The sequence below is a fragment of the Ceratosolen solmsi genome, unplaced genomic scaffold, assembly GCF_000503995.2.
Source record: "Ceratosolen solmsi marchali unplaced genomic scaffold, CerSol_1.0 scaffold47, whole genome shotgun sequence".
In the NCBI taxonomy this organism is placed as follows: Eukaryota; Metazoa; Arthropoda; class Insecta; order Hymenoptera; family Agaonidae; genus Ceratosolen; species Ceratosolen solmsi.
This window is the reverse complement of record NW_011948419.1, coordinates 5,116,725-5,260,903: the sequence shown is the minus strand read 5'-3', so window position 1 is coordinate 5,260,903 and position 144,179 is coordinate 5,116,725. Positions and strand designations below refer to the sequence as shown.

General features: G+C 21.5%; 5 protein-coding genes and 2 long non-coding RNA genes across 8 annotated transcripts; 2 read left to right on the top strand and 5 right to left on the bottom strand.

The window, feature by feature from the left end:
- The first annotated feature begins 19,613 nt into the window (after positions 1–19,613).
- Positions 19,614–20,457, top strand: LOC105360595 (uncharacterized). The gene is made up of 3 exons (XR_912812.1): positions 19,614–19,690; positions 20,231–20,287; positions 20,383–20,457. It is a non-coding gene; the product is annotated as an uncharacterized LOC105360595 (long non-coding RNA).
- A 2,700-nt stretch (positions 20,458–23,157) lies between these two features.
- On the bottom strand, positions 23,158–25,147 carry LOC105360594 (uncharacterized). Of its 2 annotated transcripts, none has more exons than XR_912810.1 (5): positions 25,097–25,147; positions 24,203–24,259; positions 23,717–23,764; positions 23,314–23,370; positions 23,158–23,227 (listed from the first exon to the last, which is right to left on the bottom strand). It is a non-coding gene; the product is annotated as an uncharacterized LOC105360594 (long non-coding RNA). The 2 variants fall into 2 exon arrangements; XR_912811.1 differs by having other exon boundaries at positions 23,192–23,242.
- Positions 25,148–36,725: 11,578 nt separating this feature from the next.
- Positions 36,726–40,155, bottom strand: LOC105360808 (uncharacterized). Its single transcript, XM_011497809.1, is given in 6 exon segments — positions 36,726–36,889; positions 36,892–36,923; positions 37,659–37,793; positions 37,795–37,824; positions 38,417–38,702; positions 39,805–40,155. Coding segments are annotated over 6 exon segments (666 nt in total). The 5' UTR covers positions 39,824–40,155.
- Positions 40,156–43,859: 3,704 nt separating this feature from the next.
- Positions 43,860–46,820, bottom strand: Ns1 (Nucleostemin 1). Its single transcript, XM_011497536.1, has 7 exons — positions 46,664–46,820; positions 46,320–46,424; positions 45,504–46,253; positions 45,062–45,410; positions 44,428–44,647; positions 44,049–44,226; positions 43,860–43,962 (listed from the first exon to the last, which is right to left on the bottom strand). The coding sequence occupies exons 1-7, from the start codon at positions 46,680–46,682 to the stop codon at positions 43,871–43,873; spliced, it is 1,713 nt and encodes a 570-aa protein (XP_011495838.1). The 5' UTR covers positions 46,683–46,820; the 3' UTR covers positions 43,860–43,870.
- A 1,529-nt stretch (positions 46,821–48,349) lies between these two features.
- Positions 48,350–49,056, top strand: LOC105360592 (U6 snRNA-associated Sm-like protein LSm5). The gene is made up of 3 exons (XM_011497535.1): positions 48,350–48,508; positions 48,652–48,848; positions 48,960–49,056. Exons 1-3 carry the CDS (start codon positions 48,457–48,459, stop codon positions 48,990–48,992), a joined length of 282 nt encoding a protein of 93 aa, XP_011495837.1. The 5' UTR covers positions 48,350–48,456; the 3' UTR covers positions 48,993–49,056.
- Mos (proto-oncogene serine/threonine-protein kinase mos) lies at positions 48,959–50,514 on the bottom strand. The gene is made up of 5 exons (XM_011497808.1): positions 50,450–50,514; positions 50,179–50,375; positions 49,731–50,116; positions 49,114–49,425; positions 48,959–49,009 (listed from the first exon to the last, which is right to left on the bottom strand). Exons 1-5 carry the CDS (start codon positions 50,512–50,514, stop codon positions 48,998–49,000), a joined length of 972 nt encoding a protein of 323 aa, XP_011496110.1. The 3' UTR covers positions 48,959–48,997.
- A 6,455-nt stretch (positions 50,515–56,969) lies between these two features.
- Positions 56,970–113,551, bottom strand: Ae2 (anion exchange protein Ae2). The gene is made up of 14 exons (XM_011497533.1): positions 113,389–113,551; positions 102,838–103,053; positions 90,527–90,658; positions 78,613–78,790; positions 75,865–75,946; positions 73,400–73,574; positions 72,771–73,000; positions 69,093–69,533; positions 68,244–68,523; positions 62,162–62,399; positions 61,131–61,493; positions 58,861–59,333; positions 58,028–58,710; positions 56,970–57,725 (listed from the first exon to the last, which is right to left on the bottom strand). The coding sequence occupies exons 2-14, from the start codon at positions 102,931–102,933 to the stop codon at positions 57,059–57,061; spliced, it is 4,038 nt and encodes a 1,345-aa protein (XP_011495835.1). The 5' UTR covers positions 102,934–103,053; positions 113,389–113,551; the 3' UTR covers positions 56,970–57,058.
- Positions 113,552–144,179: the final 30,628 nt, after the last annotated feature.

Genomic DNA, 144,179 nt, shown 5'->3' with positions numbered 1-144,179 from the left:
AATTCCAACAATATTGTAGAAAACTAGATAAAAAATTTATACACCATCGATAAATCGGATTAATAACTTTAGTATATAATTTACAATTAAAATTTCTAAATACATTAATTACAAATTCTTATATTTATATAAATTGTACCAAAAAAGTAAAAAAATTGAATTCCATTAAAATCATTCAAAATGACAGTAAAAGGAACATGTGATCGTGTAATAAAGTAACATACTAAAAGCTATAAAACTGGACGGAAGATCCATAATTGCAGATGATACGTCAAGAATTATAGGGCTTAACACATAAAAATCGCCACTCACATAGGAATTTTATAATAATAAGTTTTTTAAATTCATATAAATATATATATATATATATATATATATATATTATTTCAAATGATGGAAAAAATAAACAATTGTGTCAAAAAGTGATTGAAGCGTTCTTAGTACTCGGCAAACGCAATAATAGTCTTGGAGTAGAGCAAGGCACATTGAACCTGTCACCTTGTATTGCTCTTAAATGTAACCAGTCCACTCTATTCTGTGTAAGTAGTGGTATCAACAGTGCATAGAGATTACTATAAATATCGATGATAATAGAATTCATTAAATAAAAGACTTATTATGTATATATATATATATATATATATATATATATATTATATAAACAAATAGCGAAAGCAATTATTATTATTATTATTGTATATAAAGTAATATCAAAATATTTTAAACTGCTATCTTCAAAGTTTAGTTTCTATACTTACAGGCATATACATACATTTATATTCATGCACGCAGTTATCTATAACATATAATTATTTTTATTATCTCATTTGAAATACTTTTATTATAATAATTTACATTTTATATGAATAATATTGAAAAAGTTGTTTTTTCACAATTTACATAATAATAAATTGTTTAAAAACAAAAATATAAAAATATATTAAAAATGAGAATGTTTAATAATTTCAAACTTCAATTTTTCAGTTTTAAGTTTTTTTATTGAAAAAATATTTATAAACTAAAAATAAAATACTAAAATTAGGAATTCTATTTAATGATTATTTTATTAATTATTTTAATAGATTTCATTATCTGATAATAATTTTACAAAATATATGAATACTTTAATAGAAAATAGCCTAATAACTATCAATATATTGATAAATATTTAATAAAAAACTGTATTCTAAAAAAGATTATTTATATTTAACTTTACTCATTAAACACTATCATATTAAAATTCACATAATATACAATTTAGTTAAAAAATAAGCTTACTAGAAAAAATTTATTGTTTGTTTTTAAACATTTTTTATTCATTTTATTAAACATAATTATTTGCTGAATTATGTTTTAAAATATAAAAAAAAATAATTTTTCTAAAATAAATACATTTACATATATCATAAATATATTACGTAAATACCTATAATATATTAATAGTACTATTAATAAAATATAATGTTATATTGTACATATATTATAACTTTTAGTTTAAGAAAATGTTGATAAATTTTGCAATTACCCACATTTTTTTACCAAAATGAAAATTTTCTAAAAACTTTCTAAAGAATAACTTTAATTATTTGTAAATATGTGTTTAAATACTCGAAGTCTATAATATTTCAAAGTGAAATATTATAATTTAATACGTTTCCATTTTGTAGATGAATCTATTATCTTTATAGTTGATGTTTTTACTATATGAAAACTTAAATGTGTAGTAGTTGAATAAAAAATTGTTATTAAATTTATTTCCAATCTTATATTTTTTGTAGATACTTTATATATTTTTTTTATATAAGGATAGCAATATATTGATGAGTTTTGTGTCTTCCATAAACAAATATCAATGATTCTCTAAACAAATAAGAGTAAAAAAGGCAAATAAGTAATGAAAACTTATACGTAGTTGAGGCAGTAACACGCTGCCCTGTAGAAATTTTAAACTAATAGAAAAAAATCTCATTGTGGAGCCCAATTTCGAATTTGTCGAATTTCTGTCATAGTCAACAAGATTATCACTTATATTTCTCCAGCATTCTCTAATACCTCTATAAGGGATGCACTCAAATTATCTTTCTTCACTCTCTCTCTCTCTCTCTCTCTCACACACACACACACACACACTCTCTCTCTCTCTCCCTCCCTCGCTCTCTCCCCCCTCGTCCCTTTCTCTTTCACTCTCTCATTTATCCCCTTTCTCTTTTTATTCACTCTATATAAATCTATTTCCCTCCGTGGAATTTCAATGAAGAGGTCACGCTAACAGAAAACTGAATCATGCTATGTCATCCACCGGTGAGTCAATTACATATTTCTTGATGTCGCTTTTTTTGATTTTCTTAGAAATGTTCAAGTGGAATCGAAGTGCTTTTATAAAAGCAAATATTTTATCTAGATGAAATCGTCTTTCATAAGGCAAAGTATTTTGTAACTCTCATTCTCTCTTCTTAATATGATTAGTAAATACATATTTCCTGGTTTCGTCATTGTCGTTGAAAATTTAAGGGTGAGTATTAATAATAAAGTATCTGACAGAATATATTAAAGATTTTAAAAGTAAAATCAGTCAAGAAAGAACCAAGTTACATTAGCAACAATTTCAAACTTAAAAATTTGAGAATATGAAAAAATTTCGTATCCAACTTTGCACAATTAATAAAAAAATAATTATTGAGCAGATCGACGTTGTCATTATATATATTAATATAACATACAAGTAATTTTGCAAACATGTATTACGAATTATTTCGGAGTTATTATATATGTTCATGAATTAATATTAACATATTCTAATTACTCGACATATTAAGAGTAAATAATAAATATGTATACAAATATATACAAACATAACAAAAATATTGTAAATATAAATAAGCCCTTTAACATTCAAAGACAAAATATATTACAAATATTTTTCAATATTAATAAAAATGTAATTAACGAGATAATATGGATACGAGAAAATTAATGAAAATTAAAATAAACGATATAAAAAATAGAATTATATAAAAGAAAATATTATTGGTGTTTAAAAAGTGAAAAAAAAAATCATATTAACTGAAACAACTACACTGAGAAAATTAAAAATGAAGACAAAATCATAATTTACACATGAATTTCACGAAGCTTTATTATAAATTTTTCAGAACATTCTGGAAGAACAGTCATATAAAGTGAAATATCATTTATAGAAAATTAATATTTTACGTCATTTATACAACCGTAATCATTTTTTAAGTAAATGGGTTTAAATTTAAACAGAAACCAATTTCTTTCTTACAAACGAAGAATATGCATATTATATATATATATATATATATTTAACATACACCTTTTATAATTTTGTTTAAGCATTCAGAAATATTTTCATTTGCTAGAAATTTTATTTTTGTCAACTGTATAGCATTTACAATCTCGTTAAATAAATATATAGTTTGATAGTTTGAATATTTTATAAAATATTTCGATTTTTATTTAATTTTAATAGACAATTTTGTAAGTGTATATCATACACAATTCACGGTATGTATTAAATTTATAACAAAATATTAAAATGTTATTATATCTATTACTAATTATTGATTAATTCGTATTCATAATTAATAACGTATATTTATAACTATACAAGTTGAACATAAATTTTTAAATTGTATAACATCATATATGATTTTATATATTTATCACACGTATACCTTATGTTGATACCAGCTTCTTAATTGTACCCATAAACCTATTATTTTTTAAAAAAGGCTTTATAAAAAGACTAATGCATACATATATATATATAAAGAATCCACATTATATTTATTCATCAAAAAAATTCCATAATAGAAAGAGTTTCTTTTACATATAGAAAAAGCAATTGTAATGAAATATAGGATTTAAATAAATATTGATAAAAACTATTAAAAAATAGAGAGCTTATTAGAAAACGTGTATAACACTAAATTCTTATTTGTATAGAATTGAAGCTTGTAATATATAATTAAAAAAATATATTTACTATATATATTCGCTACTTTTTATTTTATCCGAAAACTAGCGATCAAAAAATATTAAAACCATATATAAAAGAATATTATTTTAGCCTTAATTTGAATAATAAATTATAATTACATCGCAATTTTTAAATTATTAATATGTTTAAAATTTTTTTTAATTATTTATGGTATTTTATATTCATTTAAATAAGTAAATTATATTACTGTAAAATACATTAAAAAATATATAAATATATTTATGAGTAGATAATATTATTATCAATTTGTATATAATTTGGTTTGTATTCGAATATAAAAGCATCCGTTAGTTATAAGCATTCATTTATTAATATGCGAATGTTAATATCTGTATAAAATTAAAGAAAATGCAGTTTATGATATATGTTTATTTAGTTATCTGTTGTATATTATTTACTGCAGGAATGTATAGCATTAATTACACATATTTATAAATATATTGTTATTTTGAACATCATTAATTTGTATTTATTTATATGTTTTATATAATTACAGGAGTACATTGCATATATACTAAAGATGATTGTATGAATTGTTGTAATGGTAAGAAATTTTTTATTATAATTGTAAATTATTTTTCGAAACTCTTATTTCGCTTTAAATTCAATTATTCATCATGAATCTGAAATTATGTAGAATATAAATTTTATTAATTAAAAAAAAATATATATATATATTACATTATATCTCTACTGAATTCTCTTTTTTCACTGATGTAATATTTTCAAATTTATACGTAAGTCATCTATTTTTCATTTACTACCTATAAGAAAATGTTTTCAATAAAGAATGTTATTTATGCAATTGGGTGTTTTTTACAAATTACTTAATAAATAGTACTTAATAAATTTTATACTAACTGTAATATAATCAGAATATAAATATCTGATAACCAGTGTAAAAATTATTTTTCTATTTTTAATTTTAGGCATTAAATTAGAAGAGGTAATTGATTGTAAACGAAACTGCGATAAAAGATTTCAGAGTGAGTAAACTATTATATATAAGCACGAGTATATAATATTTTTTTATACGTAATAAAATATTAATTTATTTGCATGCGATTTACATATTTGTAAATAAATTATACTTTCCGATAATTATGTCTCTTACTGATCATAATTATATGTGTTAGTTAAGAATATACGTTAGGAAACGTATCTACTCACGCATTCATTTAATAGAAAAACATAAATGAGTTAATATTTAAATTTCATTTACAATAAAATATTAATTCATGTTATTACAATTTACCATTAAAAAATGTATCACTAATATATTTAATATGTTATTTTTAGAATGTTTCATTTGTGCGATATCATTTGAAATTTTTTTTTTTAAAAAACGAATACTACATTTGATTTATTTAATCCATATAATTTTAATGTTTATAATTGATTATTTATATCGTAATCCCTCAATATAATTAAATGAGAGCATAAATTCATTCGTATTGATGGTGTATGTAAAAAATATAATTTTACTCAAATTATATATTGTTTTGTATATTCTAAAATTTCATTAGAATCGTGAGTTTTAAACCCACCCTTCTTTTTTTGGTATTTTCTTTAATTTTTATTTTTATACTTTTCGGGGTGCTATTTAAAATTTCGAATCTCAGTATAAATTTATCAATTCTTCTTATTTGAATACTAATTATAAATTATATAAAAATATTTATATAATTTATATAAAAAATTTATATAAAAAATGTTGTGCAGGAAACTTTTATTTTTATTGTTCTTCTTATGTAATTTTCCCTTATTAAAATTTTCTCGAAGAATTTATAATTATGTGGTATTTTTTTATAAATATATATATGTATTATAAATAATGGTATTATTAAAACTACTTTGTATTACATTGATTTGTCAATTGAAATATGTTTAAGTAATTGATGTCAACAATTTCATCTGTAAAATATATAAGATTCCTGTTAAAAAATTGAGTTACTCTTTATCTTTACTGTCTTTTATTACTCTCAAAGTAATATTGTAAACATCTACATGTGATACGATTACTTTTTTGATGTACTAACTTCAGTTTAAATTTAATTTTATTTGTTCCATATGCATAATTAATATTTAAAATTATCTACAATTTGCATTCGCAATTCGTATTCAGTAATTCTTTAATTTTTTAAATCATTATATATATACTATGATATTGGAAAACCTATATAATAAATAACAATTTTGGATTTTTTTTAATTAGCATATATTTTTGATAATAACTTAAACTTTTTAAAGAAATCTATTATAAAAACAAAACTTAAAATAGTCACGTATATAACTTTTAATAATTTACTTACACATGTATCGATTTTACTATTCATTTTTATACTTATATATTTAAACAAATATTTTAATTTTATAATTACTTATTTTAAATTTGTATTTTATATTTTATTTAACTATTTTAATTATATCTATTCATTTTTTCACTCTATTGAAAATTAAATCTCTTAAAGTTTAATTAAATAGGTATTTAGATTTAATATATTAAAAATAATTGTCAATATACAGTTTTATACTCACGTGGATATTTTTTATGTTATTCTTTTATTTATTCAAATCCGTTCACTCAATTAAATAAAATATTTTTTACTTTACAAATTTATTGCTTATAAATAAGTAAATGAGACTATTGACCTAATAAATCTCAAAACATATTATTGGTTTTTATTGATTGTTCAAATATTTTCACTAAATTATATTGGAAGTATAATATTCTACATTATTTTATGTAATATATTTAATATATTAAATATTAATACATTAATTTGATTTATTAATTATAAATATTGTGATTGTAATAGTTCTCTTATATCCCATACTTTAAATCATTCATCATAATGTTTATTAAAATTGTTTCATTTTTATATTTTTATTATTTCTCTATTTTTTATTATTTAGGAACTAGACAATATTCTTCTATAAAGGAGTGCCTACAGAGTTGTGAAAGTAAGAAATACTTCTATTGAATTTTATTTTATTTAATTTAATTGAAGTTTATTTAATTTATATGATTAAAAAATTATAAAATTTAAATATATAATCAAAATATTATAATATATACAACAATACTTAAAAAAAAACTTTAAAAAATAAAAAATATTTATTGATTTATCATTAATTATTTGCTGACAACAATGAATTAATAAATTAATATACATTTAATTATACATTGGATTATAGTAATCAATAATGTAAACTTTTGAATCTAACATGTTATATGGATAAAAATAAAATTAACTTTAATATCAAACTATTAAATATTAAAATTATAATATAAAACTATTAAATATAAAATCATTGTATACTTAATACATATAATATAAATATCTATGCTATCGTATATTTTGGTACCTCTAATAGTTAGGTAATTATTGTAATAATTTGAATGTATAATATAAATATGATTCATAATATTTATGTATTGCAATATTCAATAACAATACTATGCTAAAATATTTTAAAACATCTGCAAATATTTTAAAATTACGTAACGAAACATGTCTTATTATTATTAATTAAATATTATAACAATATTTTTAATATATTAATGATAACAAGTCTTGAGTAAATATTATTTGAAAGATACGGTTTTTATGACATTTTTACGTCTATAAATATTATTTTTATATTTTACATAATTTCGTTTATTTATTTTAACATTACTTTGTAAAGACCTTATAAATATATTATTATGATTTAAATTTAATTATTGGTACGATTTTGATATTATCTAATATTTTAAATTCGTATTATTTTATCTAATTTTTATTGTAGTATTAACTATTGTTTCTTGATTCAATTTAATAAATATTCAATATTGTTTAAAAAATATAAAAATTTACTTTTTATATTATATATAAAAAATATATATTTCATTTAAATTAAAATAGATATTAAAATTAATTTTTCATTTTTAATTTAGTTATTCCTAAAGTATGTAGAGAACCATGTCGAGAAGACTGTAGAGATACTGTAAGAGCAAGTATGTCAAATAATTTTTCAATAATATTAATTTTGGTATTTAATGTAATCAATATAAATATATAATAAAAAAATATGTTAATCCAGAAAGGAAATCTTATGAAGATAATAGAAAGAATGCAAAACAATTAAAAGGAAGTAGTAGCAAGGTATAAATAGGATATAATTTATACGAATAATTATAAATATAAATATCAATAAATAGAAATAAATAGAAATAACCAATCTATATGAATAAATATAAATGTATTACTATCGGTACTAAATATATGAATATTTTATAAATACTACGCATTTTATTGAAATATAATTAAAATACTCATAAAAATTATTAGTTATAAAATTATTTAAACCAAACAGAATGATTTTTAACAATATTAAAATTTTATGTACTATCATGATATTCTTAATGCTTATTCATAAGACAATTTTTCGGGATTCTGAGAATTTTCAAACTTTCTGATCCTCGGAATTCTACAAGCCTTACGTTTCTCGGAATTCTCCAAGCCTTCTGGTCTTCAGAATTCCTAAAGCTTTGTCAGAATTTCCACAATATTTATCTAGTCCACCTAGCAACACCAATCGCATCAATTGTCGCTACCTTTAACTAGGCTGTCGCATGGATATTTAAAGCAAGCACGCTTCGAGAAAGCGCTCTCTGTCAGTGAGACCGTCATAGAAGAAGCACGTGTTATTTTGTTAGGCTACCAGTACCACTAGTAGTATCGAATTACTCCTTGCCACGGAGAGTATATAATCCATCGCTAGTCCTTACAAGATCAGTAACAGCATAGTCACATCATGACGGAACCTCTCTTGGTGGTCAACTATTCGCCGCAGGATCGGTTCAATGCAACTGCATACCTTTCATTGAAATAGCATCGGCACACTCTCCTTAAAGAAATAAATCCAACTCATCAATAATGTTATTGTCAATTAACCATAATAAACTATTTTTGTGCTTATGAAATATGCTGAATATTTAACGCAAGACTTTTTGTAATGATAAATTGAATGTTGAATAAAATACGGAAAATTAAACGAAGGTAAATTATTTTTATTTTTTTCCATTAATATTTTATGTACATTCTATATTAATAATATATTACTTATTCCCTATCCGTCTATAATATAATATAATTACAAATAATATAGCAGTTCCATATAAAACAAATAAATTTGTTTATTTTCTTATGTTATTATATTAATTGTTTCGTATTTATAAACTTCTATCACTCTTAACATATGTGTTTAAATAAAAATTGATTTTGATTAAAAAGATTAACTATAACCTATATAAGAATAATTTTAATATTATAAAATTTAATTAAAATATAGTTTTCTTCATAATTGCAAACTGTTAAATCTGAGAATTTAGGCATTATGAGAAAATTTGCATGAAAATATTTTTAACTTGTAGTATTTCTGTTTATGTATCCTGTTTCTGTATCTATGATAAGTATTGCTGAAATATGAAACAAAGAATATTGATTTAAAAATAAAATTCATTAAAAAAATATTTAAGCATTATCATCAATTTATTAATATATCATTTTATTAGATTTTTTAAGTTTTTTAATCTATTATAAAAATTTATACCTAGACTCTTATAATAAGAGATATCTTACTAGTGTTTCTCTTTTTCAAATTATTTTTCTGGATGGAACATGATATTGACAAGTGAGCATGAGATTTTAAACATATTTTTAAAAGTTTTATATTTATATAAAACATATAAACATATTATGTTTATAATCTTTAGAAGTAGAATATAGATGTCCTGCCATTCATAATTATAATAATCATCAAGTAGACTGAGATATTATTTTTTTCTATGCCAAGATTTATAATGTTAACATTTAGTAACTACGTTATAAGCACAAACCTAATTTTTATATATACCATATGCTTGATATTAAATTTAAATGTTAACATTCCATTTTTTTTTTTAAAAATTGAAACTCGAAGTAGATGTGAGCAAATTCCGCAGCAAAGTCACATTTATTCGGTAATTTTTTTTTGTAGCCTTTATACAAAATTTCACTTTTAATAGATAAAAAATTGTAATAAAAAATAAATTTATATTTATTTTAATTCATAATTATTTATCGATTAGTTTAGATTTCTGATAGGTTTAAACTGGCTCCGTATAGGTATATAATTAGGCAACTTATCTTTAGGAAACATTTTAATGTTTCCTTTTCAATTAAATTTATATCATCCATTTTTTCCTAATCATTTTAGAATCTATAAATCATGTTGTTTTAATATTTATAATCGGCTATAGTACTCCATGTACAATTCTGTGTAAAATTTATGTATTTGTTTATGGTATTTATGGTAAATTGAACTGCAATAAAAAAATCCTGTCAAAGTTGTTTTCTTTAAATTTACAAGTAAAAATTATTATTTATTAACTAATCTAATGGAATAGAAAATATTTAAATCGCAGACCGAAAATATAATAAAGTAAAAAAGTTATAATTGTAGAAACATATAAAGTGTATTGAAAAATATAAATACATATAATTTGGAAATGTTTGATATTTGGCTTGAACTTACATCGTACATTCAACTGGTGCATTTTTAATGATTTATAATTTATAATGATAAGAGCTACCCGATGATTAGTCAATGGATTAGAGAAGATATTTTTGCTTTTAGTTATTAAATTTATCACATAGATTCCAAGAATGATAATTTACAAAACTTCAAATATTTTTTCGTAACTTTAATAAAATTCACAGATATACCAAATGAAAAATGAAAATGAATAAGGAATAATCAATTAAAATTTCTATAGAATCATATATTGTACATATATCAAATTTTTATTCATTTTTATATTTGCTTAAAATAATTTGCAAATAATGAATTCATACAGTATTATTGTTGCTCCTTGTAATTAAGTATTATTATAATTTTATATTTTATGAAGGATACAAGTACTAATTTCATTTTAATAAATATTTTTGTAAATTATACAGAAGAATGAACTTGTAAATAGAAAACTAAATTTAACAAAACATATTTATGAAATATACATAATTTGAACGTTTTTAATTTAGTTTCTGAATAGTTTCGATAATACATAAAACATTAAACCGATAACTTTATGTAATATATTTGAACTTTCTATAATAGCTAGTAAGTTATTTAGTCATGTTTTTCTCCTCGGTATATAAAGTTAATAATAAAAATAATATTTATAGTTTTTGAATTTGTTTAAAAAATATTGAAGACAAATAAAAAAATACTTAATGATATGATATCAATTTATATTCAAGAATATCTATTATGTATACATGCTTCTTCACTATAAAATAATACGTCTATCTCTGTGTGGAATGAAAGATATGGATGTCTCTAGATGTGTTCTTTTATTTCTTACTTATTGTGTAATCTTTACCGAGGGTACGTATAGAAATATCTTTAATAATCGAACAAATTTGATAATTATTTATAATTTTATGCTAAACAATTGTAGGTTCTAATCATACATATACTAGAGAAGATTGTATGAATTGTTGTAATGGTAAGAAAAAGATTGATCGACATTTATGAATTGAAATTTTGTATTTTATAAGTATCACTATAATTTATTTATTACAATACTTTTACTTATTAAATAAATTCCATTATTGTTCATTGTTTTATATATAAATATACATTAAAATTTATAAAAAGATACCTACATGAGTTGTTATTTCTTATTTGCACATAAAAATTCTTTGTGAACTTACTCTATTTTTTAAATAATTATAATTAAATAATTATTCTAATTATATATACTTTTATTTTTTTTAATACAGTTATTAAATTAGAAGAGGTAATTAATTGCAAACGGAGCTGCGACATAAGATTTCGTAGTGAGTAAAAGAATGGATATATATCAACATGATAGTGTATAAATTAACATACATTCATGTACATATGCGTATTTTTCAATACGTAGTTCTAATTTTTTGTTTTCTAATATATATTATTTTTGCTTTAGTCATAATTTTATACTCGAATGTATCTAGTTGACTTGGAAATAATTATATAAATTGAAAATTAAATTAATATTATTATTATATGAATATTATATTATATGAATTTTAATTTTAAATATTAATGGTTTGACTATTATAATTTGAATTTTCGTTTGAAGGTTCTCCCTGTCTTTGTTGTATCAAATCGAATGTTAATTTTTTAAAATTGTTTATTTTTCATGTTAATAAATACTATTGTTAATAAGGACTATAATAGTTCCTGATGTTATTTTTCATTATTCAGGAAATCTAAAATACCAATCAATAAAGGACTGTCTTTCCAGTTGTGAAAGTAAGATACATTTTATTCTCTTGTTAAATATCGAAAAGCTAAATGTATTTATTTATATATAAATTTTTAATTTATAGTTTTTTACGTTACAACAATATATTACTACATTATTGAATCTTTTTGAAAAGTCACTTTTTTAAAAATCCTATTTTTAACATTTATAAAAAACACAATATTATTAAAAATGTTTATATATAGTTGAACGTTATTTTATAAATTATTATAAGTTTGCTATTAATATATTCTAACATTCTACAAGAATAATTACATCAAACATTATTCAAATTTAATATAAGACCAAAATCTTTGATACAAAAAATAGTTGTCACTATATAAGATAAATATTATATAGTAAAAATTTAGTAAGATTTATTTAAAAATTTTGATCCAGGAATATTACGTCATAAAATTTATATATTATCAAATTGATATATATAGTTTATTGTTGTTTAATAGAAGCAGTCAATGAAACGTTGGAAAAATTGTCATTAGAAGCATTCTCGATATATCATGCTTTTTATTTGTAAAATACTTTTTAGAATACTTTTTAGATAGAATACATAATATAATAAAGATTTCATTAATGATTTTATTTGTACTAAGTGGTTCGACAAATTTCATAAAAACAATTTTTATTGCAATATTCAAAATGGTAGTGATGCATTTCTAACTTTAGTTCTTTTTAATTAGCTGACTAACTGAGTCATAAAATGATCAAGTTTTTAATCGTATATTTCAACGATTTAATATTAAATTAAGTTTTATTAACATAAATTTATAATTTTGTTTTATTTGTTAAAAACATAACTAATATAAGTAACACAACGATCCATTATTAAATAACATTTGTATATTGTTCTTTACGTCTTCCTCCTGATACAAATTAATAAAAATGCCCAAATTATTTCTGGAATTCTTTTAAAATGAAGGAAAAAGATATACATCTTATATATATATATATATATAAGATATACTATATATATATATATATATATAGTATTTTAACAGTTTTCGATATAAAACGATTTTATTCTGCTTCCAAATATCGTAAATATTTCATTTAGTTTTTTTTTTATATTAAATAAATCATTAAAAAATTTACTGTAATTTTTAGTTATTCATGAATTATGTAAAGAGCCTTGTCGCGAAGATTGCAGAGTAACTTTGAGTAAAAGTACGTAAAATAATTAAAACCTATACTAATTTAACAATTTATTTGAATTTATATAAGTATAAATAATAAAAATAAAATAAATGTATCTCTTATTGTAGAAAGAAAAAATATTACTTATCACAAATCAAAAGAAAAGCAACAGGAAGAAATATCTAAAAAGCAAAGAAAATCAAACCGGAAGTCACGATCTATGAAAAATCATTGCAAATAAATAATAATTTGTTACACAATCGATATATTTAAAAAAAATTATCTACGGATATAGATATTATTTATCTATTATTTATCTACATCTATGGAGCTTTAAAAATTGTTTTGTATGGAGTATGATTATTTGAAATACAATGATGTTATTAATATTTCATTTTATGTTTATTTATTATTTACTTGTATAAGAGTTTACATTGAAATAATGTTAGTTAATTTTTATATTGATTCGTTAATACAATATTGAATATGATGTTGACAAAATTTAAAGATTTATTTAATCACTTTAATTACATTTGATTATATTATAATATAGTATAATTATAAAAATGGATATTAAAAATATTTTTGTTTAAAAGAAAATTTATTAAATTCAGCAAAATTAAAAATTTACATTATTAGGATTTATATACGGATTATCAATCTTCATAAATCGAAGAATTATATAATAACGATATCAATATGGCTTTACAAGCTATTTATGGACTTGACTAAATTACATATTAATGTATAGTTAAGTAACAAATTACTAAAAGTAATTAAAAATTGAATTACAATTCAATAATTGTACTGTTATCCATTTTTAATATAAAAAATAATACTGTAACACTTTATAATTATACTATATTGATTATTCTCATCGGAAATCTAAGAGTATGGAATGTAATGATTTTGATTTTAAACTAATACTAAATATAATCTTAAGTGGCTTTATAATTTTGTACACATAAATTTTGTTTTGATACGTAAGACAAATTTTATTTTGCTTCATATACAGAATTTTTCACTATATTTAGCAATTTAAATTTTATTATCTGAAATTATAACATAAATTAACCAATTGAAAATTCATTATCGTGTGTTGTTTAGAAATTTATAACCATGTAAAGTGTTATGCTATATGTTTATATTCATCGTTTAATAAGTATGAAACAGTTTGAATAAATCGTACAATTGTTAAATAGATTAATTTGGTATAAATTTCTACAAATTTAAAACTACATTTGAATATGTGTGAAAATTATTCTAAAATGAATAGTTAATTTTAGTTTAATTTTAGAAAATAATAGCATCTATGTTTTTTTTTACGAAGCAAATGCTTGGTAAAAATCCTTCATCTTTCTTGGTAAAAATCCTCATCCTTCACTTTAAATTTGAATTGGTAAAAAATATTATTGTAATTATAAATTTTGCCGATTATTACATATTTCATATTATATATTACAAATTAAAATTTATTTAGATCAATTTTTTCTTTAAGGTTTTTTTATTCGATTATATAAATTTTATTTTACACGTATATAATTTTCAATCGGAAAATATAATAATATATATTTGATATTCATAGATGCATACCATTTTTAAATAAATGTATACCGATATTCCTATAAGATTTTCACATCTTCTAAAGTGTGTCAGATCTTCCGCAATAATGAATTAATATACATTTTTAAAATATTATTAGTGATGGTATAGCTTTCGTAGACTGCTTATAATACTGATGAAGCAACTGCCGCAAACTTCTTTATACTTATTACTATCCCAACAATTTCTTAGCAAAATATATTGTTAAATATATATTGTTTTTTAATTACAAAAATTAAATAAACAAATTATTAGTTTTCAGTATTTGCACTTACATAAAACTACGTACTTCGATGTATACAAATAATTAAGGCTGATAAATTGAATATTAAAAATTATTAAAACTCAGATTTATCTATCAATCAAGAACTTAAATTAGTAAGATATATCATGTGATATTCACATAAAGATAAGAGCTTGAAACTTTTCAAAACATCATCCTATGTACTCTAAAATACGTTTTTTTATTTATCTTGAGGTTTTCGAATTAAATATTCACATTTATATTTTAAAACATTAATAAAAACTTACTTCAATTTATTATTAGCCTTTTATTATACAAATTAAATATTTATTGTATACACAAGTATTGAAATAACTACAAGAAAATTTTAATCGCAAATATATGTTAAAAATATCTTAAATTAGAAATTACGTAAAAATTAACTTACTTTCATTAATAGGTCTCTGGTTTTTAATTAACATTGAGTGTACAAAATTTGTATAATAATAGCGCTTTGAAAACTACTTGAATTTAAAATAATAAAAGTTTCAAATATATTAATGATCGCTAATAGCAATCCAAATAAGTAATAACAAATGGATATATACTTTATCATTAGGATCATCATTCGGATTTTTCATTAGGATTATTCATTCGTAGTTTCGCAAGGGATAAAGTATACAAATAATCGTTTGAAGGATGCAGGAGAGTGATGCAAATATACTCTGTAGTCGTATTTACCCTAAATACAGAAGATAAAAAGAAATGGAATGTGTCATCAAGTGAATTAGTAATATTTTATATAATAATGTTCCTTATTCGTCGCATAAATAATCTGAAATAAAGTAGCCAAGATTTAAGACTTACATAATCTATAAATAAATTATTAGACGAGATTAAATTTTATTTATTTCGTCAACATTACTCATGCATATCAAGAAGATATCTTTGTAAGGATTTTATCGTATATGTTTATTATATATTTATTGAATATTTTTAGAATATTCTTCAATACAATATCTTATGTATATCACTACAATATATATATATATATATATATATATATATATATTTATCTGTTTTATTATTTAACTGAGTAGATAAATGTATGTTTATAGTTCTCATAAGTATGAAAAAATATAGGAAATTTTTATTTTAGAAAATTAACTCTATTAAAATTGTGTTAATTAATATTCGATTCGATTGCATAGAATTTATAATAATGATAAAACAAAATATTTTATACGTAAAGATATATTTATGAAACTACAAATTACATTTCATTTAATCAGAAAATTCAATACCTGTACCCTCTCATCTGAACGTGTACTTGTGCAAGTTATATATAATAAAATTAAAAATATGTATTCATATTAACATAATGTATTGTAAATCAATTTTCGTACTTTTCAATAGTTAATTTTTATTATTATTAAGACAATATATTACAACAACATAATAATAACTGTAATAATATTAAAAGAATCACGTAGAACGAATGAAATTTAAATCTATCAAAACCATCAGAAACTAGTGAATTATGAACATTTTCCTACACTACTTTTAAAGTTTATAAATATTCTGTGACAATAGTTATATAAGTTAAATTACACAGATTAATTTTTCTAACAATAGTTAGATCAGAAAAATGAAAATCCTTCCAGCTTATAATACGTAAAATGATCATTCCATTTTCCAAAATTTATTTGGCATATTTTTATGAACCATATATATTTGTAGAAAGTAAACAAACAAAATCTAAAATATTTCTAATAAAACTGGAAACATTACAAAGCAATGGATACTGGAATTAGGAATTTCATACACGACCAACCTAGACGCGAGGCTGGCTATTTTATGTTTCACAGAATCACGCATGCGTTTCTTAAAAAGTAGTCTTAAAAAAGCTTTTAAAATATAAATGAATTGAACAGAATACCTCCCTCATCAATTGTAACGTTATAAGAAGTTTTGTACGAAACGTTGTAAGGAATGTTTTTTTTCATTTTTAAATTTATTCAATATGCATAATGATTTATAGCAAATTTAAAAAATTAAATTTATTTCTCATTTATTGATTATTATTAAAATAATATTACTTATTGCTGTAAGATAACTAAATTATGCAAAGCTCATTCAACATTGAAAATCCAAAAATGTAACAATGTAAAAGGCATAATGCAACTATATTATTTATTTAATATAATCTAAGAAATGAGTAAAAAAGAAGTGCAGAAAAAAATAATATTATTAGAATATATTATAATATCGTTTAATGAAAATCTTACAATAACGCCAATATCTATTGACTGTATACCAAGAAATTCGTAAAGCGAATTTATAATTATACTTGATAAATATTTTATGCAGCTGTTATTTCGATGTTCACTATTATATATATATATATATATATATATATATATATTTATATATACAAGCCTTCATTTAGTTACTTGATAATAAGTCCAATAAAAGAACATACGACGAATGTATATCATTATCCTTATTCATCATTACTATTTCAATCATTTTTCAAAGTCAATAAAACCAACCCCCAATAAAAGGTACGTAAAAATATACGAGTTTAATCTGAATTCATTTGCATGGGAAATTGTTTTAAAATGAATGATAATATCTTAATTGTTATATGATAAATTTAATTTTAAGGAACCATAAATTCCCGTTGAAAACATCGGTATTAGTAAAAACAAAAGTTAATTTTTAAATGTAAATCAAGACAATATGTTCTCATTATTCAATGATAGATATATACATTTAAGAACTTATTGAAATATTATTATTTAATAGTATATGATAAACTGTGGTATTGGACAAATAAAATCTATGTTATTAATTTATGTATATTAATAATTATAATAATGGATAAAATACAGATAATAAAACAATTACAAGAATTACAGTATTTTAATAGTCATGTTATTCTAAAAAAAAATTCTAAATAATAAAATTCTAAAAAACATATATAGTAGTAAATTCTATTTTGCTTATACATATTTCTGCACTACATGTGGACATAAAGATACTCATATATAAAATAATGATAAATTATAAAAATATTAATATCTTCGTAATTATTCTATTTTGTTTGTTTTTTTGTGTAAAACACATTGAAGGTACTAAAATTAGTAAATATATATCTACAATAAAAATAATAATACAATAATAATCTTAATATTATCATTTTACAATCTACAGGAAATAGTTCTCTTTTCACAAAAGAAAATTGCTTGACCTGCTGTAATAGTATGCATTCTATATTTTATTATTGATAATTTATCGATCAAGCTTAATAATTCCTGTCCTAAAATATATTCCTAATATTAACAATTTTTAACGAATCATATAAAAATATGAATATAATAATAAAGTATTTAACTAATTTATTATTTAATATTTTCATAATATATCAATAAATAAATTTTCACATCAATATTGTAAAAATTATTCATCTAGAAATAATAACAGATTTTTATGAATATTTATTTTTATAATTAATTTTCTAGTTTAATAATAATTATGCGTAAAGCGAAAATATTTAATGTTTACTCTTAAATTTTTGTAATATTTTAAATAAATTTTGAATTTTTTTATCATTTATTGAAATATAAATTAATTTTAGTAAATCAGAATTTTCAAAACTTTTATCCCTTACATGTATTACTTTATTATATGCATATAATATTTTATATAATTATAGCTTTTGTAATTAATGATAAAGCCGATTGCGAAGAAAGGTGTCTCAAAAAATTTGCTAGTAAGTTTAGAATTCATAAAGAAAACTTTTAGTCTAATAGTACAAAACATCATAATAATACTAATATTAATAAGTACTTGTAATTAAATTAATATAAATGTAAATGTTTATCTAAATTCATTTTTTAACTTTTTTTTCATTTGTGCGTACACAAAATATTTTTAGATACCATCTAATTCATTATAAATGTTTTATGTAAATCATAAAATATCGAACAAATATAAAACATTTATTTATTACATAATTTGTGAATATTTTTTATGACATGCAACCTTAAAAGAGCAAACATCATTGGTTTGAAGCAAATATGGATATCAAATTTTCAATTTATATAGGACTAATTAACAAAATTAATTATGTAAAATCCAAAATTTACCATTTTGCTATAGAATTTTAAAATCCTTATAATAATTTTAGATTAATTTTAATACAATTAAAACAATTAATTCAATAATAAATAATGAATACTAATTTAATATATTTTAGTGTATTGTTGATTGTGTTATTTTGAGGATATAAGTATTAATCTAATCTATTTATATTTTTAAGAAACGCGGAAACATCGCTCTATGAGGGCATGCATTTTAGATTGTGAAAGTAAGTCCTATGAACGAATGTGTGCGTTTATTTTTAGTTTGCATAAATGTGTCTGCTTATTCGTACAAATAGTGCACACCTAATTTTAGATTAATTTCAAATAGATCAATTTTTCAAAAAATTAAACTTTCAAAAATTTCAAAAAAAGTAATATGTTTAATCCTTTGTTCCAACTAAAATATTCCACATTATAGCATATAACATACCAAAAATCGGTTATAAATTTTTCAAGATATTTAGAACGTAATATTAATAATAAAACCCATTACAATTTTACTCAAAAATAAAAAAAAAAGTTTTATATTGCTATAAAAATATTATTTTCTTACATACAATTAATGACGATAAATTTAAACATTCTTTTTAACAAATTTTATTTCTAGAGCTGTTATGTATATTAAAATATAATAATTAATGTTTAACAAATCAGTCTTATAATATTAATTTTTATTTATTTTCTAATAAATGATTAGTTAAAGGTAATAAATTTACAATTTTTATCAAATTTACTTTTAATATCAAATATTAAATGTTTTTTAGCTCTAGTTACTGAATGCCAGGGCGATTGTAAAAATGCCTGTCGGATTCTTCATAACAGTATGTACCTTTCATTCTGTTACAAATATTTATTTTTCTCGTTTTTTACATTATAAATATTTTGGCTTTTATAAAAATAATATATTTATTTACAGAACGTGGAAAGTCAAATAAGAACAAATCCTCTAATGTAGAAGTAGATCTGAAAATTAAGAAAAAATAATTCCACATTATAATTTATATATATAGTATGTTTTGGAATGAAAAATTTATATTAATCAATGGTAAAGCAATTTTGGATTGTTGAATTTTTTTCTCGTCTCGATATTAGTCTGATATTAATAAATAAAAATATATTTCTCGTCAATATATATTAATTGTTTATTCAGTAATACTCGTGATTTTATTTATTCAATGTTCTACATTTTTTGCGACACATTTCAGATTTCAATACTTATGCTTTTAAAACTGATCATTATAGCTAACCGACCAATATGAAACTATACCCTCATAATCTAAAGACTCTAAATATGGAAATAATTGTAAGACATTTATAAAAATAAATGACATTGACTCGTACTCGCTATGCTCATTTCTGACGTAAATTTTTTGTTGCATATCTAAATTTAGTTATGTTTTATCGACATACATCAAAAATTCTCAAAACTTATTACCATCATTCATACGATTATTCATACGATTGCATTCCATGAAATGAACTTTTTATAATACAATAATTACTCTTTTTCATTTTTTTCCTATTTCATTATATTTTCGTATTTTATTACCGTATTTTACTTTCCTTTAACTTAACCCTTATCTTTATTATAATAAAGTTCTATTTTATTTCCTATTTGTTTTTTATCATGAAATACATAGACTTAACAAATACAAGTCTAATATAGTAAACCTACTTTCTTTATCTTCGAGAATTTATAACATATTAAAATATATATGTTTATCTTTCAATTTGTGTATTTCTAGTTTAAAATTTTCAATATCACTTCGTGTTTGTGTAATGAAACAACATATTATTTTAAAAACATTTTATTTAATTGTAACTAAAATATATTGTTATATTTAAAAATAATTAATTAAAAATAAAATTGATGTTCGTACAGAAGAAAGAGCAATTTATTAACTGATAAAGAGAAACTAAAATTTTACAAATTTAATTTAATTGAGTTGAGTAACTATTAATCATACATATATCACATTCTTGTAATTATTTTTAAATCGATCTAAATTTTCTTTTGTAAATTATCTTTTAAAAAATGGATTCATATAAATTTGAATAAAAACTCATTTAAAGATATTTTTCTTTTTGTTTCAATCTTTTGTCCAATTGTCTTAGCTTTATCTTCATTTTATTTCCACCTTTACCAAAGCAAATAATAAGGTTTTAAGCCATCATGTAATATAATAACTCATACATACATACTATTTTTATAACTTTTTAGTATCTGTAAGAATTTTTGTTCAAACTTTTGTTTGCATTTTCGATAAGTATCGATACACATCATAATGGGTTCTTCATAAATGTAATTTTTTTACATCACTATGTAGAATCCTTTTATATTTAACTTACAATTAATACAACTTTTAATTCTTAGAATGCAATTAATATTATAAGATTACAATATTTATACGTTATTAGTATACTTTTTTATCATAAATTTATTTATCGGTCGATTTTTTCTTTCAAACTAGATCATTATGTGATGTTATTATATTACAAAGTTTGGTATTTAATCCACCTGTAATCATAGCAATACTTTCGTTTTAGTCACTTTCAAATCTCGCGTACTTCCGCAAAAATATTAAATATTATTAAATAAGGTAACAGTATTCTTTTCTTCTAGACAATATAACGATTGCCAAATATTCTTATTAATTATTCTAATCTCCCTCCAATAAAACATTTTCTATACAACTATCAAAATAACAAATATTTAAAGTCAAAATATGAAAAAACTACAAGTAATATTTTAAACATATTCTTGTTTTATTTATTATCATTTTATTTTACGTAAAAATTATTTTTAAGTACTCAGTATCTCCAGGTCTGCGGGTCTGTAATTATGAAATCATATCTATAGAATGTTTAATTTTTTATTCATCGTTTTTTACAACATGAATTTTGGAATTATTTAAGTCGTAACTTCAATATATCCTAAATTTTAGTATTATTATAAGCGTGTCGCAATTCTATTAAGCAACATAGAGGTAAGTAATAAAAAGTAAACAACATATATAATAAAAATCCATTAAGAAAGAGGATAGATTTATTGATCTGATTCATCTGATTCTTAAAGTAAATAAGAAAAGGAGAGATGGTGAGAAGAAAATTAAAAAAAATAATTTAACTATTTATTTTCATTAGCGAATAATTAATATTTATTAGCTTACACACTTCACAGAATCAAAATAGTAAAATGAATTAACATCGGGATTCTACTCCAGGCATAAAATTTAAAATGGAGATATCCAGAATAGCAACATTGTCCTTCAAAACTATACAAAATTCGTAAAAACAAGAAGCTCACTGCATAGATGATCCTACACTTGATTGTTCTAACGGAAGTGGACACTAATGATTACAATTGATTTAATTATATCCATCCATAGGTATACGTGAAAACATATTATAATATCATTAATCTGCTTTAATGATAAATAAAATAAAATAAATATGTATATTTGAAAAATTATCAGAAATAAATTTAAACTTAGAACAATAGCTTATAAAAAAACTTTCTATTTCTTTCTTTTTCCTCAACATAACTCACTTTAATGCCACATGAACACAGTAGCCTCAGTGTTTATAAAAAAATTCTATTATAAATTCAATTTTTGTATTTATTCGGATGTTTGTATTACAAAATTGTTTTATTAAAAAATATTGTATATTAATAATAAAGATAATTTAAGTTTTTGATTTATTTATAGCAGTATTTTTTATCCCTAATTGGAGTGGCATATTTCGCTTTTTTCCACGTTCTGAAAAACATATTACTTCGATAAAATTGAGAATGTCCAGAGTGAAAAATTGGAAATCGACATAATTTCTATTCTATTTTACTTACTGTTATGCGCGCTTCTACATGCATCCTTACAATCACCTTGACATACCTCAATAAGTACTAAATATATATGTATATATATTATCAATATTAAAAATCTTATAAAATTAATTATATAAAATAAAATTTTTTAAAAATATTTATCCCTTAATTTTAGTTTATATGTAAATTTATTTTATGGTGAAATATATAGTCGTAAAGAAAGTGTGATTAATATTTTAATCTCAATAATATAATATTTAATATTCTAATAAAATATTTGTAATAATTATGTACTTGAAGAACAAATATTAGTTAATTCTGTATACATCTAAATGTAAGAAGTAGCATTATTATTACTAACATAATCTAAAAATTTTACATTATTGATAAAATTAAAATATGAGTAAAGATACAAATGTCTTACTTTCACAATTTAAAATACACTGTCTCATTGTCAAAAAATTTTGGGACGCTAAAAAATAAAAAATAAATAACTAATAAGAATATTTCAATCTATATTAGATAATTTGAGTAAGAATAAAAATAAGTAAAATGGAGATAAATATAATAAATATAAAAATATATACGTTTATTTATTTTAATATTTTTTTTCTTTTTACTATTTTTATAGTTATTAATGCATGAACTAATTTTACTTAAAACTATATTATGTGAATTAATATAATACATTCATATAAATTAATATATATTATCATACATGAAATTTTCCATGTATAATTGTGTATATATTTATGAATATTAATATTAAAGTTACTACTACTATTACAACTACTAATATTACTTCTTCTATTATTACTAATACTATTATCACTACTATTATTACTACAATTATTGTTGCATTTTATATTTGTACATATGTAATTTATATAAAAATGATTGTATTACTCACAAGAAAATTTTGTGTTACATTTATTTATACATTCCTGTTTATCAACTGTTGCGAAAGCTACAGTTAAATACAAAAGATAAGCAAATTAATTATATACAATTATAATTATATAATAAATATTAACTCATAATATTTGTATATTAATTTAAACATTAAGTGCTGAAAGTGTAAGTAATAAATAAGAAAAAACAAATATTTAATTAAATTTTCACTGTAATAAGTTTCTAATAAAATTTTATATTGAAAAATAGCGAAAGTGATCCAAATTCTTTAACTTATTATTTTATTCATCGACAGCATCTTAAAAGATAATTCTTACTATTACTCATATACACAAATTTTTTAATTATGTATTTTATAATCATCAAATATTATTTAAGTAATTATTTTCAAAGTAGTTAATAAGTTAAAAGACATATAAAATAACTTCATAATTAAGATATTCATAGAAATATAAAATAAGTTTAAATTCATAAAAATTTATGTAATTGGGTATAATTATTCACAAATATAATTTTAACTAAGCGACCCATATTATGGACTAATTATGAGTTTATGCAATATTACCAGTAAAATCCTTTCTAAAATGTTAAAATTATTGTATACTAAATCTTTAGTATAATTATTAGTACATAATAATATTAATAAAAAAGAAAGCTTCAATTTATAAAAGTCCTTTATTTTATATTTCCTCGAAATATCAAAACATCGAGAAAAATTCATAATTATTGATTTTTTTTAATTGTAATTAATGTTTTAAAGAGACTAATTCTAAACAAAATTTTTTTTTCAAACAATAATATCTATAAAATTTTTAATGATTATAAAAATTTTTGCATGTATTGGTATTAATAAATATTTATTATTATTTATTTATATAAATATATATCATACTATTGCAACAAACAAAACATTGCTCTTTTGTGAAAGAAGTGACTACTCCTGTAGATTAAAAAAAATTATATTTTTAATTTTATGATTTTTACATGAATATATTTCAAACACAGTTACCTTCACTAAACTTGGTAAAAAATAATAAACAAAAGTAAATAAATGTTAAAGCATACATTTTTAAAAACTTAATATATGAAGAAATAGGTATTAATATATTCTTTGAAAGTAAAACAATAAGTACAAGGAATAAAAATATCTACTCAAGAATGGAAAAAACCATCGTATTTTTGCTTAATACTTATTTTATTCTACAATTATTTTAAATAACAAAGCTATTAAAAACTACTATCAATTTTATATTTTGATTACTTTTATTCGGAAAAAAATTAATTAAGTAATAAAAACAAAAAATTCTTATTCTTTGATTTTGGGCTTTTTAAATATGAAAGGAAGTTAGAAAATAAATTACGATTCTTTAATTATTCTAATCAAATTATGTTTACTTTAAAATCATAAAAAATTTATTTATTAACACCTTTAAAAAACTTAAAAACACAATAGTTGTATTATTAAAATAAGAAAAATAGTAAATATTATATAAATAATAAAAATTCTATTTTTATTCTGCAATTGATCTATTTTATTAAAAATAGTTAGCAAATATTTTTAAATATTTTTAAATGATACAATTATGAAATTAATAAACACTAATAATTAGTTGTAAATTAAAAATTTATAAAATTATATCGAACGAAAAAATATTTGAAAAGTACCACAGCCTTTATATTAATATATATCACAGTAATAAAGTGATATAAGCAGTATTTTTTTGTAATTAATGTAATAAAATATAATATAACAAAATATGTTGGAGAATAAAGTGATAGTAGTAAGTGATAGTGATTAAATAATTTTCATTATTTTTCATTTCTCGTTATAATTTTTTTAGTAAAACTTGAAGCCTGCTAATATATATTAAAAATACTCATTTTTAATAAGGTGGTGATAAAAATGTATAGAATTGAATTACCATAAATCATGCTTTGATAATTAATTAGCCTGAAAATATGAAATAATCTAAGAAAAATATGCAGGAAAATATTATATATAGTTTTAATTAATTAAATTGGAATTAAATATTTATTTTATCTTTTGTAAAAAATTATAATCTTTTTAAATTTCTACGATCTAATAATTAAATATTTATCTATTATAAACATATTTATATATAAATAGTGATATTGAGTTATAACATCTTAAAATTAAAATGCGAATATTCCCGAATTATTACACATTTTTATTATAGAATACCCTCTATATTATACCTTCTATATTATAGAATACCCACGCATACTCAGATTTACATTTACTAAATAATCCTAATTAACAGTACTAATTTTATATTTTTTTTTGCAATTAAACTTGACTTTTTTAGTCTATTAATTCTGATTACTCCATACACATTTTCTTTTAAACTTATATTTTGCCCCAGTAATATATATTTCGTTTATACAATTATTTTCGAATAAATCTTTTCAACCACATTATGTAAAATTCCATCCTGCTATTTCGGGTTTCTACTATCCATTTTACAATCCTATTATTCTACTATCTACTATTTATTCTAATTACTGATCAACGCACTTTCTCGTCACTTTCTTCGTCACCTTTCCTATCTTACTTCTACATTAGCTTAATATCAATCTAAACAAATTTTTTTTAATAATTTGGTGCATTTGTGCAAATTTATTTTATATTTATGTATTATGATTTACTCGATGTTTCATTTTTGAAAAACATAAAAATTTTAAACTATAAATAAATTTTTCAATTTGAGGATTAATCAATTCATAACATATCATATATAGTATGCTAAATTCAATATAAAATTATAAATATAATTCAAAATAACATTATAGTAACTGAACAATTAAAAATAAAATTATATGCAGCATGCAAACTCAATATTTCAAATTAATAATTATAAATATATTAGAATAATAATAGATACGACTTTTATAAAATAAATATTAACTAATTAAATAAATATTTTATTAAACATATAAAATAAAATAGGAAAAAATATTACTCAATAAAAACAAAATATGTATATTTATAATAAGTATAATATTAATATAATATATATATAGATTAGCATAATAATATGTTTATATAAAAAACTCATTTTCAGTATTTATTTTACATTATTATTTTTAAAATTTATTTATTATTTATTATATTACATAAATACATATCATATTGAGTAATATTTTTTCGTATTTTTTTTTAAACTATTTAATAACATTTTCCCTTTGAAATGTATTATTTATTATTATTATTATATCTATTACATGTATATATATTATGAAATCTTAATCATATTATTTAATATTAATTACAACTCTTATATAATATTATATTTTTACATAAACATATACTTGTAAATATAATACAAATACTATCCATTCTATAAAACATTTCTTGCCACTCAATTTTATTATATATTTTTCTTTACAATTTGCCTCATCAGTAATAGAAAAAGCTAATGTGAATTATAAAATACTTCAAAAATAATTTTAAAATGAATATATTGTTATTTTATTTCAAATATTTAAGTATATGATTTCATTATCTGAATAAATAACAAGGTTATCTATAAGTCAAGTATATAAGTAATAAAAATAATTAAGTTTTATTAGTTAAATAGTAATGCTCAGCTAAAATTATTGTTTAACTTTTATAAACACGATTTTTGAAATACATTATTAATATTAGTTAGTTTTATATACATTTTATTTCGAAAAACTTAATAAAAATAATAAAATTTAAATAAAAGGATAATAAGCTGTTGCAAAAGTATTTATCGAATTTTGCTTGAAATGTACTATTTTTTATTATAAATATCCAAGAACATAAGTAGTATTTTAATTGTACTCTCTTTAATGAATAATATTTTACTATAAAGAAACTATAACAATTAGTAGAATAATTTTACTATATTTTTTTAATTGAATTTATTAATTTATTATTATAATATATTTAACATATATTGTTAAGCGATGTCATTTATAAATTAATTTTGATATCAATGAATAAATAACAAATACATAATTACTATTTTTATTTAAATGATTATCTAAAAATATTTCTGTTAAAATTGAAAAATTTAATTGTCTAATAAATATTCTTTTTTCTATTTTCTTCTTGGTTACATACATATGTTGTAATAGCTCTTAAATATTCATAAAATTACTATATGTAATAATATTTATAAGGTAAGTTCTAGTAAATCATTAACAGTATAGGGTTTCAAATAATTACAATATTTATATCACTTTTATAATTTAAGACATTTTTAATATACATAAATAAAATGTTAGACAACTGTTTTTCAAATATATTATACATTTTTAATAATAATACATTTTAGGTTAGATTTCATTAAATAAAATTTCCCTTATAATATAGACTTATAAATTAACAATTAAATTTTTAAAATAATTATTAAATAACACGTGAAAAATGTAGTTACAACACGTAGTAACTGCCTGATAGTTTAGGCGATAGAGTATTACTTGTCGGTACATAAATCTCCTGCGATATTTACATATCTACAATACATTCGTAGCGCATTCTTGGCGTTGAAAAGAGCAGTGATATCGTTGGTGTACATTTCGCAAAGTAAATTAAACTTCATATACAATACGTCATTCATTTCATATTGGTATGTTAAGAATGTCTTTTTGAAGTACTGACCCTTATCATATTCCAAATATTTAATTTTTTATTCGGATGAATCACATTCTTTGTCGGCATCATTCCACTTCAATCAAATCTTATAGTGTTTATTCCTATCCGGACCGAACTGAAATAGTCCTCCAACTACATTACTGGAATCGATATATTACTGAGGCATAAATCAAACAAAATTATTCTGCATGTCTTACACTATCACCGCCATAGTTTTGTTAGAAACCATTATTTTCATAATTTAACAGCTTAACTAATTTCCAAATTCTATAAATCAGTAAGAAATAAAAAAATATTTTAAAATATAAGTTATATTTTATTTTTCCTAAACATGTTTTAATTAAGTTTATAATATCAATAAAAATTTAACCATTTTAATGTCTATATTTTCGTAGTCTCCATTTAATCATTCTTATTGAATGTAATTAGCTTAATAAATTAAATTTATTATTTTAATAAAGGACATTCTAAAAGTGTAAAAATATATTATAGATTATAATTATCTAACAATATCTAATATTAATATATCTAATTGATTACTATTCCGATTTTCCTTTTCACATTATTCTATATTATTCACACTTACTTTTTTTGAGTACCGATTCTCACCAATTTAATATAAATAAAATTATTTTAGTTATTTATTTAATATTTTTATTTTCTGTATTTCAGGTTTCTGCATCTCTAAACTAGTATCAACATCACACAAATTGAAATAAATAATGTTATTATTTATCCGTAATTTTCAATATCTATATTTTTCTTTTGCTTTTCTTGATATTGAACTTTCTCTAAGAATACATGTTCCAAGAAATATATGCTTTTAATGATTTCCAAACATTAAAAAAAAAAACCTGTAAATTAATCTTTTTTATTAATTTGTACAATAAATTAGTCATATTTATGCAGCATATATATAATAACAAATAAAATTATTCAAATATTTTATTAATGAATTCAAAAATGTTATGAATCCACTAAATTGAAATAGTTTGAAATATAGTTCTTGGTATATTAAATCAAATATTTTATTATCTATTAAACCACGTAATAAAATAACTATGCCATTATTTTAATTACTTTATATTATATTTTCCTATTTAACATATTATACTAATTTTTCAAAGTAAATGTAACTGTATTTGTATATTAAAAATATAAAATATTAATTTTTATTAATATGCCATATAGTATTTTTAAATCTGTAAAATAAAATTCCATTTTATGAATTGCTGAATCTTACTGCTTAATCTTATCATAATTTAATACTTTTTTCATTAATATTTTGAAATAACGGTTTTTCAATTCTATCTAAAACTGCCAAATAGTTCTCAATAAATGCAGTCTTAAATCTGCTTGAATCTGTAATAAACACTATGTGAAAATTGTTCAGGTTGTAGTCACGGCATACTTTTACTCAATGAAATACATGTCATATACAAGAATAATTATATTGAATATCATTAATTCTTTTGAAATATTGCATACGTCTTTACTACTTTATAAATAAAATATGTTTATACTTTATGATCTAGGCTTACTTAGTTTTTTCAAAACAATAATGTTACTTTTAAAAATTAAGCAATTTTTAGAAAATTTTGAATCACACTGTAATATGATATATTTAGTTAGACACTAGAATATTTTCTTCCGTTTTGTAATTAAATAGTTTTAAGGCATACAGAGAATACTAAAATGAATTAACTCTATATATATCGATTTAAATTATTATTGTCAAATTTTCTATATTTTTTCTATGTTTACTATATGAAATGTAACAATTTTGGAAATTATATTATTTACTCTTCTTTAAGTATATAATTCCAAAATAATCGAAAATCAATATCTTCATCTTTGTAAATATACTTATAAATAACAAAAATAAACTACATTTTTTATAACTTGACAAATTGTAACAATTATTAAGTTAACAATGTATTGTAATTTTGAGATATTTTGCTGTTTACAACACTGGAATGAAATGTGAAACAAAACATCACAATTCAACCTGTGAATACTTATTGGTGGTTGCTGATTTATCAAGAAGGATGCAAATGTAATTAATTCAAAGCTTTTGAAACAAGAAAATTTTTTTATAATATTTACGAATCTAAAATAACTCAAAATCTGTCAAATAGAAACTCAAAGTCCCAAAATAATTAACCTTAATTTCAATTACATTCACGATAATGTTTTAAACTTATCCTTTATTATATTGTGAAACGATAGATTAATTTGCATAAAATACCATCTAGCATAGGAAATAAAAATTATTGAGTATATATATATATAGCATGAGTAGTTAAATGCTTCATTCCATCTTTTAACAAGGAATTAATTAATTAAATAAAAAATTATTTCCTAAAAACTTATAAATTTTATTATGATCTTATTTGATATAGATTTATCTATCATGTAAATTATATTCAAATAAATATGTATTTACATAATTATATTAAATATATAAAAAGTCAAAGAAATTTTTATGATTCATGTTTTTAATATTAATTATGTTCGACTTATAAATATAATTATGGTATTCTGAGAGTTATTTCAAATTTAAGAATACCACTTGATTTATTATTGAAAAATGAATGAAATACTTTATTTTCCAAGTATGATATCCAAAGATTGTAAACATTAATTATTATTTCCTTATTAATCAGAGATACTTTTTTAATTTTAGTTATACTAATAAACAGCTCAATATTCTTAAATTTGAAATAATCCACAGAATACCATAATTATAATTATAAGTCGAACATCATTAATATCAAAAACATAATCATAAAAATTTCTTTGACTGTAGTAGCTCTTAAAGATAATTTCTTTATTTAATGTTATGAACAAAACACTTATAGTATGATACGTACTAAGTAATTATATTGTATTAGTTATTAATTATAAACTTGTACGCTATTCAATGTTTCGGTGATTTATACTTTGTGATATATCAGTGATTCGTGATCAGCGATCAGTGATATATATTTTTTATACGAACATACGTTATATTGAATAAGGTTGATTTAGCATTAAAAAAAAATAATACACCATTACAATTATCTTTTACCAACTATTAAATAGATTTCATTTCATTTTAAGTCAAATAGTCTTAATTTTTACAAAATAACGTTAGATATTTTGCGGTATTGTAATAAAAATACTTCTTTGGTTTTAAAATTTAAAATAGAATATATTCTATTTTAGTAATTCGGTTTTTGTTTATTGTAGAGTAAAAAATAATGTTTTTATTGTTATATTATAAATACTACAAAAAATATTCGTAAACACTTAATAAATATATTTTATTTTGATACAAAAATTCAAAATTTTGTTTACGCATTAAAAAGAATGAGAGAAATGAAAATAAATAGAAATTCTGAGTATATTTAAATATTGCCTTTACTAACTTCTTATTAGGAGTGAAAATAATATTATTCATAACAGCGTAGAAAATTGTACACTAAATATGTCAGTATCATACCCTTATATCCTCAAATTATTTGTCCATCGTAGATGTATTTGGTCTCCTCTAGTCTACCCATTATTTAGGCACTTTCATCTAGATCAACTTAGATATTTCGTTCTAAGTAATCTTACCTCAATTCAATTCTTGTAGAATATCTTTAATCTTGAATTCAGTTCGAGCTCTTGAAATCCGTATTTAATTAAAATTATATTGTGTTGATACCATATATTATATTTTTGATATTGAAATAAAGCCAATTTAAGACCATATTTCTACAAATGACAACCATATGATTTTTATATAATAATTATAAGTATATAATTTATATTGATATAATTTTTTGAAATTCCGGAAAATATATTCACTTTATATTAATTGTTCTGATTGAATGAGTTTAATATCTTCTATCAAAATTAATTTAAAAATATAGAACTTCATTTGACGGAACTTCTTTTACAATTTGCAATAAATGATTTGATTAAGTGATAATTAAAAAAAAATAATTATAATTATCTAATTAATAATACTTATCCAAAGTTTCACGCATAACACGAAATATAATTTCATATCACAATAAATTTTTATATCAAATAATAAATTATTGTATAAGTTAACAATGTCAATAATAGTAATAAATGTATATGTAATCTGATAAAACATTATATATCACATTCTCATGTGATATATAATATTTTTATTTTTGGTAATAAGTATTATAATAAAAGAAATTGATATATGATTAAGACTCCATTATATATTGTTATGTAAAACTTAAATCGTATATAGTCTTTTTATTAAGCAACAATTACGAATTTTGAACTCATAATTCATACAAAATTCATAATAGCCAAAATCGTAAGATTTTATTCCGTATCTCCAAATTAAATTTTGAACTAAATTTATTAAAATTTATTGAAATGTACAAAATTTTAATCCGCTGATTTATATTAAATGAAAATTCTTTTTGAAAAGTTTCTTTATACCTTAATCAAATAATGTACTTTTCCATAAGGAAATTTATATACAGTATCTTATAATATATATTAACTCTCTCTTCCCCTCCACCCGCCTCGACCCATCGCACTCACTCGCACTATTTTTCACACATACTCCCCCTGCTCCACTCTCGAAAATCCTACTCTCTCTCTCTCTCACTCACACACACATTCTCCCTCCCCGTCCCTCACTCCCACTTCCCCTATATTATGGCAAAATAAGAAAAAAATATTATTACAATATAAATTAATATACATGAAAACGTGGATTAAATAGTATGGATAGATATCATTTACAAACTATTATTCAATTATCATAAAAGTATTTAATTGCAATGAGAATGTGTTCGATTTTAGAGGTTTAGTTTATGGCTCGAACGACCAATTCAACAGTTTAGTGGATTAGTCTCTCGCCAGGATAACTTTAAAGGAAATAATAATGGACAAGGCTGAAAAATATCATGTATTTAGTAAAAACAATGTTTATTATTTGTAAATGATTATAATAATATTGCACTTTGATGTAGAGGGAAATATTCTATTGAAGTAGTGAGGGTGTATTCTTGTATTCTTAAATTACTGTAGATGCTATGGATTTACTGTGCCTTGAAGTTGAGGTAATGCTGATGTTGTAAATATCAGCTGATGCAGTCAGTCAATCATGCTTATGAAGTAGCATGAGAAGATGGTGTTTGAATCAAGTATGCTTGATGTATGAATAAATATACTTGATATGGTGTAAGATGTTTAATGGAATTTGAGTAATCAATTATGCTTTAATTATTTATGGGGGCAGTAAAAAGACTAGTCACACACACGAGTAATTAATTAATGATAAGTCTTTGTGCTCTTGAAGGACTTAATGAAATGTAATTGTAGTCGATTATTCAATATATTCTTGTCTGGTCTTGACAATATGCTTGACGAATTGCGTCGCTTGAATCGACTCTTATGGGCCTCTACGGGGTCGAAGCGTTGGTCCGACCGAGAAAGACCGTACGGAGTCAAAGCGTTGATCCGACCGAGAGAGACCGTACGGAGTCCAAGCGTTGGTTCGACTGAGAAAGAATATAAATTGCCAGATTTATTCTTGTGCGAGGTGTGACTAGCTTATTTATTAATATAGAAATGTACCTTATGAACTGCAGACAAGGTGTGTTAGTTGCTGCGTAATTGATGTCCCCTTTGATTACTATTCCAACTGGCTTCATTGTAATTCACTTCCAAACCTGCCAATTTCCTTTTATTGATGCACACGTGTATTATTAACTAGACTGCCAAATATATGGCCACGTGTCGTCTTCATAGTATATACTAAAACACTGAGCAGCAATTACAGTTTAGTGAGCGCGAAGTAGGATTACAATGAGAGTATGAGCCTTTGAATACGCGCACGAACCGAAGACTTGATCGATCGTTCAGTGGCGGCTCTGCTGAAAATACCGACGGTTCCATGGCGGTCCTGCTGAGGGCAGATCGAGACCTGTGTGCCATAGCTTCTACTGGTAGATGGTTAGATCGGTTCACTATGGTCGGTCACCGTGGTCGGGTCACGGCACGAGGTTAGCCGCAAGCACAGTTGAGCGCGGGTGGTTCGGCAAGCGAACAAGACGCGCCGCGTGCTTGCCTTATATATCCACGCGGCGGCTCACTTAGCTGGCAACAAAGCATCGTCGTTTTTGCACTGAATTCTTACACAAGGCGTAGAAAGAAAAATCTAGAACTTTCAAGAATTCGACGAAAGAAAAAGCAAGCGTAATACCGATAGAAAACTTCCGGACGATTTTATTACCCGAAGACCAAATAAACATTACGGGACACTTCAAACTAAAACATAACAAGACACAAAAAATTCTCGTCCAAGTATTTACAGAAATCTGAGATCCGAAAGGGCCGGCGATGCCGACAATGGGTGGTCTTGAAACTGGCTTAAATCTCGAACAATATGGTTGTGAATTACTTTATACAATATTATTAAATCTTTCGTTCAACTAATTATTGAATTTCATTTGTTATTGCAATAAAGTATGTATTATCCAATATACATATTATATATAATTTGATAGCTTTTGTCTTACACAGTTCCATCAATTAAATTTATACAGTCGCCCATAAAATTTTTCAAAATTTTGCAATTATTTGATTAAACATTTTTTAATTATAATTGTTGAAATGAAAGGGACAAATTATTTTTAGTTCTATACATTAAGTGTAAAAGAAAAATTACTATGATTAGTTTCATAACGTGATTTTTAAAAATTAATTATTTTATAAAATTATTGCAAAATGAAAAATTGTAGAATTGTCATGAATAATTTTGTGTATTATTACAATAATTAATAAATATACGTTATAAAATTGTTATAAATATATACAAAATTGAAATTGATAATACTATTTTAAATTATGAAAAATAAAGCACTACATTTTAATGATACATTTACTTAAAAAATGGGATGTAATAATAAAGTTTTCTAAATTAAGGCAAATACAAACGCTAAAATAGAAAATATATTCAGCTTGTTTCAGTTTTCTTAAATAAATAATAATATTTTATTATTAGCTTTTGTATTTACACTTCATTTCTACAAAATATATTCGAAGAACTAGGAAACCAATATGTATGCGTGTGCGTGCACGTGGGTATGCGTTTCCAAAATTTAAATGGATAAGAATTCATACTTATGAATATATATTTGTGTATATATACACATGTAATTAATTATTCAGAGTGATAAGCTATGTTTGTAATTTGCATATTTTTATAGCTATAAATAAATACAAATTCTTAATACAGAATAGAGGCAGAAATTTCAAGTTCACATAAAACAAAAAGTCAATATAAAAAAACTAATATTATACCTACCTATGAAAACCTTTATGCTTTATAAAACCAAATTTCGAAATTATAACGAATTTCTAAATTATATTATTATATTTTCATTTTACATTGTTTAAAAATAATCAAAAAAATGAAAAGATGTTCATTACATTTTGAAACTTCATTTTACTAATCTTCTTTGGATATTGTAGATATCTTGAAAATCTTTATTTTTCAATTTTATTTTACTTCTATGCCAATTTGATGACTAAAACAATTGCATCAGATATTATTTTCATTGATGCATATATATCATATTTAATTTTTATTACAATTAACATTAACAATTACATTAGTGAAATCAGAGTTCTAAATAAATAAATAATGATTATGTTTATTTAATTTTTTATTAATTTTTCTATAATTTATTAAAGCCGTGATAATGATTACAAATAAAAATTTATAGTAGTAAGGTATTGCATTGATACAATGAATTACTGATATTGAATATATAATTATTATTACAAATTTATAATGAATTTTCGTGCTTAAATTAAAAATAAATTTTATATAAGCTATTTACATAATTTCATACTATTCTAATTTCTTTATCATAATTTTCATGTCTACCGCTTCAAGATTCGGATAAATAGGAGTTCCATCTTTGTTTAATATATTCGCGTAATACTGAGTATGCGCAACCTTGAATCCAGCGCGCTCTGCCAAGATCTTGGCTGTTATAGACGTAAAAGTTGAAATGTCTTAATTCCATAATACCTTCCAATATCGGTTCTTAAATATTCAAAAGAACGTAAATATTATTATATTATTAATTTCGAAAATTATATACCAATGTAAATTAAAATCCAAATATTTTTAAATATTGAAAAAATTATAACCTGAATTAACTCAATGTTTTTTAAAGTAACATAAATTAATTAAATATGTATAATAAATGTAAATTAATATTTACCCAGAAAAGTATATAGTATTTGAAATTAGATATTTAATGCTAACATTTGAAATTATATAATTAATTTTAAAGAAAGAAAAAATGACATTTTATATTAATTAGTTACGTATATTTTATTTTATATTTAATATCCTGACTTTATATTATATATTTTGAAGTTCTAAAAAAAATAGCATCTCATCAATTGACAGAAACAGGTAAAAGATTATTCATCCTTATTGAATGCAAGTAAAATAAAACGAATATAGATAAGTAATTATCTTAATAAACGAATAAAATATTAGAACGTCATAAGATGTTCTGTTTTTCTTAAAAGCTTATCATTTCTTTAGTATAAATTGAAATTTCATCTAAATGTAAATTTATAAAATAAGTGACAAATAAACCTATAAATTTGTATTAATATAGAAATTAATATTATTTTATTGTTTAATAAAATAAGTAAATTTCATAAATATAGTTTTAATTTTAACATTTAATTTGTGAAAGTGAACTTCAATTTATATTTCTTACAAGAATATAGTATATGCAAATATTATCATAAATTACTTAACTTCAAGTATCGCTGTCCAAGTTTCTGTCCGCGGTAAGCAGGCGCAACGCTTAAACCAGTGGCATATATGTATTTATCAATTCCAAATAACTTGCAAACGCCTGCTTTTAGAGACAGCTCATAATAAATTTTAAAGTCTTATAGATAAAGGAGATGAAAATTTTTTTCTGAAAGACAGAATTACTATTATTAGTTCAAATAATCACTATTAATAATTTCTGATTAGAAAAACAAAAGCTCCATGATAAAAATATTATATTATTTTAGAGTATATTATCATTAAATGAAATTATTTAAAATATACTCAAAATTTTGCAAACTAATATAAAAATTATAGTTATATATTTCGATTAGATAGGCATAAAAAATTCATATTAAAATATTTATCACTTTATATACTTATATTATTAATATATATTAATATATATTTATAAACTTATATTATTATATTATATTATTAAAAAATGAATATTTAGTATTTATTTTTTAATAATATTTATTTTTAATTTCTTTTAAATACAAAATATTGTAATGCTATTTAAATATAATATTCCAAATAAACATTATAACTTTTTTTTTTATATAATAATAAAATTATGTTAGATATAATATATAAAAAATGGATACAATATATCTGTTATTTGAGACTAGCAGGTTCTAGAGGATCAAAGAAAAGCATGTATATTGTTGGAGGTAAACCACGATTGTGATATATAATAGACTTCAATCACGCGATCAAGAAATTAAATTCTCTCTCTCTCTCTCTCTCTCTCTGTTATAGAAAGAGTTAAAAAAGAAAATAAAATAAATGAAAATAATAGTATACTTAGGCTCTTGCATATTGGATCCTCGTTCATAAAGTATGTGCACATGTGTTCGATAACCTCCTCGTGCCTATCTGGAGGAATTTCCGGAATGGAAATTTTGATCGGACTACAGGTTCCATCGAGTAACATTTCATAATCATCGATGAATTTCCATACATTTAAGGGCCCTGATGGACGAATCCAGTCAGGCCTCTGCGTTTGACCAGACATCTTATCTACTGTGAAAATATCCATCGTGTCATTCTAAGATTTACCACTGTTTATTGCTTATATGATGTTGCATGAGCCAGCATTTTGTCCCGCATTTAAATAATTGGTTTCTTTGCGTTATATTTCGCTTTGTGCTTGCAATAGTTTACTGCATTTGTTTTACATGCTTTTGTAGTAATCTTATTTTCCGTTTATATTTAGTCTCTAATTTAAACTAAATAAAGTAACGGATATATATCTTTGTAATAGAATACATTTCATACTAGAAATTTTATGTAGACAGTACTATTTTTTTTATAAAAAGAATAATTTTTTTTTTAATATTGATATAACGAATAGCATTTTTGTATTTATATAATTTAATAAATATTATTAATTTTAATAAAAAAAAATGTCATAATTTGTACTTTTTCTTAGTAAAAACAGATAACACAATAATAATAATAATGATGTTAAACTCCATGTTTTTATAACAATAACACGTACGTTTTACAATTGGAAAAATTCAAAATTTAAATACATAACTGTAATTATATTATATTTTATTAACTAAGTATTGCTGTAATTGGAAAGCGTTTAAAATGTACTGTAGTATATAACTCACACATTTTTAGTATGATAAATAAAAAAATATTATCGTGTTTTAATCATATAATTATAAAGCTCCAGTGTATACGAATGGTATTAAATTGACCGAACTCACAAAAATAAAAACTGATAAAAATAATCTTGATAAACATCTGAATAAATATATTGTATTTTATGCATTTATTTTGTATTCATTTTTACGTATATACAAATACTCATTAATATTTAAATTAAATTGATTATAATTTAAGTAAACCTATACTAACATCTATGTAACTAAATTTTTATTAATTTTTAAAAATGAAACATTACATATTTTTTTATGTGATGTTATTGTTGTTCTAATTATTATTATTTGCGTTAATAATATTATTATTATTATTTTTTAATTACTCAATTAGTTATTATATTATTATCACAGTAAATACTTCTTTATTATTTAATTGTAGAAGTAAGAACAATTATCAAAACTTGAAAAACGTTTTAAATACGACAATTTATAATAATAAAAAAATTACTCACTCAATTTTAGCAGAATCATTTGTATCGAATTTTAGTCATTAGCTACTCACAAATTTGTTTCGGAGCTTCCGTTCATAAAGTCCAGGTATAATCGCCGCGGACTACTGAAGTTTTGAAGTTGTCTTATTACAACGATTTATTCCTTTAAAGTTCAAAAATTGAATTATCAAAAAGTAATTCGAAATTAAATCGTGATCTACGTGACAATTACAAGAAAAACACACTTCCGTACCAATCGATGGAACTCCCTCGTCTGCAGTTTCAACACTTTCAACAATAAACTCACTTGTACGCGATAATGCGGACCAAGATAGACGTACAATCTATACGCGATCAACGAATTTTATTGATGGCGAGTGCTAAGTGCCTTTTTTCTTTTTATTTTTAATTCTAGGCGAAAACAAACAAATCAGTGCATGCCGAAATTATTTATATGAACAATTTCGAATTAAAAATAATCAATTATTTAATTCATTCCTGGAGTAACAGAATATTCCGTACAATATTCCATAGAATATTTAAGAAAATTTTATCCTGGTGAATAAATTATTTTTTTAAATAATCTAAGTAATATAATACTTGAAGTAATAATCCCATTCATTATTTTTAGATTCCAAGAAATACAGTATATTGCTATACGTCACTGAATACAATATATATTATATTTAAATTTAAGTATCACTTTTCAAAATTAACTTATTAATGTTTTTATAAATACTAAAAATAATTTATAAGAAACTAATTATTAATTAATAATGTAAATGAAACCCGTTATTTATTTTATTTTATATACATAAACAAAACATCATATAAAATGATTTATTTCACATAAAATTTAAATTAATTTAAACATTTTCAAATAAATATTTGATTCGAATTAGAATTGCTATTCAAGACATTTTAATATTTAATCATATACATAAACGATATTTTGAATTAAATATTAATATAAATGTCAACAGATATTAGAACAATTTACTTTTAATAGTTTTTAAAATTTTTATTCATTTACGATAAAAACTTTCTTCAAAATACAAGGCACTTTAAAAATATTAATTTATAATAATATATTATTCTAAAGATCGATATATTATAGTTAAATATAGATTGCTTAAATTTAATATCATAATAATTAAGAATCATTATTCAATATGAATTAAATTTATTTATGTTACATTAAAAAAAAAAGTTAAATTTTTTTGGAATATCCGATTAATCCTAAAGTAAAACCAAACGAAAACTCAATTCCTTTTTAAAAAAGTATTGAAGATTTTAGCTATCATCTTTTAAGTTATTTTATCGATTCAAGATATAATTTAATCGATTTATTCAATATAATTTTTTTTTAATAAATTATATATTTAATTCTATGAGTAAATTCTACCTGTACATTATCACAAAGTAGGAGATATAATCAAATAGAAATCAATAAAATATCAATAATATATAATTTATTTGAAAACGTGTTTAATATTTTTGTATTTACGAAGTATATTGACTACTAATATAAAAAAAGATGTCATATTATTTATATTTCATACAATTATATGATATACAATTAAAATAAAAAAAAATCAATGGATTTTTTATTTTTGTGTATATATTTTTTTGTATAATTTTTAATCGAAAAAAATTATAAAAGGTATATTTTATTGATTTCTATTTGATTATATCTCCTACTTTGTGATAATGTACAGGTAGAATTTACTCATAGAATTAAATATATAATTTATTAAAAAAAAATTATATTGAATAAATCGATTAAATTATATCTTGAATCGATAAAATAACTTAAAAGATGATAGCTAAAATCTTCAATACTTTTTTAAAAAGGAATTGAGTTTTCGTTTGGTTTTACTTTAGGATTAATCGGATATTCCAAAAAAATTTAACTTTTTTTTTTAATGTAACATAAATAAATTTAATTCATATTGAATAATGATTCTTAATTATTATGATATTAAATTTAAGCAATCTATATTTAACTATAATATATCGATCTTTAGAATAATATATTATTATAAATTAATATTTTTAAAGTGCCTTGTATTTTGAAGAAAGTTTTTATCGTAAATGAATAAAAATTTTAAAAACTATTAAAAGTAAATTGTTCTAATATCTGTTGACATTTATATTAATATTTAATTCAAAATATCGTTTATGTATATGATTAAATATTAAAATGTCTTGAATCTAACATCATATATTTTCTTATAAGTTTTATAAAAATTCTTTTTTATATATTATAATTTTTTACTCTATTATATATAAATAATTATTATGTAAGGATAACAAAAATTGTAGAGATAAAAGGAGAGGTTCGGATGTCAAGAAAACTTTTAAATGCTTTTTTTCGAAACATTTTTCAAGATGAGCAAATCGTTATCTCAAGAACTACTGGTCCCCAGTAGAATGAGGCGAATAAAACTTTCGCTTACGTGTTTATCATACAACAGGCTATACTTAGATCATAATATTTTTATTTCAAAAACATTTACTTTCTTGTAATCATTCTTCGTTACTTTTAGTTATATTTTTGTAGATAATTATTTTTTTATTATTTAAAGTACTCTATCACAATAAAAAAATTTAATTTAATCCATACAATTTCAATTTTATTAAAAAAATAATAACTTTGTTTGAAATCCTAATCTTAATAAAAATATTTTAAATGCTTTCGAATACCATGTTAAATAATTCTTCAAATATATAAAATGTCATGTAGAATTTATATTCAAATTTATTAATCTCTTACAATGTTATTAGAATACATTTATTTACATGAATCTATCAAAATTTTCCATTCTTGATATTACAGATTTATTTTGTAATAATAATTATAAGTATAATATATAGGTTTCATTATACAAAAACAACAATTATATTTCATATTAATTCCACAAAATTATTCCATAATTAAATTATTCTAATTACATATTTCACTTTTCGATAAAGTTTATTCTTTAAATTTCACCATATTATATACTCATGTAAATAGATTAATTTTAAAGACTATATTTCAGATTATAATAAAAATATAATAGTATGAGTGCATTCTAAATACGTATTTTATCAATTTTAAATTATTAAAATTTTTCTAGAACAAATTATATTTCATTCCAAAATAGATTATTTATTTTCAGTTGAATCAATAAGTACCAAAATTCAAATAATATATGGATGAAAATTTGTTTGAATTACAATATACAATCTTATTGCATAATATAGAAACATTTTTTAATATCAAGATTAAAAAATAAGCAATGTTTAATACAGAACCTTATTAATTATACAAAAATGGTATCCAATTTTTAATTAAGTAAATGAAATTCTTTAACTATTTTATATGTAAACAAAAGTATATTCAGATTATTAAATAACAATTCAACTTTTTCAAATCTATATTAACATAGCTATTTAAATATTTTTATATACATTTAAAAAATTTTGTAATTAATAATACTTGTTAATGTAATAAATTACTCAAATTTAAATCAATATATGCATATATACGACATATATAATTTATAAATTTATTTTCGGAATTCAGTTTATCTTCATGTTTTAATAAGTAATAACCATATGAAACTTATACAATTTAATTATGATGTACTGTATCATTTGCATTAATTTTTGTAATATATTTTATTAAATATTTGTAAAACTGTTTATTCATAATCATGTAAATTGCAGACATCACAAACAGAAGAAATAATTAATTTAAAAATACTAACATACTAAGCACTATTTAGTAAATTTATTAAACTATTTACTAAAAATTTAGTTAGCATTTTATTACTTAATTAATTATAACCTATTTAGTTAACAATTCTAGTCGAAGTTAAAGCATATATCATTCTTATACACGTTAAAAACAATTGAATACACTTAATTTATTATAAAATTATATACAATATTAACTAAGAAACTGGATATAACTATAGATATAAAAATCTGTTTACTGGTATCTACTTCTATCTTTTTTTTTTTAAACAAATAAATATATTTTCAATATTTTTGCAGTAATAAATTTATTTATAATAATACAATCCTATAAGTATTTTTTTTATTTAACCGAAAAATCGGTTTTAAAATCATAATCATTTAATGATAAATTTACTCCACCTAAAATATCAGCTAATTCTGTGGCTTCTTTAGCTAAAACAAATGATTTTGTAAAACATTTTTATTTTGAATGTAAACTCTTTCATATTAATATTTTATGTAATTATATTTTAACATACCTCTTCTTCCAGACTCTTTCTTCTGTTTCTTAAACTGTAACTTCTTTATTTTATTTAACTGCTGATTTCCTTCAATTTCAAATAATGGATCAGTTTTTCGTTTTCGTTGAATTAGTAGATTTTTATTTTCTTTTGCATTAAGTCTCTTCCTTGCTCTTTTAGTTAAAACTTTATCATTCTACAAAAAAAGGGTACACTTACTTATTATTTATTTAATTTTATAATTTTTTATAATCACTCCAAGTTTTAATTATAATTATTTAGTATTTTTGATAATTAAACATAGAAACATATTTTAGGATCAATTAATCATTATTTATCATTTTCAATAATACAAAATTCTTAAAATATAAAACAAAAATCAAAATGATTTTCATACAATTTTGTTTTCTTCTATATCCATCACTGCTTCAACTGGACCTGTACTATCAATTTTTAAAGGCTGAATGACAGATTTAAGACTATTATTTGTTGTTAAATTATCAAATAACATTTTCTCTTCTTCTGCAAAATTTTCAATATCAAAATCTTTTGTGGTTAAATTAATCATGGTAGCAGATACATGACAATTTTTATCTTCAGGTGGTACTGTGAAATATCTATGAAATATCAATACACATACCTTATATTTAATATAACAATTTATTTAAATAATTAAATATTAAAAACTAATGATACATAAAATAAAAGATATATTTCATTAAAAACAAAATCTTTAATTAGAAAAAATATTTTACTTTAAAATTATATTTCTTTAAGTTTTTTATGCATTTATGTATATAGGTTATTAAAATGTATAATTGATGTAATTAATAAGGAGAAGTAATAATTAAAATATATTATTTGAATTTCTTTTTTAAGTTCTTCCATTTATTTCTTAAAATTAAAAAAAAATTTTTAAATACAATTAAATTTTTGACTTTCATACAAAGATAAGAAATACAGTTCTTCACTGATTAATAATAGTGATAATACATTAAAAAATTCAGTTTTTCAAGGTTGAAAAATCTTACCTGATTTTTCCTGTAGTCCAATCTGTAAGTACACTACGAGCTGCTGCTAAACTATCAGGTATACCACCTCTCTTAAACTTTCCCATTCTGGTAGCTTTTTTTGCAAAAAATTCCTCGGGTGATCGAAATTCATGCACATCATACAATTCCATCAATTGTTGAGTAGTTACTCGTTTTAAAATTAAGCTTGCAGGGGTAAATGGATCTTTTATTGATTCAATTTTGATAGCATTTTTTAATGCTATAAAGGATGGATCTACATTTTTAGAGTTTTCGATTACGATACCTGGTGAATCTAGAAGTTTTATTTTTGAGTCAAGTTGTATTACTTGCATACATTTTGTCACACCTGTATTAAAATATGAATATTACAATATTTTAATAAAAATTTTTTTGTGATTTTGTGGTAATAACAATTAAAACATTTTTATTTATAATTTACCTGGTGTGCTACCAATATTACAAGCTTTGTTTCTCTTTAATGAATTAATAATACTAGATTTACCAACGTTTGGAAGACCAACAACACCTACATGAATACTAGTTTTTGTATTATCATAGCTTCTACAGTAATTTGCCAAGAGAGAAATTAATAATTCAGCTCCAAAACAAACCGAGCTTTGAATATTTTCTTCCTTTTTATGACCAAGTTTTCTTCGGCCCAATCTCTTTGCTTGATCTTGTGTAGAAGATTTAAAAGCAACTGCTGGTAAACTTCTTCGTAAATATTTCAGCCACTCATCTAAATTCTCTCTTGGTACAAGATCTGCTTTATTCAATACAATTACTAGTTTCTTAATACCATTTGATAATCGTACTATTTCCTCAACCTGGCTACACCGAGTTCCAAGAGGATCTCTAGCATCAACTACTTCAAGAATAACGTCTGATTGATCTATAACTTTTTTAAACTCTTTATAGTAAGCTTTAAGGGAATTTTCTTCTTTTGAATATTTTTTTGCATCTTTAGTTAATATATTTTCGGCATTCTCATGTTCCATTTGTTTACTTTCTGCATTATCTAATAAGCCCTTCATACCAATATTAGCAAGTTCTTCACGTTTTCTTTGCTGAGCTTCTTCTTTTTGTTTTCGCTTTTCTTCTTCCTTTTGTTTTTTAAATGCCTCTACTTCTTGTAAAATCTCTTCCTTAAAAGGACATTGATTTGGTATTTGAATTAACTTTGGTTTTTCTAAAAAATTACATGTGTAAAGTAAAATATATTTGAATACTTTCTATTTATAAACAAAATTTTTACTTTTTGGATGTTTCTTTGCTTCCTTTCTCAATTTCCTATTATGTTCTCTGACCTTTTTTTCTATTTTATACCTCTTACGAGCCAATATTCTTTTACTTGGTTTTTCTGAAAAAATTTTAAATTATAAAACAGATTATGCACTAAAATTAATAAAATATAATAGTTGTTAAACTGAATACTAGTTACTAATAATCACTAGACATATTATAAGTATTTTTCCAACTTTTATAACATACGATTATTAGTAGTATAATATTTTCAGCATTAATATTTCAAAAAATGCGACGATATATACAATTTTATTAAATTAAAATATTCATTTAGGCATATATATAAATACTTACTAAGACAAAACTTTGCCATTATTGTAGCTTTATTGTATTACCAATAATAGAAAAACATCTAATACGTGATTTAAATATTATTTACAAAACTAAAATTTGTATAATAAAACACGTGTCGCACAATGTAAGGTTATGTTGAAATACCCACTAGTACGGTTTCTCATTCATTACTAACGACATCAATTTATGTAATGGGATGACATTCGAAATGTTGATTCTTTTTTTTTTAATTTCTATTTTGAAGATTATAAACTAAAATTGTTTAAAATATAAAATTTAATTTTTTTTAATTTTTTAAATTTTAATATGTAAATTATTTACATATAAAATTAATGAAAGTTTCCTAGCTCAATAATTTAGATCAAAATAACTATAACAATAAATGAAAAATATGTTGTATAATATATAACTTATATTTTTGTACAGTATTTTGTAACTTTCTCAACAATGAAAAAGTAACATTAATATTATAAAGATTAAAAATCATTCAAAGTATATAATATGCATGTTTATAATTTATATTAAACAAATAACATTTAACATAAGAATAAGAAGATAATTAAATCTTACGTAAAAGCTATTTTAGGTTTACTATGAGAAAAGAAAATAATTCATATTAATGAATAATTCCAATATTGTTAAACGGAATATAGTGAATTATTCTACTACTTTGAATAATTCTTTTGCTATATTTGTTGGCAAGTCTCAACTCAACTTCATCCAATCATATACTGTAATAATTTTAATGAAATGTAATTTTGTTCTCTATTATTATATATACAAAAATGTTTTAAATACAACCTATAATTCATAAGCATATATAAATAGTTTTATGCATTTAGTAGAAAATAAAAAATATTTAAAAAATTTAATGTTATATATCATAGTTCAAACAAATTATTTAAAAAATCATATTGAATGTATATAGTAAAATATTATGATTTTAAATAATATTAATATTTGCAGTTTAACTTACTATATATATATACGTATAACTTATTTATGTACTTTAAAGTACTTTGTATTTTTTAAAATCTTTATAAATACAAATATATTATACGACAGTAATTTATAACTGTAAACAATTAGTGTAACATAATTTATAAGATAAAATGAACTCTTAAATAAAATTCATCATTAACAATAGACTTTATTTTTCGTAAATATTAATATATATTTTGTGCATTTTCAATTAATCGTTTTTTAAATATATATGTATACTTAAATTCATATATATAAATTAAAGAAGTATATATAGATAGGCAGAGTTATTTCGTCTTATAGATATTCACAAACGTACCAAATATATGTAAATTCTATATTATAAATATTATAGTAAACATATAAGACACAATATTTTATAAAAAATTAACAAAAATGAGAAAAAGTTTTACCCTATATTGTGTTAAATATATTAATATTTATTATATATTTGTAAGAATTATTGATTAAAAATGAAATTAAATTTGGGTAACACATATTTACGAACTTTCATGAAGTGAGATTTGCTTCTACTGAATAAGCTAATTAAATATATTATTACTAAATATATTATCAAATATATCATGAAATGAATTTACTTAATTTTATTCAATTTTAGACTTAGCGCATCATTTATAATATGCTGGGAAATAAAAATCCTGATGTAAAGCGCAGGCGCAATAATTGGAATACAACATCACAGATCAACACATGTTCTAATAAAGAATTAAATAAAAGTTTTCATTTATCCATTAATTATTAAATAAAATATTTTTAATTTTTAAATTAATTTAATGGTATATTAATAAAAAATGACGAGTGCTAGTAGTGTCACAACTAACCCTTCTACGTTATTACCTCTGGGTACCTATAGACATTCCATATTAATTTAGTAATTTTAAATAATTGAATACATAAATTAATTTTTTGCTAAGCTTAATAATTATAATTTTGATTCCATTATTATAAATAAATAATTTTGATAATTTTATAATTACGTATTTTAGAATTGGTCGATAAATGTATTGGTTCAAGGATACATATTATTATGAAAAATGATAAAGAAATTGTAGGCACTTTGAAAGGTTTTGATGATTTTGTTAATATGCTGCTAGATGATGTAACAGAAAGTGAAGCAACTCCAGAAGGAAGGAGAGTTACAAAATTAGATCAAATATTATTAAATGGAAACAACATTACAATGGTACTTTTAATTATTTGTTTATTTACATTATTCGCTGTATATAAATTATATAATAAGTTTGTGGCACAATAATATAATTTAAAATAAATATATCTTTCAAATTTGTTGCAGCTTGTACCTGGTGGAGACATGCCAGAAACTTGAAAACTTTAAAAACTAACCTAAAAATATTTTTATATTATCCTATAATTTCATTTTATACTAAATTAAAATTATTAATAAAGATTGGCAAAAATAAACAATATCTAATAAGTCAACGAGATACCTTAAAAATATTAATTTCTAGTATTTTTAATTTTTTAAGTATTGTGAGAAGATTAAGTCTTTCGTCACATTGCTTATTCCAACATTTTTTATACAAATCTTTGTACTTTCCTTGAAAGCCATCATTCAAAGTATAATCAATAGGTGTTATCCCTTTTCCTGTTAGATAAAGAATAGTATGAGTATGTAATCCTGCAAAAGGTGGTTTTCTTGAAAGCATTTGCCAAGCCAGAATAGCTAAAGAATAAATATCTGATAAAGGTGTAGGTAATTTACCACGGACAACTTCTGGTGCAGCATATCCAGGAGTACCCTAAAAATTATTATTATTAATGATTGAAATTATTTATTACCTATTGTTATAGGAAATCGTTTGTGAAAATATAAAAGATAATTAAAAAATTTTATTGTAATAATCTTATAAGCAATTTAAAAATGTGTAAGTTTATATTAGATGAAAGACTAAATTGAAAAATGACCTGTTTATACATAAATAAGTTTTAATGTTTATAAATTAAAAAATTTATATTATTATTTATTCAATATATCTTATTATTTTCACTAGCATTTCCTCTCAAGGTATGATTTGCATTGAAAACAAAAAATTAATAAACCCACATGAAAATCAAAAGGAATATAAAGATCATTAACAAAAACAGCACTTCCAAAATCAGCTAGTTTTGGTTGATCATCCATACCCATTAAAACATTTTTTGGTTTTACATCAGCATGAACAATGCCCATTTTGTGACAATATTTTAATGCTTTAGCTATTGATTGCCAAATGTGAATTCTTTGATGTTTAGTAATTGAACTCTCTTCAAGAATATTTTGCAATGAATTACCACATAATTCCATTGTAATTAACGTTAAGACAGGTCCTTCATCAACATTAAGAATTTTTATAATATTCATGTGTCTTAAAAATGCTGCTTCTCTTTCCATACCCACTGAACCTATCCCTTTATTATTACTTTTAATTATTTTAGCTGCAACCTTTTTGCCTAAAGAAAAAAATGAATTATCAGAATCGGTTTTACCTTTTATTTAATGTACATTTGTATACCCTTATAATATGCCTTATAAACTGTTCCAAAAGCTCCATTTCCAAGTACTGTATGATGTTGTTCCAAAAAACCTTCATTAACTATTTTTTTTTTATAAGGACTATCAATATTAAAAATTGGTGAAACCTTATGGTTTGCAAAAATATCTTCTAGAGTTAAAGAATTTCTTACAGGTGTTTTTGGACTTGTGGTATGTCTATATTAACCAAATAAAATAGAAATCAAATTCGTAAATATGAATCATGAAATAATTTTATATTAAACCGTTACCTAATAGTGGATATATTTGGAGAAAGACACTTATAGATAGAAATTCCTGATCTAGGAGAAGCCATTAAATAAAAAAAAAAGTATTAATAATCACTAATCTTCTTTAGTTTTATTAAAAAATTTAACATAATTATTCTATTAAAAAAAAAGAATATTTAACTATTATTGATTCGATATTTTAAACAGATATTTATCTTATTAGAACAATTTACTAATAAAGTTTTGACTTGGATACTTTATTAATTGATTGATAATGTGACTTTATTTTTCTATATTGAGGACAATAGAGGTCACATAACAAAATATTAGATTTTACTTTAAATTAACAATTGATAATAAAATGAATACATAAAATATATATTTAAGATCTTTTAATATTATTTTTAAAATTATAAACATTTTTTTTAATATTTCATTTATATATTTTTAGACAAAAACAATACTTATGATTATATTAAAAAATTAATTTACATATAAAAATGATTTTTTAGGTGAAAAGAATATAAAAAAGAAAAAATGTAATTACAATATTTATTTTTTTAATCTAATCTAAAGCATAAAGAATTTTCTGATTGGTTCACTATATTTTATTACTCATAATACTGTCATTTAAACTAGATTATTTACAATATTCGTTACATATATCAATAACAATAAAGTTTATCATAATCTCGCAGTACAAGAAATTCCTTTAAATTTATAATAATAATAACGATACATAATTGCAATAATAATTATATAAGTAAATTATTAACAATGGTTTAAATGTGTTATGTAGTTAATCTTTTTATAAAAATGATAAGAAATTTTATAGAAATTTAAAAAATATTTTCTTAATAAATTCTTAAAATTTCTATAAATTATAAATGAATCTCGCTATTTATTTTAAAAGATAATATAATTGGATTCATAACATTTTTTACTATCTCCTTTACTTCCCATTCAAGAAGCAAAATATTTTTACAGTTAGGACCTATGTATAATCTTTAACTTTGCTTATTCACTTTGATCTTTATCACAATTAACTATGAGACTATATTTATTAATAATTAACACTATTCATTTTTTGTGTATGTAATTACATCCAACACAATAGTAAGTAATGTACTGATACTAATTTTTTAAATTTGTTTTAAGTAGTTTTTTTTTGTTCATTTTTCATTTTAAAATAAGCACCAACATTAAAGTTCATTTTGTTCTCATTATTTAACGACCAATATATACACTAATTAGTAAAACATTAGTAAGAATAGAATATACTCTATAGCATAATATATAATTCTTTCATTTAGTAAATTATTTCTATTTAATTTAATTTAAAATATTATTATTTATCTTATTGCAATATAATATATAGAACAATCCATTATCACCGTTTTACTTCCAAACTTGTAAATCTCGGCACTCAACTCGTTTCTTCTATACTATATGTATATAGATATATATTTATTTATATTGTAACTTTATTATTAATAGGCTGACTTAGTTACTAATTTTAAATTGTTCATTCATTAAGGAAGTATATTTAGAATTATTATATACAAGCGAATTTACTTCAATATCCTTAGTCATATTTAAATATATATTACTTTATGAGAAAAATATTTTTATTTTTATTAACCAAACTTCCATATACAAAGATTGCATTATAAATTACAAAAATATATTTCTTTGTAATCTTTCTTAATTTTATTCTTTAATTAGATAAAATATTTTTTTCAGATCTTTTGAAACCTGAGAAACATATAATTTTTAAAAACTTTAACATTGAGATTTAAAAAATATAAACTTCCAAATACTACCAAAACAAGATATCTTACAGCGATAAAAAAGTAATACTTCCCTTTATTAATATACAAATATAGTTTTTATTTTAAAGAAAATCGGTTCATTGATTCATTTTCTTATTAAAGAAAATATAAGATTGTCTGAAAATTGAAATTTTATTCAGAAGTTCACTACTATTGAATTAACATGCACAATTACAGTATTTATTGTAATAAAGTATATTTCTTCAAATTTTCTTTATTACATTGTAAGAGAGATTAAAAAATTATATTATCTTTTTATCTTTGCTGTTATAATTTACACAGTTTTTATAGATACTTCATTTTTCACATAGTCCTAGTACTTATAAAGGACAGATATTTGTAAAAGTGTTTGAAGTATCATCTTTAATTTGATTATTCTTAATACAAATTTAATGCTCTTGACTTAAGAGGTAGTATCGATTAAGGTACATATTAAAAATGTAGTTAAATTATAAAATGAGATTAGCATATCACAAAAGAGGATGTGTACATTAAATATATTTTTTATAATATAATGAAAATATACAAATGAAATTCTTAAATGAATCAAGTTCATAATATGTATACATATAAAATATTGATGAATTAAATTTATTGCAAAATTTGATCGTTTTTCATTTATATATTAAATTTATGTACAAATTTCTTTGAAATTATCCATATTATCATAAATAATTTTATTGCAACGGTATATTTTAAACAGATTAAGTAATTGTATTATTCTATTATTATTAAAATCTGAAAATTCTGTAATAACTTAACTAGATATCAAAATAAGGAAGAAATTCATTGTGATTAAAAACTTGAATACGGATGAATTAGATTAAAAATTTAAATTGATAATTAATCAAAAAGAGTCATGATGAGTTGCTGGAAATAACTTTGGCACTCTCTTTTTTTCTGCCCACAGTGTAGGCCCTAAAACCATCTGTAATCAACAGTGTTGAGCACAAAATTGGCAATAAGCATGACCATAGCAGAAAATTTTACTCGCGAATATTTCACTGTAAGATCTGAAATCTTATCCATTGCGAGATATTACAGACAATATAATATTATGATTAAACAATAAATAACTTTTAAATTTGTACACTTCGATATTTTTGTTTATAATGTCAATTATTTTGAATATAATGAAATAATTTTTTATTTACCTACTTTCATAAATTTTTAGATTAAATCTATAACCGTTAATGCTCTTATTATAAATATTATAAATTTTTCTGCTAGGTGAAAGAATGTTAAGTATCTTAAAAGAAGAATTAAAGATTATTTAGAAAATCATCTTCTATCACTGGATGACCACTTTTACTTATGAATTTTCGAGATAATACAACAATTTTGTTGTTATTCTTCAAGTATAAAAATACATGAGAAACATTAGAATTTCATTTTTTCAAACTATATAAATATATTACATTAAAGTAAGGCGCTAATAGAGGTACCATATGAGCGTATGTATATTTTATATTTTAATTATAACATATTCATATATATATTTACAAAAAATATATTTTAAATAATTTTGAATTTTTCTAATTTTCAACAAAAATAAATAAATTTTAAACTGAAACAGTATTAGTTTTGCTCTTTCTTCAAAAACATAAGATTTTGTAGAATATTATGAAAACTTATATTACACTTAATGTAAATTAAAAATAAAATAATTAAATGTTGAGATTTAGATAATGAAATGATGTTCTTATAAATAAAAAATTATTTAACAATTGATAAGAACAAATCACTCACCAACTCTTTTATAATATATATATATATATATATATATATATATATATGTGAAATAAAATTTATATATGCAATTTATGTACAAGTCAAATATAATGATATTCACTTTACCTTTCAGAAATATTTTGAATTTCATTAATTTTTTTAACGTTCATAGATACCAAGAAGTATTTTATTTATTTTTATTGATGAAAATTAAATATTCTTGATAATAAGGTAATGCTTGATAATAAGGCTTGATAATAACAAAGCTTTTTGTAATTACATAATTCACAATAAAAATGAAAATAAAATTAAGTAAAAAAAAAAATAATATAAACCGAATAAAATTTTTTGTAAGAAATATGTGTGTATAAATTAGTAATTCTCTTTTATATTAAATTATTATTTTATATATTTTCCTTAAATGGTTTAGAATTCAGAATTTGTTAATAAAAATGATGTTAACAGGAAGTGAATATACATTACTTGGTATGGAGATGATAAGATAAAGATAGAAAACTTAAATTAATTAAGAGTAATGATATACAAAAATATTATTAATGCGTGCGCGTTTGTGTGCACGCACATGTGCTAGTGTGCATACATGTACAAGACTAAAATCAAAGTTTTGGGTCTTTTATTGTTATGTAATTTAATATGAAATGCGAGTAAAAGATAACCAGTAATAGAAGCACATCACATAAAAGAAAATAGTTATAAATAAAAGGATTTGTCGGATGGTACTGAATGAATTTCAGTTTAAATCTATAACAATGATTTTATATTTAAAGGTATATAATTAGTTTATATTCTGCATATTATAATGTTAAATGCAATTTCATCGTTAACATTATGAATGAATAGTAATATTTTCTTATTATTGAACAATGAATATGTTCATAAATAAACAATCCCTTTTTCTAATTTGACTAATTGAATCTAAAAGAATTAAAACCTTTTTTTAACAATGAAAATTAATGAATTATCTGACATACCATTCTTAAAAGTTATAATATATATTAAAATTTGTTGAGTTTATGTTATTACTATTGAATTTCAAATATATCTAAAAGTACTTTGTACATTACATCGGTTTTACGCATATATTGAAGATGCAGAAATGATAATAAGTAGATTCTGGGCAATATTAATAAAAAATTGAAAAAAGTTAGAATATGAATAATCTACATAAATATTTTAACGTCGTAATAATTGTAGCCAAATAATTGTATATTATTTCAGAACCTATTAGAATCCCAAAAGATAAACTACAAAAATATTCTTAATAAAAAGTTAGAATGTCATTAAAGATATGTTAAGAATAGGCACATATATAATTGGTGGATTAATATTTAAAATTATACAGAAAACTCATCCTAATGTAATTTTACTCTTAAATGTTTCAATTAAATTTGTTTATAATAATTGTCAATGCTAATATAGGATCTTATCCAATTCCTCAAGAATACATTGTTTGCACACAGAAGATGTAATTATTGAGATAACGATTACTAATTAAATCTCAATTACTATATTCCATATTTCCTAGTTATTTACGAGATTCATGATTAAGTTTTTGAAAAGATATAATGCAATTTAGACTCCATAGGGTATTTATTACTTTATTCAAATACTGATATGGGAATGTTTTTAGATTGCTTAAAACATAGTTTCAAAACTTTATTTTTGAAATTCACATTCATTAATTTCTTCTCGTTATTAATTTAATAGTAACTAAAATTATAAATAGCACATGGAAATTATAAAAACATATAATGATATTACTGAGAACTAAGTAGAGAGTATTAACTTATTAAGATTTTTCTAATATAAGATCCTAGCCTTGTGTAAAAGATAAACTAATAGTTAGTTAAAGATTTAGAACTAAACAACGTTAAAAAAAAATTCAAATACAGAAAAATTCTGTTAATATGTAAGACTAAATATTATTAATAATTTAATGTATTGCATCAAATGTTTGTTATATATAACAATTTAATAGACTGAATACGAATATTTTAGTATAAAATGAATATTTTTATTTCATTTTTTATTGATAATAAACAAAGTATATGATTACTTCATACCATGAAATATTTCTAGAGAATTCATATATTTTATTTTATGTTTTGAACTTTTTTATTAATAAGTTCTTGAATATGTATTTAATCAAATGTATCTTTTTAATATAAAAATAATAGATTATGATAACATTTAGTATAAACATCATCGTTACTATATTTACAATTCTTATTTTAATAAAGAAATATTTTATACCATTGCTTACGTGTATTCCAGTAGTAGCAAAAATTTACTGTTCATTGTCACAATAAACAATAAAAATATGCAAATACACGAAATTATCTCGTATATAGTTTAAATAATTATTAAGTATAAGAAGTAATTATTTGAAATGTAGTTTATATTCAAATTTCAGTATGAAAATAACATAAAATTATAAACAACACTTAATCTTTTTAAAATTACTTGTCCCGATTTATGTATGTTAAATTGTTAAAAGTTAAAAAAATTATTATTGATTATAAATATATTAAATTTATTTTTAGGAATAGCATAAAATTTTAGAATAATATAGTTAAAAAATTATAAGTAAAAATTAATATAAATAAAAAAATCAATGAAATACTGATTATATTATTAAAGCAGAAATTTCAATATTTTTATATACAAATAAGTAATCGACACAAAAATTATATTTATTTTAAGAGATACTTTGAATAAAAAATATTTTAAAATATGTAGATTTTACTCGTAATTTCCATAAATTTCTACAACCTACTAGTTTAACTAGTTGATAAATGAAACAAGTCATATACATGCCTTTAAAATTACACACATTACATTTTGTATGAATACTTGATTCCTCAAATTCTTTTAAAATTGTCAGATAAAAAATGTAAACTATAAAAAAACAAATAATATGGCAGAAATGAAATAAAATCATATAATAATAGTCAATGAGCTACGAACAAATTTAAAAGGGCGGAAGATTACTAGACGAGGTACAAAGAAAAAAAGATTTAGGAATTGGAATAATAAGGCACTGACTCTAACCAGGTAGTGGCGCTTCCTCATAAAAATCTGGTTCATCTTCCTCGTTATCAGGGTTTTTACTGTCTAGTGCTCTGAGCTCGGCTGGACTAAAGAAGTACCTCATTTGAGCTCTAAGCGGTATCATAAGTATGAGGAAGAACGGTAGTGCGAGGGCGGCTTTAGTGCTTTTGACGATCCAAAGTACAACAAGACATGTGATTTGTACTAGGGTAAAAACATGCATCTTATACGTCTGTACGCGTCTCACATAGTTAGCGGTGCCATGGTGCTTGACCGGCATAAAGAAGAGTTTGACGCGATCGAAGAGCTGAACACCATTTGTCGAAGAAATACCCATGTAGAGAAAGACGCCAAGAAGTACTGCCATTGGTACGCGACGCAGAAGGGGAGCCATGAGTACACTAACTCCTACAAGGACGGCTACTAAGAGGGAGGAAACTCGTTGCTCCTTTACTTCGACAATATGCGGCTTGTCACCAGGTGCGTGGGTGCGTGACATCACAGTCACGGCATTCACGTGTGTCAAAGAGCGCACGGAAGCAGCGCAGCACCACGGTGCTCCCATTAGGCCACAACCGAAATTCATTAAGCAGACTACGACTATATCCATGTGGTAGCCGTTGCCCTTACGTAATTTACGCTCCTTTTTGTCGATGATCAACCTATGAATTAATAAAATAAGATTACATACCGCTAATTAACGCATCTTCAATAAATATACTCAATAATTAAGTTCATGGAAACGCTATTATTAACCATTAAAATACTATTATAAATTTAAAGTATCGAGTAAGTATTAAAGTTTTTACCAATAAAAGCTACTGTTAATGTCAACCATTGAAAAAGTAAACAGCGAATATTTTATTTTTTTGTATCAATATATATATATATATATATACTATTTACATTTAAAATATAATTTAAAATATGTTAAAAAATGATTATTAAAAATTTAAGCACGTACTCGGAAATTTGGGTCTCCATGAAAACAAGAATGTAAACGAGCAAAGCTGGAACACAGCACGCTAACGCCATCCAAAGTGGCACATCCCCCGTGACAGGGCTGACAAGCCAATCTCTACCAGGCATTGTCGGTGTCAGACCTTCTGGTACTAGTAATTTTTCCGTTTGTACGCCAGCTAGATAATCAATTAGTACGAAAGTAATAATACTGATAGGTACGCCAAAGTCACCAAACGCTCTACGTGCACTTCTGCCTAGATAGTGACTATTGCGAAAAATTCTTAAGTAGTAGGCACCCAGGAAAGTACCGAGGCAAAGTATAGTGCACATAAGCGCAGTATTTGGCTGATTAATCCGTAGTCCATTTCTCTCGTAACTGGGAATCAACGTGAGCTGCATAAACTGCTCCTGATTAGATTGTAAATCAGTACGATTACCATACAGTGATACAGCAATTAATTCGCTCAAGCGCAAAATATCGGTGTTACTAGCATTGGCTATTGGCTGCTGCATCGTATCTTGATAAATAGTTGTATTATTGCCAAGTTTAGGTTTGAAACAATATTCCGGTAAAAGTGGGTTTAGATTAAAATAGTTAACGAGCTTAATGAATGTTTCAACGATATACAGGATAGAGATCAAGCCGGTAAAAATCTCTTCAGTAAAGCGAGTGAAAAGCCTTACCTGAAAATGACAGTTTTATCGTTAAACATTAAAAGAATATTAATATAGTTTTATATTATTTTTATATTATTTTATATTATTATATTTATATTAATATTAATAGAAATAACAATTTATACAATTTTTTAAACTAAATTATTAAATACTTACCAGTACTGAACCTTCGACGCATGCAATAGTCAAAGCAATAATTCCCATCCAAGCACCTATATATACTCTCATAGTAAGAAATTCCAAGCCATTGGCCAAACAAAAGTTATACAAGCTTTCATCGAAAAGTAACAGAGGTCCGGTTGTTCCAATAATAACCAGTGGTTGTGTTGCAAATAAGGCCATAATAACACCAGTGCACGAGCACGAAACTAGAGTCTCGGAAATGCCGATGACATTGTGAGTCTTATCACTCATGAGACCTCCGAAAGTGATAGCCGTACACAAAGCAGCGAAGTACATGAAAATAGCGGCAGCGAGGCAGGATGAGCTAAGGCCATCCGTAAAGTCTGAGAGGTAGTAGGGATAGCGCCGCTTAATGTCATTTATTAAACCGCCAAAAAGTCGACGTGTACGACGTAATGGGTCGTTGTCATCTGGTGGTTTCTTTTCATCCTCGCTTGCAAGTAACGCTATGATAAATAATATAATCAGCCATTTTGTCTATTCAGATAAATTATTCATCATTTTATTTAATACCAAACGATTCTGGCATATAACATTTAAAAATATTTATAAACAATTTTCAATCCATTTATTTATTTATTTATTCTTTAATTTATAACTACGCAATTTTATTATTCATTTAAGACAATTAAGAAAGTGAGTTAATAAATTTTATATAATGAACAATATTTCTCTAATCTTAATACTAATACAGAATACAAATTGTCAATGAATTTCAAATTAATAATAATGAAATTGTGGAGCATTTGGAATAATTTTTTATATATGTATATTCATGTAATTCCTTATAATGTTTTCAATTATAATTTCAGCATAAAAATCCCATTTTTTAAGCAAAATATAAAATAACTAATGCTAATAAAGATAGAAACTTATCAAAATCATAATTATCACAATTTTGCTATATTTCTATTAAGGGCTACATACTAATTCTTTTTGCTAACACAATAATTTACATTTTTATTTTTAAATATTTATATACGGTATTAAATGTGTATATTATTAAACGTATAAAACTATTATTATCTCTATAAATCTGTATGATTATAAAAAATATTTTTTATATAAAAATTGGTGCATTAATCTTAATAGAAAATATAAAACTGAGATTTTATCAAAATTTATTTAATGATTTTAAATCTGAATTATTTAACTAGTGAAAACAAGAAATAGTAACAATAGTAACCAAGTCAAGAGTCGTTTGCGGGTATGAATAATGGAATACATTATTATGTTTATTTTCGTATTAATTCCCACCATAATTAACATTAAAAACAATTCCTATAATGAGTTAACTGAAATTAAATGAAACTATTCAACGGTATGCATTAACATCCATATTATTTTATTATTTTATTAAAAGTTTTATTTTGTTTTTGTTTATTTTATTAATAGATATGAATTGTATGTAAAAAATCTATAATAATCATCAATAGAAGCTTTATTCGAGCTCTACATTTATTTAGATAATATATATTAAAATATTAAAAAGATATTTTACATGTAAAAGAAATTGAACATTACATTAATTTTTAGTACATTCATTCGAAAATAAAATTCAATTAACGATCTGAGCTAATTGAATTTGTTGAAAGATTTCAAAATATTATAAAATTCAATAATATTTCAATCAAATATTTTAAACAATGATAAATTTTAATCAAATCAAAACATAGTTAAAATATATAGAAATTAAACTAGAACTACAATAAGTAACGGCATTATTTATTGATTGATATTAACATCCTAATAAATTTATTACAAAGATTAAAATCAAATAATATATACGTTTAGACTTTCAAGATACATATAACGACAACTACAATTTAAAGTAAAATCAAAACTTTCGTGCTCATATGATACTATTTTTTATACCTAAACTTATAAATATTTTTAAAATAAAATCATGTAGATAAAATAAAATCATTTTATAATCAAGTTTCTAAATTTATTAAAAATTGTAGTTTTATAATTCGTTTAACGTATTTGCTATAGAATTGTATATAATTAAATTCAATTAATTCAATTTAATGAATTTAATTTAAAATTATAAATTCTATAAAAAATTACATCTATACATAAAATTTATGTGTGTGTGCGAGCGCGCGCGTGCGCGCGCGAATGTGCGTACATTTATTTGAAACGAGTGCTCCATATTTCCAAGAGTTAACGTCTCAATTATGATATTCATGATGAAGTTAAATAAGAATAACGAGGTTCATGTAAAAGTAATTCGAACGAACCTTTTTTCACGACTGTCGATTCACTTTGTATCTGCTTCTTTTTCTTTTCTTCAATGGCCTTAGCCTTGCGTTTCCTAATAGCTTCACTCTTGGCCTTCAACTCATCGAAGGGCAGCAGGGCCTGTCTCTCCCAGTCGCCGGGTGGAAGGACGATCGAATCGTCAAGGAATTCATTAATAGCAGAGAGCAACTCACGTCTCTCGTTTGCCTTGTAAGCGACTTTATGGAACGATGTATTCGACATTAGCGTAGATATAGACCGACCAATCTCATGATAATCCAAGTCAGAGTTTCGCGGTCCAAGTAGAGTGAACATAAACCTTACTGGTATGGTTACTTCGGTAATGGCCGGGATCAAGATACCTAAAGATCATGAAAAATCGTATTTATACACATGCAAATCTGTACGATCTATAAAAAGTAATTGAAATAAGGAAATCTATCATGAGATTATTTATATAGAAGAAAATTAAATATTAGAAATTTTTTATGTAAATTAAAATTTAATAACAAATATAATTACTTTAATAATCATTTCATCGACATTATAATACATTTAATTTCTTAAATAAATTTTACATCTATCCATTATTCACTAATATTATAAAAACTTACTACTTAAAGTACTTACTTTTAGTACAAATACATTAATTAAGAGTAGTATTAACAAAATGATTGAATAACAATATTATATAGCATATTATAAAGTTATAAATATTAGTTTTCGATAGAATTATTTTCAAGCTGTTTAATGTACTAATAACTTTATATTCTATTTTTCAATAATTTTGTTAATTTTTCCTTACTTATATACTTAAAATTAAAACAAATTACAAATATAACAAATACAAGTGAAAATGTATTAAATCACTAGACAATTATCGAAATAATAAAATCCTGTTGTAATAATAATTATATTATCCATAAAACATTAGGAATTCCAACGATACATGCTTATTTTGAAGATCTTCACTTCAGTAAGCCAGGATAGTTACATATAAACATAGATAAAGAAAAAAAGTCAAACATACCCTCAGCCAATCGTACAAAAGCAATTGTTGGTTGGTCAAGAAAGTCAACTGCCCCCACGAGCACAACGGTTGCTTCAGCACCACTTGGTATTCTTTTTAAGATATACTCGTTGTGGCCCTTCTTCATGTCTTCATTACTACTAGTAAACGTGAGCTCCTCCTTTATATCGACCGTTGTGTGATTACTATCCAGAGCTTGATTCGATGCAATGATCTTTGGTTTCGAATCGTGTAAATTCTGTCGACAAAATTAGCTTTATATTATTATGTTTCATTATTTATTAATATGGTTTGAGTTTCTCGCTTAATGGAAGGGATTGGCATACAGTGTAAACGATGCGAATAAAATGATTTTTAAATAAGGATTTGTCAAATATTCGAAGATGTATGTGATAACTATTTAATTTTGTTCGATGAGATAAAAACAAAAATATACATACATTATCAATTTATTTGATTCTCCAAAATTTTTTGTCCACAATATCGAAATATATATTAAAATAAACAAAAGTATTTCTTCTTAATTTAAAACTGCTGTTTTTAAATTACATATTTTTTTGTTATTTAAATAAGATTATAAAATTGATTAAGTATAATATTAATATATATTATTTTTATTTATAAAAATAGGATTCCTTATATTTATTTATAATATTTTGTTTAGAGACATTATATTTTTATGCATAGTAAATAATATTTATTACCGAAGTGCTTAACTTTTTTTTCATTATCTAGTTAAAATTTTAAATATTTAAATCCTATCAATTGCATATAGCTAATCATTTTCAGCAAAATTTAAGTTAATATTTTTACTAAACCTTAAAATTATAGCACAATTATTATAAAGAACTCAAACAAACAAATTTTTAATTTCTAATATTTATTCTCTTTAAAAAAATTAATCATTACAAACCAAGAAATAATACACTAAATAAATAAATCTGAAATTGATAATCAAAATAATTTAATATTTAAATTGATGACCGAAATATAATGTAAAATGTCTATACGTTTAAATATGCATTTAATCATCTACATTTATTATTATAATATGTAGGTATAATACAACTTTGATATAAAAAAAAATCAGGTGTACTACACTTTTTAACAAAAAAAGCTAGTGGAATTTATGGATGATATACGACAATGAATCATAGGATAGTGAAAATCGAATGTCACACAATTATATATGAAAGATGGACAAAGATCGCAGTTCGGAAACTAAGTATATAGTTCATTCCATGCACAGTATTGATTGGGGTGCTGCCATGGCTACAAGCTTTTGGCAATGATATAATATGATTTAAACAGTTACTAAATAATATATAGATCTCAAATTATTATTTATAATATTATTATTATTAGAGATATAAAAACGCAAAAAGAAAAACAGTTGAAAATACGGAAAAACATAATATAACAAAAAATTCCATGTTATGTTCTTAATTGTGTGCACACATTTATGTGAGTATGTACGATTCAGAAAATTAAGCAAAATAATGCAAGCTGCAAACAAGTACGTTTGAAACTGTTTATAGTATATTTAACGAATTCTGTTACCACTGATACTTTAGTTATTGTCTAACAACCTACAACCATTAATATTTTTGGTATTTTATCAAAAAAGTTGTTTTTTTTTTAATATTATTTCTTAATTTTTTCGATCACAATATTATAGACAGTATTTCAGAAATTGAAATATTTTTTATTAAAGTATGATATAAATGAAATTTCGTATTATGATATAAATTATACTTTCCAATATCATTTTAATTGCGCTTGATTATGAATTAAATACATTTTAGTGAAATATTATTTTTAGATTAAAAAATACTCTTATAGATATTTTTATAAAATTAAAATTAAGGTATTATAATTATTATTTGTATTTAAAGTCGTATGAATCGATAATACAGAGTAGTTTCATAACCTTTTACATATTCCAATGAATATAAATTGTTTACAAAAAGGAGTAATAATAAATCACAACATTATAGTAATATATTAAGTATGATTTTCGACTATTATTATACAATTAAAAGAGTCCTAAATGAGAAACGTATCATTCTCCTTTTTATAACGAAAATTTAATACCAAAAATATTATATTTATATATAATATAATATATATCATTTTATATTTATAAATACATATTTCAATTTTCAATTTTTCAAACAATAATTTCTTAAATAATAGTATATTTTTTATAAATTATTTATAAACAATCATGATTTTGTTCAAAATTATAATTATACATTTGGATAAAAAACTATGATTTCATACCAAAAATGGTATTTGATATTTTTATTCATTATTTGTATTTTTAAATAATAGAATAATAAAATATTATATATAAACTTGTTATGAAACAATTAATATTATAAAAATTCTATTCGATTACTCTTTAATGTGTTCATAAATTTTATAAAATTTAGGAAAATTTATATTTTTGTGTTTTATATTTATATAATTCAATTTGCATATTTTTTATCTTTTATATTTCTGTGTCATAATTTGTATAATTTTTATTTTTAATTTTTATATAATTTAATGTATATAATTTAGGTTTTACGTATATTTATATTATTTTTAACAAAATAAATTTTATAAGTATTATTTCTATTTTACTAACAATCGTTATTTTTAATAAAGGGGAATCATTTTTCTGATATTTTGAAATTTAATTATCATCGAAAAATTATATGTTATCATTGAAAAATAAATTTTTTAATTTTTACCACAACTATCTTTAGTGTTTAGTATTTTTTAAATTTAAAGTTTTTAATTGACTGATGATAAATATATAGAGGACAAATATATTTAATACAAAACTAATAGATAATAAATATAATATTAATATTCTACATATACAAATTAAGGATGTTATAAAATGATAAAAATACACATTATTATTAATTTTTATAAAACAAAAATTATTTTTTTATGTTTATTTTTAAAATTTATTATGTAAAAATTAATCTGTATTTTTATGTTGATTTTTTTTTTTAAATAAATGTAATAAAAATATATTTTAATGTACATGGCGTATTAAGTCAATATTTGTTACAATTATAATTGTTCGATTCATTATTTTGAAATTCAAATTTATATAATCATGGGTATGTAAAAGATATATAAAAATTTAGCAAATAAAAGCAAATAAAAGTTTAATTTACTTGTTTTTGTTTCAACTATTTAATAAAATTAAATGTTATTCACAAATAAAATTGATTTCATAGTTCAATGAAACATTTTCTATTTTTTTATATCGATTAAAATTTATGATTTATTTTTTTAATTGATAGATGGTGCGTTGAAAAATACATTTCACTATTAAAATATAAAATTTGTAAATAATTATATGATCACGGATTATGCGTTATTGATAATTGGAGACAAAACAAATTTTCAACATCAAAATTAATTTTTTTGTATTCATAAACTGGCATTATAAATTATAAAAATGATACATAAATATATTTTTCACGATTTATTTTTCAGAATATTGTTTGTTAGTTCGTGTAAAATATATCATGCTTATATTATAATTACAATGTAGGGTTACTGATTTTTATATTTTAAATAATTACTAGATTGTTCAAAGACAAAAGTGTGAAATAAAAATTAACAATTGTTTAATAATAATAGAAGTCCAAACTTTTTGCAAAAATTTGTGATGGGATTTAAAAGTAACGAAAAGGGAGACTTGTCAACTTTTAATTACATTGTTTTCAGCACCTTCCCGCGAAGCATCTTCCTCGTCAAACCAGATAGACTGTGGAAACAAGACAGGATTGTACTGGCAATCAGTCAATCGAATTTTTTTACAGTAGAATATATTAAAATACTAAGCTAATCTAGTAAATATCCAATAAGATTATATATGCAATCAATTTTGCGGATCTTCACTTTCATTGAAATTATATTTTTATAAAATAAAATAATTTTATATAACAGAAGTAATTATATGTTTTTTACTTGTAAAACAGATTGCTTTACGTATGTAGCACAAATTTTAATATTAAATGAAAATGAAAATAAACAAAATTATATATTTTTTCATAATAAGTAATATTTATTTATTACTAACTGAGAAACATAATATTTCCAAATTATTAGTTATATAATAATATTTACCATTTACTGGGTAAATTCAGAAAGACTAATTAATGTTAATAAGTAGAACATTCTAATTACATTGCCATTTATTTACTAGTCAAAATATATATTTTTTAATATATTTGTAAGAAATCATTGTAAAATTTGCTTTGAGTGTAGGAAGAATTTTTTTCATTAATTAACTGTTAAGGTAATATTATTTATAAACAATGATTTATAAACATGCTCAAAGATTTATTATAAAAATTTAAATACTATACGGAATAATAAACATTTTCTTCTACTCGTTAAATATTATGGTATGGTTTACATAAAATTTGACTATCAAAATTCTATGTGTAGCCATACCATTAATAACGTATTAACTAAAAAATTTTAGTTAAAAAATATATATGAAGCATCATTGATTGCATCTAAAAGAAAAATCATTCCACTAAAGCATATAATATTTTAAAACATTAAAATATAAATTATACGAACTACTAATTTATGAGTAAGAGAAGATAATAAATTAAAAATCTAACTTCGATGTTTCATTTTTTTAATGCTTGCTGTAATTTCTAAAATTAGTTCATGGTTCTGAAAAATAATAAATGGTATCTCCAATATATTTTATAATAGATAATATATTATTTTAATTATATTATAAATAAATAAATAAATAATTTTAAATTTTTCTTACTGCATTCTTATTAAAAATTTTATATTTAAGATTATTGTATTGTATTTATTTAGAGTATAAAATAAATAATAAAAATATTTAATTATTTTTTAATTTTTTTATTTTAATAATTTATAATAATTAATAAAAATATTTTAATAATAAAAATTATTTTATTAATATCAAAAATATTTTCGACTTTTCTATAAAATATATATAAGTTTATAATATTATAACTTATTCATTAGTATCGTTAATGTCAATATAAGGACTACAATATGGAAATATTCATAAAAAAGGAGAAATACATCATTTAATTGTAATGATTAATAGTGTCGATTTTTTATAGCTTAAGTAAAAACTAATAATTAAATATATATGAATACATTTTGATATCTATGTAAATAAATATAAGTAAAATATTTATCTGTGAGCAAGATACATACTAGTACAGCGAATAATTTCATTTTAATAAATTGAAATGTTTATTTTATATAGACATTAATTTTATAATAAGATAATTTCATGTACTAAATACTATTTTGAATAGAGTTATTAATTTTTAGCCATATTATGTGCCAAATTTTGTCTAAAACATATATACGACAATTACATTCTAACAATAACACTCAATAAATTATAAAGAATACTAGATGTATATTGTCCAGTATTAACAAAACAATTTTCATTATTCATAACAATATATTAATGAAATTCTATCAATTATTATGTATATATAGATATATAATAAAAAATAATAAATTATAACACTGATTATTAATCATATAGCTCAAAATAATATTTTTGTTTTATTGAACAATGTCATTTACAAACGTAGATTTTACGCACGCACGTACGCACGCACGCATACACACACACCCACCCACCCACCCACACACCCACACTTTTATTTATTTATTTATTTATAGTATTATTAGAAGTAAAATAAAAAAAAATATTTTCTTGTTTCCATTAAAAATGATTAGATAATATTATTCAATTACATCAAAATAATAAATCATATACGCATATTTCATTAACAATAAAATAATTAAAAGAAATAATAACCTAATTTATTTACTTTTACGAATGCAAATATACCGACTCTTATAGTTTAAATAATAACATTCTAATTAGTGTGCAATTTAAATAAGAATTTAAAAGCATTACGTTTATACATAAGCTGGAAGTAGCAAGTTTTCAGTTAATATATATTCAGCTAAAAATTAATCTCTCAAACAATCATTTTCACATTTCGAGTAAAACTAGAAGGTTAAAAATAGTTCTTAAAATTAACCTTACCTGCAAACTCGTGTAGCTCGAACAATTTCTTTTTGTCCCAAATCTAAATCCCCGATCATGCTCATGCACGTGTCGATGCCTCAGCAGCATTGCTCTCATAACAACGGGTCGATCTTCAGGGAGAATCAGCTCTTCGACAACCATCTGTTCGACAACTCGATATGCAAGTCCAGGAAGATCTTTCTCTTCGAGATCAAGCAGTACGACACCAGTTTCAAGGCACCGTCTCAGATTTAGTAGTGAGTGGAAACTAAGAGAAGCTACATGTGGTCTTCCCCATCTGTCGATTAAAATATAAATAAATTACATACAATACTATACCGAATTATACATTAAATTAAAAATCTCAGGAATGATAATAGAAAGATTAAAATATATGTTCAAACTTAAAAAGTTAATTTATTAATATTTACATTTCTCAAAAGAACCGAAATTAGCTTATTGAATATTATTAAATATTATTCATACGTTCAAACGAGATTTATTATATGTATTAGTTTATCTATCACTTGAATTTACATAAGTATTTCGATAAAAAAATGATACGACAAATATATATATAACATCAATTTTAAATGACACACAATTATCTAAATTATAGCATTTTTAATAAATATTCTGTAATTTTTGTAATATAATATATACGTTCAGGTAGTGAATTGAAATTTAAAAATTAACTTGCTAAATTCTTAATTCATAATAAATACATTGAATAATATTTAAAAACAATATTTCCTTTTGAATGTTTTAAAATTGGATCATTCCTCGGATCCTTGGATATAAAAAAATCATTTCATCATGTCAATAAATCATTTTAGTAGGACAACATTTAAAATTGTATTCTAATACCTATCAGCGCCTTCTTCGACATCTTCCTCATATTTTATCCATCTGGCGGTCTCGCGCCACTCACGTTCCTCACCGATACCGTGTAACTCATCTAACTGTACAAAAACTTCGTGGGGCGAATGATCGTACATCTTCTTGAATGTCTCGTGGGGTATGCCACCCTCTTTCCGCCTACCAATCTGAACGGTCGGATGGGCGGCCTTGTGGCGGCGCATTCCACGTGGATCGTCGCTGCGGTGAGATTCGAGGTCGTCGATATCCAGCTCCTGCAGAGTCTTGGCTTCCTCGGGTTGGACGCTCACTCGACGCCCGCTTGCTGTCCCGGGGAACCCTCCACTTTCGCCGGGTAGACCAGCTCCTGAGCGCTTTCGCCATTGTGGATCCTCTTGCAGGGAATATTTTCGGGACTTGTGGTGGTAATGGTGATGATGGTGATGTCTTCTAGAAATTTTGGGAATTAAATATCTGTCTCATTCGTTAATTATTATAAATTATACTTTCTATACTTGAATATTAAAAAACAATAATAATAAAAAATGATTATAATTTTATAAACCATAATGCGTTTTCTAGATATTATGATATAACAGATATAGCAAATATTATTAACTGCATATTCTTATAATGTTACGATTTTAAATACCTATTATAACTGAAACAGCTGAACAAGTTATAACGTCCTTATACTTAATTATTAGGTAACTTGCTTCATAAAAATTCTTATTATGATATAAATATAAAATATAAAATTCTATTTTTATTCAATATAGTGTACATATAAAACTTTAATTTTTTCAAAATTATAGGTACAATATAATTCTATGATTTTTATACATTTCATTGAAATTTTTTCAGAAGAATGCCAAAAAGTACGTTCTTACTTAAGGGAATTCATTATACAATTAATAAAATAAATTTAATATAGTAGGCAATTCGATATATAAACCTTTAACTAATTACTCATAGTAGAAAATTATACTCTACTTATTGGAATACAATATAATTAATTCAAGATGAATAACTCCTCTTATTAACTATATAATTAACAACTTATAAAAGATAGGAGGCATATAAAGATGAATAAATGTAACATATACATTAGTGTTAATATTCTCGACTATTTTTTGGCACGTAAGCAGATTTCTTTGTACATGCTCTACAGAGTCAAATTGGCAGAGCTTCTTATCTTTATCCACATTCGTAAAGCGTAGACATTCAAGTTCGAATTTTCCTCCTGCTGAGGTTATATTTACATTATTCGAAGGTTTAATATTCGTGCTTACTTGACCTTATAATCTTAAAAGTGAAAATGATCTTCACAATTTATATAACAAATTATATGATTACTTTTCACTTACTTTTTGGAGTGTAATTTTATAAAAAGAGGAAAATGAATGACAAATAAATTTTTTACATACGTGTTACGTACAATTAGGAGAAATTCTTTTGTTATGCAGTGCTTTATATATACAATGTCACTGAAATGACACGTTCTGCCAGACAACACTAATTCGAATGATTAACTAATTCGAATGATTAATTAAATTAATTCGAATGATCCAATACATGTAGACTTAAATAATTTATAAAATTTGCTACTTAATCTTTTATAAAAATTTTTTTAATAAAACCTAATGTCAAATAAAATTTAATAAATTAAGAACTATGATTCACTAGTATTTAATCTTTTCTCACTGTAACTATTATGTATTATTAATAAAAAATTATACAGACCTTTTTAATTTATTTTGATAAATTATATATTTATTTAGTGATGTTTCATTAAGATGAAATAAGTTTTCACTTAAAATATAGAACAAATATTTGATACAAGAAATTTTCAAATTTAAACTAACAGTATTTTTCCATAGAATTCATTAATTAATATTTTTATGTTTTATGATATACATATTTCCATAGTACATAATATAAACTTTATTATCTGCCATAAGCATATTATCAGGATTTCAGTAATTTATCCTTTACTTTGTAATTCGTATGAAAATAATATTTATGTTTTTAAGTATTATGACACCAACCAAGGAATCGTAATATTTTTAAAACTACAAAACTTTTGAAACACCAGCGCAAACACATAAAGCCAACCAATCAATGTAATCTGTTCGTATAGTGTATTACTATTCAACCGCGAATACAGAACTGAAACACTAATGAATCGATTAAATGAACAAATGGCTTGTTAGCAATTGTTATTTCCATAAGAAACATCGTACCGACGGATATCACCAATACGATCGGACGAACGATCGTAATGCACAGGCATGGTTTAAGTTCTTTTCTCGCATGCGCGTGTGTACATGTACAAGCCAAGAGAACTACACGCACAGAGAGTCTCGGAAGCTCCGATGATGATGAAGACCTGAAACACGGACCCTGGCCAAGAAATCTGGCAGTCATGCCGAGTGATCTAGCTGTCTTCTCACATTTATGCTAGTTGCATGTAGCAACTCACAAATACTAATCCTTTCTTAGATTTTCCCTCTCCCACTCACTCTCTCTCTCTCTCTCTCTCTCTCTCTCACGCACACTCTCTCTTTCTCTCTCTTCCCCTTAACAGATAGGAATGTTAATAGATAGATATAATATATAAATAAATAGATAAATTGATTGATGGGCAAATAGATACTTTTTAGAAATTTTATACATTCATTAAAATAGAAATAATTAAGTTATATAATATAAAAATATCATAAAATTGAATCGTTCATTAAAAACCTAACTGGTAGCTTTGGCATTAAATACTCGGGCATTATAACATGTATTATATCATCTTTATTATTTTTCAAAACTCATTTTTTAATTATTTCGTGGAATATTTCTCAATAAATTCTGATTTTTTTTTAAATGTTTGTTTCACTTGCAAATATAAATAAAAGGTATACTTAAATATATGCATAAAAAATATCATAAAGATTTCAGTTGATCATTTATATATATATATATATATAAATGAGTAAATAACTAACTTACTTTATTTCATCATTTTTTAAATATTCAGAAAACATTATAAATTATTATTATGCAAATGTTATTAATACCATTAAAATTCTTATACCAGAAATTTAATTCATTTTTAATTATTTAATAATTAATAAAAATAAAAAATATGATGTAAGATTATATTAAAAAAATATACAAAATAAAGAATAAGATACCATTGAGATTTATTCTTAAGCATGAATTATGAAATAAATGAATTATATATGCAATTTGTATATATATATATGTGTGTGTGTGTGTGTGTGTGTGTGTGTGTGTGTATGCGCGCGCGCGCGCACGCGCGTGTGTGATTGTGTGTATTAAATACGTAAAAATTTATAATGTAATACTTGTCTTAATTACTTTAGAAAAATTTCAACTCCTTGAATTTAATATTAATTATTAAAATTTGTATTAAATAATGTATTATTATTTAAAATAAAATTTATATTTATTGCAAAATAAACTTAATTAAAAAATATATATTTTTTAATTTGAAAGAAAGATTTAAGGATTTGGAAATATAATTGTAGGTAAATTGCAATTAAATATTTAGTTCAGTAAAATGGTGGTAGGATAGTAGTTTATTTATGATAGAAAAAAGTATTATTAGTACATATACATGTATGTATATATTAGTCTATTTAAGATAGATCGATTTTAATGTCTTATACTCACTTATGGTCATGCTTATGATGTCGCCGGCACTTTCTGTCTTCATCGCTGAACTCATTGACGCTCATCACGTGTCCGTCCTCTTCTCGTATTTTCTCGAATTGCACCCTCGGGCTACCAATTGATGGACTTTCGCTAAAACAAGAAGCCGCCCTCTCAGAGAGTGGTGCTTCACTTTCGCTGCTGATGATGTTTTCCGCGATATCCGCAAGTGGCTTGGTAACATCTTCAGCCTGTTATAATTTTCGACATATAATGAACATAATTTTTATAGAAATAACATTAATTACTATTTATAATAATTATATCTGTGACAATTATATATTTTTCATTGAATAATTTTAATATTTAAAGTTTCATTCAATTTTTTTATAATAAGTATTAATATGATTCTTAAGTAAATATTTATAAATGATTTTAGAATTATATTAAATATTATTTTAATAGTTTCTGAAATATCAGATTATTATAGTAATATGTTAAATACCGTTGTAAAATATACAACTCTTGATATTCAATTATTTAAAAATTAATTCTTGAAATACAAATAATACAGTACTTTACTGTAACTATATATGATAATTAAGTTCCAGTTATATAGTTTATAGGTACAAAGTTAAAGAAAATCATACTTTGCCATCATCAGAATCTTCTTTATCTTCTTCATCTTCCAAGTGAGGTTTTGTGTAATTGAATAAATTAATTTGGTCCACTGTTCTGTCCGACACTGGGACATTACCGTTGCCGCTAAGACCGTTTGTAAACGCCTCTTCTTCCAAATTATTTTCGGAGCCTATAGAACCTTCGCTGAAACATAAACAATTCTTTTACACTTTCTCTATTAAATTTTTCTCACTATTCTTACACTATTAGTATATATTTCTTTTGATTAATAAAATATTTTTTCCAGATCTGTTTTTATTTAAAATATTTAATCCAACTACAAGTTTAAATAATTTCTCAAAATGGTACCATATAACGATATTATATTTACAGATATGTATTACAAAAAAAAAAAATTGTTTGAAGAAATATTTCATTAAAAAAAAGAGTGATAAACATTAATGTTGATATTCACTAAATTCAAATATGTAATTTTAAATATAAGTATTATTTAAAATAAAATTTATTCTTGATTATTTGAGTACAGATACACATGAAATTTAAACATTTTATTGTAAGTAAAATATGTTTCTATTTAAAACTCTAAGTATGAATACATTTTAAATGTAAAATATTTACAAATATAGCTATTTGAATAAATCTTAAATTTTTCTTATAATTATATTAAATTTTTCTTTTAAAACTAATAATTATTATTAAAAATAAAGTATGTCAAAAAATGCAAAGAAAACTAAAACCATAGAAAGTTTTAATAAGTATTTCTTAGAAAAATATTTACTAATAATAATTATACTATAAAAATACATGGTATATTATTTTTTGTCATTAAAATTTACTTTACCTATAATTTACGCATTTTTTACTCAACTTAAGAATTATTATTTAATTAATCCAATAATATCATTAATTATTCTATTGCAATATATTTATAATATAATTTCTTTTTTAATCTAAAGAATGGCTAACATATTTTAATAAAATAATTGTGTTGGATTAAAGCAATATTAATTATAGAATTGTATAAACTTCTGTTCTAAATACATAAAACAATATATAAACACGGAATAAAATTATTTTATAATATATATTGGACAATTTTTACATTTCATTCATTGTGAAGAAGTTTCTGAATGTTAATACCCTATAAGGATCAATTAAGAAACTAAATTTAAGTTTGTATATGACATAATTTAAACACCATCAAAAAGTAAAATAATTAAAAAAAATTAAAACGTAATAGATATATAATTATCAACAAAGATGTAAAAGAAATGTAAATAATATTTATAACTGAAAAATAGAAGATAAAGGATTTTTCTAGATTACCTCGAATTCATGTATATGTTATTCATGACCCTTTATGCTCAACATTAAAAATAGTTATTCTTATAATTTTTATCTTGAAGGTTAAAAAAAAATATTGAAATACATGATGGTTTTAATAAACTTTATAAAAACGTTCAAATTAATTAAAATAATAAACACCACATATTTGTATTTCTAAAATATTTTCTTTAATTTAACATTTTATTACTATTAATTAATAAAAAATTGTAAAAATATATTCATTTAAAAATGAAAATTAGAAAAAATTTCAAAACATATATTGATAAATGAAAAAATTAATGTCTTTGAAGTTCTATGCGATTATTATGAGTATTTATATTTGACATCGTTATTTTTTGATACAACTATTATAATAAAAGTGAGATATAATATTAAAAAAAAAATGGTTTTATAAAAAATTCAGTCAAGTTCAGTCAAGTTTATCAACTTGTATACGAGAATCCAAAATATAATATTATTTATACTATCACGAAGAAGTAAATTCAAAATAAATTACACATGGAATCTTCTTATTGAATGACATGTCAGATTAACAATTACCAATGAACATTTGTAATATTTGTATAATTAAGTAAGATAATTTTTTAATAACTAGACTTTTTATTAAGATATTTATTAATATTAATATTTATTAATAGTTTGTAACCATTGTTTAGAATCATTATATTTTCAATTTTTTGTCAAACAGAATAATTTGTCAAACTTTATCTAATAGAAGGTTCTGAGTTTCAATTCTGCGTTTGAAAGATGATTATTCTTAAATACTTTGTATTTAATTTTGTATTACTTGTAGTCATAACATGATTATTTTCATTATTAAAATAATAAAGAGTCTTAATAAATGTAGATAAATATTTTATTAAAAATGTTATTATTATTATTATTATATATATATTATATAATATAGAATATATATTATATATTTTAATATATTTTATATATTATATAATATAATATATTTTAATATATTATAATATATTATATTTATATATATGCGTTAGTACTTGATACTAAAAATGTATTTAATTGCATTTGAAATAGAATCTTCTTATGAACAAAAAGATTATATAGATATATCAAATAATACTAAATCATAAAAATAAATTATTAAAAATGTATCACTTACGGTGATAAATGTCGTCGCATAGATCTTGAATGAAGACTCTTTAGAGGCATATGTGGGTGTGGATAACTTCTTTTCCGATGTTCTGTAATAATTAAAGAAAATTATTATCGCTGAAATAAAAAATTATGCGGAATTAACATACATTATTTAAATCATAACTCTGATATACTTAGAATTATTTGCTATACATATACTTTAAATATAAAATAATAAGCATACGTGTATAGATTTGAAATTCCGTATATGTTTTCAATACAACTTTTCGTTTAAAATTTTTGTAAAGAAAACAATTTTTAAATTTTCTGAAACAAAAATTATATGTAATGTAACAATATCATATATACTGTTTAACACTTAATATTCAGAAAAATACATGAATTATGAGTTTCCATATATAAACTTATACGATATTTTATATTTGCATACAATATTATAAGTCTTATTAAAATATTCTAATATTCATTATAATCCATTTGCTTTATAATAATAAATATAAAAGTGAAAAAATTTATAAATATTTTTTAAAAAAATTATTTTTTAGAATAATCAAATATAATAAAATTTATAAAATCTTTTTAAAAACTATTCTTTACTAAATTGTTTAACTAAATAAATATTTATTTAGCTACAAGAATTATTAAGTATTTTACCAAATGATAAGTAAAGTACATTCAATAAAATTTATTTTGATTATACTTTTGAAAAGAGGTTATGTTAGTTTCTTATAGATGATGTTTTCAACCTTCTAATCCTACAAATAATTAAAATTATAATAGAATGATCACATTCTCATACTATTCTTTATATAAAATAATTGTAGAAATGTCAAAAATTCGAATTTTTAAATTAATAGTCTTTGAATTAACAATAGTATAGTAGCTGTGTATCACTTATTAACTCAGTTCCATCTAGCTATGTATAATTTTTTCATAAGAAACTTTTCTATTCAATGCAGTCACAAAAATAATATTCTTTATTTTATATTCATAAAATAATCGATCAGTTTGATTACACATAAATTAGTATTAAATATAAAATTCTTTAAGATATAGTACATTAATAAGATAATATTTTAAAGAACATTTTAGTTTATGCAATAAACCTAGAATTATTTAAATAATTTAAAGAATTATATAATTTATATATAGAATATTAAATGTTAAGAATAAGTTAACATTGATAAAATTTCATTTCTATAATATTAACACTTATTTGTATTAAAATATAAATTTTTCTAAAAGTCATATATCTAATCTGTAATAATTCATTTAAAAGGAATCTATTAACGAATGAAGTTAAATACTTAATTTTTTATCTATACTAGTATACAAATTCAGAAATACGTGCTTAAAAGACTTTAATTTCAGAATATGACTTAAATGTAACATATATAATATCAATAAAAAATTGCTTACGATACAAAAAACGTGTGATAAAAATACAATACTAATTGACTTTAACAAAATAACATATAAGCATGACAAAGCATGTAGCATTATAGAGATGACAGAGAAATGCTATAAAATTGAGGAAATAAGAATAAGACGTAAAATAGATATTAGAAATTCGATATAACTGAATTCTTTTCTCGATTTCATTATAAGGGGGTACATCGTGTATAAATTCTCACTGTGTAAAATATAAAAACTGCAAGTGTATGTAATATAATTAAAACTCAAATTATTAAAAGTCACATTTCTAACACTCGAGGTTTTATAATTCTGATCCCTTAAGCCAAATTTGCATCTAAATACTACATTTGAGTACACAAACACGTCATTTATAATAAAAAATTGATAATATTAAAAATATGATTATTTAGAATAGAAAATATTTAGGATATAGATAGAAAATTAAAAAATTCCATAATTATCCGTTTATAACCATAAAAATCATACGTTCGATTCAAAGTAGAATAATTTAACTTAAATTACTTTTAAATAAATTTATTCCTTTATAAATTATTTGTTATTAAAGCGTAAATTTATTAGAAATATATTGTTATTTGTATTTAATAATATTTTTATTCAAACGATGTATGCAATTAAAGTATGGAATAATATCGATTAAAATATAACTGATAATTAGCAAATGTTTTATAAAAAAAACATAAAAATTAAATTATAAAGATGTATATAGACACTGTAAAATAAATTCTTGATAATAATTTATATGTATAAAAGAAGCCTTCTCAAATATTTATATTGTATTTGTTATAAATTTTAACGAATGAAGATATTTTATAGTTTAAATTATTGATTAAGGCAACATTATTAGCATCAACAATAGTTAAGTCAAGTATTTTTTAAAAATAAATTATTTTATATTTATAGATTTAAAAGAATTTTCATATAAAGAATATATATAATTAAATTTTATATAAAATTTTAAATAATTTTTTAAAATGTGTACTTCAAAATATTTTATTTAAATTAATTTGTTTAACATGAAATAATGTATTAATTATCTAATCTGAAACTTTATAAACTACTTGTGAGTCTTATAAACTACTTAAATATAAACCTATAAACTTAAATATTTATGTGAAAAAATTTGTATTCATTCAAAAATTACATTATAAATCACATAAAATATATAGAAAAAATATATTTCAATTCAAGTTTACAATTAGATATTATTTAATTTCATTATATGCATTGCATACACTACTTATTAAATATTTAACTTATTAGTTATGACTATCAAAATTTAATCATTATATATTTCATTCATAAATCAAATACTCACGATTAAGATCGCGATCACCATAGCGAGGAATTGTTGGACCTCGATTGCGATCTGATCCAATTGATTCTGAGGGAGATCCGAATCGGGCTACGTCGAATTTCTCCCCGGCATCCATAGCAAACACCTTTTCCATCTCCTCGTCGAGCTCTTGTACCGTTTCCGTGCCGTGTCCATCATTCTGTCGACAAGACAATGTTAATAAATTTAATGAATTACATCATCCATAAATCTTCCTTGTATATTTATATAAAAAGTGTTACAAAAATTAATATTTATTAGATTTTTAATTAATTAAAAGTGCCATCTGCCTTCAAAACTATTATATTATAAAATATATTTAATGTGCTAATATTAAAATTATTATAATTTAATATATTTATATTTATTATAAGTATTATCTATTATATAATTTTAGATTTTAATAATTTAATTTTTTTTTAATAATTTTTTAACAATAAAATTGAATGTATTTATTCCTTTTATGTTTAAATAAAATACATACTTCAGTAATAAATCTTTTTCATTAGCAAATAAAATTATAAATTAAAATTATTAAAAAAATTTCTATAATTTTTGTATATGTTTACTATAATTATTGTGCACGCATTTTTATAATCCAAAACTATATTTCAATTATTATTAATTAATATATCATTTAAGAAAATAAGGTTTTGTTTTTTATCGATAGGAACATCTTTTAATTTCAAAAATATATTCAATTATATGAGATTCTACGAAGTTGAATAATCAAATGAAGTATAACTGCTATTGTTGCTAATAACTATTAATTACTATTTAAATTAACAATAATAAGCATTTATATAGTTGTACTTAATACTCTATAACCTGAGGGTATTGATACTAAATTAAATAAAATTAATAAAATCCAGAATTTTGAAAAAAGATAAAATCATATTTTTAGAAATTAAAGAGTATCGATGAAGAAAGAACCCTGCATTCCGGAACTAGAAATAATGCTGACATGTTATTGTTATAACAGCAGAAAGAAAAAAAGTGAGAGGGAGAGATAAAATTAAGTACATGCGATTTAGTATATAAGTCAATAAGACGGCGACATTAGTAGTTTGTATCCTTGAACTTAAGATTTCGGACAATCGTGTCCGCGCACGAGTCGACTATTACTACTATCTGTTATAAATATCACCTCGGAAATCTCGACCCTGCACTTGTTTCCCTTTTTTTTTTAACATACTTTTATTAATTCAATGTCCTTTACATCAACATAGATACACACGTGATTATGCATGTACGATAGCGAAAAGGACAAACGTTTATAGCATGATTTTATAATATTCCGTTAGAAGATTTTAAATAAATTTAATTTAATCTATTTTTGTAATATAATATGTTTCTGTTTTTTAATTTTATATACCTGCTAGATTTCTATAATTTCACGAATTAATTTTTTTAAAAATTGTATTAAATGTTTTTAAATTATAACGATTCATAGAGGATATTAAGCTATATATAATTTAAATAAAAATTTCATTGCATAATTAAATAAATATAAAAGTATAAAGTGAACATTTATTTTATTTTGAAAAAAAATAATGAATTAAAAATGAGAATTTATTTGTAAAAATGCATATGCTGAAGACAATAATGCATTATTTTGCTTTCTAGAAATATTATTTAATTATAATGAATATTCTAAATATATTTAAATTATTAAGTTTGAAAACTGAAATTTGTGTTATACATATTGAGTATCTGTATACCTGACAATTAATTAAATATAATTTAAAAGTTTTTAATTATAGTTATTGATAAATTTGAATATGAAAGATGTAATATAATTCCATTAAATCAACATAATATTAAAAATGTAAGTCATATATTGTTTATTATAAGTAAAACATATCAGCATTTTTATACAGATTATAAGTTACATTTGGAACTTAAAATCGATACACGTAATTTAATAATTATTATAATAATATATTTTATAATCTAATATATTTTGTAATGTATTCACATTTTAGAGAAATTTTAAAGCTTAAAGATATGTTTAACACTTAAAAATATGATTATTAAAGAATAATTATTTTATTAATGATAATGAAAAATAATACGGATATAAATTATTATATTCAAACGATACTCTAAATTAACACCGCTTAAATGCAATTGACTCATACACATATTAGAAAAATTCTACAATGGAGCCTGTACATTTTATTTGAGCCACATTATCTAAAATCAGAATAAACACCTTTTCATTTAAGTTCAGATTTTATTACTTCTTTTATTAAATTGTTCCTACTCTTTTCATTAAACTAGTTTCTCTAATTTTTTTAAAAATCTTTAGCGTAAAAATGTCATTTTTCTAATACTGTAGAGTTATAAAAATAAAATTATATGTAATGTATACGATTATACATATAATATATTTTCAAGTATAACAGTAAAAACTATTTTTTGTAATAAATTGTAACACTTGATCGAAGCATTTGAATTTGCCGTAGTAACTGTTAATATTTTAAATTAATGATTTTTTAATCTTTAAGGATTCAATTTAAGCTACTACATATAGTAACTACATTTTCTTCATTTGAAAAATATTTTTGTGGTTATAAAAGAATTTTTATAACTTAAATATTTTCCATAAAACACATATACATACATTAAACGGTATTTTACCAAAATCATTTTTATTTAACTGTTTACCTGTTTTTCAATCTTACTTTTTTCAAACACAATTCTCTGATTTTTAATTACATCGGTTGAAATTTACCAAAGCAACGTAGTATTCAATTTATTTTTAATTAAAATTGATATAAAAAATATTTAATAATTATATTTATAAAAATAAAAATAAAAACATTTTCGATTTCGTTAATTTAAAACCACATTCAAATATAATATTTCGTTTAATATTCATCATTTTTATACATCGATGTTTCAATAAAGTCGTACAAACTAAATAATGCCTATATATTTTGTATACATATATATAATAGACATTATATATAATGTCTATATATTTTAGATCATTTACATTTTTTTCGAATATTGAAAATACTTACAAGTTTATCTTAAATAAAAAAATTTTTCTTTTAATATGCTCAATATTGATTTACAAATTATTTGTCATAGTGAATGTATTTTAATACATATGTAGTTTATATTTTTCATAGTAATTTGTGCATATATGCGTTCTCTTATATTATTTGAAACACATCTGTAAATTTTTATGTCGCAATACTTGCTCAAGTGTAACTAATAGTTATTTTACCGTGTATATAAATATAAAGTGAATTAAAACATTTTAGTATTTGAAAAAGGTATATATTATCATCAAAAACTTTATTTAAAGCAAAAATTAATGTTATAATTTAAGACATTAAAACATTAATAATATAAATCTTAGTAAGAAAAATCCTCTGTAAAGTAATAACTGAAAGATAGAACAAATTAAATAGTTTATTTAATAAGCAGTCTAATACAAAATTGTTTACAACTCTTTAATTATATTACAAGAGAATAGAAAAATTGGATTCTATAATACAATATATCTGTAAAATAATATTAAATTAAAAATCTTAAAAATGTAATTGAATCTGCGCACCTTTTATAGCTTCCACACATGTACGTCATGTTTCAAACACTAATTCAAATTATTGAAAAACATGTAACTATAAATACCAATAAATTAGAATTAGTACAAAAGTTTTTTGTATTCTAAAGATTTATCAAGTGTTACATTATTTTAACTTAAAAATTAAAACCCTATTTGAAATAAACATAACTTAAAATTGACTGCTCACAATTTACTTCCAGATAAATGTATGCTGCTCTATAAAATTGTTGCTTATCTTCTTACCTGCTATTACACATCTCCTATTTGAATAATAACGATGTTTTAAAAAATTAATAAAGTCTTAAGAACAATTATATCATGTTGATAAAAGGTATTTTAAATGAATTTATAGAAATATTGAAAGAAGCAATACAGAGAAAGACACTTTATGATAAATGGATTGTAGTTTTTTCACAATTAAATTTTACCACTACATTCATGATTAAATAAAAAGCAACAAAATATTGGTTTTCCAATTAGGCTGATTCACGCACTAACGAATTCAAAGGAACCACTTGCACGTTCGCATTTATTTGCAAGTGTCGCGTGTAGTACCGCCGCCGATGTAGTGTGGCTCACAGAGGTACATACAGTCGGAAGTAGTGGGGGTGCTTCATTGATTTTTCGAGAGTAAAGTCCATTTCAAGCAATACTAGCACCGAGGTGAGAAGTACATGGTTTCCCTGTATTTCCTCATACTCTCAAGTCAAAAGAAGTATACCATTCATACTCAAATTCCTCCGTTGCCTTGTCATTACTCGTTGAAATTTATTTCTATTCTAATATATAATTGAAAAGAATAATTGACCAGGCAATGAGAATGTTCTCACGTGGGATGTACGATCAAGATTTTTTTCCCGAGATTTCAAAGACAAACATTTATCAATAACATTGTTTGTTCACAATTCAGTATTATAAGAAATTAACATTAATAAATAGTTGTTTTCTAAAGCAGTTTGATAATTTTGGACGTTTTATTAATTTATATAGTTTTTCACTGAATTTTTTATTTCTTTTAAAAACTTTCAAATTTTGTGAGTATAAATTTTGAGCACCATAAGAAAGTGTTGGAAATAAGTTTTATATTCATGTAGATATTTTCAATTTTACGAGAACACTAATGTATGCAGTATTACACAATTCTTAATATAGTCCTAACGCTTTATTACAATTAGCCTTATGTTAATTATTACATAGTAGTTATCTAATTTATCACATTATTGTAATATTATATCAATTTTTTGAGTACTTAAAATTTTTATTTTATTTAAAATTAATCAGCATAATTAATAAATAAGATAATAGCATATTATGAGCACGTTTAAAGATCATAACGCAGATGAAAATAGTAATTTTAATTAAAACTACCCATGAAAATAAAGCATGAGAAATATAACTTACAATTCGTTTGATAATAGAGAAAGAAATGTACTTTCTTATAGAGTTAATTTCACAGTTTTAGTTATCAAATAATTCACTTCACATAAAAATAGTAACTAAATTATACGTGCCTCTTAAGATTCAATTAAAAGAGTAATCGTATTTATAGAATCAGCAACCCCTTTACAATTGCATTTGAAAATAATTGGGTTCGTAATGTTCTTCTATTTATAATGATTTAAATCAATGTTGTTGAAAAACAGCGTTTAATATTAATATATTAGCGCAAATTTATTTTATTCAAATATAAAATCGCATACTAATAAGCATATAGAAAACAAAGATAGTTTGAGATAATTGAAATAAGATTGTTTTAATAACATAGATATGAGTAATGTAAATACTATACTTATACGTTTGAATTTAAGACTTAAACAATTATACGTCAGCAAACAAGTACCAAATGTTACAAAATAATTATCATAGAAGCTTATAATTTAAATAGTCCTAATACAATTTAATTGAAGAATCAAATACAACAATAAGTAACAATAAAAAAATATATAATACCAATTAAAAAACTAAAATTAAAAAAAAAATTATTTTAAGCTCTTTGTGTAATAAAAAATTATAGAAAAATATTAAAAATTATTGAATTAATAACAATTGAAATTCATTATAAAAATTCCATTACAAATTTAAAATAATATAATAAGAATTAAAATATTGCAAAATCATTGCAAGTAGAGCAATATATTAGATTCATAAAATTTAAAAGTAGAGCAAAGTTAGTAGGGTGTATGATCATGTGAAAAGGATCGCGTTAATCACGGATAAATATATGGTAGCAGATGTCGCGAAGCTACTACCGCTGATCGCTGTCGACTATCTTTTCTGCCGCGATAGCAAGCTGCACTGCTACTTCCGGGCAGCGATAGAACTGCAGCCGGTGGTGACCTGCGCCTGCTCACGGGTATGATATCCCAGGCTGGATTGAGAGAGAATGTGTAAGTGCGTGAGTGCGCGCGCGCGTTCATGTATGAATCTGTAGAAGGTTGAGGGGCAGGAGAGAAAGAGAGAGAAAGAGGGATAGGAAAAGAGAAGTCGGCGTTACTGTGAGTATGCGCCGGCGCCACTGAGAGTCTTGATTCTCCTTCCTCCAGGACCACTTTAGAGGGGGAACTCTACACGTCATTCACTGACAAACATTTTTGGAGATAGAAGGGCAAAGCTTATTTCTCTAAATAAGACAATATAAAACATAATCGTAATTTTCATCAATAGGATTTTATTAATTATCATTAATTTTAACATGCTTCTATATTGACATATTTGCTTTGGTCATCGCATAAATTTAAAACAAACAATTTCTAAACGTCATATACTGTTGTTGCATCTAAATATATAATTCGTCTTCAAATTTCCTTTCGATACGATACTAATAATGAGCATGCACCCTATACTTTGTACCATAATTATTCATTATAACATTTATAATTATATAATAATAATTATCATGATAATGAATTATTGATTATAATACGTTTGCAAATAATTATTTCATAATATAACACTATAAAACTATATAATAAATTCATATGGAAATATCAATTTTTATTAACAGCTAATAATATAAAATTGTAAAATTATATTTGTAAATATATTTTTATTCTATCAAATTACATACACATTTTGTTAATTTTTAATTAAAAAAATGTGTATGTAATTTATATTTGTAAAACAAAGAAATCTGTAAAAATTAAACAATATAATTTATATAAAATATTAAAAATTTTCTTATTTTTTTGTTTAATTCATACAAAAAATTAGAATAACTTTGTTTACATTTATTTTTACTTACATAATAAATAATTTTTTATACTTGAAAAATTTTCTATTAAATTACAATATGAATAAACATTTTGTTTATCTATTTAATATAACATACAACTAATAATTTAATGAAGTTTATCAATAATTTTAGAAATTAAAGAATTTATTCTTTAAATATTTTTCACATAGTTATATATAACTTATAAGGCAATTTATAATTATAAATTATTATAAATTTTTCATTGTAAATAAATTAAAGAGTTTCAAAATTGAACTATGATAATTAGAAAAGTAATCCTTTTTATCAATTTTTAAACAGTGTACAAACATGTAGAAGCTAAGCACTTATCATTGCAGTAAATAAGTAGTAAATGACAAAACCAAATCAGACTTAGCTAATCATTCAACTTAATTAGAAACTACTTCAATTTCTAATACTGATTAAGCTTAATATTACAAAATAAATACTATTATAGATTATCTACGAATGTTCATTTTTCTAGTTTTTACTAATTCACAATTGTACTATTTAATTAAAATTCTGATTTTTCTTAATATCAAAGCCTCTGATAATACTTTTAACCTAAGCACTAAAATATATGAATCATTCAAATATAAATTATAGCGAAATATTTAAAAGCAAATTATTATTTACTAAAATTTTACTAATAGAAACTTAGTATTATTATTATTTCAAACATATTAAAACTTCTGAAAAATATGACAAATTAACTTTTTATTTATTTCATTAATTTTTTTATTGGTTTTTTTAGAAAATTTTGTTACTCGGTTTACTGTATTTTAATAATATAGATTTTGGTTTTTCATAAGACTAAAATATTTGTATTAAAAAAATATACATTTATGAATAAATAGAAGGTAAATTCTTATATAAGAAAATTAATCTTAGAAAACATTAAATGATATCTTTTAATTTAATAACGCACACTCAGTAACTAATCATAATAAATATTATCAGACTATGAAATAAATTAATTCAATTTTCTATCCATACTGAATTCTATACTATTATTTTTTACATGAAATGTACATTAATTAATGTTTTTGTAATATTTAAATAAAAAAACTTTGGAAAATTATATAAATTTTACAGAATAATGTAGAGAATTAAATTTATTTTAAAAATATATGAAAAATATATATATTATAAAAAAAATACACCGAATTATAATTAAATCTAAAGCCGATGTGCTACATGCAATCTGGTTAAAAATGTTTTTAAGCAACAGTACTAATTTAATAATAATTGTATACTGTATTTATCAATACATAACCAGTATTTTTTATACACCAATTTACAAATGTAGGTCAAGAGTAAAAGTTATCTGATTTATGGCTTACTATATTAGATATAATAATATGCGAAACATGGAGAGTACGATCATGTAAATATACAAGTCGTTACTTTAAAAATTATAAGTTAAAAAATATTGTAAAAAATATTGTATTACTCTATATATATACTCTATATATATAATTATTACAAAAGTTTTATAGTAATCAAAAATAATGTAATTTACAAAAATATTATATATTTAATATCTTCAACTTATTTTAGATATGATTGTTAATCATATCAATCAAATCTTAAAAGAAAATTTCAATATTACTGTCAATAAAAAACAGTTTCATTTTGAATGTATATTATTTTGTATAGTTCTTTTAATTAGAATTTTATTAATTAATATAGCTATTTATAAATCCATATACTAATAATTATCAATAATATTTTGAATATTCCATTCAATATTAATCTTTAATATATAATATTATTAATATTTATTATAGAATATAAATGAAAATATATATTTATAAAACATACTGATCAACATACTTCGAACAAAAAGCAAATTTTAACTACAAGCATTTTATGAGATACACATGATGATCGACTCTGTTGGCGAGTCGATAAAACAACCCGCCAACGCAATTGCTATCGACATAAATGCTGCTTGTTTATTCAAAACGACCCCATACCATCCAATAAATAATCCACATATATAATGAACCAGCCAGTTAAAGACAGAGGGAAGGTATAAAATGCAGTGAAAATTCTATTATCATTACTACTAATATTATTTCAACCTCAGCTCTGTCGATCCAGAAATACTTCCTACTGGAGGTCTACTGATGCAGAAATACGTAGAGATTGGAAAACGACTGCACGAAGAAACATCATATTTAAAAGATATATCATCGTCAACAAGAAACTACTGAATATATTATAAATGATCTCAGCAAAAATGAAAGAATTTTTGGAAAGGAATAAAGTTTGATGAAATTTACGAATACAAAATATAAAATACTATGAACATAAATTTGTTAATAACGTGAATGTACCATACTAAATCCATAAAATAATTGTTTTCTTTCTTAATTTATTAAGTATGAGTCTTATTTCAAAATATAAATTTTTATATATAAATTGGTATAGGTAGAATCAAATAATATTGCAAGCAATATATTATACAATATTGATTACCCAATTTGTAATATATTAATAATGTAAAATTTTGTTAAAATTAATTTTTTATAAAATCATATATAGTTCAATTAAATGTAAGTATTTCCTGTTCCTAAATTCATTTATTTATAAAAATAATAGTTATAATACATATAATATTATAATACAATTGATTCATAATAATTTTCAATAAAAAACTATTCTTTGTAATATAAATATAATATGAATGTATTCACAAGAAACATAAATGCTAATAAATTATATTATTAAAATATTAATTATTAATACATAGTGATGAAATTGAAATAGTTTTTATTATAATAAAAATAATTATTGACTTTGAAAAACCATTAATAATTAAAATATTTTAGATGTAACAAAATTTCAATTTTTTTTTTTATAATTTTTATATATAAATTTACAATTATTTTAATTTCTAAATGACGTAAACTATATGCTATTCTAAAATTTTCAACTAATTAACTAATTTAATAACAAAATTATCCAAATATTTAGTAAGTGAAATTGTTATAAAATTGCTATCTAATTTGGCATAGCAATTTCAAGAAATTATCAATATTTGTCAATAAAATAATTAAATTACTTTTGAATTATTCTTATTTGTATAATGCTTTCGTTTATTTGTTACTTTATTAAAATATTATATTATTGCAGGAATAAAAATATTATTTATTTTCATCCTAATAATTGAAATGAAAACAAATTCAAACAGTATATTGAAGAAAAGAAATATTTAAAAATCTCTTCGGTATCTTGACAAAATACTTACAAATTTTTAAGTAAAAGAAGTTATTGATTTATTGTTATATATTTTTTGCATGTTTTATTTTAATTTCATATGATAATAATTTATTTTATTCATATAATTCACAAATATATAAATATAATATCTTTAAATGCAATATGTTAGCGCCAGTATATAAATAAATTATGAATACAATTATGCATACTTCTAAATAAATACATTCATTTCACACAAAAAATGGTATATGAAATTTTCTTACTTCTTTTTTTTCTTGTACTTTCTCACTTATTAATTAATAAGTAAATAATATCTAATTTGATACTTTAGATAATTGATGCAATATATATCTAATAAAATTGTAATATTCAGATCTTAATTATTTATTTATTATACATCATTCTAATGTATGTTATGTATCTAGTAAGTATTTACCGATTACTATGGAACATTAATCTTTCTTTTAGAAGTAAGAATCAATCTAATCTTTTGTCAAATTTGTTCTAAAATTAAGAATAATTTCCTGAAATCAAGTGACATTACGTAATTATACATTCAGAATAAAATTTATAGACAACTACTCGTTTTCAAATGACTAATATTATTCCTTACATATTAAATATTAGGGTAATATGACAAACAGTAATGAAAAGCGAATATGCAAATCACGAATGACGTAAAGAATATCGTATCTAGTAACATTGGGTTATGTATTTTTGCTTCAGCTCTTGAGCTTGCGCGCGCAAAATTCATAACTCTAGAGAGTGAGAGAGAGAGAGAGAGAGAGAGAGAGAGAGAGAGAGAGAGAGCGCGCGTAGGAAATATAGGGAGAAAATTTAAAAATAGAAGTGTACTGGTTGGTTATTGATATTTATGCTGCAATAGTATCTCGTCGTTAGCCTATTATTATCGGTCTAAGAATTGTTCTCTATCCACATGGAAACGTACTCCTCTCCCTCCCACTCTTACTCTCTCAGTATTTCTCACTCTGACTCTGTCTTTCTTTAAAACACACACCCACTTTCAAGTTTATTCAAAATTAATTATATATATATATATATATATATATTAACTTTCTTTTTTTTATTTTAACTTTCTTTCTCGAATCGAATCGAATAAAAGTACATGTAACTAAACTATACAACGTGCATAGATGCAACAAGTGTCAGTCGTCCTTGAAAACGAATAAGATCAAACCCTCATTTTACGTAACGAACCCTACTACTAAAATTTGTGTGGGCTCTGTTATATTTGTATTGTATTAAAATATATCTGAACAAATATTTCAACATTAACTGATATTATATCAGTTTTAGCAGAATAATTATTTATATTTTTAATTTGTTAAAAAATTTATTGTACTTTAATTATAATACTAAATTCATTATTCTAAAAATATTAAAAATATTTTGGTGTTGTCTTCAATTCAATTTATTTAATTCTATCTTCACTATTATAAAATTGATCTAATAGAATATTGGTTTAAGTTAAATTTATAAATTATATATAAAATTATATATATTATTAATGAATAAATATTTTCCTAAATTACAATATTAATTGTTATAATAATTTATAATGATAATACAATATTTAGTATATGCAATTCTTTACCTTTCAAAAAAATATTCTTCTAAATAAAAAGTCTAATGATTATGAAAATGATAATACCATCTTTGTTCATAAGGTTCAACATGTAAAAGAAAATTAATTTTTCTTTTCATCTCAAAAGTATAACTAAAATATTAAATGCATATAAATTGGTAATATATTATTTTTAACTCATAATAGCCCAGTACTTATAAGTACATTATACTAAGCACATTGTATACGAATAAAAATGTATACATACAACGTTAGTGATCGATTTGAAGCTTTCACGATCATTTGAGTTAGTTGTGATGGATTTTCGGATTTCAGTCATATATGATTTGTTAGTAGTTGATGTTTCATGAACATTGCAGTTTGCTTCTTCAGGACAGACCTGAAACAATTTTAATGCAAGTTTTGTACATGGAAATAAACAGTACTAGATTCTTTCTCCATATACAATGTGACATTAATATAATAAATCTAAATCAGTATATTACTTTATATATTATGATTATATTTTGCAAATTTTAAGATGATTTTGTATCACTATTTTGATCAGTAGGTCTTATAAAATATATTATGAGAGAGTGAGAGAGAGAGAGAGAGAAAGAACTTTATTTCTTTTTTATATCTACTTTTAGAATTTAAATTTAATTTTTATATTTATATTATATATTTAATTAGCTTAGCATAAAAAATCTTAGATAAAAAATTCTAGGATCATATTTATTCCACCATTAGTAGTACAGTGATACAAATATTTTATTAATTGAAAATATATTTTCATCTTTAAACTTAAACAAAAATGATAGATAATATTTGTGTAAAATATTTTAAGAAAAATATACGATCTATTAAAACTTTACGATGTAATGCATTGATTGATGAACAATTATATCTACTTAGAGACATCCATGAAGGATAATACGTAAGATAATTATTCTATAATTGTAGTTGAATTATTACAGATATCTATGCATAGCAAAATCAAATGGAAATTCATATTTGAGTTTTTTCTCATAAAAATATATAAACTTTCTATACACGAAACGAGTTCTAGACAGAACGAGATATGCACGAATCCTATCTCTCTAAAATAAGGATATTCCTTGGTATATAGGAATTAACCAGTATTTTTTTTCTTTGTTGGAGTTCAATGGTTATAAATGAATTACGTTAGCTTAGAAACGCGATGCAGCATTTAGTGTTAAAAATACAAATGAAACTTGCTTAGCATAATAAAAGAACACGTAACAAAAAACGAGACTAATTGAAAATAAAAAAGATAAATATAGCTTAGCTTGTGTATTATTATTATCTGTAAATACATGCTAATATTATTATCTTCTATCAAGTTACAACAAGATAAAATGAAGAAATATTATTTGTTTATTATATTTCTTAATAATTTCTGTCTTATATTTTCATAACATATATTTTTATATTTAAAATGATCTAAACAGTTTAAAATTATTTAAAATTTTAAATAATTTTTCTAAATCATAAAATCAGCAAGACATTAAGAAAGAGCAAATTTTAATTAAAAAATGTTAATAAAAAGTATAAATAAAGTAAAAATTACTTGGAATTGAAATGAATTAATTATAGTAACATTTATGTTAAGTTTAAAATTTATACTATTTAGGCTTTTATTAACTGTATCCTATTAACAACAATAATATAGAAATTGTTTTTCTACTCCAATTATGTAAACAAATAACTAGATCTTTTATACTAATTTCTAATTATTAAAATAAATATTTTTTTACATTTACTTTATTTAAAATATATCATATATTACATACATCTTTACTTAATATTAAATCGAAAAAATTGCTTATTAAAAACAATTTTAATTATTTTGAAAAAATTCATGTAATATAAGTATTAACAGGAATTTTATTATTAATTATTGACTTTAATTTAATTTTCTATTAAATATTTTGAGCTTGAATGTAGTAAATACTTTAGACTTCATTTTATCTTTATTATCTCATGCAAATTGTTTATAAAATTATATTAAATTTGGTAGTTTTTAAAAAATAATAGGTAATAATAATAAAAAGTTTCTAAATAAGAATTAGTTTATCAAAAATTTTGATAAGTTTTCCATACTACTCATCTCTTTGAAATTGAATATAAATTTTGATTAATTTTTTTTTCTCATTTATTAAATTTATTTAATATATTTAATTTTTATTAGAAAAAGATATAAATTCATCTTTTTCTATATAATTTTCGATCATTCCAATCTTATATGTAAGACGTAATAGATATATTTAATAAATAAAAGAAACAAAAAACAGAAATAAATACTATAAATATACTTTTGATATATTCTAGATTGTAAAAAAAAATTACTATGTGATAACGTTGTGTATACAAAATTCATTAAAAAATGTAAATGTAGCTATTATAGAATAAACTAAATTAGTTTATTGTTATTGATTTAATAGTCTATTTCTGTAATAATTTTAAAAATGCAAATATTATATTTATAAAATCCAAGTATTTTTATTTCAGAATATCTAATCGGAATGAAATTCGATTATATTATTAATTTTTTTATGATAAAATTCTTCTTAAAATTTACGTGTAAATTTTACAAGTAATTTTACAATTAATATTACAAGTTGCAAATAATCATGCAATAATACAATTACTATTATCTGTTCCCTAACGAATTAAAAGTTTATTGATTTGGATATCTTTTCTCATATAAACGATTGTATATTTTTGGATGAGTAATATAATAATTTTTTTTATGCACAAATGTATTAAGTACAATAAGTAAGTTAATGAAAAAATATATATTTCTTGAAAGCAACAAACTCATAAAAGAAAAATTCTCAAATATGTATGCATATATACATAAAATATTTTATATTAGTACACATGATCCAAGAAATTTAAGTATAAATAATCAGATGATCTTGTTATGTGCAGTAAATTTATGTAAGTGTAAATTAAATTTATTTGTGACTAATTATAAATAATTAAATTATTTTGATAGAAAAATAATAATTTAAATGCCTTTAATACGCATTTAAATTGTATAGCAATTATGTATCAATTCTTTATATGTTTAAATGGAAATACACTTCAATATAAATTATAATGCTCCCAATTTATTTATGATTATTTCCAATTGCAATTAATTTTAGTATGAAAGTTACAACAACAATTCTTGTTGCAAGTTGTATCAAACTAAATTGAAAAAGTCTTTATGTATACCTGAAAAGGTAGTCGAAAAATGTATGAGCATCATAGCTATATTAATTCAGCATTTCACTATATAGTAATAAGGGTGGCTGGCTAGGTCATGGAACAGGGTTTATCGAGCCGCTACAACCTTGCGTCGATAAAAGGTACTCATGAGTCAACGATTGGTGGGGAGAAAATGGAAAAAGAGCACGTGGGGGTAATACATCAGGGGCAAAATAAATAGGAAAGTTTTTTAACATTATTTTCAATTAATCAGAATATTAGAATCTTCTAAGTAAAATTAATTATTTAAATAATAGATTTTTCTATAAAACAATATACGTTTAATAAAACCTACGGATTTACACAGGTTTTCAAATATATATAATATATATGAAATATGTTTTCCAGTATAACAATAAATTATAATGAATATGATAGATTCATATTTTATGTATATGGTAATAAATTCATAATTGATATATGAATTTCATTCATTTAATTTGAATTAAATTTTATAAATATTAAATAATATTTATAAGAGAATTAACTAATTATAGATGAACGTATAGACTATTTAGTACAATAACTTACTATAAATATATAAACGCTAAAAAGAAAATAAGAAAATACCGATACAATCCCATTTCATCTATTGTTCCACACCATACTATCTTATTGTATATAAATTGATAACAAATAAAATATCCAAATAATATTGCAATTATGTTATATAAGAGAAGAAATAAGGTAATTTCATATTTAATGAAAAAATATTAATTTCAAGTATAATTTATTTTTAAGTTGTAATATTCAATGCGATACCAAAAATGATTAAAAAACCTATTTCTTTAGAAAATCAATTCTATTATAATACTCATCAACCAATGGAATATTTTTATAATGTATTAAACAATTTTTATATTTTTAATTTGTATAAAATTTAACAGTGTCATTTTTGTAAATTAACTTTTATAAACATTATGTTTAACGAATTACGAAGCATTTTATTGTATTTTGGTTATGAATGATATATATATATATATATATATATATACAAATTATATTAATAATATATATCTACAACTAATAATAACGTAATAATAGACAGTTTTAAAAATACTTGTAGTTATTTAAGCTTATTCATTAGACACATGCAGTTAATCAGAATTATAAAATTATATCATACTTTATTACATATATATATATATATATATATATATATTAGCATTTACTTTAATATTTCAATGTATATATACTTTTTTTATTTTTTTTTAATAATAATATAAAATAAAATTTATAAATATTAGTTTTGTCTATTAATTAAATGTAAATTATAAATTGCTACGAAAAAGTTATTTGCCAATACTATTGAAACACAAAAGTACATTAAATAAAAGAGAAAATTATTTTGAAATGTATGTATTATTACTTTGGCATATAATAATTCATAAGGTTATATACTTATATAGTATAGTCATTTTAAAAAATACAAAATAAATAAATATTATACATATTAAATTTTTATTATGGAATAAAACAGTTTATTAATTTTTTAAAAGTATAACAATGAAAATACTAGGTTTATACGAAATTATACTAGAAAAAATATGAGTATAATTTTAAAAATCGAAATATTTAAAACACAAATAAATCTAGAAATACTACGACTATGCATCAACGAGAACCTGAGTATAATTGTTCTGCAATCAAAGAAAAACAAAGTAATGTAGAATGATGAGGCAAATACGGATAGAATTATGTTATAAGATACAAGCTTAATTATATTATTTTGTACTCGAAGAATAGTACACGAAAAGTATACTAATAGTAATACGAAAAAAATATAATATTCGAAAGAATACTTGAGACAAAAATATAGAAATTCGCATTAATTAATTTACATATATTATAAATACAGAAGAGATATATTTACTTAAAATAATAGATTAAAATATGATCTTAATATAATTCATTCGTACATAATTAATATTCGAACATCTATATTAATATTTATATTTAAAAAGGAACTTAAAAGGAAAAAACAAAGTTCATATGATAAAAAATTAAACATATTTTTGTAGAAAAAATATTTTAGGATGTTTGCTTTTATTATTTTCATATATTTTATATTATGTATTTCTATAGTTTTTTGTATAAATATTTTAAAGTATTTATTTAATAAAATACACGAAGAATTCTTAAATGTAAAAAATAAGTAATTTCGGTCAATTAAAAGTTTATTCAAAATGGAAAAATTATAAAATTTTTTTTTGTGATATATATATATATATATATATATATATATATATATATTCCATTATTGTAATAAATTATTTAACAGAATTTCATATTATAATCGAAGAGTCTTTAAAATGAAACGTCAGATAATAAGATATATTTGGAAAACGACTATAATAAATATTAATATATCACCGTGGTAGCTTATTTCTAAAAAAAATGGTTTTGTAATAGCAGAGTTATAAAATTCCAACGTCTTTATATACAAAAATACAAATAGAAAATACAAATATAAATTTTAAATAAATTAAATTCTCCTTCTAACAAACTCTATAGAACGTCTTATATTTAATTTATAGTTTTTTTTATTTTATTCACTTGCATGAATCATGAGAAATAATCAAAAACCAACTAAAATACCATGAAAGGAGTGATAATAACGAATCTCGAGTGACGTGAAATAAAGATGCTCTAGCGAAAATGGTAACTTTATGAGTAAAAAAACTTTCTGTAATATGAGATCAAATGACCAATCTGAGTAAGACATCCAAAAAAGCTGACTACGCTGCTTCGAACTTCAACTACTTATCTTGTAACAACTTCTCAGACTTTCAATAACTATCTCCTTGAACGCATATTTTTATCATTAATTGATAAATTATATTCATAAAAATAGCTATCATTTTAAAGAAGTTTTTAAACAAGGTCTTAAATTAATTTAAGAGTCTTCTTCAAGTCTAAAGTTCTAAAAGTCTTTTCAGTCTTAAGCAATAAATCATATTAATCAGATATAAATAAATATTATAAACATATATTATATCAACATTCTAATAATTATAGATGTAAAATAATATTGAATCCAATATAAATCATGATTGAATAAGTGGATTTGATTATTAAATAATATAACAAAAGTTTTACACATAAAAACTGAATATTTATGAATGAAAAATTAAAGACATTTAAAAAATATGATTTTAATAATATAAAAAAGTTTTAATATTTATTATATAATATTTCAAATTTTATTAATTTTCTATATTAACTTAGAATACTAAGGTAAAATACAATAATTTCTAATTATTTGAAAATTAAATATTTTAATAAAAATAGTTACTATTAAGATTATTTCATAGCTAATATCATATAAATCTTATAAAGTACAAAGTATAATTATAGACACTTATTTATGTTGATATTATATTTATTTTTATTTGTTATTATGATGACATTTATTAAATATAGATATAATAAATTTATTGAAAAAAAGAAATATATAGAATTTGAAATGAAATCTGAACGAACTGGATATTATTATTTACCAGCTGCATAATTAACCTGTGATCTTATCTAATTCAATCAACAGTAATATTATTATTATTTATACTCTTACTATTTTCATTAAAAATCAAATGATTATTTGATAAACACAAATATTTAATTTAATTTAATAGATGAATATTATTTAAAAGCATATAATTAAAAAGTAAAAATATATTTTCATACACTGTTTATACATTCATACATATATAGATATACATATTCATTATTAACAAATTTAAAATAATAGATCAGAACAATATATTAAATTAGTTTAAAAAATCGACCCGTTGAGATTATAAATGATAAAAGATAAATTGAATTTGATTTAGATGATATTATGAATTCTAAGGATAATAAAAAAAAATTTAATCATTAAATTAATAAAAATAAGCTTATACTATATCTATATTATAAAATTAATGTTATTAATAGTCGTCATGATTAATAAAATAGAAAAAAATTTATTTATGACATTAAATCTCCATTTCTTATAGAAATGATAGAAATTGCATATAAAAAGATAGTTAAGAACGTTAAAAACCATTTTTTTACATATTTACTATATAAATTTTTTACTTATACAAAATCTCGTAATGTACGATTCGATCTGGAGGTTCGCTCAATTTGCATTCCTTTAATATTATATTTCATAAATTTTTCCCTTTTATAATTATTGTTGTCCTTTTTCCTATCTGTTTACTGTATTACATTCTTATTCTCAATTTACAAATACCTTTATTTCATACCCAATACCATCTACTTATCATCTGCAGTAAATATAAGCAAATTGAAATCAAGGAAAAAAGAAAATAGTATTTTGGAAAGTTGCCTTGAATTACAAAGGTTTTAACTTCTTTTGCTATTAATAGTACACAATATATAGTAATTATATTAGAAAAGTAGATTAAAAAGTTCTTCAGGTATTTATGTACATGCATATAGGTATTAAATTAGAACAGTATTAAGAAGTTAATTTACTTAAAATATTCAATAATATTATAATTATAATTTAATTTTAAATATTATTTACTTATATCATTTAAAATTTCTTAATTTAAACGAATAACTTTAAAAAACCTGTTAAAAATTTTTTTTAAATAGGTTACTGAAAATAATGTTTGTAAAATAATATTAAAATGTTAGTGTAATAAATTTTATTTAATATTTAGAGAGAAAAATAATTAATATAATACGACTTCATAACTAGTTTCTGTTTAGTTAGTCACTTTCAAAATATAATTATTTGTAATCTTATGTGTATAAAATTAGTAATTATCATTTTTAGCCATAATAATGTAATCATAGATTATAAAAAAATTCAAATAATGAAAGATTGTTGTTTTATAAAAAAAAGTGCAATTATAGTACATGCATTTAGATAATGATAAAATATATGAAAAAAAATTCTCAATTAGAAATGATTATAATATACAATTCCTTAAATATTATAAGCTAATTAATGTTACGTTTTAAAAAATGAATATTAGTAATAATGAAATGAAACATAATATTTTAATTGAACAATGCAAAACTGTAAAAGAATATATAAAGTTACCTAAAAATTTATTATATTTAAATTATATTTTAAGGAAATATTCAAAGAAAATGAATGAAATACAAAAACTAACAATATTCTTTGAAATATTTAATTAAAAAATTAAATACAAATCTCAACTCGTATAATTTTATTATAAAGGATTTTATTATCCATCCCTTTTTACAATTATTTTATTGAGATACCTATATATTTTTAATTGAATCTATAACTTTAATATTATTGATATTCTTCAACAAATCGTGTACTAATCCAAATATTATAGGCAAGAATATTTTTATTTTATAAAACATGTTAAAGACGTTAAAATTTAATTGAATAACTGAATAATTTATGAAGACAAAATTATACTCACTTTTGATTAAAACTAAAATATATAAGATTCGAGATTTATTATTTTTCTTAATTTCATCCACTTTGTAAATCAATATTCGATAAAACGAAAATACTTTCACGATACACAATTTTAATAATGTTATTTTATAATTATAACTTTTTTTTAGACTGTACATTTGTCCATATTTTATTAATATTTTAAGATGGCCATACTTGTACGACTTATCATTCCACTTTATATTTGTTATTAGTTATTATATTTAAGACATTCCATAAATGTTATTTTTATACCACTTGCATTAGTTAAATAATGAGAGTTTAAAATTTCATTTAAATTCGTAGTTGGATTCATTATTCCTCTTTCATGAAAGTCGTATGATCACAAATACATTCATGATAATATATTCACTCCTTAATACTTGTAATTATTATTTTAGTTTTTAGTATATATTACAATTCGGGTGTCTCAATTTAACTGCAGTTACTTCGATTATCTTAGCACAAGCAGACTCATAAAATAGTACAACGATTGACAGTAGTCTTGTAATCAAATTTACAGGATGGCTTCCTGTCTTGCGTAAGCACGTACTTGACGCTCGTAATTTTGAACACCTGAATATTTTATCGCACCTGTAAGTCTTACTAGAGTACAAAAATGTTAGGAAAAAATTAATTGTCCAATTTAATTCCATTCGATATTTAATATAAATATTTCTCTAAAAAGTTATAACCAGAATTGAAATAATAATTTTTAGTTGGGCAACTGTAAATTTCAGATATTTATTTAATTAAAAATAAATTGAAAAAACTCAGAAGTACATAATAGAATATAAAAAAATTAAAATAGCATTAACTTACATTAACAGTGTATTATTTAATGAATAACTAATTTTAAAGTAATATTTGTTTTAATACAATATATTAATAAAATATAATTTTTAAAATATACAAGTTATATATTATATAAAAAATATTATATAATATAAATAATATGCAAATAAAATGATATATAAATAAATTAGTAGATAAATAAAATCTATATAGTTTTAAATAAAATATTTAAAATGCAGTATTTTTATTCATTTTCTGCGTAAAAAATCTTATAAAATACTTATTAATAAAATGATTTCACTATTAAAGACCAGTGAGGTATGAAATAAGTTTTTATTCTGATACAAAAGCACAATTTCTGATATAACAATTTCCAGATAATTTAATATATTTACCTTACAACCAATGTTACTGGTGGGAAATCAATGAATTAACAAAATAGTTAGAATACTTATAAAATATAAGAATTAATAAAATATGTCAAAGAAACATTTTATAATTGGTATCTATTATAATTCTAATAGAAAGAAATATATAAAATTTCAAAATAATATTAAATGAAATAAAATATTATAAATTGTAATTATAAATTATTATATAAACAGATTTTGCTAATATTTTGAAATTAACAATTAAAAAAAATAATATAAATGAATAATGTACCAAGGAAAGATTATTACTATTATTAATCAATTGAAAATCTATTTGTATATAGTAAATTCTGTACATACTTAATATTAATTAAACTTACTAAATTTAGTAAATCAAAATTATTGGTGAACAAATAGAATTATATTTGAAGTGAACGTTTATTTATGTTTATATTTATTCCAGCTTTTTATATTTTTTTGTGATATTAATACATTACACATACTTTTAAAATGTGCAGCATTATTTCTGTATATATAATGAAACCGAAACATTTTACAATATATTTACAAATTACATATTATTCATCCTATTATTATACATCTTCATTATACATTAATTGCAATAAATATAACTACTGTTTTATGTCTGAAATCGAAATTGTATAAATTGGCATTTGTTAAAGTTTAAACAGGATCAAATAAGTTATCTTGAGTGATATCATTTACAATTGATTTGAATAATTCAAATTATGAATAATGATAACAATTTGTTTCAAGATAATTTTAAAAGAATGTACCAATTTAATAATTTTTGAAAATTATTAACTGTGAATATCAAAATTGTGAATGTGAAATATTATCTTTAAAATTATTGATGCATATACTCCTGGTATCATCTTCTGTAGAAACATCTAAATATAATATATAAATATAATTCTTAAATCATATCATGCTAAATGTGCTTGCACAGCAATAATGATGAAGAGCAAAAATCGAAGTTAAAGAAGTTGGGTCGACCTCGCAGACCGATTGACCTGATTGTCGAGACGTTCCGACGCAAGTCAATAACCACTTAACATTAGCCGTACACGCGCCTGAAAAATCCCGATGACTATGTACATATTTTGTTCTCTCTGTTGCGCTCGGGTACGCCCATATTCCCACTAGCTGTTGTCGAGACTGTTGTCTCGCATAAAAAAATAATACCGTTTGAAGGCGCTCTTCTTTACATCAGTTATTGAGTCGAAATCTCCAATGTGGATACAAAAAATAAAAATTTAAACGCGAATTTGTATTACCTTCAATAAAAATTCTACATATGAAATTTTATGAACAATTTTTTAACAATGTCAATAAATTTACAGAGGATTGAATTATCATGATGTGTTGACATTTCTTTTATAGTACATTCAATTACTGTAATATTGTTTACTATTTGTAAGACTGCAATTGGAGATGATTTCATAAAGTCAAGAAATATTTAATTGACTTTACCACTAGAATTTAATTTGTTCTATATCACTATCTTAATAAAGATTATAAATAAAAAAATTCAACTAAATTTAAACATAAATACTAACCAAGTCCTTGAATAATTATATTTTCGATTATTTAGTTTCTATTAATTTTTAACTATAATAATATTATTTATTTACTAAAAAAACTAAATTTAAGAATTACTTGATATTGAAATTAGAAAGAATAACAATTATTATTATTTTAAAATGATAATATACAACTCACTTGCTGTCTTGAACGTTAGATATTGAATAGTTTATATTATGTTTTAAATTAATGTGTCATGAGTATAATAAATATTATTAAACTTAATTTTTTATTATCACCCATGAGGTCTTTACTTTAAATTTATAAATGCTGTCATATAGATTCGTTAAGTTCAATATTTAGAAGTTTGATAGTTCTCTTATCACGTATGAAATAATATTTATATCATAAATTTTTACGGACATTTTAATTACTTAATATTTAGAAATTGATAGTTTAGAAAAAACTATATTTTCTATTTTTTCATGATATTTAATATTATACATAAAAATATAACAAATCATACATTTTGTTGGTAAAAATTTGAAATTGTTGATATTAAAAGGTGTTATTTAAAATTTTAATTAGTTATAATAAAGTGCATAGTAATAATAAGTTAATCTAAACATACGGATAAAATAATAAAATTATTTTCTAAAATAATAAAATTATAAAAATATATAAGAAACATAGATTATCGTCAATAACAAAATAGTAGGAAACATTAAGTTTTACATATCTATAGATGTATATTTGAAATTTCTTCAAATGTAATTTAAATTTGCTTTAAATCAGAACTTTTTAAAAATATATCTAAATATATTATATTTATTCTTAGATTTGATATATATTGAAGCTTTTTATAAGCGCCCTAGTAATTGTGATTTACTGTATAAGAATTAACAGGATTCAAAATTTAACAACGCAGTCCATTAAACTTACGAATCCATCAAATGAATTTAAATTTCATAAATCGGCTGAATGAATATTATCATGTCACTTTCTTCTTCCATTAAATGAAACATAAAATATTCTTTTTTGACCTTACAGAAAAATCTATTACTAAAATGTACTCTTATTTGAAGACAATTACACGAATGAATATATTAAATAAAATCAAAAGATAATATTATTTTACCAAGAAATAATAAACTGAAGACTCACCGCTATTCTCTGACCGAATCCAAGGAAGGAGAGTTTCCGCTTGTTGGCGAGAGTTGTTCGCTTATCTGCTTTGCCAGCCATTATAGACTTCCTCATTGGTGGCTCTGCTTTACGGATTACTCTTTTTCCTGGGTGCCCGTCCGATCCTCAGCTGGGACGGCGATGTCCACATGTGGAGGAGTCGCTCCGATGGCAGCTCCGTCGTCCTGCTGGTTGCTGCAAAACACAATATCATACTTAATCAGTTATATAGGCTTATGTTTGAGATAATTTGCATAAAAATTACTTATTTTTATAAAAAGGAGAAATTAAATTCTAGAAGCTGTATGTAATTATTATATGTATTAAATATATTTTCTACACAAAGAACATGATTATTTATAAACACTTTTATTTATAATTGACTTCTATGTATCAAATGTATTTGATAAATCACATTTTTCGCAACAAAATCCAGTTTGTGTATTTAAAAAAATTAATGGATTGCTTCAGTATGCCTTTATATAACTTTATAAGATATAGTATAGAACTGGATTTAAAAGGGTAAAGTTTGTATTTGTAATTATAAAGAAAATCATGAACTGTTGTATTGTTATGATTGACTATAATGAAATAAGATAATCTGAATTTATAATCACAAATCTGAGTATTTATTTTATTTACCCCGTGCTTTACATAAATATAAATTTATTTATTATATATTTATACAATTATAAGGTTTCGTTCAATCCTGCTTTATAATTCAAACAATCAAATGAATAATTACAAAACTGAAATATATCCTAAATAAATTTTCCACTTGAATATATAACGAAATATATATGAATATGTATAAAAATAATTTAAAAATATCTTCAATATATAATATATGTAATAAACATAACCAAATTTTAATCTATATGTTCATTTTAGTATTACATCAAATAAATTCAATATAATTTATTTTATAAGTTTGTTAAAAATTTAATTTAAAATAAAATTGGATTAAAAGTATCGATATTCTTATAATAAAACAATATAAAAAATTATTTCAAAATAAAAAATTCAATAATATTATTTTAACTTCTCTTTACTCTTAAATACATTGTTATATAAATATGAGATATTTTGAAATATTATGTAAATTGAAATAGATATAAGAGATGAAACAGGTGAAATATATATAGATATAAATTTCTAATAATTTTAGGAAAAAAAATATATATATATTTTTCTTTCATTTTTTTTTTCAAAACATATATAAAAAATTTATTTAAATTAACTTCAATTAATTAAAATTACATTACGCAAACAAATATATTTTTATTATTGCAATTATTTAAATTTTATTCGTAATGCAAATGTAAAAATCATCAATTTTAGGCAATTGTAGCTAATTCGATCTACTTGATTACAAAAATGTATTATAAAAAAAACATTTTTCTTGTGGTAAAATGTGTGCTTGTAATATTATTATTTAAAATATATTATATTATTTAATTATCTTTTTTTAAACATTATATGTATCATATTAATATATCAATATTTAGTATTAATGATTTTTCAAAAAATTAATAATATCTAATATTAATAAAATCATAATATTAAAAGAATATAGGTTCTTTTCAATGTACAAAATGTAGAGACAAAACACAGCTAACATACATGCACAAAATCATAAATGACATATGCAAAATATTTCATTCCTAATAATTCAATTCTCATCCAAATTACGTTTAGAAGAATATGTAAACGTACATAAAGTAAATATAAACTAATACGTATTAATTTAATTTTAAACGAAAATGAAAAAATTGAAATTGAGCCCACAATGTCCTTACTAAATTAATAATTGATATAATTCAACAATAAATTTCAACGTTATTTTATTTTTTTTATTTTTGTATGATTTATGTTTTATTTATATATTTTATACCTACATAAAATAATTTTTTAGAATTTTTGTTATATCCAAACATGTATATATTCATATTTTAAAAACAAGGGAATTTATTATATTTTAATTATTATATTATTATATTATATTTAATTATATTTCAAATTTTCAAGAAATTGTAAAATGAAATAATTTAATATATAGAAAAAATATTCTAATTGAAATTTAAAAATAATAATTAAATATTTATATCTCGTAAAAATATATTTGCATATATATAAGTTGATGATTTACAAATCAACATTTTAATCAATTTTAATCAACATTCATTGCCGATCGATTAATATGCTGATAATCGCCAATTTTTTAATAATGTAATTGCTTAATGTTACAATTTTTCAAAAGTACTCATATAGTAAAAAGTGTTACATGAATACTATGCAATGTTGTGCATATAAATGCTATAAACGTAAAAAAAATACATGTTATGAATTACCTTTATTATAGCTTTGTATGTTTGTTATATATTTTGTTAAATTACTTTGATATACAATATAAATTTATTTATTTAAACCAAATATTTAAAGATTTAAAGATTTAACAAATTTAAAGATAATTAAAAATGAATCAATAAACAGAGAAAAATACTTTGATCAATAAAACTAAAATTAAATTCAATTTTATTCTATTTATACTGAAAATATATTTTTTTATGGCTATTTATGAACTGAATCCAATGATATATGTAATATGTAACAAAATATCACAATAAGTACATATGCATATCACATATTATACTTCTCGATTAAAGTACTTTTAAAAGTTTATTAATGAAATTCAGTTAAAAAAATATTATATTAAATTTAGAATATTAATAATAAAAACTGTATAATATAAAATACAGCATATACAATCATTTAAAATTTCTTCTATTTAAATTTGTTAAACCATAAACATTAAATATAAAATATAAAATAAGAGTAAAATAAAGTAAATATAAAAAAATAAATATAAAGACATATTAAATATAATATATAAATTCATAAAACATATCTTATATTTGGTTATTAAACCAAAAAAGCGTAGTTTTACAAAATTTTAACAAATGTAACATATTATAAATATAATTTCATTTACAATCTCGATGCTGTAATGTTTCACAAGGAATATTTATTATTTTGAAGCTTTTAGAAGCCTGTGGGTGGCATTTCATTCAATATAAGCGTGATGATTTATAATGCTAATTTCCATGTTCCATGTGCTATCTAGTAATGTCTGCATGTATAGGAGGATTTACAGCATAGTATGTTAATAACTTCTTTTTTTTGGTTATTTAATTTCGTTATATTAATGCATATAACTCCGGAACATCATCTTTCAACATCACTCGAACACATATTAATGTAAATATCACGACATATATTTCATGTATTATAACAATAAAGTGTCAATAATCGTTTAGGATATAATTATATACATATATAATGATTTAAAGTCTAATTTTCGACCCTTTAAATAAAATTAATTAATTTTCGGTATAAAATAATACTAAGTGTTTTTAAAAATATTTAATACAGAAATAATTTTAATTTTGTTCAAATTAAATATATACAAAAATATCTAGATACAATTATTGTATAATAAAGCAAACAGTAAAATAGTTTGTATAGGACTAACATCGACTATGAAGACATAATTCAAATTGATAATTAATACTATTTACTAGCATTCAACATAATTAAGTAATTTCTGTCAGTTCCTAAAATTTAATAAACAATAATAATTTAGTATTTTACAATTGTTTTATTTTTGAATAATTATTTATAGTCAATAACAATTTTAAATACTTATTATGTGACTATCAACTAGTTTATAATAACTGTAAATTATTAGTAAAATGTAAATTATTAGTAAAATGTAAATTATTAGTAAAATGTAAAAATTATGTAAAATATCAATAAATGATGTAAATAATAAAAAAATAATCAATAAATAACAATTGAAATATTTTTAACAATTTGAAAATAATTATCAAAGAATTAAAAACAAAAGAAATATACTGATGATGTGAAGACTGAAATTAAAATTCTTTTATAATTTTTAGAATAATTTTATTAGAACATTATATTGATAATTATTTAATTTTATACAAATTAACACACATATATATATACATATATATGTATTATACATAAAATATTCGTAGTATACATAAAATATTCGATTCTGAATTTAAAATTAAATGACAGAATGGTATTCATACAAAAATTAATAATTTCTTTTATTAATATTGTTACAATTGTTTGCACCTCATATACTCTGAAAAAAAAAACAGTTTAAATATTTACTGCATATTATGATGACAGTATACAAATTTTTAATTTATAATATTTGTACGGTTTGTATTAAAACATCATGACTATTGTTTATTTATAAGGTTGTTATACCTGTTTTCTTATTAGACACAAGTAGTCTTGTATAAAATCTATATCATTTATTGATTCTAACATACGCTCAAATTTACATAGCACATTTATTATAAATAGATTTAGTAGATTTATCAATTTGATTGTTAAATAATTTCATAATAAGTTGTTACTCTCTAATGCAATTCTATCTTTATTCATTATGTACTTATTTGTTTTAAATTTATTTGTTTATTTATATAGACTTTTCGTTAATATGCTCTTGAAGAAATCATTATTTATTTAATTGTAAATTTATTGATATAGAAGTTGTTAATATTTCTTTTTATAAACATAAAATTAATGTACTTGAATTAAAACAAAAACCAAAAGTTAGTATGCAATTTTGAAAATGTAATTTATCGAACATTTTAATAATTTTTTGACATTTCCATTTTTTTCATATTAAAAAAATATTAATAAACATATTTTAAATATAAATAATAAAAGCAAATAATAATTGTATAATAATTATTTTGATTGACATAAAATTTTTTATGTTTTTTAAAGAAAAAATTAAATATTTAAAACAAGTTGTAAATTAAAAATTTAAAAGTCCTAGTTTTATTAAACACCTTTGTTTGAATATAGTAATTATTCGTATTATTTAATAACTAAATTTGTGCAATCGTTATAAAAAATAACTATTTATAAGTATAAGGTATATCTATTCTCATAAATACATAAAAATTATGTAATAATTAATATAAAATATTACAGTATAGGTGAATATTAAACCCTGTATTATAATCAACATATACATATATATTTTTTAATATAAATATTAAATAAATATTCTGCAAGATTTTTTATGAAATTATTGGGAAGCTTATTTATAAATAAATAAAATTTTTAAGAACTATATTGTTTACCGGATATCTATTATTATTTTATTTTGTGCGGCATATTTAAATTTATATAAGTATTAAGAAACCATTTATACAATTAAAAATGTTTTTCTATTTACAATTATTTATATAATAACTTTAAAATTTCATAGTATATATAAAGCTATAAAGAAATGATTTTCAATTCTTATGATAAGATGTAATATAGGAAAATTTTTAAATGATCATTTTAATTTGTAGTTCGATCTTATTTAATTTCATTCATAAATTTAAGATAATTTGTTTCATTTATTAACTATGTCATATTACCATTGCATGGTCTTTACTATACTTTAAAATTTTCAAATATATAATAAATAAATAAGTAAATTTTTACATGTTTATTATGAAAATTCACATATACATTATATATATATATATATATATATATATACATATTGCATATAGAAATATTTAATATAAATATTGCAAATAAATAATTCCAAATTTATTTAAAATAAATTTATTAAAATATAAAAAATTCTGAGGTAATAAATTTGTTCTTGCAACAATAATTTTATTTTATGTGACTTTTATATTTTTCTAATCTATTGATGACTTGTTCATTATCATTAGTGTTGAAAATAACTTGTTAAATTCATAAAATAAATCTTTAATAATTTTTTAAAATAATCTCGTGATTTATGCTTAAAAAATAAAATCAGTTATAAGCTTTTTTGAAAAATTAAATCATAACAGCCTCAAAGTAATAATTATGAAAAATATTTTTCTTGAAACATGTACTATTCTCCATAAAATAAAGTAAAAAGTATTTATACAACCTTTCTAAAAATTACAATAAATTACAATATTATTAGGCATGTCCCTAACAAGATTTTAATAATTATTTTAAATTATTTTTTCTTATTTTATAACCATATAAAGTAATAAAATATTATATAATATATAATATTATAAATAGCATAGAATATTGAATTGTTATTTTTTGTTACTTCTAGAATAAATTGTAAATATTATATCCCGTTTATAAAAAAAGACATAATAAATTAATGTATAGAGCCTTATGAAATAAACAGTTTTTATCTCAAGAACAATAAACATACTATTTTATTTCAGCATATTTATCAATAAAAAGTTATAACGTTTTTTAATTTAATATGTTTATATGTGAGTATAGTAATAAAATACTGTATAGCTCAATACATTACAAGTTGTTTAGTGTATAATATTTAATATGGAGGATGATATATCTATATATATATAGATATCCTATATATATCCTATATATATCTATATATAGGATGATTCTATAGCAGCTTTATGTTAATCTTAATAAATAAAATTTAAATAAATAATACTGTTATTTAGACTGTTGCTATAGGTATGCGTTATTGAACTTTGAATTGTAACAATTTAATATTATCAATTTCTTTCTGCTTTTTTGTTGGAAAATAGTAAAACTTCTAAATATTTTAAACTATTCCTAAATGTCTATTCATCTAAACACGTAACTTTATATAACAAATAATGCGTTAATATTTGTGACTGTATTTAATTACATTTTCTCAGATGTTTTTATAAGTAAGAAACTTAATAATTTTATTAAACATTACTATTATTAGTCTACTGTTTTAAAATAAAAATAAATATGTCTATTATATTAGAATATTAGATCATATTAGAAGGAATGTCAGTATAATTAAGTTATAATAAAACGAGTAACCATTGTATTTGTGTACCTTTACACATTTTAAGTTGTTATCTCTTGGTAATAATCATCACTTAGCAAATTTTATCAATTACAAGATCTTCATATTCATCATTTTTTAAGTTATATATGGTATTTTTATGAAAATACATTAATGCTTATATCTTTCTACTTTTATTTTTAGACCACTTTCCACTTTCTGTTATTTTACAATTGATTGAAGTATTGTAAATGATGAATTAGCAATTTTACCCTCATGATTTTACATTTTTTATAAACATGATTAAATTAAATACAAATGTTATTGTTATTTATTTTTATTATAATAGTATAAAAATAAAATAATAAACTAATTACCGTTAAAAATTTTCTATCTTTAATATATTTATTTTAAAAACATAATATTTAAGTTTGATTTTTTTTATTATATATCTTATATAGTTTTAAAAAACTAATAGTTTTTTAAATATTTATTTTTAATTTTATCAAATATTTTTTTTAACGCAAAAATTTAATAAAATTTGCAAAATAATTTAATACAAAAAAATGTTTGCAACGAGAAGTTGTTTAAAACTCTCATGTAGATCACTTAGAGGTTATTAATTTAAAGTTTCAGTTTTAAACTCAAATACTTTCTTATCTTAATAAGAATCAAATTCAAATAATTAACTCTATCATTCCATTTGAATTATAATTTGTGCAATTTAATTAAATTTCAATTTTCTTTGTGTTTATAAAATAATAAAAATTACCTAATAGAATACTTATTAGATATACTATGAAAATATTAAGTTACATAATTTATTTTACAAATAAAATACTTATATTTTATTATTTACTAAAACTTAATAATTAAACATAATAATTAAAATTTAATAATATCATTATATAAACATAATATCAATTGAATAATTTACAGATTTTTAAAATTGAAAAACATAAAACTAACGGCACGCTACGGCTACTCAATGAACCCTTTAAATTCACAATATTCATCAGAAACTCTTGAAAAGGAAGTTCTCAACATTGCCTGTAACTGCAATCGATACAACATTAGCAAGAATATACTTTCACTGATACATATGCTTATATTTTAAAAGTATAAAAATGAGTAATCATCAGTCTTGGCGAGTTTTATGAGATTAATATAAAAAGTGCAATATTGCTTATTCTTTACAATTTTTGAAATATTACTACTTTTAATATGTTATAATTTATAATGCATAAAACATATTTTTTAAATATATAAATATATTTAATATCAAACAAGTTCTACGGTTATTAGTTATATATTTTAGAATAATAATTACTTATTCATAGTGATTATTATATATATAAATAAACTTTATTGAATATTCGATTAGATGTTTATATATTTTCAATCTTATGAAGTAGATAAAAAATTAATTTTCTAAACAACTCTGTACCAATACATGAAGACAAACAAATATTTATTTATTTATATTTCTGTATACGCTAATAAATCTAGATATATTTTTATTGATTTAAATAATATACAAAAACATAAAATAATATAGTGAATTTCGACATATTGTCATTAATGTTATTCGTATTCTCAACACTTTTACTATGTTTTAAATTTGTATTTCATACTTAATACACTACTTTCTATTTTAAACATATTATTTGTATCAGTGTTAGCTGCACTATACTAACAATAAATAAATATAAGATATCACAAAAGTTCAATCGTAAAAATTCGCTAATGATTATTATCAATAAGCCTAACCTAAATTTTATAATAAATTAATTTTTCTATTCGTAAATCTTATAAGATATTATTAATAAAATAAAATAAATATTTCTAATTTAATGATGTAAAGAATGTTTAAAAATAAATATTATTTTAAATCACAGTCATTTTTTATTTATTTAAAACGTTATAAAAGTACCAATAAAAAGTTAATCGGTAAATTCTTATTTTAAGAGAAAAGAATATAAATAAACGAGTTTTGTTATGATTAGTGGAATGAATCTATAAAATTTTAATGACAGATAAAAATTTAATATACGTAGATTTAAACAATAGTTTCGTGTCAAATTTTACAATCTTGGAATATATATATATATATATATATATATATATACTAAAATAAAATAATTAATTTTATAAGTAAATATATAGTTAATGTAAATTAATAAAAAATATTGAATTTAAAAAAAACATAATGTTAAATAATTTCTTTCATCATTATTATTTTATACATTTCAGGTACATTTTTTTTATTACAACTAAAAATTTAAAGATAATGGCTTTGCTAAAAAGGTTTTATATAAAAGTATTTAATTACTTGTTAATGTTTTATAACAGAGCATACATAGCAATTTTTTGAATTGAACAGAAATATTTTTCATTAATTATTAAACTATTCCTTAATTTAATTTATATCGAGAATTAGTTAAAATGTTTATGATTTTATATCCTTATCGTCGATAACTCAGGTATTCAAATTCTATATTGACATGACAAATATGTGTGTATATTTATCGCTCATGCTGATTTAACGCAATCATTAGTCTCCATCGTCGGTCGTTAAAGTTCAGTAGTTAATATAAGTTCATTTATATACATATACTAGATACAATTTATTCTATCTACGTAACTACAACACGAAAAATATGAGTTCTAGCTTTGATATTTCAACGCGATTTCTCCAACTACTCATAAATATATAAGTATGTAAACGTTTAAAATATGAAAATTGAATGTGTTTGAGTATACATTTTTTGTAAGAATAATAAGGATTAATACTTAATAGTAAATTAATTTTACTATGAATTGAAATTTCAGCAATTGATGTAAATTTACATATATTGAAAAACTATTTTATAGATATTTGTTTCAAATATAGAGTGTAGTAATATAATAATACAATGCATAAAATAAAACATTAATAGTACACTAATAATAATTGTAAAAATAAGCTTCTAGCATTTTAGTTGTTTCTGTAATATTTCATCTCCATCAAAATATTAAATAATTTAGTATTAACAAATTTGTAAATAAATAATTAAAAAATCGAATTTTATTCATTTTAAATATTATTACGTTTGTTATGATTTTTAATACAAGAATCTTTTTGTACTACAATTGTACCGTAAGTATTTGGCAAATGGTATATCACTGGTAACTTTGACGATTTATTAAAAATATTACATTTGTTTTTACAAAATTAAACATAATAGAAACGTGAATAAATCAATAACAGTATATATATATATATATATATATATATATATATATATATATATAGATGATATAAGCTAATTATCGAATAAATTAAATACCTTAATATAATGATGGGACCTTTAATACATTCGTTCTTTACGATCACGAGTAAAATAAAAAAAATATACACTTGAACCAGTACTTATCTACAACTCGATATATGCTTACCCGTTCCACCACATATACACAACTATGTAAAATGCAATTACCTGTTTAAATAAAACAATAACAAAGGACAAAAATTAAAATTAAATTAAGTCGCGAATAATAGGATGTACATAGAGCGCACAACTTGGTATATTCGCCGGCACAACAATACGTGCCACGGCGCCATTATTCGGCAAGCATGCAACTATACATACGCGCCTGCGTGCATGCACAACTCTCCTGAAATCCGGTTTTACCTGCTTCCGTGGCTTTATTAGTTAGACCTCGGAAGTTCTGCTCTTCTTGATTATTGCACGAGTGCTTGCTCCCTTATTCTCTCCTAACTTCGCGGCTCTGTCCCGTATCCTTGGTCTTCCAACCGATCCTGGAATCAACGTACATTCGCGCACGGCTGCGTTCACCAATGCAGTCCTTCTACACGCGGTGCGAACTCTTCGAGTCGGCGAACGCGACTGACTCACGCTCGTCTCCCGCGCTGCGAGCATGAGAGCAGGACGTTGAGAGAAAGCAAGTAAGAATGAGAGAGAGAGAGAGAGAGAGAGAGACAGAGAGAGAGAGAGAGAGAGAGAGAGAGACAGAGAGAGAGAGAGAGAGAGAGAGAGAGACAGAGACAGAGAGAGAGAGAGAGACAGACAGACAGAAAGACAAAGAAGAGGGAGACAATACGAAAAAGTGATCGGTTGAACCAGTCGCGACCAGGCCCTTGCCAATCGCTGCCATTCGCACTGTTACTAACGAGGGCTGTTATATTACTGTCCAAAAATATAAGATCACGGAAGCCTAATTTTTTGCCCTTTATTGCGAACCCACCTGAATTTTGTTTAATATTCGAATCTCGCATTGAATAAATTTACAGAATGGGGCATAATTTCTTTACATTTCTAATACTCTCCAATTTAAATATCATACGATATTTAGATTTATTATTTTTTATACTCAATCATTATTAACAAATTTAAGGATAAACCCTATGTTATCAACAATATGTATCGGTACAACTAACAACAAATATTTTATAACTTGTAATAATGAATCTTACTTTCGGCTGAAACATACAAAAATAAGTGTTAAAATTAAATAATAAAGTAAAAAGAAACTTTTAAAGTATTTACAACATTAATAAGTAAATACGTAGTTTATCTTATACCTTCTTTCTGATAAAAGATTATTTACGAATATAATTGTTCCCGATTGAACAATTAGAAAAGTAAAAAATAAAAAAATAAAATATAAATGAAAAAAGAAAAGAAACAGAATAATATTATTTATGATCTACAGAAAATAAAAAAAAATGGTTTTTTAAAAATTTTTTTTTTTTTTTTTTTAACAACTCAGAATTCTCAAAAAAATATCGATTTGTCTGAACTCTCAATGTTTATCAAACGTTTTATATGTAATTAATTGATAATAGAAACTCACGATTGTCAATTCTTTTTACAAAACTATATTTCAGATACGGATAATCGCTGTATTAAATTAATTAAAGTAAATACATTTTTGTCTTGAAAGCTTTAATATCTTCTTAATTCATTCATATAACTATATTTTTATACATGTGTATTATATATAGATATATATGTATATATATAAATCTTAGCAGACTTTCAACTTTCGATTTGAAAGAATACCGCAAGTGGGATTTAAAGTAGCATAAATTGCCATATGCGTAACACGCATATAGTAATGGTGGCACAACAAATTTGTCACAAAGCCGCAGAGCAGAGACATGACATTGGTGAGAATTATTATTAATAAACTTGTGCCCGAGTTTTTTTCTGCCGACTATTCAATTGTTGGTATCCAATTGTTTTTCCGCACGAACGGTCAGAGAGGACGAAAAAAACATACGATAAGATTATCACGAGAGCGATTGCAAATACAATATGTTAATTTACCAGTGGTCGAGATAAAAAAAAGTAATTGATAACAATAGAACACGTTAATTCGCTTTTTCTATTAATTTTCGAAATATTATCGATGAATCGGTTTTGTTTTTATGTTAAAAATGATGTAATTACTCCAGTTATAAACCCCGTTACTAGGTCGGTAATAATATTATACAGATTTATTATAAAAATAGTTAGCATTACGATATTTTACTATATTGTATTATATTTAGTGAATTGTCATGGAATTTAAATAAATAAAAATCATTCAATCATTTTCTTTCTTAATAAACTAAATCGATGAAACTTTTTATGTATTTAAACTTGTTTATACAAAATCTATACATTCAATATTTTATTAAAAAATTTAATTGATCAATTTTTAGGTCTATATATATCTATATATAACTTGTAAATATATACTTATTTATATTTTTCTTTATATTTTTCTTTATGTTTTCCTAATAAGTATCACTCGCTAATACAAAAATTTTTTTAATTTTTTTATAAAATTTGACTTGATCCTGTTATATATTTTTTTTTTTTATAATCGACTTTATCCTATTATTTTTTCATTTACTTCAATTATATAGATATTTAAAAATTCGCAAATTATAAAGTTATAAATATAATATTCTATATCATAATAATTTCATTCTACGGTTTTCTTCTTAATTTAAACCAAAAATATAAACATTTAATGTATATCCTTTACATGAAATATAAACGATTATTATTTCAATGATCAATTATATGGATTAAAGCACGGAGTAGCGAAATTTAAATATTAAAGTATTATCAATAATATTTATATAGCTCTACAATATGAAAGTAAATCAACATAGACGTAGTATAGTAAAGAAAAAAATTGAAATTTCATGTTACGAAATTTAAATTATTTAAGTTCTCAAAGATTTAATCATTTCATGCAAAATATAAATAAAGCCCAAAAGATAAATATTTACAATAATATATCAGCTGCATTTGCAATATTTTGACGAACTTATCTACACATCTAATAATACAATATAAGCTTGTCCCTTATTATACAAACTAAAGACTCGTGGAAGCTCCGTGCAGCCTTAGCCCCTTTCAGTAAGTGCGATCTAAAAATAGAAAAAAAGGAATCTATTCTCCGAAACCACCTCGGCTTTCGTCATACATAAAAGATCCAAAAATTCCTATGCATCTAAATAAAATCTCTCATTTAAAACAAGTGTGCTAATTATATTTGTATCTGTTATAACATGTGTGAGCATATTGTAAAATATAATAATAAAATACTTTAGTTTATATTAAATTCTGTAAATCTTAAAATAAAGTTTATATGTTTCATCTTACACAATTAAAGATTACAGAAAAATACTAGTTCACAGGATCAAAAAATGGAGTGTAAAAATTGTGCATTATTAATCAAAACTATATTATTATATTTTTATTATAATAAAAATATATTATGTTGTAAGTACTCTAAGAAATAACAAGAATAATATATTAAAATTTATATTTTTGTTAAACTTATCGATGCCATACAATTGTTTTCGACAAATTTTTAGGTAAGATTAAAGAAAAATTATTTACAATTAACATCTTTAAAAGTTATGTTGTAAAATATGTTAAATTTTATTTATCTTATTAATTACGATCTTTGTTGATTCTTAGATGAAATACTATTAAATGCAATCTTAATTTTCGTGAGGTGATTTAAAGTTTTCAACTAATGTGAAAATGCTGTATTTTAACATTCAAAATTTTTATATTAATGTAAATTAATTAATTTATTGATTCTAATTATTAAATTATTCAATATCATTCATACTCTTTTAGACTTTCTATACCTACTCACATAACCTTCATTAAAATACCCAAGGAAATATAAAATTACAACTAGTATAATTTTACATTATTTTTACTAATTATAGATTATAAAATACAATGGCTGTGATAGATATTCCTTGAAACTCTTTAACTTTCATTTAATAATAAGTATCAAAAATTGAATTGTAATTTTTAAAATTGCATTTAATATTTAAAATAATATTATAATTATTAAAATTTATTATAATTATAATTAAAAAAATTAAAAAATTCTGTTTAAAAAAAGATTCATACATACATTTACTATTTATTATTGTTTTACCAATAATGAAAATTAAACAATTAAAATTTTTTAACACTAAACCAAATAGAAATTAAATTAAATCGTTTATTATTCATAATTGAACATAGAGATGAATAATTATTTTTTTATGAAATTTATCAAATAAAGCATTCAAGTTATCTTTGAAAGTTTAAAACAAATAGACTTATTTATCAGAATCTATCGGTTCCATTTATTAATACAAAAATTATTTTAATACAGAGTTTTCAAATATACTAATCCTTTTCAAATATATAATAAGATTAGAAACATCTAAACACTACTTTCTTATATTCAATAAAAAATATTAAATATTAATTCAATATGCGCCTAGTTACAATAGCGTATCAAGAAATCGTCGTGTTATAGATTTCGTAGACAGGTAAATGACCTAATGTTCAAGTGCAGATAGCGTCTAAGAATATAATAGCCGTGCCCTGGACGCAGAAAGTAAGTTAAATGATATAATTATAAGAAAGTCAGTTCGATATTAATTAGAATATATACACATTCTTTTTACAATTGAATCTATGCACTCGTATCCTTGTAAATAAGCGAACAAAGATTTATATACTATAAGTTTTTCACCTGTATTAATATAAAAGGAACATTTGTAACAGGTGTAACTATATAAATAAATTGTATTTAATTGCATTTAGAGATATTTTAATATAATTCAATGTAATTAAATGAATTTTACTTATACGTATTTAAATGAATAAATTTTGTTATATGAATTTCAAAAAATTACAGAAAACAGAAATATAATGCACAAGTTAAGAATAAAATAAAATAATGATATAATAATAGCTGTGTAATAAAAAATGTATCTGCGGAATTTTCAAAATGCAATATAGATAGTAGTCTATACCCGTGACACCTCTTATTATATGTTTGTTGTTTTGTAGCCCCAAATTCAATGATTCAAATTAATATATTTCAACTTATAGACACATTCTTATATTCCACAGCTGTAATAGGAAACTACATAAAATTAGTTTAACAATTTTAAAATAAAGTTTTTAAATAAATTAAATTAAATGATATACTTTGTTTTTTCTTTAATAAATAATTTTATATTATTATATATTAACACAAAATAATTGTTCAGTAAATATATGATTAAATAAAAATATTTATAATATATTATTATAATATTTAATAATATTTTTTTCATGGAAAGTATTCTCAATGATGCACGATTACAAAATATATTTAAAATATTAAAATTATTCAAAAGTTAAAAAAATCTTAATATATAAGACAAGATTAAATACATTCAATTTTATTTAATGTTACAATTCAGAATTAAATATAATAATTCCGTATATAATGAAACCATTTTTATGGCCTTATAATAAATGTGTTTGTTACGGTATAATTGAGTTAATAATACTCTTGAAAATTTATTATAAACTACTGAATACTGATTATTATATTTAATATATCGAAATTATAAAAATATTATGATAAATAAAATGGAAAATATAAAAAATGTAAAGAAAAATAAAAAAGTAAGATATTAATTTATGAAGAAACGGATTTACTTCGAATCAAATATGTTAAAAATTACATTATATTACATAATTAATAAAATATTAATGATTTATTGATCTAAATTATGAATATTTATCGAATTATATTATTACCACAGATTAATAAAAAAGTTTTGAAATTATAAGCTTAAGGAAACATTTATTTTTTTGATATAGTATAAATTGTTCTATACAAATACCACTACTCGGTATTTGTAATCAAGTTGCTGTTACACGCGCGCGCGCATACGCATATATATATATATATATATATATATATATATATATATATAGCGCTTTAATCAACTAAATCAGTAACATCGTCATATATTGAACATAACTTATAAACAAAAATTTGAAGCATTTCCATACAATAATTATAAGCTTTCTGTAACTGTTTAACATATTTATGGAACATATTTATAATTCATAATCTATAATTACAATTACCTTGTTGATTAATCTTATACTACGCTTTTTGTTTGTATTACTCGTATATATGCACATTTTTAGAAAACGGTGAAAAATAATTTTATTAAAATCTTTTCATATAATTTCTTTTATTATTATAGTTATAATAAAGTTAAACTGTTTATATATAATATGACAAAAATATTACGCCGTAGGAATAAGTATCGATTTATCAAGTATTCAAATGTAAATTACTCGGCAAGATATTTTTATCGAACGTATCTTATTACAATTTTTAAATATTATAACAGTGAGCTTTCTTGATTTAAGAACAAACGTTAATCAAAGATAGATCGGATTCGAATAAGATAAAAAATAATTCATATGAAGAAACAATTTTCAATATTAAATTACTTGAAAAATTAAAACATAGTTAAATATATATATACTTCTTATAAAAAAAATTATTTTATAGACAAAAATAATATAAATCATTTTTGTATTGAAAAATGTATTTTGCATTGAATTATAATATGGATTTTACGAATGGTATAAAATATTACTCATATGTAAACAAATTACAATAAATATTCTATTTTGTTTAAGTTTTGATTAGAAAAATTTGTGTACATAAATAAAAATATGAAATTTTTTCTGATTATTTACTATTTAACGAAACATATACTCTAATCCTGTTCGATTCTATTTAAAAACTCATCTACAAACACTAATAAAATTAAAAAAATTTAATTTAATTATTTAACCGATAAATGTAGAAAGAATACATTTAATTAATAATAATTTTAACGCTTACAATTAGAAATATGATAAATACAGACGATTGTCTAGATAATTAACACATTGCGTCCTATTAAAACTTCTGTGACCGAGACTATGCTAATTAAAAAAATTACAGAATAACACGCAACATGTTCTTGAAAACCTTCATATTAATCTCAATCATTCAGCACGCAAGGACCTGACTTTGTTAATACATCCGCACCATCCAAAAAGACTATTTCAATGTCATCTATTAATGATTGTAGAATGGATCGTAAAATAGAACGCAAATAAATACCAATGAATAAAAAGTCATGAGAATAAATATCAAGAAAATTATGATTACCCGTAGAATTCGATAAAAATGATACGGCATTATAACGTAGGCATAAATATCATCCAGCTTATAATCATAAAATCAACTTAAATTTCCAATAAGTCGTGGAATCATCTTCATATTTTTCCATAATCCCCTTTACAATCAATTACCGTAATCTGTAGTTCATAGACACGAAAAAAGAAAGATATTTTCATGTGTACATGTATAATTGATGATTGGATATAAACAAAGTGAAAGATATTTTTTGCAGAAAAGTGATTAAAACCACAAATACACAATAAAAAAAGAGACTAGTTACATAATTTGTGCTTAGGCTAACTTTCTAAAAAATTAACAAGAAGAAATTAAATTATGTAAAATATTTCAAAATTTTACTAATAACACTCTCCGTACGTAATTATCGGAAAAATAAGACTTCATTGTAAAAAGTTTTTTAATAATTTAGATTGATAAATTAAGAGAAATCATATTAGAAATAAAATATGTTAATTTATTTTATTACATTTATATGATAACATCTTAATTTTAATATTACTAAATGAATATAATATTTATGATATATAGTATCTCTGAATGAGATATATATCGATTTAAAATTATTCCAGAATTATAGTATCACATTAAATATTTTCACATTTTTATTAGAAAAAAATATAAAAGTTATAGAATTTCTCAGTTAGAAAATTTATTTAAAAGTAAAAATCATGGTCAAAATGTATTTTAACACATTATTAATGTATTTCTTTGATTAAAAAAAAATTTTAAATCAACTAGAAGATATTACACATTTATAATAAATTGTGGAATTATTTTTCAAATATAAATATTTTAATAATATTCATGTTTTTAATAAAATCATTAATCCAGAAAAGATAAATTTATGTTTTTATAAACTGAAATTAAATAAAACTTAAAATATTTTATATAGATATGTTTTAAAAATCATTGCAAATAACTTTTATATCGGTTATATTGCCATTAATCTATAGATCTAAACATATAGGCAATTATTTTATGTTTGAGCTTATAGGTAAAGGCCGAATATAGATAGTTTTTAAGTTTTTATTCTTAGCTGTTATTAAATTTTTTTTTTGTATCTTTTATAAAATGTTATATTAATTTTTTAAAGTTATAATTTAAAAATAACTAATCGTATTAAAAAAATTCAGTACGTCGTATATTATTATATCATCTGTATTTTTCATATTAAATTCATGTATCTTAAAATAGCTTAAATAGTATGTTTAAAAAATGTTGCTAATTTTTAGAATACTATCTTAATAATTCGGATAAAAAGTTTGTAAACAATTTAATTGATGACTTCAAATCAATCACTTATAAAAATCAATAGGAACGTATTTATTATTACTTATTTTACAAATACGAGCATGAAATGCAATTGAAATAAGCATATTCAAGTATATATGTTTCATTTACATTGGGTGTATTACAGGACATCTTATATCAATTATCAGCTATCTCCGTTTAATTAAAATTTTTTTAAACGCAATGTAAAACATGGAGAAATAGCGACCTACTAGTACAATCTTGTATTATTGGTGGAAAGAAAATTAATATAACCGTGTCTAGGGTTAAACAAGTTTTTACCACGTATGCCCCATTACATGAGCTTTTGTGAGTACGTGTCTAGGGTTTGAGGAGAACGACCCTGAAAATCAATAAAAGCTACAAGTTATGTTCTTTCTATTATCATAGGACATTCACATGGTTATAAATCACTTTATCTTATCGATGATTCATGTACTTTTAATGAGCAATTATTATTTTATAATTAATTTTTTCTTTCGACTATTATTCAATTATATTAAGAAAAATTTGGTTAGATAAATACATAATATATGAAGTTATCTTTTCAAATTTTTAAAAATATATTTTTATTTTTATGAAGCAACATCATTGAAATAAGTCTCTCTCTCTCTCTCTCTTTATATATAAATAAATAAATAAATAAATATATATATATATATATATATATATATATATATATATATATAATGGTTTTCTGCCTTTGTTAAAGGTTAATGAAATAAAAACCAAATTATATATTTATTTATCGACATAATTATATAATTCTATCGACCTAATGTTATATAATTTAAATGCTAATAAGTTTCAATAGATATTAGGTATAGGAATTATAATACAAATTTAATTAATAATAATTAAATATTTAAATTAGCCATATTCAATATTATTTTCTTTATACAGCATAACCATAAAAATTAGTATTGTGTAACTGGTGCTATATTAAAGAAATTATTAAATCTGGAGTATAGAAGCTAGTTTACATCAGTTATTGTATAGTCATCTATGGTGACATACTTATTTATTAAATTTGAACTGTTTTAACTCTATCACACATAAATGTAATGTCCACAAATTCCCGCATTAAATAATTGAAATATATATTGGTAATCAGAATTCCATGTGCAATTTGGGCTTTTAGCAATCACCCACATTCCAAATATGACTGTTAATACAAAATTAGTATTTTCGATAACTCTGCTTAAATTTTTAATTCAGAAAAACATTGAAAGGTAGCATATGAATACAACCACAAGAACAAATGCATTATTAAGCAATTACATTATTAATTTATTAGATAATATGCTGAAATTCATATCATGCAAAAAGCAAACTAAAACTGAAAACTAATATAGAATCAAGTTCAAGTATAAATGAAGCTGAAGAATTTATATTTTAGGCGTCCACGAAACACCAAGAATTCATGAATTAAATGACAACAAGCGCCAACGCATAACCCAAACCATTTATAATATCAATTTGCTTGCTCTTATATAGAATGAATAAGTAAACAGAACTATTTAAATTTATACTCTATTTCACTTTTCGTTGAATAGAAATTTAATGTAAATATCGAACTTCCCTGATCACACTTATATGTTAAAACACTAGAATTTTGATCTATATAATTTTTATAAGAAAAATTAAGTTTGAATTATATTTTACTGTTCTTTTAAACAAGATTTATTCTATATTTGATATATGGAACACTTTTTAATCTTGTAATTAGAGTTACATATGTATTATTAGTATTGACTAATAAAAATAATATGAATTTAAATATAATATGATACGTTGACGTATCATTTTAAAAACTTCAAGAAGCTTAATGTGTTTTTTTATTTTAATTAATTTAACATTGTTATATAACTAAATTAATATTAGAAGAAATGTAACAAAAAATTATGAGTATGACTTTAAATTTAACAATGTTCATTTAATAACTTTATACAAAATAATAATTTATTAGAATTTTAAATTACTTACTCTTTAATTGATTGATATATAATATTTCATGAAATTCATAGTGTTATTGTATATTCAGTATTAAATTGCAACTACTTTACCAAAAAATATTACATTTTTAAATTTAAATATAATAAATAATATATTAACTTTTTTAAAATTATTATAACAAATATCCACCAAATCAAGATAAGAAACTAGTTGTATATAAAATTATCTATTAATATATAACTGATAAATATTACCATTCATATAAAAAATGAAATTATATAAAATACATGTTAAGATACTTAAAAAAAATATATTGTTAATATAATCAAAAATTGTCAAAACGACTACTAAAATCTCTAATTTCAAAATTAATAATTAATAGTGATTTCGTGAATACGTTCAGTACGATGGAAACCTTCTACGTAGGTAATTGAATACTTGACTTTCATAAAAATTCTCAGAATATACTATTATACATATGCATAATTTCTAGTTTACATTCATGTATTACAACCGTATCTCCCAACAATGAACGTTTATATCCTATCTTCCTCTGGTGCTATTATCTTAAATCCACATTTTCACTTCTTCTCTTTCATTTATTTAATAAAATTAATTGAATTAAAATGTATAAAATAATAATATATTAATTATCTTAAGTTGAATATAATAAAAATTCATAATAATATATAAAATAAATACAATAGTGATCGTTAAGAATTTCTTATTGTAATTATTATAAGTTTATACATTCCAGATTATATTGAATAGATCGTGATAATTCTCAATTGAATGTGAGTCAATAAGCTTATAATTATAAGATTCTCCTTCTATTGTCTTACATTGGTGACATTCACCAAGTAATGTTGTAAAAAAAGACGAATACTTTATTTACTAATAGAATACTATTAGTAAATATTGTATTATATAGAATAAAATACTTGATATTAGTATTAATATATAAAAATGTAAATATGAATCAAGTTAACTGATCTTTCACTATCATTTAATTAAACACAATTTGATCAGTAATGTTGTTTTAATATTAATAATTAATAATTAATACTGTTCACGAATAGTATATTGATATTATATACATTTAGAATTTTTTAAGAACTATTATTATAAATTTTTAATAATAATTGATAATTTGGAATTTGAATAATTTAATAAACTTTGTATCTGTTATACAAAAAAAAAATTGATAAAAAAAATAATTTTAATCCATTAAAATAATACGCATAATTATGTACTATAATTAAAATATTTAAACTTATATTTATATTTATTATATTCGAAAACATAAAAATATATTATATAATTATTGATTAATAGATGTTTTTTATTCAATATTATATGAAAAATTAAATAAATAATTATTATTGTTTATTTCTAAATATACTACAATAGTTTTTCTTATAAATAATTTATGAAACACGAATCATATTGAGTATGGAATTGTACTTTGTATCCGATAATGAACCTTGGTGTACATAAATCTTTTTAATATATACTTACTCAAATAAGTGATAGATATAAATGAAATCTACAATAATATCAAATGTATATATTATATGAAATTAAAAAATTAAAAAAATATATATCATTGCGAAATGCATCAAAATATATTAATCTATCACAAAATCTATTTGTTTAATTATTCACAAAATATTTATTATTAAAATTAAATTCAAATGTATACACACATAAATCAAGCAGTTTACAAATTTAGTTTGAAATAAATATTTTTAATGTCTAATACAAAAACTGTTTTAAATTAACCAATAATTTATTATTCTTATTTGAAAAATCATATCTAATTACGAGTTACATATTATTACTTTTAATTCATAAGGGTTCTCGCGAATATATAAGCAAACATTATATGATGGACAATAAAGATCAAACATACGGTTATTTAGTAAAACTCATAAGCTTACATTATTTAAAACCCAAAACATATCTTATTTTGTATTCCTATCAGTAGAATACTATGGAAAAATTAATTATCTTATGTACGTATAAGTTTATATATAAACGATCCAAGTGTTAATAAGAAACATTTTTAATTACGGCAGCGTAATACAATCGAAGATTATTAGTATGATTTAGTTTAAATAAATTATTTGTTAGACTTAAGAGTTATTTCTAATAATTGATTTACAATAAAAATAATAAACATAGTTTAATTGAAGCCTTTGTAATAAATATAAAAAATTATAATGTTAATAATTACAGATTATCAGTACTTAAATTCATATATTTATATTCTCACTAATACATAATATATAATAAGCAAAACATTTAAAAGAATCTTTTCATAATTTAAGATTAATCTATAATATACTATATAAATAATAGAATAAGAATTTATTATAGTATTTAATAATTCTAAGAGTTTAAGAATTTAAATATTTTAAAAATAAATAAATTTTTTAAACCATACACAAAAACATGCAAATATAGTTTAAATACTTAAATAATTATATAAATTATTATTTTGAATTGTATAATATGTTTAACAATAATGTAATATAAAACGCAAAGTAATATAATTTTAAATAATTATAATTGAAAATACAAGTGATAGTTATAAAAATTATATAAATTAAAATAAGCAAATAAAATATATTTAAATACAAATAAAAATACATTAAAAAAATGTTATGACTACATATTATTTACCTCGTGTATATACCTCAGAAGTGTTAATTGATTACCATTATCTATTCTTATTCAGTTAAATGATCGAATTTCATTTGGAATCGCATGTACCTCTCGATTTCATACTGATATTATACGACACTTTTAAAACGAATATTATCTTTGCTTTTGCATTATTAATAATAATAGATAAATATTTCTAATTAATAAAAGATATCTATTCTAATATTAAAACTAAGCAAATTACATTAATTTTTAATTTTTAATGAAATAATAAATTCGTTAAAATAGCAATGTAACACTTGAGCAAGTAACAACGCCTTGCAGATGTACTATTTCAATATATTGAAAAAGTCTAAAATATAAAAAATATTCTCCACTAAAGTTTGCACTTAATTGAATTAATACTTATAAATATTTGAATTATGTGGAATATTTTGTTAAAAATTTTATGAATAGTGTAATTATTTAATATTATTTAATCTCTTACTTGCATTGAAAGTTATAAAATTTACAAAGTTTTATTGATCAAGTCCGTAAATAATGTATATATTACAGAAAAAAGTAAAAACTTTTTGTCCTGTATTTTATGTCATATATGAACTTACTTTTTAAAAACTATTTATTTTTAACCAATATTGCCTCAAGGCCTTATGTTAATGCGAAAAGAATCAAACTACCTTTCTTATTTTTTTCTCTTGGACTTCTTTTATTTAATTTATAAATGAAATTGTATAAATGATTTTAAATACTTTATTTAAATAACATACAACTTTATTTGTCATAACATTATTGTAAAAATATTAAAAACAGTTTAATAATTATATTATATAAAGTACATTGAAAATTTACACACGTAATAGAAAAATTATTACCAACTAATGAAATAGAAATATTGAAAAAAATTTTTACATAAAAATAGACAATGAATAAAAGAATGGATAGCAGCAAGAACTTGCGTATTGCTTTAGAAATCTTCTAAACTGGCAGTGTAAGTTAACAACTGCAAAATGACAATGACCTTTTGAGTTAGCAAATAGCAATTAGATACTAAAGCATGTGATTTCGATTCACTTTTTGCAACTATATCAAAATCGCAAAAGAAAGGAATAATGAATCATAAACTTTATAAAATTTATAGTGGTCCCTAATATGATAGTATATAACTTAATATATTTAAGCGTTGATTAGTTATAATTAATAATAAGCAATATGTATAATATTTACAATTTTTAGATATACATAAAATAATATTTAAAATAATTTTTATTTTAATATAGTAAAATTTTTTTTTATGAAATTAAAAATATTAAATATGATTAAGAATTTATATTAAATAACCTATTTGTTATTAAAAAATATATATAAATCAAAATTATATTTAAAATTATGTAAATTTATATTAGAAATTAATAAATTATATTATTTTTTTAATATATTTCAATATAATAACAAATTTTTGTAAATCTATCCTGTTTTTAAATAATATTAAAAATTAAATTATAATAATTTAGTGTAATATTAAATATAATTAAATCTAACTAACTGATGAGTATTTTTTGTAAAATAGCTATTTTTCTAAAAATCATAAAATATTACATCATTCTGAAAATATTATCTGCTTTTAATTTGAAATTTGTTACTTTGATAATTATAGAAAATTTCAAGAAAACAACTCCTTAAATAGATATGAATGGAAAAATAAGATGTTTTATAGAATATATATTCATCAGTGTAGACATAGAGAAGCTACGTATGAAATTTATATGGAGGAGTGGCATGAAAATAGAGGCAAACCAAATCGCTAGATTAGTAGATAAACAAACGGAAAGTTGGTCAAATAAATATAAAAATTTTGTACCATATTAGAATGAAGGTCGATATAAATAAAAAAAGTACAACATTTTTTTAGTAAACACTTACTACTGAAAATCAATAAAAAAATAAAATCGTTTATAGATTTTATATTAATTTTTTATTGAGAAAGTGAGAAAATATTATACAAATTTTTTTTATAATTTTTATTTTAATATTATTTCTAATAGATACAATGGTATTTATAAATTAAGCAGTACCATATTTGAGAAAGGGACAAAAATATACAAATTTTGTAATAAATGTTGACAATTAATGTATTTTTGATTAAAAAAACTATTACTGGAAATTTATTTTATGCTATATACTATATTTATTTGCTTATATAGCAAAGATATAGTAGTATATAAAGATTTGAAAGCAACATAAGAATTAAAAGCAAACAATAAACAAGCACATATTAAGTAAATTATATAAATAAGTTAGCAAAAAAAATATATGAAATTTTGTGAACATATATATATATATATAGTCATATTCATAAATCTATTCCAAATATTTACGCATAATCGATATTATAGATATATTCAATAACGCCATTAAGTGCATCTCTAAATAATATTACCTATACAGTTGCAACTTTTTCCCGTTGATCACTATAAATCCTAGTTTATTATATTTCATCATATTTCCTCGTATTTTCTTTTTTCTATCTTCGATATTTACTTAAATTATCAAAATCATCTTCTGTGTATATTTAAAGTAACATGTTCCCTTTTTTAATTTTAATCGAAATTTAATTGAAATAATTAATAATGATTGTATGACAGAAATGTTTATAAAAAAACAATATTATTTGATTATATTTAAATGTTGCAAAAATATTGCATAATCAAATATTCATATTATTTTTAAATTTATAGTTATATTAAATTGTGAAACCTAACTTTACAATATAATGTTGAAGACATAATTTATGATAAAATTATGATTTGAAAAAATATCCTAAAAATAATAGAAGCTTACTTTATTGTTATAATTAAGTATGTGTGTTTAACTGTTAAATCTACAATCAATTTTCAATATTTTGTTCAACTTCATTTTGATATTTCTTTCAGTTATTTAAACATTTGAGATTGCAGAATGATATTCTTCATTAGGTTTATTAATAGGTTCTATTTAATCTATTTGCAACTGAATAACCTACCATATTGTAATTATACATTATAAAAAATAGCTGTTGAATAAGCAAATTAATTTATTTCTTACATAAGTGGTAACGGAATAAAAAAACATATTTTATTGCATACCGATTTTAAACTATTTTTTAAAATAATGCTTTAATTTATAGTTTTTAAAATATTATTGTAGTGAAATAAATGAAATTAGAAATTCTGCACAATCAATTTATTTATATTCGTTCCATTTTTTAAAATAATTCCAATATATCGGAACCAATATACATATTAAAGGTGTTTTTATTTGTATTACATTTCATTATTTAAAAAAAAATGGACAGTTTCATATTAATTTTTACGTCTGAAATAATAAATCAAAGTTGCAATAAAAAAAAACGATATTTTTAGTTAATTATAACTTACCTTATTAAAAATAAATACTGTATAATAGTATACAAGTAAAAGTTTATTGAAACGATGAATTATATATGTGCGTATATACACTTCTAAAAATAAATGCATTAATTAATTTGAGAACCGTTAAATAATGATATAATTTAATTGGTACAATATAAGTTAATAATTAAAAAAATATTATTGTAGCTTTTTAAATAAACCTACTTTTAAAGATAAAATTATAAGTAGCTAAAAGTAACCGAATGAAATTATGTTACAAGTTAGATATAGTGAATATAAATTATAGCTACAGACCTTACAATTACAGTAAGGTCAATTAAATAACTTTTACATACTTCATATAAATAAGCAAAAGAAATCATTAATAATATAAATTTTCAGGTACATAAAATATATGGTTCTCAAGTTTTGTATGAATTGAATGTATTAAATTTATTAAAAATTTATTGCAAAATTGTGCATTATTTCCATATTCTAATTTAACTAAAAAGTAAATGTGGCAAAAATTAATTTTTTATTTCAAAATAATCTCATATGTTGTATTTTTTTTACCTGTCGCAGTTGGTTAAAATACTATTATGTACAACCAGTCAAAGCCAATTATCGGTGATCATTGTATAAAGCAAATTATTTTTTATTTTAATTGTCAATGATATAAAAGAATAGAATCTACATTCATTAATTCTATTAATTGACGGAATTTAAATTTAAGTAACTTTTTTATATTTTTTGTTTGTTCTAATGATTATCTTTTTATTTAAAAATTGAGTTAATTGTATTTAAAATGAGAATGTTACTTTAAAAAAATTAACTTCATAGTATTTAAAGTTACAAGTATAAATGACAAAATATGATCTTTATTTATTTAATAAAAACTTAATAACAATCCTAAATGATCAAATATTATATAATAATTACTAAAAGCATTTATTATAAAAATATACAATTTTCTGAAATTAAAGTACACTTATTTTTCTTATTAATTTTTTATGAAAATTTTGTGATTATATATTTTTTTTATTATTTATGTGTTAATCTAGATCATTATTTCCATATCATCTATATTATTAATTTGGAGTAACACAAATCATAAAAATGTATTATAATAGCAATTTTTATGATCTAGTACATAAATATCGTCTGACAGTAAGATTTATATACTTACAAAAATTGGTAATAAATATATTACAAATATATAATATTCAATATATAACATTCAATATTAAAAAAAATAGTACTGGATATTTAAAATCTAAAATAATCTTCTAATAAATTTTTTTTAAATCAATTCTATTGATATAAATTAATAAAAATATATGTATGGAATAATATTTTCATTATTTAAATAGATATATGAAACAGATATATTAAATCGTGCAAAGTTTTTATAAATTCAATCTATCTTCTTTAGATCCTATTGTTGCAATCGATAAATCATAATTCTGTAGATGAATATATATATATATATATATATAATAAAAAATTTGTACATTTTATTTTGTTTATTTGTTCACATAATTAAATGACACAATTATGATTTATCAATATCAATAATAAAATATATAAGTAAATATTAAATTATATGAATTCTATTTTTTTGTTTTTTTACTGTTTCTTATAAATATTTCATGTTATGAGCAAATTAGATAAAATTTTGTGATGTTAAAACAATGTTCTATTCGACTAGTAATTGTATCAAAATTTTGAAATACTTTTTAAGCTTTTCTTTTTAAGTAAATAATATAGTCTATTAAAATGTCTGTTGATTAAATTTGATCAAACATTGATTGTGCTTGTGTTTTAAATATTTATTATCTAATTAATCTATATTTTTATCATGAAAACTCATATTTACTGAAATTCTATACACATGTTTTTATACTCTTAATAATATAAAACACCATAATTAGACCAGGAAAGCTACTAGGACACTTAATTGTGTCAACAGAATTTATAATAATAACAAAAATTGTACTTTTTAAGCGTATTTTGAAATAAAATTTCCAATAATGATAAATCTGGTGGACGTCATTATTAAATATAAATTTAGCTATGTGATTTGTATAATGAATACGAGATGTAATAATTGTTTTATGATATGCCTTCTATATTGACTTTTTTTTTGTCTGAATATAATATAATTCCTCCAATAGATAATTGCCTTACTCAAGATAATGATAATTCCTAACAAAACAATAAACTCATGCCATCGTAGAACTATTTTTATACTCATTGATCGGTGTATAAAAACACAATTACAGAATGTTATATAATACCAATTTGAATTATTTTTAGGGTGCAAATCATAAATTCACTTTACTTTTAAAACGCAACATTCCAAACTATACTTAAATTCATAGTATGCTCTTAAAAATCAAATATATAAAGTAGACACGATTTTGCGGAAACTAATATTAAATAATTACAATATTCTATAACAATTCTCTAACTATATAGCAACTACAAAATTCTAAAAATATTAAAACAATGTTTTTGTATTTTCTTTACCTATAAATACTTTATACTTATATATAGATATCATTTGAAATAATATCTAAAATTGAAACAGTAGAACTTCGTATTTATTTTTCTGTTTTGATAATTTCTAATATATTTCTATTTAAGTAAGTGTAAAGATCAAATGATATATTAGAATTTATATAAATATTAACTTTAGAAATTTATATAAATATTATTACTGTATATTTTATCAAAACAAATTAAAGTAGACAATTTCATAGTAAAGTGAATATTTATTATTCATGCGATTTGGAAGAAATTTATTTAAAATAGTAATTGACTATTTATTTTAAAATAAACATACCATGTTTATACATAATTTAAATCTATCATCATACTTGATGTGAATCTGTACAAATATAAACAGTAGTCATGATTAATACATGTATATAATACAATTTTATCACAAGAGAACTAAATTTAAACATTCCTTTAAACCTATACATAAACAAGATAAAATATAATGATTTTAAATTTCTAATTCATGAATATATTTATCTTTTGTAAATCATAATAGTATAAATTACAATTTTTCTACAAAACAAGTCTAGTAATCATTCTTTATGTTAGTAGATAACGTTTTGCAAAAATTAATATATTTCTACCTATTAACAAAAATTATAAGACGTTATAAGTTACATAATTGCGCATTTCCCTATCAATGAAACAAGATTTCCAATTTTGTGACATGCATCTAACATGCTTATCACATTCTAAATTTCATAAATCTGATTTAATAATCTCTTTATTATTAAAAAAAATCTATCAATAAAATACAAAAAAAATAAATAACAATTTATATTTAAAAATAAATAACAAATATATTTCTATTTTTAAATGTAAGGACTATTATTATAAGAATCCTAAAATTAATAAATGAAATTGATAACTACTAAATAATAAAATTTTAAATATGATAAATATGAACTTATATTCAAAAATTGAATTATAAACGTAAATCTAATAATATAAAAAATGCAGTATGTATAATGTGTATAATGTATTTATTAAATATAAAATTTTATAAATGAACATGAATATAACTTGAGTACAGTTTACCATGTGAAAGTTATTTAATGTGTATATGGAATATTTTCAAACATGCAAGAATTTTAAATTATTTATGAATAATTTTAAAATCCATATTTAAATTAGATTTATTTTGAATGGAAAATATATATTTAATAATACAAATGATATGCCATTACTTCGGAAGTAACATTGGAATTTTATTCATCTCTAAAGTCTCTTTTATGTAGTCACTCAAAACGAATGAACCAGAGTTACTTTATTTATAGTATCATCACTTATAAAAACAAAAGAGATACTATAGAAACTTCTATACTAAAACTAAATAAAATATCATTTTAAATTAATTTGTAGTGTTATCATCAATTACAAATTGTAATTGCAATCTTTGTAGAAAAGTGTAGCTAATCCTTTACATAAGCAACTAAAGATTTTAATGAATTATTATAATTTTGGTCTTCATAATTAACGCAATTTATTATATTATTAATAGTATGAATATAAATAGTATGATAAATAGTTTATAATTCATACCTAAATTATTTTTTCCAGTGATAGAAATACATTTTTTTAATAATAATTTTCATTTAATGAACATAAAAAATTCAAATAATTCATAACAAAACTGAGATGTCATAAATAACTTAGATCTAACGTAAATAAGTAATAAATTTATAGTTATAACTATAATTTCCAAATTTAATTTTAAAATATTATTTAAGATAAAATAAAAATTAAATATTACAATAAAATAGGAATAATTTATTTTTTTATTAAAAAGGCATTTTATATTTATGTTGCTTTGATAAAGCTTTGTAATTTACTAAGATTACTTTAAAATTCTTTTACCTATTTAATTATTTTACCTAATTAAAAATTAAAAAAAAGCATAATTTATTTTATACTATTTCAATTATTATATGCATAAAAATAAGGACAATTATTATAATTATTTTGTACTGAAATAATTAAATTAATAGTAAACATTTTTCAATAAAAGTTTATTTATAATTTTTGATCAATATAAATATAAATATATCTTAAATACTGTTAATTCTAAAAAAAATTAAAGAAGGAAAAAATAAAATTAAAATACTTCATATTTAAATAGTACAGTGTCATTGCTATAATATTTTATGTGAAATTCAAAATATTTAATTCATTATTAACGAATTTATATATATTGAAAAATATATATTCTATATATACTTAATTTTCAATTGCTGGCATGATAATATGTAGTAATCTAATTTGTATTACAATGCTATAATTACTGTTTACACAATATACAGCACAAAATCAACTAAACCTAAAATTTTAAATAGTTTCTAATTCAATATCACGAATTTAAATAATAGTCAATTTTAGAACAATAAACTCAACATAAATATTTTCCATGTAAAATTATTAATTTTTTAAATCAATATTTTTATTACACAATATAATATTTAAATATGTGAATTACGAACCAAAAAGTGAAATGTTCGGTTGTTAAATAACAAAAATATTTATTAATATAACAATAAATATTACTAATTTTTTATAAGAACATGTATTTGTGAAATGAAAAACATCATTATATTTTTATGCTTTACCGATATTTATTTTCATAAACTATATATAGCAAATGTATAAATTATATCTAATTTTCAGATACAAATGCTTGTTGAAATTTATTGAAATGCTTCTGTATAAGAGAAATGTTTGCTATTATGTAATCGATCAAATTTGACAGTATTTTTTCATGCAGTTATTAGAATTTATTAGAATTAATATACAAATGTATACATTTAAATTAAAATAGTGTTATAAGAATAATAATAATCAAAATAATAATAAAAGTAAACATAATATTTTATTATAATATAAATATGACTATCTTGATATTTAACTAATGTAATGCCATGGGTTATTATTTTACCATACCAAAGAACAAAAACTTTATAGAAAAGTATCTTTTTTTTAAATATGCCTTTTTTTTACTTTTTGTCTAATAAATTTTTCTATAAAAAGTTCTGGAAATAACATTTTTATATACAATATTTTAATTAATAAAAAAAAATTTAACTATATTGTATTAAAAAAAAAGTATAAATAAAAATGTTAAAATATATATATTTCTACTGTATTTAATATAATATATAATATAATACGTTAGATATTTCATTATCAAAGAATGAATAAATGTTAAATATGCAAAAATATTGTAAATTTAATATATTCGAATGAATTATTAACTCTTTCAAGTTGTATAACTAGCCGGATTTAAAAAGAATTAATAAATTTTTATATCTCTATTTATATAAAAATGAAACTAATGAAAAATGTATAGTCATGCATGAATATTGATTAATTTATTAATTAATCAGGTAACTGTTAGAATGTAAAAGAATAAAAATAACACTAAAATATTTTTGATTTTAATTAAGAAAAAATGTAATTGCAATAATACAATTGAATACGAATACAATATTTAGTTTTTTTTTATTATTATATATAAACAATGCGTTTTATCACGAATACTTCTTCATCTATAATTTACCTGATGGTAAAAGGGTCTTTGAATACTTCGAACAAAAGCATTATTTTTAATCTCTTATATCTGACAACAAAATTATAACTAAGAAACATCAAAGAATAATAAATAATCACTCTCAATACGTGTGCCTGCGCATGAGTGCATATTGCATACTCACGTAGTCGGCTCGGTATTCCTCGGGAGACTCGTCGATGAGTCGTTCGTAAGAGTCACTTTGTTTCGTAGAGGCTTTTCAAACCCGCGAATTGCGACATCGCCAAGTATCCTCCCTTCAAAAGGGAGAGTGATCCTTGGCGTGCTTCTTTGTTCTTGTATATATTAGCTCGCGTACGTGTGTCAAGTTTAATCCGGTATCGTCTTAATTTGAAACAGTCGACAATGAGTATCCAAAGGGAGTTTAAAAGTTAAAAATGGAAAAATATAGTTATTTCAGAGCTGTTGCGTCGCTTGGCGCCGCGTTTAGACTGCCGGATGACTGAGCTATACACGCAGACCCACGATCGACTGACTGCTCGCCTCTGTCTCTCTCTATGTACCTATGGCGTTAAGCTCGTATAAGTGTGCCTGTGTCTTTTACCGGTCGCACGCCACTTCTCTCTTTCACTCTCACTCACTCTCTCTCTCTCTCTCTCTCTCTCTCTCTCTCTCTCTCTCTCTCTCTATCTATCTTTATCTCCCCTTCACCTGCCCCCGAGACATATTCTTTCTCTCTTTTTCTGTCTTCCCCTCGAACGCAGAAGTTCCTGGTTTCGGTGAATAAGGGAGTATAGAAAGAAAGGAGGGGCATATCGTACTAGGAGGGTTATTAAGTGTTCAACGCTAGTAATGGATTTAACCCTTACAACATACTTGAAAATCAAGAAACCAGTATTATTAGCAATTACACTCAATTGAAGTTGTCGATCTTATGGAAACATGTCGCTCAGTAAATTAAATCATTGAATATCATCAAAATATTATATATGGTTACTAATTTAAAAAGGTCATGTTATATATTAAAACATTCCCAACATTTATTAATATATGCTAGTGAGAAGAAAATAGTTTATCTTTTAATTAATATTTTATATCAATAAATATATATAAAGAATATCTGCTGCAGAATGCAGAAAAATTTTGTTATGAAATAAAATATTTTTATTAATACAGATACGATTAAACTTGATATTATTTACTAATAATGTGTAATATAAGATAAACTTTTTTCTAATATTTTTTTCAAACCAATTCAATCGAATTTTTTAAGTAAAAATATATTTAAACCGTATCTTAACATAATAAGCCTATACAAAAGAAAGTAGACAAATGCTGTTTTCGTGTAAGGTATCACAAAAACCTGATTTTAAATTCTATTAATAAATGAAAACTATTGACCCATAACATTCTCAAAATGAAAGCTGTGATAATCAATAAAATATATTATTTTTAAAAATTCATACTTTAAACTATCAGCAGTTTTATTTTCAGTTTTATCTCAGTTTTATTCGAATGTAGTAAAATGTTTCATATTTAAAAAAAAATTTTTTATAAATGTTTCTTATAACATTCAAAATTAAACTACAAATTTAATTTTTTATTTATATAAAATTCTATATTTCATTCCATATTCGGTGTATTAAATTTAATATGAAATTATATTTGGAAAATTGCTAACTTCGAGAAATCTAAATATATATAACATTTCTATATTCTAATCTAAATATACATTTTATAAGTGTCTTTGATAAATCAATATTGATAAATTTATAGTTTTTTGCAAAGTTTATTTTATCAAATAACAAAAATAAACTAGTATTTGTATACTGGATTATAGGTATAAAAAATAATTTTATGATTTATGAATAGATACAAATTTATATAATATATTCTAATATATAATAATGATTCAACAATATTTATTATTTATAAAAATATTAATAAAAATAAACTCACTACGTCCATTCAAATTTAAAAGGTAGTAAATTCCTTTGACATTATTAAATTTGGTGTCTATCATTACTGACTATATACATTGCCTAATTCATTATCTCGAATTCCATAATAAATTATATTTATTCACATAAAAAAATTTTACTTATAATTTATTCTGCAAAATATCTTACAAATCATACATCTACCAACAGAAGTCAATTTTTAGTCAATACATGAAACTACCTATACCTTTACCTTCGACATAAAATATAATGTGAATGTAAATACTCACTCTTTATAAATTGTTGAACGTTCATTACGCATAAAAAGAGTTTCCAACTTGTCTTATTAATTTAAAAAATATATAAAAATATAGATTTATGAATTAAAATGAATATAAATTCATGTAATAAAATTTGCTCAATTTTAATGGATTTTATCTTTATATTTAACCAATATAAACAATAAAAGAGAAATCTTTAATGCTAGATAGAAACTAAATTTCTGAAGTTATTAAAAGCATAAGTTTTATTTACATGAATAGAATTTATTTTGTATTTTCTATAAAAATTCATATTCACAATACCAAATGTATCAGTTTCAAAATAAACTTATGTAAATAAAATACAAATCTTTTACTATTTTACTGTTTAAAATACTAAATGTTATGGATATAAAAAGTCTAACTTTTTTATATTTATGTACTTATAAATAAATTAAATTTTGTCGACTAAAACTTTATTATTATTTTTTTATAGTATTGCGTATAACCTAAACCGAATTATAGTGTGATTATGAAATATAAAATTTTCAATAAAAGACAGTATAAATATTAAATAATGACAAAATAAATCACTATACTCTTGTTATTAAATTAAATTAGTCTATCGAAGTTTTATATTTATACATTTCTACTTTTAATCTATATAATTATTTTCATAAGTTATATAACATAAAGTACATTCATAAGTTTACCGCAGAATTGACTATTTATCTTTTTTACAATATTAATTATGTTTTCTGGATACATTGACACAATAAAGTTTGAAGTTGTTTAGAATGTATTATATTTTTCAGTAATGCAGCTAATATTAAAGAAAAGATTATAATTACTACAAATAATTTTCTTTTCACAATATACATTTTATTTTTTATATATCGTTAGAGATTGTATAAATAATTAATTTACTTTATTTTAATAATAATACATGAATGTATATAGAATAATATATCACTCGTATATTATTTAAAATAATTATCTATGTAATAAAATAAACGGGTTATCGATAAATAAATATAAAAATTAAATGGGATTTTTTAAATATAAATATATGAATAATTTCAAAAATACAAATTTCATATAAAGTGATAAAAATTAAAAAATATTATTTAAAAATTATATTAGAATATTACTAAAAAAAATGAAATAATAATTTATGTAGAGAAAATATTTTATTTTAATTTCGTATAACTACATCATAAAAAAATGTATTCAATACAAAATTTTAGACATCAAAGTATAAATAAACGTTAAAAATTAATTATTTTTGTTGCAATTACAGTTTGACATTTCTTACTATAATTTATGCTAATATATGATGTATATCATGTGATTTTTAAAAATAGCATATAAATATACATAAAAACAAATATTGAACAAAGCTGTAAAAATCGCTTTCCTATGAGGATCAAGAAATAATTTTATTGTTTAAAATAGTATTTTGCTTCTCATCTCTTAAAAATGAGAATACTATAAGCATAAAAAATATGACATAATTTTAAGCTGCATCAAATAATTTAAAAAATTTTTTTAAATATATTCAATATGCACAAATCTATAATATTTTATTGTCAAATTCAATTATGTTAAAAAAAGAAGGTATATGATTAGTTATAATTATAAATATTATTATAAATCAACTTAGTGGAAATTTTGATTTGGAGGTAACTTGTATCTGTAATAAATTATAGTATCATATGCCTTAGTAATTATCAAAATATTTTGAGGCTTTTTGCAAGAAGGAAAATATAATTTTTCAATATATTATAGTTCATATTTCTTCACATAAATTTTATTTTATGATTATTTACTATTTTGTGGTTAACCGCTTTTTTGAATCTCGTGATCATATACTTTTTAAACGTCATTATTTATTAAAAATGCAAATTCAATCATACAATTTTGAATTTGTTGAATATTATTATTACATAGACGAAAAGTTTTATAATATTTATAAGTTGATTAAATAATGGTAATATATTTTCAGATTTATATGCATAACAATAAGTATATATAAACTGTTATATATCCGTAATTTTATATGTATATATATAATAAGTTATTCATATCAACTTTTAGACAATATATGAAAATATTATTCACTAAATTTGACGCATCATATTAAATTTTATCGAAAATAATTAATTTTATAATTGTTTTCATATAATAATAAAAAATAATTACTATCAGCATTCTTTATTTTAAAAGAAATTATTAAAACAATAGTTACAAATCTTTAAATTTTATAATTTATGTTTATACTATGTGATAGCAGAAATTAGAATTATTACAATATCATTTCTAAAAACGTAATTTTTAAAAAAATTGGTTAAACAATAATTTATAAAAATGCTTTATATAAATAACTCTAGAGAAATATTATTTAATGTTGCTTTTGATGATTTATATAATAATTTAATATAAAAATTATCAACAATCGTAAAAAATTTATTTTATTTTTTAATTCTTCTAAAACAGAATAAAGTAATGTTACATTCTGTTGTTCCCATCTATTACATTTGTATAGAAAAATTTATTGTAAAATGATATGAATGGGGATAATATGACATGCTTATATCTGCACTTCAAAAATACGCGAATCAAATGAATCGGTGAACTCATTCGTTATGAAACAGTCATCGGCTTATTCAACATACGTAGGAGACATGTAGGATTGACAGTAACGTAGAATATCTTCTTATGTCTACACTTTGTCTAGCATTGATAAGGCTTTGAATATACAAAAATAATATATACAATAAAAAGGCATATAATACAATTTGTCTTAATACACGCATATACATTAATTGTTTATTTATTTTTTAAGTCACTAGAAAAAAAGTTAACAGAGCTATGTATACTATGTTTTAAAATTTATTGTTATGAAATACTGCATAGATACTTGAAATGATTTATTATATCAAAAAATAATTATTAATTAATAATTATTAAAGTGTATAATTATTATTTGAAATAATTATTAAAATATCATGTTGTTCATAAATTAAATTTATGTAAATAAAAGAATTATTTAAATAAAAAATATTTAAATATATTAGAATTTTATGATGAATTATAGAATATATTCTATTACAGAAGCAAATGCATGCGAAACACTGAAAATTTAAATTTTCTTAATTTAATAATGAATATTTTCAATCCAATATAAAGCCACTCTATAAATTTATAATAGTTATTTTAATTATTTAATATAATATTGGAGATAAATTAAAAGTATTCTATTAATATCCTAATTCAATTTAAGTTAAGTTTATATATTATTATCCCACATATTTATTTCTTAAAATATATATTTTATTAATTAATTAAAAATTGTTTAATATCTTATGTGATATATAATTACTTCAATTCAATTCTAGTTGATAATTTAAATAATTCTCATCTGAAACTTCAGTTACAAATTTTATTTTCATTTTATAATTATCTAAACATTAGGCTTTAAATTAGAAAAAAATTTTAACTATTTAAAATGACACTTTTCATAACTATGGAAATTAAAAATTTATAATCACGTATATAAAAATTTATATCATATATAAATTATACCGTATACATTACTAATCATTGTCGTTACTTAACATTATTTTCAGAAATATCATAATATAACAAAATGAATGTAATATCAATTTGAAACAGTGGGAAACTCATATAGAATTAGATTTTTATTTATTTTGTTTACATTTTATGCAACTATATGATAAATTATTTAAATTGTATGTTATATAATTTATAAATAATGCAAAAAAAAATAAATATTTTGAAAGAAATTTTAATTTTATTTATATCGAGTAAATATTTGTTTAAATAAGAAAGTATAAAAACGTTTTTGATATTATTTTCTCCTCCTCTACTAATGATTTATTAATTTTGTTAAAAAATTATTATTAAAATAATCTGTTTCTATAAAAAAAATATTTTATTTCCTAGTCAATTGATACGAAAATAAATTTCGTTTTAAGTATTTAAAATAAATATGAAAATTTCTATTACAACTAAAATAATTAATTTTCTATTACTAATAAAATAAATAATTAATTTTAACTAAAATAATAATTTATTATTATTATTATATAAACATTTTATTTATTTTTATTTAACGAGAATCACTTTAAAAAATCTGAAAAAAAATAGTAAAAAATATCCTTAACAAATAAAAATAGTTAAATATTTCTTTATTTTGTAAAATTTGTAAATATAATAACTACTATCATTATATTGATGAAAATGAAGGTAGTATAGGAAAAACGAAATAAACACAAATGTTAGAAAATGTTCATTACGTTTATTAATAATTGTGTTTCGGTCCATGCGACGTTTTCTCGTAAATATCAATTGGATTACAAATTGTGTCCTATGCATACGTATGCATACTATGACTCTTTTTATTTTATTTTGTTTTATGTATATTATTACGCAGTTGGTGTGTCAATGTGTAAATATGTGATAGAGCATGATGATCGATAAGCAATCAATTTGTTAATTAGAAAAAGCGCTATGAGAAACTGCTAATACAGTCTTTTTAGTTAATTGCTCCTTATTTCTTTTTATTCTTCAAATTAATGAAATATCCTTGCAAAGTCTATTAATCACTATTAATCATCATCCGATGATTTAGATATTTTGTAAGATACAAATACATAAAACAATAGTATTTAATTTTTTTCACAATTTGTATAATAAAATTTTTTCATTACGAAGACTACTGCAAAGGAAAATATAAAATATTGTCAAAAGCGTTTAAAATAGTATAAACCATTGACAATACATTATATACTCCATTTATTATTCGTCGACATTTCTTTTGAAAATTCTTACACATATTTCCTTTTGATCATTAAACAAATTATGTTAAGAAGAATAATATTAATAATGCAAAGCGCGCTTTGAATAAAATAACATATTAGTCTGACAGCATTTTAAACGCTATGCAATAAGTGACAATTAATAGTACACAATTCATTTGCAATATTCTAATTAGTGTACTTTTAAATACAATCTATGATCGTACTCTCTTTAAAAACAATAAATCCCTACGACTCGAATATTATTAGTAATATATACACGGTATTTTACTCTATCATTCTTTCTTTCGCTCTTTCTTTCGCTCGCTCTTTGCCTTATTCCCATCATCGATCAAGTCGTAAAATAATTGCAAAGAAACTAACTAAAAAATTGTCCATCCGACTACGACACGTGCCAGACCTGGACTTAAATTTGTAACATAATTGGTATGACAAGTATTCCACATTATCACTACTGCTAGTATAAACATTTATACATTATAAACCAAATACCACGGCGCGCCATCAATAAAAAAATTGATAGACGCGCTTCGATGATTCTTTCATGAGTCATCTTATGCTAAATCGATTACATATTGCAGTAGTTTCTAACTTTTTTTTAACTAAAAAATAAGGAAGATCTATTTTTGTTATAATTTAGCAATTTATATAGATTATTGATAAAAATAAAGTCTATTACTTTATGCAGTTTATACATTTTACATATTTCTGGATATTTTCTTTTTAAATATAAAATTCCTAAATTATTAATAAAACTTTAAATAAAAATACTTAAAAATTACATTGTGAATGCAATCGATATTAAAATCAATATTTGATAATGATGTAATATCAGGCAATTAATATCGATCTTGATATTGATTAATTTTCTTACTATAAAAATCTGACTCAAAAATATATTCTGATAAATATAACATCTTTTATTAATTTTTTTTTAATTAAACAGAAGTAAAAAAGATACTGCAAAATTTACTAAATTTAACATAAAATACTCTTCATACGTACTCGACCTTGGCGGAGGTAGAATTGTACAAAAAAGATCGATCTCTGAATTAGCCGAGTGCCCTATAAATGTACCATATTATAGAAATATACTGACTCCGATGTATAAAACGTAGATCGTTACAAAATCTATCGGTGTCTGAATAAATTCGCTTTTCTTCTACTTTGTAGTGGAATCTGTATTGATACAAGCTATGAGATCAAGGCGATCTTAAAATTGGGAGCGATTAACATTTCAAAATTTATTTATTTTTGATTTATTTAGGTAACTAATGTATGCTATATTTCAAATTGCATAAAATGTATTTATTTTTAGGAAATTTCATTCAATTTCATGACTTGAGATACAAAACTTTACTGTGCTTTTATATAAATAGTGTGTATTGGATAGCATTATTGTGCAATAACCATTTTAAAAGTTTGGCTAACTTTTAGTATATATTTCCTAAAAAACTTTTCATACATTTCTTGAACT

Excerpts from the sequence above, each read along its gene's own strand:
- Mos (XM_011497808.1), bottom strand. The coding sequence starts at position 50,514 with ATGGCTTCTCCTAGATCAGGAATTTCTATCTATAAGTGTCTTTCTCCA. Across the intron at positions 50,376-50,449 it reads CCAAATATATCCACTATTAG|ACATACCACAAGTCCAAAAA; the intron begins GTAACGGTTTAA and ends TGGTTAATATAG. Across the intron at positions 49,426-49,730 it reads ATATTCCTTTTGATTTTCAT|GGTACTCCTGGATATGCTGC; the intron begins GTGGGTTTATTA and ends AATAATTTTTAG.
- Ns1 (XM_011497536.1), bottom strand. Across the intron at positions 46,254-46,319 it reads AGCAAAGAAACATCCAAAAA|AAAAACCAAAGTTAATTCAA; the intron begins GTAAAAATTTTG and ends GTAATTTTTTAG. Across the intron at positions 45,411-45,503 it reads TAATATTGGTAGCACACCAG|GTGTGACAAAATGTATGCAA; the intron begins GTAAATTATAAA and ends ATTTTAATACAG.
- Ae2 (XM_011497533.1), bottom strand. The coding sequence starts at position 102,933 with ATGAGGAAGTCTATAATGGCTGGCAAAGCAGATAAGCGAACAACTCTC. Across the intron at positions 73,575-75,864 it reads ATGCGACGACATTTATCACC|CGAAGGTTCTATAGGCTCCG; the intron begins GTAAGTGATACA and ends TTTATGTTTCAG. Across the intron at positions 68,524-69,092 it reads GTCGAAGAAGGCGCTGATAG|ATGGGGAAGACCACATGTAG; the intron begins GTATTAGAATAC and ends TTTAATCGACAG.
- LOC105360592 (XM_011497535.1), top strand. The coding sequence starts at position 48,457 with ATGACGAGTGCTAGTAGTGTCACAACTAACCCTTCTACGTTATTACCT. Across the intron at positions 48,509-48,651 it reads TTCTACGTTATTACCTCTGG|AATTGGTCGATAAATGTATT; the intron begins GTACCTATAGAC and ends TACGTATTTTAG. Across the intron at positions 48,849-48,959 it reads ATGGAAACAACATTACAATG|CTTGTACCTGGTGGAGACAT; the intron begins GTACTTTTAATT and ends AATTTGTTGCAG.